This window comes from Miniopterus schreibersii (assembly GCF_964146895.1).
Source record: "Miniopterus schreibersii genome assembly, chromosome: 5".
In the NCBI taxonomy this organism is placed as follows: Eukaryota; Metazoa; Chordata; class Mammalia; order Chiroptera; family Miniopteridae; genus Miniopterus; species Miniopterus schreibersii.
This window is the reverse complement of record NC_138106.1, coordinates 55940790-56084187: the sequence shown is the minus strand read 5'-3', so window position 1 is coordinate 56084187 and position 143398 is coordinate 55940790. Positions and strand designations below refer to the sequence as shown.

At 41.8% G+C, this 143398-nt stretch overlaps 5 protein-coding genes across 16 annotated transcripts in view; all 5 read left to right on the top strand.

Moving 5' to 3' along the window:
• The window catches only part of PHLDB2 (pleckstrin homology like domain family B member 2), a 200518-nt gene extending 179636 nt beyond the window's left edge, over positions 1–20882 (top strand). For all 8 annotated transcript variants that reach the window (XM_081139351.1, XM_081139349.1, XM_081139347.1 and 5 more), the window contains 6 exons: positions 2814–3021; positions 11676–11766; positions 12668–12814; positions 14593–14812; positions 18428–18513; positions 19079–20882. In XM_081139351.1, coding sequence (XP_080995477.1) covers positions 2814–3021; positions 11676–11766; positions 12668–12814; positions 14593–14812; positions 18428–18513; positions 19079–19219 — 893 coding nt within the window. In that variant the 3' untranslated portion in view covers positions 19220–20882. The remainder of the gene's footprint in view (positions 1–2813; positions 3022–11675; positions 11767–12667; positions 12815–14592; positions 14813–18427; positions 18514–19078) is intronic.
• Positions 20883–24230: 3348 nt separating this feature from the next.
• ABHD10 (abhydrolase domain containing 10, depalmitoylase) lies at positions 24231–37158 on the top strand. 4 transcript variants are annotated; one of them, XR_013998961.1, is made up of 7 exons: positions 24231–24452; positions 26756–26939; positions 32041–32152; positions 32535–32672; positions 33312–33359; positions 35002–35077; positions 35998–37158. XR_013998961.1 is itself a non-coding variant. In XM_081139346.1 (6 exons), exons 1-6 carry the CDS (start codon positions 24311–24313, stop codon positions 36051–36053), a joined length of 708 nt encoding a protein of 235 aa, XP_080995472.1. In that variant the 5' UTR covers positions 24231–24310; the 3' UTR covers positions 36054–37158. The 4 variants fall into 4 exon arrangements, 3 of the variants coding, with proteins under 3 accessions (XP_080995472.1, XP_080995470.1, XP_080995471.1); XM_081139346.1 differs by lacking the exon at positions 33312–33359; XM_081139345.1 differs by lacking the exons at positions 33312–33359; positions 35002–35077 and adding an exon at positions 26378–26493 and having other exon boundaries at positions 24253–24452.
• A 6194-nt stretch (positions 37159–43352) lies between these two features.
• On the top strand, positions 43353–57677 carry TAGLN3 (transgelin 3). The gene is made up of 5 exons (XM_081139058.1): positions 43353–43880; positions 44028–44370; positions 45446–45620; positions 55071–55173; positions 56967–57677. Exons 2-5 carry the CDS (start codon positions 44161–44163, stop codon positions 57106–57108), a joined length of 630 nt encoding a protein of 209 aa, XP_080995184.1. The 5' UTR covers positions 43353–43880; positions 44028–44160; the 3' UTR covers positions 57109–57677.
• A 15107-nt stretch (positions 57678–72784) lies between these two features.
• On the top strand, positions 72785–108752 carry TMPRSS7 (transmembrane serine protease 7). Its single transcript, XM_081138312.1, has 18 exons — positions 72785–73315; positions 74963–75215; positions 78439–78569; positions 81184–81251; positions 82332–82525; positions 83461–83499; positions 84223–84451; positions 85486–85616; positions 87444–87556; positions 91192–91298; positions 95586–95722; positions 97607–97714; positions 99766–99876; positions 100699–100815; positions 102166–102337; positions 104679–104947; positions 106544–106680; positions 108477–108752. The coding sequence occupies exons 1-18, from the start codon at positions 73268–73270 to the stop codon at positions 108645–108647; spliced, it is 2535 nt and encodes an 844-aa protein (XP_080994438.1). The 5' UTR covers positions 72785–73267; the 3' UTR covers positions 108648–108752.
• Positions 108753–113123: 4371 nt separating this feature from the next.
• Positions 113124–142851, top strand: LOC308557263 (TPA-induced transmembrane protein). 2 transcript variants are annotated; one of them, XM_081137562.1, is made up of 6 exons: positions 113124–113362; positions 119837–119966; positions 128669–128796; positions 132976–133046; positions 136756–136937; positions 141451–142851. In XM_081137562.1, the coding sequence occupies exons 1-6, from the start codon at positions 113225–113227 to the stop codon at positions 141453–141455; spliced, it is 654 nt and encodes a 217-aa protein (XP_080993688.1). In that variant the 5' UTR covers positions 113124–113224; the 3' UTR covers positions 141456–142851. The 2 variants fall into 2 exon arrangements, with proteins under 2 accessions (XP_080993688.1, XP_080993689.1); XM_081137563.1 differs by having other exon boundaries at positions 113130–113362; positions 128672–128796.
• The last annotated feature ends 547 nt before the right edge of the window (positions 142852–143398 follow it).

The window sequence follows — 143398 nt, the reverse complement described above, 5'->3', positions numbered from 1 at the left end:
CTATACCTTTGGATGGCCAGACCTGAGCCTGAATCCCCAGACCCGCTCTTTGGAATCACACTGGTACAATTCCAGGGTCACAAAGAGAGCTCCATGCCCATATTTGTAATAGCAGGGGCAATTTGGTGTTTTTGGAATTGTTCAGGAGGAAGGAGTCTAAGTCAGGCAACAGTGGAGTTCATTGTGATCAGTAAGGCATTGCCAGTTGGGAGAAATTTAGAAGCTCTATCAAGGAGAGCATTTCTGTTCACATTGGATCCGCAGGAAACAAAAAACCTGCATTGTGAAAGATATGCTCCTTAGCAGCAGGCTTTTTCATTTAAGTTGCCACGAAAATGTAAGGCTTATTTTACCACCAGAATGATGGAAGATTCTCTGAGACATAGAGCCAAACCTCAAAAAGTAGTGAAGTGATCTGGGGAATTTATGTGCACAATCCTTAGCACAGTATACCTTGTCACACAGCCTTCCCTCGTGCCCACGTCTGAAAATTTTGTGTCATTTTAATTTACTGTCTGCCTCACCTGAAGGTGGTAAGTTCATTTTCTTATTCTGCAATACTTTTGGGGGGGAAAAAAGAAATCTTGGAAGATCTGAGGAGCAGGGCATGGGTTGTTTTAAGAAGAAATATACTCACCTTCCTTTCTGCTTTTCTAAGGAAGTATTAGTTGCATCGTAGGGATTGACTTTTCCTCATTATGAAAAACCGGAGGCAAAGTGGAAGTTGTGGCCCAGCACATGTCATTGCCCAGGAGATAATTATTGTATGTTTTCAAATTACATGGTTGTCTTTTAGGGATTTGTTTTTTCAGAGTAAAACAAGAAAATGTCATCCATGTAGTTGGCGTCAATGTGGAAGTTTTCTTTGCCAACAAACCTCTTTGGAAAGCATAAGGCAAGATACATGTATGACCTTTTCAAATAATTGCTGGTGGGTGTTTTTGGTCACCCTCCTTTTCATAATGAGTAATTGGAAACACTTTAAAAGGAGCAATTAGTAATTCTAAAAGGTCAGATATCAAAGGTAAATATTTGAGTAATGAATTATTTTGCCTTTCTTTTTTTTAAAAAAAAAAAAAAAAAAAAAGGCACATGCTCCACGCTCATGACTGTACCGGCTTCATTTAATGCTTTATGCGTTAATTACTACAATTAACGATAGTCTGCCTAAAATCTCATGGTGTGCATTTATATTTTGCATCTTCCCTTAGCTAAGTGATATGTAGCTTTTACATATATATGTGTGTGTTGGTATTTATAATTTAAAATTATAATTTATATTAAGGGGATTTGTTTTCCCAGAAGATGTCTTAATCTGAGCTAACATATTTTCACTTAGATAGCTAAAACTGCTCCAAATGCTAATGTTGAAAACTCCTCATATACCTAAAATCACTCTACAGTAAGCTTTGGTGTGTGACGCTTTGCATCATGGATGTGGCTTCTGGTTTTAAATGGAAATGTTTAATCAATAGCGGAGGAAGCTGTTTGGAATCACTTGCATTCTCTCACCCTCTTGCCTGTTTCTCAGACATTTCATTACCAATTAAAAGCCTTATTGAAAAATAGGCAAAGCACAAGAAAAGAGACAAAATTCAAATGGCCCAATTGTAAACTCTTAGTAGATCTGATAGTCAGTTTACTCAGGGAGAAAGATCGCAAACTACAGTACTGGCTAGAGCAACATCTTTTTAATGAACAGAAGAATTTGTTTATCAGTATGACCCTTACTTCCTCAGTGTATGGTGCATAGAGAATTGAGAGGAAAGACTAACTCGATTTATGGTGCTCAGCTACCAGAGAGAAAGCTATAGCAATAACACAAAGTAAAGCCAATGACCTAATGTGCAGCTAACCAGGTACCAGGGTAAGCAGAACACCTCTCAGTAATGACACCTTTGCTGCTATCGATGTAGCTCCTACATTGTCATGTGGTTGATATCACCAACTGGTGGAAGGCTGATGGTTCAGGTGGAAAAAGAAGACAGCTATGTACAGCAGGTCCTCTAATAATGTCGTTTTGTTATAATGTTGATGAGATGCCGTAGAAACTTAACTCTTGTTTATACCATTTAGCCTGTTTTGATGAAATTGGTTTTCTTATGGTCTTTTCACCACAGTTCCAAGAACTTATTGATGATGTTAGGACTTACTATATAGAGAGAGTAATTAGGAGGAGTACAACCATTGAAAGGATTGTTGACTCTGAATGTTTTAAATAAGTAATTGGCAGACAAGGGAAATTGAAAAGAAAAAAGTGAGAAAAATGTACAGTTTGTCTCTTAACCAGATTAAAAGTGTTAGTGTTGGTGCATGAATGACAGGTTTCTCAAATCCTATGCTGAGATGATTGACCTGCTCTTTTATGACCAGATCCAGTATCCCTTAAATATGAATATCATTGACGAGGTGACTGCCTTAAGGCCCTGCTGTTGCTTATCACTAGGAGTCCTTTTGCTTTGATTTGAACCAGCTATTTTGAGAGTATTCAGGGCCTTAAATTGTGTTTCTGTTTTGGTTTTCTTGTGTTTTGTGTGTGCTGATATATTATTCTCAGTTGTGTAGAGATGTGGGAATGGCATAAGAAAGTGTCAAGTGATCCACTGACAAAAGAAGATCACTCACAAGACCACTTCTTTGAAACTCTTGCTTGCACTGAGCATGATGCTGTTTCTTTGATCTTCTTGGCTTCAAAATAAATTAGACCAAGGGCCAAGTTTCATAGGCAGATGTTTTGGGTTGCTAGTTTGAGTCTTATAAGATCTAAGACTGAAAAATGAGACACAGTAACATATTTATGGCTCTTTCCTTAGGGTATAATCACCAACAGATGAGTGAAGGACAAAGGCAGAAATCTTCTGAATTTTACAACCGCACAGCATCTGAATCAAATGTCTACTTGAACAGTTTCCACTACCCAGATCACGGCTACAAGGACCAGGCCTTTGATACTTTGAGCCTAGACAGCTCTGATAGCATGGAGACCAGCATCTCTGCTTGCTCACCTGACAATATTTCTAGGTAAGATTTATTTGTAGGTAAAGCTTATGGTTTGGAGATGTACCTGCTGGTTTCAAAAAGTAAAGACTTCAATTTGGGGCAATGTATGTATTTGTACAAGCCCAAATTTCTGAAACATAAAGTCTACAATGCAGAAAACGGTTGGGTGTCATGGTGATCTTTGAAAGTAATTTCTTTGTATCCTGTGTGACTTAGCCAGTCAGACATCATATAATTCATCTTTCTTCATTATTTACATTTAAGCTCACAGGTATACTGTGCTTCAGAGTTGTTTGGCTTCTGTTGGTTGACTCCAAGCTTCATGAGGAATGAAGCTTTTGATTAAAGAAAGAAATAATTTTCAACAACAGAATAAGAACTTTGAAGGATTTCTTACACTTGTGTTTTACTAAAAGGGAGTCTGTAGCTGTTCTGCATATTAAAATTGTTGTAAGGATTTAACTATTCACGTTTGTGTTCATACATTGAGGCAAGCAAAGGTGTTTTCATGGAATGATGACTAAAGCTGCTTTTAAAACATAGATCTAGCCTGGCCGGGCGTGGCTCAGCGGTTAAGCATTGACCTAGGATCCAGGCGATCAGGGTTCGATTCCCGGTCAGGGCACATGCCCAGGTTGCGGGCTGCAGCCGATCAATGACTCTCTCATCATTGATGTTTCTGTCTCTCTCTCTCCCTCTCCTCTCCTCTCTCTGAAATCAATAAAGATATATTTTTTAAAAATAAAATAAAACATAGATCTAGTCATGGTACCCCTTCTCTTCAAAAGCTTTGATGAGGCCCTACCACCTTTTGAATAAAGTCAGACCCCAGATCGTGGCATCCTAGCTTCATTCTCCCCTCCTGATACATCTCACAGAGCTTCCTATTAATTGACAGGGCAATGAATTCTCAGATCTCTGTGCCTTTGATCATATTGCTCCCTGCCCTGGAATTGTGTAATTTGTTCATTCATTCATTTATAGGCCCCTTCATTCCACAAGCAATGTGTGGGTTGCTGTGCAGTCAGCGGTGGGCTGGAGCTGGCCTCTCCTGGCTGGCAGGTGCCTAAAGTGCACATCTCCTCCTGACTCTGTGATCAGTGATGTCATGTGGGTAGTTTGAGACTGGCCATGGTGGGAGGATACATTCCACATAAATCGACGATAGCTACTCATCAGGGTTTTTGTTTTCCTCCACAGAGCTGGTTTACCAGCACACCACTGTCTATAGTCAGCTCCTGTGATCATTTGTTTTACTCACTCAGCCTGCACTTACTGAGCACTGATCTTGTCTGGGATTGTAAATTATCTATTCACCCCATCCCCCCACTCCCCTCTGAGCCTAGAGAAATTCTCCTCATCGTTCAAACTCAACCTTAAGTTGGAAACTCATGAAAATTTTTTCCTTCAGGGTTTTTTCTTCTGTGTTTCCATTGCACTAGATACTTTTTTCCTGTTATACCACTCGTCCCATTGCAGTATAAATTTTTCTCTTCAATAAGTAATTGGTGAATTTCCTGATGTTAAGGAAGATGCCTAATCATCTTTCAGTTTCCACACGCAGTAGAGATATTGGCATATAGTAGGTATTCGATAAGTGTTGGCTAAATAAATACCCCAGGATGTAGTAAAATGGATATATTTTTAATTTTTATATTTTTCTGTGTTTGATCTATTTAATTGGCTGAGAACCATTAAACCAAAAAAAAAAAAAAAAGCAATATTCAATAAATGTTAATCGAGCACTTGTGTGTCTCAAAGGGAATGTTTACTTGGATAATTGCTGTCAAACAAACTTCCCTATATTGGAATGGAGCCCCAGCTGGGAACAGGAATACTTGCTCCTTAAAGCAGCTCTCACACTTCTCTCAGCCCTGATTTGCTAGTCTGTGAAATGGCGGGATTGCTTCTTGAATACAAAGAATGATGGCTTTTTAAATATTTTGATGGAAAATTTCCATCATCTAGATATAATTTCTTTTTTTACAAAGGTTTCAATAATTTACTACCTGCCCACCCCCCAAAAAAATAAGTGACTGAGGCAGAGAAAAAGTAATATTAGCAAGTTAAACTTAGCTTTTGGGTTAGTGTTTCATAAATGAAAAGAATATGAGAGACCCAAATGTAAACAGACATTATAGCCAGGAAATTTGGGGTGTGGAGGAAAAGAAGAAAAAGGCAGATACTATGTTCTGTGGTAAATAGAGTACAGTGTATTTGATTCTGGCATTAATGGGTGAAATAGTAATATTACTGGATATATCCTATCAGAAAAGGAAAGGTGTTCCTGGGAAAAACACAAAAGCAACCGTAATAATTGCATTATTGCTTGTCACATGGAAATGACCTAAATTTAAGGAGGGAATTATGTAATAATAATAAGGAATAGAGATTATATATATATATGTATATATATATATTTAAATATATCTTTATTGATTTCAGAGAGAGAAACGGAGAGAGGGAAACATCAATGATGAGACAGTCATTGATCGGCTGCCTCCTGCACGCCCCCTGCTGGGGATCGAGCGCGCAACGCAGGCCTGGGCCCTGACGGGGAATCGAACCCCCATCACGGGGACCCTAGGTCGATGCTCACCCGCTGAGCCACGCGCGGCCAGCAGAGATTATACTTTCGCTGTCATTATTATCTCATGTTAGAAGGGTTCATTTTTCACTTTATTATTCAGTATGAGAAGGTGCAGCATCTCACTTTAAATGCGATACGAGCGTTTCGGGGAAGACGCCTGAGCGTGGAGCGGCCCGCGCCCGTCTCCCCGAGGCGCTCGGTGGCGCCCGCGCCCTGGCAGGTTGCGGGAGCCGTGCGGCGGGTGCTGGGAGCCCACGTTGTCAGGACAAATCCTGGAGCTTTGAGAAGTCCTTCATAAATGGCTATTGTCCAGTGTAACCCATCAATTCGATGTGGAATTGTTGAAGAACGAGACACAAACCAAAGTCAGTAACCCAGCAACTATTATCTAAGGATGATGGGGAGTAAAAGCCGGGCGTGAAACGGGAGCACACAGAACGCGGCCGCTGAGTTGCCCAGGTGGCGGCCGCAGAGGGCCTGCCCACGGTGCTTTGGCGCTTTGTGCTCATCGCTATTTCCAAAACACCAGACTACCCTCCTCTCTTTCTAGTAATTGTGCACATGTTATGACGACACTATTCCGATGATGAACTCTTGACGGCTTCACCCTGTTTCTTTTCCATTTCGAGGCGCCTTTCATAAGGAAACACACTCTGTTTTTCTATCTTGATGGTTTTTCTCCCTCTGGGTTGTGCTCCCGCCTCTTTTTTCCCTCCAAAATGAGCAGTAAATACGCGTCCTTCCAAGTCCTCGCTCCCCACCCAGTCTCCCCTGTTCAATGGTAAACAGCAGCCTGCAGCAGGGAGTCCAGGGAATCACCAGAAACCGGGCCCCTGCCACTGTGTCTGCCAAGCATTCGAAGTTCAGATCCGAACACGTAAACACAGCGACCAGCAAAACCTGAATTTATTTTTATTCGCACATTCAGTTGCTTTTTCTGAGAATGGTTTCCAGGGGTAGAAAATGAGGAGGTTTCCACTGAACATGCCACATTCGGAAAACAGCACTGCTGCAGAGTGTTCCATAGTCACTTCACACAGAGCTGACCTGGTGGTGCTAGCAATTGCGGATAACCAATCACTAACAGCAATTGCGGATAACCAATCACTAACCAATCGCTACAGTCATAAATTACTAACAGCATGTACTTAATTTTGCTGCCAGATCCTCGGAAGGTCAAAGTAGAAGATGCCTATAAAAGGTCTAGTAGAAAAGGGGGAGAGAGAAAAACAAGCTCCTCTGTGCCACCATCTACCTTGAAAAAAATTCATGCTACCCTAAAATAAACTTACACCCATTGTTATGAAGGAAAATAAATGAAGACAGGCAGAAAGAGAAATAAAGGACTAAAATTTTTCTCTTTTCAATATTTTTTAAATTATGTATTAAAATACCCTGAAATTATACGTATTTTAAAGAGGTAATGGCATGCTAAAATTCTAGTGACATAAACATATTCTTGTGGTATATGATGTCCCAAAAAGCCATTTGTAGGATTATAGAATTCCTCAGACTTGTGGGTACATTTGCCCTTCAGTTTTTGTTGAGACATCATTTTTGTGTCTATCAGAAAGTTACTTGAGTCAGACGGTGTTTTTGCTTTTTCAGCATTATTACACTATAAATAAACATAGAGCGAAGAAAACAAGTCTCAGGTCTTAGAAAACAATAACTAAGAGTTGATTCTGCATAAAACCTCTATTCTGCTAGAATTACTGAGTTGGCTTATAGAATGTAGGGTTCTAAATACCACCTGCAATGATACATTATTAATACTATTGCCATTATTAACTTACTAAGGCCTGACTGTGTGCTCATATTTTTAGAAAATGTTGAGAAAGTTGATCGCTCATGACAGCTTGCATACCAGCAGTGTGTGTGTGTAGAGGGAGAAATAACACTGGGAACAGCATTGAAAGCAATCCATTGCTGAACTTGGTTTTAAAAGATATTTGAACCAGAATTTTAGGTGCTTCTGATCCCTTCATTTTAGGCGAAGGTTTATATTTTGCTTTCTACCCTGGATAGTGTTAACCAAAGAAAAGGTTCAGGCTGCAATAAAGAACAAAAAGTATTTATTTGAACAAAAATGTTAACAACCCAGGAGGCCTAGATTCAGACAACCACCTCAGTTGTGCTGTAAGAGAACAAGGAAAGGGAGGGTTTTATACAGGTGAAAATGTACAAATATGGTTCCCATTCTAGTCCCCCCTGCAAATGAAGGGATCTGGAATACAGGGGTTGGATAGTTCCAATTTGCAAGTGAGGGAGTCAAAATTATGAGGAGGGAGTAAAGTCCATAAATGCTCATACAGCAGTTGTTCCAGGATGTTTATGGCTCAGCCTTTAGCTGAGCTTGGCAACAAGTTAACAACTTAATAGCAGCTCTGAGAACTGAGGCAGGAGACCTGCACAGGCCCCACTTCCTCAGTGGCTTCCTGACTCTTTTTTTAAGTGACTCTCTTATCAAATGGTGGCAACATAATATCATAGAGCGGAAAAAGTTTTGCTGAATAAAAGTGGTTTAAATGTCAAGGAAATATTAAAACTCAACAATAGCAAAAGTGTGGCTATGGAGAACAAGTAAGTGTCTATGGATAAAAATTAATTTACATTTTTAAATAAGATAACTAAGTACCTTTTAAAGTATATATGGTATGGTTTAAAAAAAAAAAATAGTTGACTTTAGGTGCCTAAAGTCAATGAAGACAAAGTGATCAGTGTTAGCATGTACTTTCTATCAAGTGTTTTCAAAAAATTCAGTTGATTTGAAGCAAAAACGAAGACATTTATGAGAACATTGCCAAATAAATAGAATGTATATAATTGGCAGAGAATTAATTAGAAATATTATAAAATAGAGAACACCCTAAAAAATTCTAAAAAAATGAACAGAAATATTTAGAGTTGGATAAATGTTTGAAAACTTACCCCCAGGAGGATCCCAAATTGCAAATATATAAAAAACCATGGACTGAAATAATTTGTTTCTAACCAAGTTATTTGCAACCAATTCATCTGGGTAGGTTTCATGGGGCTTCAGGGTCACACTTGGGCCAGTGAATGGAAGCTGTAGGAAGATAGACTTTGATTCACCGTAGGAATCAAGATTCTAACAATGCTGTCCAAACAAGGAAGAAGTGGACACAGTGAGTTTTCTGTAACAATGTTCAGGGCACAAGCTAGATGAAAAATGGAATTTGTAGAAAAAACTAAGGGAAAAATGGGGGTTAGAGTATGTGTGTGGGGTTTTGTTTTGTTTTAATTGGTCAGTTAAGACCTGAGACTCAGTGAAACATAGATTATTTATTTCCAAATTAATTGTAGACATAAGATATCCATATCTGATGTCACAGACAACACTATAGAATAGCGATTTTCTTTTTTAATTTTTTAAAAAAATATATCTTTATTGATTTCAGAGAAGAGGGGAGAGAGAGAGAAAGACAGAAACATCAATGATGAGAGAGTCATTGATCGGCTGCCTCCTGCAAGCCCCTGACTGGGGATCGAGCCCGCAGCCCGGGCATGTGCCCTGACCGGGAATCGAACCCCGATCGCCTGGATCCTAGGTCGATGCTCAACCGCTGAGCCACACCCGGCTGGGCTGGAATAGCGATTTTCAACCTGTGTGCTGGCTGTAGCAGGCACACTGGTGTGCCGCAAGAAATTTTAAAATATTCAATACCTGACTATTTAGCTAGGGGTACTGACTGACCTCTTTTCCCTTAGATTGCCAAATAAAAAATGACAACAGCCAGCACAATAGTCATCCAGTGTGAATGAATAAAAAGTATACCCATTTTTTGGTCAGATTGGCAAAAAATATATTATTTGGTGTGCTCCAGAATTTTAGTAATTAGTTTATGTGTGCCATGAGATGAAAAGGTTGAAAATCACTGCTGTAGAATGTAAACATAATTTCGTGCTATGATATCGCCTGCATGGCTTTCTCAGTTGAGTTGATAAAGCTTGTCCCTTTTCTGTTTATGAAGTTGGGTATTTTCAATAAAGGGGAACACAAATTTCTGCACACAAATTAAGATTTAAAAATTTTTTTTTTTAATTCTTGCTGGCTGAAGAGAACAGAACTTACCCATTTGTACCTGCCCCAACAGCTCATGGAAATAATGAAAAGTATTCGCCATGTTCTTTTTCTCAGGAGAAAACACCTGGTTAAAACTTGGCCCAAAGTAGCCCTGTGGAGTGCAGCCTAATTGTTAAGCTTCTAAGGATTCAGCATTCCTAAGGCTATCTCTCTCCTCGATAGATGCATTTTCTAATGAGGCTGGCAGCACTGATTGCTTTTTTTTTTTTTAAGACTTCAAATTGTTTTAGATGCATAGCAAAATTGAGAGGAAGGTACAAATTTCCCACATACCCCCTGCCCCCCTAATGCACAGTCCCCCATTATCAACATCCCCACCAGAGCGATACATTTGTTAACAATGAACCTACATTGGCACATCATGATCACCCAGAGCCCATAGTTTTCATTAAGGTTCACTCTTGATGATGTACAGTCTGTGGATTTAAGTATCCATTATTATAATATCATACAAAGTATTTTCACTGCCTTAAAAATCCTCTGTGCCCCATCCTTTCATCCCTTCCTCCCTCTCCCCCTTCAGAACACTGTCAACCACTGATCTTTTCACTGTCCCCATAGTTTTACCTTTTCCAGACTGTAATATAGTTGGAGTAATACAGTATTTAGTCATTTCAGATTAGCTTCTTTCCATTAGTAATATGTTTTTAAGGTTCCTCCATGTCCTTCCGTGGCTCAATAGCTCATTTCTTTTTAGTACTGAATAATATTCCATTGTCTGGATAAACCACGCTTTATTTATTCGTTTATCTACTGAAGGACATCTTGGTTGCTTCCAAATTTTTGGCAAATATGAATAAAGCTGCTAAAAACATCTGTGTTCACAGTACTGATTTTAAGATAAACCACATGTCCTGTGTTACTGCGGTCATTTATCTTTTCAAAACAGCCTAGGTGTGAGATGATCCAAAATATGATTTTGGAAAACCATATTAACAATTATCTTATGCATGTTATTTGAATTCATTTTTATATGAATATCTTACAAACACAAAATCCTACTGTGTGCCAGGCCCTAGGCTATGGGAGATAGAGGCACAAAGCCTCTCTGTCCTCAAAAGAGTCTGAAAAAGAAGACAAATATTGTAAATGATTAAGCGTGTGTACATGCATAAGAAACAACTTTGGTTCTCCATGGCTGGGACATCAGAGCAAATATGTTTTGACCTCAGCTATGGTCTCTCTTTTCCAAAAATGAAATAAAATGCAAGCCAGTGAAAAATAGAAATTTTTGTTTAGTGATAAGCATTTCCAAGTTCTTCTCCTTCTCACTTAGTTACCCCTAACTGTTCTTACAGCATTCACTTCCTCCGGGTTTTTTTCCTTTACTTATTTGTGTGATGTCTTTCCCAAGGTGCATTTCTTTTGAAGCTTTTGGATCCCTTTATGCAGCTTGTTCATTGGTATGGCGGGTGGGTATTATTGACAAAACTGGCCACCACCCTCCCATTGCACCTATAAGAAGACAAGTCATTTTTTAATTGGCATCATCATTTAAGAAATAAAATGTCCACAAATGTGAAAGCACAACAAAAAAGCAATTAATGAGACATATTCTCAAGCCAAATAAAGTGACTTAACACCATAAGTGTCATCTATCTGGAACTTTAGTGAGAGTCCTGTTGGTCTCTCATTTCTAAATAATTCAGCTTAGGGAAGGCCTCCCACAGGCCATAATTTTTAGACTTTGCAGGAAGCATTTTAAGAACACCCTTTGTAAAGTTTGGTTTTGGTTTGTTTGTTTATGAGTAAACACTTTACTTCGGCGTTAATTTGCTTGCCTGTATTTTGTCTCCTACACTGAGGTCAGTATCACCTCCAATTTTCACCCACAATTTGCCTCTTCGGACCAATGGTTCTCTTTGTCCTTTACATTGTATTGGATTTTTTCATACACCTTCATGAGCCTGCGTGTGTGTGTCTGAAGAGATCTCAACCTGAAACAATATTCTCAAAAGGCTTCTGTGTTTCATGCAGCGCCAGCACTTCAAATATTGCCAGAATAGAAGAAATGGAGAGACTGTTGAAGCAGGCTCATGCAGAGAAGACACGGCTGCTGGAGTCCAGGGTAGGTTTAAGCTCATGATGCCAGAGGTCAGTGATGTGGGGGTTCAGGGTGCTCTGCACTTGACACCAAGAAGCTGTCCCGGGGCCTCACTCAGCAGTGTGGCCTCATTTTCTTATCAGGAAACTAAGGGTGTTCGATGATTTCTAAGGATCTTTCTAGCACTATAATTTTTCATAGTTGAAAATAGATACAGTGTTGAGATAGACCCAAATGACTGCTTTGTATTATGTTTTCCCTTTGATAGCCACTTTGTTTGGCTGCCAAAGTAAGAGGAGGAATGCCGTGTCTTTAAGCATTCTCCATTCCTTGCCAGCTTGCATTAACTACACTATTGTAACATTTAAAATCCCTCATTATTGTGACTGTATTTCAAGCCAGAATCTGAGCTTCCTTAGGAATCCCCCAGAATGCCTTTGCATCCTGCCCTAGGGGCACCTCCTTTCCTCTTCTGACTTCCCCCTGTGCTTCCTCTGCGACCTTCAGCCAGGAAGCCTCAGAGCAACAACAGGAATTGGAAAGACCCATGCATGACCTTCAGTTAGGAGACAGCAATTGAAAGAAAGGCTAAATCTCATGACTCGGTGTCGACTGACAATTTATGAGGCTTTTTATTAAAAATGGGAGAGTTGTGGTCATCAACATGAAATGACTGAATGTAATCATGAGCTGGATTTTCGCTTCTATCCAATTGTTAGTTAAAGTTAGTTGTTGCCTTTCTGCATAGGATGATTTTGAAAGCTATGTGAGAAGTGGTTTATGGGTGTTTTCGTCCAGGTTATAGATCGTAAGGGACAAGATTATAACCCAAAATTTCTAGTAAAAATTTCCTTTATGACATTATTTGGAATCATTCATGTATAACCAGTATGTCTTAAAATTTATTCTGCCGGATGACATTTAGGAACGGGAAATGGAAGCCAAAAAACGAGCTCTGGAAGAAGAGAAACGACGCCGAGAACTCCTGGAAAAGCGATTGCAGGAAGAAACTAGCCAGAGGCAGAAGTTAATTGAAAAGGAAGTGAAAATAAGGGAGAAACAAAGGGCACAGGTTGGTGGGTCCGTCTGGATAGATAAGAGTATGTTGCCCCCTAGTGGCTGTTGGTAGAGGGTAGTAATGCAGTGTCGGGAGGCCTTCCAGGAACCAGCTGTTGACATGTAATGGCTAAGGGAAAGATGTGAGTTAGCGGTTTAAAAAAAATGTTGATTTTGAAACTTAGTGAGGACCTACTAATCAAAAGACACTTTTCTGCTCATGCAGGGAACATTTGATGGGAAAGATACTTTTTCATCTACCCATTTTTTGGACTATATTTTAAAGTAGAATATAATTTTTTTAGCATCTTTGAAAAATTGCAGCTGGATTTGCTGCTGAAAACAAATACAACACCCTAACTAAAATCTTTGGTTGAAGAAGAAAAGGGGGCCTGTTAAGCCATCTTTAGGAAGCAAACACTAGAGAAAAGGGTAATTTTACAAGCCCTGTTTCTTGGCGGTGGTGTTAGTGTGTTGTTTGTTTGTTCGTTTTTTCTTACCACTGTATTATCACACATGTCACCTTTGCTACACCAGCCCACACATATGTGCACAAAATTACTGAACTGTAGCAAAACTTGGGAAAGCCACCCATTCTGTTTAACTTCCTATCTTGGCCATCACAGAGTTTGAATTTCTGGTCTTGTCACTTGCGCTGCTTACATAATGCATGTTTTCTGAGAAACTCTAACACAATTTTGTTAAGCCCATGTAATATAAAGTTCAAATCAGTTTTACCAAAGTTTACTAGACTTAAAGGTAAAAAAATACCCTTTCCCTTATTCTTTGTAGTTGCTGGCAGTTGACCATACAGCATTGAGAGACTTTCTTTAAGGCTTTGATGTATCATAAGTGTGTGACATCTGTCTACACAGTACCCCAGAATCAAAGGCAAAATATTGAAGAACTACCAAGTAAAACGTGTTCATTTTATCTTATTATGCCATCCCTCTGCCAAATTTTGATTCACCGTGAAGGTATCTGAAGCCAAACCAAAAATCACAATTCTATTTTAATCCTAATTACATGTTTTGCCTCCAAGTATATGATGAGATCATTTTCTCCAGGGTAAAGGAGTGGGGTAATTTAACAGAATAAAAGAAAGCATTATTTTAGAAATATTACCCATGGTGATCTGTGCTTCTTAGATTAGATCAACCTCTACTCCAGCCATAGTAAAATAAAAGACAACTATGTCTGTCTCTTCAGTGCCTGGTCCTGGACAGCATTTTGACTCCACTTCTTACCTTATTTTAGCTTCACTTTGCAAAACATACATCTCTGCCTTCAATTTCTATTAGAGAGCGTATGGAAACCGAGGTGTACAGCTTTGGGATCTTGTGGAGTTTGTACTTACTAAAGAATGTTCCATCGATCATGTCTGAGATTATTTAAGAACTATTGTGAGGTTGTGGTTAGGGAGAATTCCTGGGAACTTTACAGTGGAGGAGTCCTCATCTGTAGGAAGCTGTCCAGGCAACTTCATACTTCATTTCCCTGTGTTTTGAAGTGCTAAGTACCTTTTTGAAAGCTAAGATAAATGACATTTTTCCATTTCAAGATGTAGAATCTATTGGCCTGGGTTTATCCACTCTCTCACCCCCCATATTGTAGCATCCTTCTTAAAATGCTACCCACTTTTCAGACCTCATATGATGAATTTATCTTAAGTGCTCATAATCACATGGGCATTTTCATTTTTTAGGCTTTTCATTTTTTTCTGCTTCTGCACATCTGTGACCTAAAACGAAACAAATAATTAGTTACAGATGCAATGGGTGTGCCCTTTTCCAGGCTCGTCCTTTGACACGCTACCTGCCTGTCCGGAAGGAAGATTTTGATTTGCGGAGCCACGTGGAGACTGCTGGCCACAATATCGATACCTGTTATCACGTATCCATCACAGAGAAGACCTGTCGGGGATTCCTCATCAAAATGGGCGGAAAAATTAAAACTTGGAAAAAACGTTGGTTTGTTTTTGATCGGAACAAGCGCACATTCTCTTATTATGCAGGTGGGTGATGAAAAAAATCTAAGTGATATATTCAAATTAGGAACCCTCTGTTAAAGAGCAAAGACAGTAAGATTCATTATAAATAGTGAGATTGGTAAGTAATAGAAATAATAGCAATATTAACTTTGTAAGTGTATATTATTTTATGTTCAGATTTTATGGTCTATATTATATGACTCTCCTCTTAGAAATAATAGAAATTATGTTATCTAAAAAGTGTGCATTAGTCTATTCTAGTTCTGAAATAAACTCAAGTCCAAATAAATATTAAATAAAATCTATTTTTGAGACAAACTATTGTCTTTTTAAACCACAGGGCCAGAAAAAAAATTTCTATTTATTTATTTATGGTCATATGGCCTATTTAAGTCACTCACAATTAGACAGCCGTAGCTGACAGTCATTCAGCTATAGTTTATACACTGGAATGGTCTTTTAAGCACAGAGAGTAAAGCTTATCAGTGAACTAGTGAATAAATAAGTATTTATTAAGTGACTGAAATATTTTTGGCTGCTTTAAATGATGGATTATGAAGAACATACCCTACGTAATCCTCCATAAATACAGGAATATTGGTGTGACTGGCTTACTTATCAAGCCTCTCATTTACTCTGGATTGCATGTGAAACATATCTGTTATTACCACAATAAAGCTCTGGCCTCTTTTCAGCTGCTGAAGAGGGTGGGACCATCCCAGAGGTCACAAAGAGACTCTGCTTTGGGGTGACTTCATCAGCATTTATAAGCATTGTCAGGAATTGTTAAAAAGAGTTTCTATGTGATAAGTAAAACATAACAGTCCAACCATTTAATCTATAGTGTGAGGTCAGGGTATGTTTTGAAGAGAGGTGTGAGAAACCAAGAAGCGTGTGAGAGACATGAAACACTGGCTATGGAGCTCCAGAATTGGGGTGAGGAGAGCGTGGGGGTACATGCCTTTTATTGGGAGTTCTTTGGGTGGGGTTCTAGTTACTGTGGTTGCTAAGTGGCCTGAGCAAATTGCCTAACCCTTACAGGTCCCATACTTTGTCTCTCTGCGGCTTTCTAAACTGGAGTTTTATAGGAATTCAGAGACATTCTCCAGTTAGTACGATAGAAAAGATGCCTGTTTAATAAGAAATGCTAATTTAGTGTCTGCAAAATGCATTTAAAAAAATACTTTGCCTTATGATAGTCTCCACAGACAACCTCATCCAGAATTTTCCAAAAGTAAAATTTTGAAATAACTTCAAACAAACAGCTTCATTCTTCTCCTCTCTGGGATCCTTATTTCATTTTGTCTGTCAGCCAGGTGGGTGGTTCGGTGCCCCTTTCTTCTGACCCATGGAAGTGAGTTTTTTCAAATTTAAACTTCTTAGTGACTGGTTTTCAATTTTTTATAAATACCAAAACCTTTTTGGTATATGAAAGATTACTCAGAATCCTAGTGCATAAAACAGACAAAATCATATTTAATTCAACTTTTTAATATTTATATGACTGGTGAGACCTAGTTTGGCAAATGCTACCCAGTTGGCTCTGTTTACAGCCATCATCAGCTGTGTCAGCTCCCTCCACCTTCACCCCAACTCGTTCCTAAAACACCACCAAGTTCAAGAATAGATCAGTCCACACGAAGTCATAGAGATTGCAGTTCAGGCCGGACTTGGTCCGTGTTCGCCATGCCCTTCAGCCTGTCAGTGAGGTAGATGACCGTGGTATGTGTGAAGGAGCTGCAAAGGGAGTGCTGAAAGCTAAATTCTTACGTCTCTGTTGACCTTGAACCCTGGGCTCTGAACTTGGCTTCCACATATTAACTGGGTAACTTTGGAAGAGTCTCTAAAAAACTGAGACACAGAAAATATGTCTGTCAATTGATAGGATAATGCTACTGAAACAAAATGAATAGCATGATCTCATCAACTTACAATGGGATTGTTGATTCTCTTAGTTCAAAGTGTCCTTGTGAGGCCTATATTTTTCCGAGCTCTTTCTTGTATATGAAGTGCCTAACAAACAGAAGTTTCATTCCCCAGTTTTCTGCCTGCTTGAAACACTGACAGACAATAGTGTGGTGAAGACCTTGGGTGGGGTGGGAACTGGGTAAAGGGGGGCAATGGGGGGCATCCATAATAATCTCAACAATAAAGATTAATTCATTAATTAAATTTTTAAAAATTTACTTTTATCTCCCAATTTTATCCTGCATCTGTTTTCAGAAAATAAATATTATTGTATTCCCATGAATAATGCAGACTTTCCAGCAAAGTTTGAGAGATGCCCTGGTTTAAATGCAATTGAACAGCTAATTTTCTATTGAACTTACTAGTTTTGGGGGGTTTTTTGGTTTTTTTTCCAAACTCAGTTTTTATTGTTGTTGGAAAAAAGGGACATTCATGAGTAAAAAAAATATTAAAATTCACCAAAATCTCTATAAAGAAATTGCCTCTTTACCATCACAAATGTTCTGACCTTTTCCCACTGAAACACCTGAAGTTTCCTTTTAGGTTTTCTCCATTTATATATACATGTCAGTATGTTACATGTGTTCTTTCTTCTTTAATACAGTTGGGACCCAATTATTCACTCTCTTCATAACTTTTTTCACAATATTTCAAGATTTTTCTCTACTGGGCACATACTGGCCTACCTTCATCTTTTCAGTGGCTGTTAGATTCCATTTTATGGCTGGTCTATTATTGAATCAGTTCCCAGTTGAAATTCAAGCAGATCTTTGGCAGGCTTCTGCTTTAACAAATACAAATCTGGGTGCATGTGCATGAGGAGCTTTTATACAATAAAGTTTTAGAAGGAAAACTGCTGAGTAAGAGAATTTTTTGCATTTTTAATTGTTTGTTTTATCAAATTGCCTTCCAAAAAAGGCTTTTTTAATTTGCACTTCCACCAACAGGGTATGATAGAGTCTCTTTCTCTGTACCCTCATCTACGCTGTAAGAAAATTTTAATATGCTCATGTTTTATGATTCTTGATGACACTAAATTTTAAAATATTTCAAGAACTTATTAGATCACAGTGTGATGTTTGTTTGGTTGTTGGGGGTTTTTTTAAATGTTTTGTTTGGTTTTATGGCAAATCTGATGAAATCTTAGAAACAGTTTGGAAAATGCTGCATTGAAAGGACATTAAATTGTTGATGTGAAGCCCTGCTGGGAACAGGAAAATAAATTAAGCATGCTGGACAAGAAACAATAGAAAAATATGAGTCGAAAAACATGATTGTTACAAATTTCATTACAACAGCTCTTCGTATTGATATTTCCGTTCCAATGTCTTAGAGAATATGGAGAAAGAATTTGTATCTATATCCGTGGTGTTTATTCTTTGTGTGTTAAGCCAACAGTCAGAAGTTCTGGGTTATGTTTTGACTGCTAATTTGCTGGAGAGCCTTGGACAAAGTCACTTAGACCCTTTGGTTTAGACTGATAATTTCATCTTTTTGTCGTTCTTTCTTTTTTCAATATAAAGCCAGGCTAATGCACTAACCTAAAATATCTAAATTAAACTTAGATAATTTTAATACTAAATATTTTTATGATGATTATAATGAATTACAATTTCTCCTGTCCATTGGTGGTGATAAAATATTTATTTTAACACTCATCTGTCGTTGCAGATAAGCATGAAACTAAATTAAAAGGAGTAATATACTTTCAAGCCATTGAAGAAGTATACTATGATCACCTCAAGAATGCTAATAAGGTAAACTTTGATTTTTCAGTGCATAATTAAGTTGGGAAAATATATGTTGTTGGGTTTTTTTTGAAGCTATTTAGATTTGTTGTTCTGACATTAACAGATAGATATAACTGGAATGGTGCTGGAAAACTAAACACAGAAGTAATTAGTATAATTTATCATTTATTTTTTTTTAGAAAAGTCAAGGTGAAGTGAGGAAATGTTCTAGACATACTGGTTTGGGAGAAACCTTGTCAAGTCACTCTTTGCTAGGGTTCTAAGATCTCCCTGGTTATGAGGGAGGATCTTAGTAGGGCTAAGAATAACAGTTATTATTTATTGAGTACCCACAATCACCTAGGCACACTCCTAGAGCTTTACAAAGGAGCTGCTAAGAGGATTGGTGAACTCTCTGAAACTTCTTGTGCAGAAAAGCCAGAAAGAGTCAGTCTTGAGAAAGGTGTTGGTTATACTAGAGCAAAAGTAATGCCTATGTAGACTTGCATAAATTGGAACTTTCAAAGAGGAAGAAGCCCTCGTGTTATTTCAAGATGTTTGTGTTAAATTTTTTTCCCTTTTTGATTTTTAGAGTCCTAATCCATTACTCACCTTTAGTGTCAAGACACATGACAGAATCTACTATATGGTGGCCCCATCACCAGAAGCCATGCGGATCTGGATGGATGTTATAGTTACTGGGGCAGAAGGTTACACTCACTTCATGTTGTAGTGAACTGGAGCAACAGTCCACTTCAGGGCAGACTGCAATAATCTTACAAGAATGAAGCCATATTCTCTCCCAGATGTAAAGACCCAACTGTGTATACTCAGAACTCCATTCGTAGTAAGAGGAAGTCATTTGTAAATGAGAAAGAAGAAGTTTTAATCCAAAGCTTGATCAGAAATAGCAAAAGAATGCAAGCACCTATGAGAAAGGAAACACTATTTTTGGTAAATAGCATTACTTATAGGAGCATTTCTAATAAACTATTTTTTATCAATTGTTGATTTTGGTGAACTAAACAGTTTACAAAATGTACATACTTGGAAATATGAAATTATTTTAGCACCCACCCAAATCATTGGCATTGACATGATTGTAATCAACTGGCTTTTTAAAAATAGGAGCATTTTGCTGAAGGGTAGTATAAATATAAGCAAACAGGGCCTTGGAGCAGAATATATTACGGGAGGAACTCTTGCCCTGATTTTTAAGTACTTCACCAAAACCAAAGACTTGATGTGACTTCTTTTTAATAGTAGTAGTTTCAGGTGATGAACTGCATTTAGCATTACTCTACACTTTAAAGTGATATTCTGATGCCATCAAGTGCCCAGGAAGTTGACTTTGAAGAGTCGCCACCAGCGTAAGCTACTGTACGTGTATAGCAAACCACTTTTTGTAAAAGAAGAACCAAAAGTTGTGTATTTTAGAAAGAAGCAGTCTTAGACAGACATTCTGTCACATTGGGCAATTTAAAAATAAAGAGAATATTTGGTGTTAGGAGCTTGTTTCCCTGAAGATTTCTCCATTCCCAGTGCTGAAAATAAGGGTAACCAGTAGCCAATTTCCTTAGACTGTCTGATTTTCCCTCGTTGTGGAGCACACCTGTTAATTGCAGCCTCACATGACATAACTATGAAACTAGAGCTGTTTTTTTTACCAAAGAACAGACCGATTGAAATACTTACAGAAGTGCTATAGTTTTATGAAAATTCAAATGAAGTTCAATTATGTCCTCTGTAATGTACTATTTTATTATGTATCTCTTTACAGTTAGCCTTTTTTCAGAGTTAAATTAATTTTTGTTGAATTAAATGACTTCAGGCAAGTCTCTTTCATAACAGTTTTTTAAGTGCCATTTATCGTGGTTTGTTACATTGTGTGTTTGTAAGTATGAATGTACTCTTTCCTAAAACTTGGCAAATGAATAGAAGTAGAAAATCATGACATTACTTACTAGTACAAGGTGAAATGATTAGATTAGAAATGTCTATAAAATGTTTGTCAGGCCTGGCTGGGTACAATTTTTTACGTTTGCAGTGTGCTTTGTGTACATGTATACATATTGCCAATAATAAGATTTTGCAACTGGATGACACATGATTTTACTTGAACAGTGAAGGACAAAACCACGATTGCAGAAGGCATTTTTATTATCTGTGTTTGTTTGTTTTTCAGAGATCACCCCTAAATCCTGTAATGATCTAAAAGAGTGAAATGCAATTGCTAAAGTTTTCTTGGTTGATGTAAAGATATAACTTTTCTGTACTGTACTTTCTTCATAGGATTGTAAAGATATTCTAATCAACTTTGTATTTTGCATGATGTAGTAAACCTTTTAAATATGTGTGTTAAAAAATGTTGAGTTTGGATTAAAATGTTGACCAGATTTCACATTTGAGAATTAACTAATCTCTCATTAGGACATTACCTGTTGGTAACATGGCAAGGGTGGCGGAGTGCATTAATCAGCCAGAATCCATTGTAGAATCTCCTTAAAGGGTGTTGTGCGCTAACAATATGATTTGTGGATTAAAAACACATAACTAGAAGTATCTCTGGTCACATTCCTGTTGCTAACAAAATGAGATAACCCTTGAAAACTCTGATATCTTACTTTTTGCACAGATGCACTTGGTACTGAGGGTTACAAGGACTGTGTTTCCTTCTATCTAATAAGGAATAAATCATACAGGTGTGAAGTAAAGCTCTAGGGCCCTATTCTGTGGGGACCTCTTTGTCTCCCTGAACTAAGGCAGCAGATTTCAGAGAGAGAAACTGCCTTCAACAATATGTCCTTTCACCCCTGTTAATGAAGGCAACATTTACAGTAGGGTAATGGGAACAAATTTTCCTACTTCAAGCCCATCACTGTCAGTAAAGTATCTTCTCTTGAAAATAGCCACAATTTTTCCTGATTTGTTAAACTGATAGGGGTGGATAGAAGAAATAATCAGTGGGTGTCCCTGCTTTTATGTGCAGTGTTTTTCCCACTATGACGATAAGTCAGATTCTTTTTTATTTTGCTACACATAAAATGCAAGAAGACCTACAAAAATAAAGGGAGAGAATAGGGACAGGAATGATTGAGAATATTTGCAATTACCCAAAAACCTTGAGGTTAAGTGTTTATTGTTAGGATATAAGAGATGGTAAAGTGACATGCGTTGGGCATCACATATCAACTTAGTCCCTTTGGAGTCTACAACAGGCCTAGTGGAGAACTGGTGAAATACCTTAGCAACATTCAAAGTATGTCCTGAAATCAAGCTGCTGTCCTTGCTGTTTCTGGCCGTACACCTCAGAAGAAAGACATCTGTTCGGTTTTTATTTACCTCACTTTTCAGTATGTCCCAATAGGACAGATTCTCAAGACTACAAAAATAGGCTGATTCACTTTAACCTTTGCCTTTAACTCTAGCACCAATCATTGCTCCAGTATTTATGACCAAGGCAGTCAAGTAGCTCTACTCTAAGTATTATACCAACCACTGTAGCTTTTAAGTAGTAAAACTCTAAATAAGGCCTAGCTTGTTGATGTTTGAGACCCTCCAGAATTACATGGAAGAGTGTCGGAGTGGGAATCCAGAAACCCTTGTTCTACAGTTTATTTAACCACTTTTCTATTATTGGCCATTCCATTTTTTCTTTTGTTTACTTCTTAAAAGTGGTGCTGTAGTGATAATATGCATCCTTGTATGTTAATATTTTCTATAGAATAGTCACAAAATGGGGCCACTGGATCAAGGGTGTTGAAAATGATGCATATTTTAAATTGTAAAGATGTGGTCAGCTTAGTTGACAAGAGTTTAGCAATTAACATTCCCAGTTTGCGTGCCAGTTTCCCAGGATTCTTGACAGTAGTTGCTGTTTTTAATTTTTGCCAATCTGATAGGTAGGGAATGTTATCTCTTTAATTCACATTTTTCAGATAGTGAGGTTGAACATCAGGTTTACACATATGGACTGTCTATTCCTAGCCATTGGCTAATTTTATTGGAATTATTTTATCATTTGTAGAAGCAGACTAAATAGAAGTATTAATGTTCTGTTGTGCTGTAAAATGAATTTTTCTAGACTCTCATTTGACTAGAGGTACCTTTTGCCATTCAAAATGTTTTAATCTGTGTATAGTCAGACACTTTTATTCTTTATGATTTGGGGATTTCAAGTCTTAAGATAAAGTCCCTTCTATCCCCAGACTATAAAATATTCTCCTAAATGTATTTTATCTTCTAAAGTTTATTCTTCCATTGATATATTTTTTGATCCCCACCCAAAGATATGCTTTTATTGATTTTAGAGAGAGGAAGGAGAGAGAAACATCATGTGAGAAACATCCATTTGCTGTCTCCAGTATTCGCCTGGAGCGGGGATGGAACCCGCAACCTAGGTGTGTGCCCTGAGGGGGGATCAACTGCAACCTTGGGTGTGCTCCACCACGCTCCAACCAACAAGCCACCTGGCCAGGGTGAGATGTTTTTATCTACTGGAATTTATTTTTGCATATAACTTGAGGCAGGGGTCAGAATAATTCAGTAGTCAGGCAGAGGAAGAGCTAGACCAAAAACGAATGTAAAAGGGGTGAAGGCGCTATGAATGTTCCGTTCCATTCCAGGTATTTATAGAAGTAGGTTTAAGGCCAGACCTTGGGAGCCTTTCCCGCGCAAGTTAAAACTGAGGGGGTTGGAGGTGGAGGATGTGCAGGGGATAAATGGTGATGGAAAAAATAAAATGAAATAAAATGTGGATGCATACTTTAAATAGGGGCACGTCTAAACCGGACACGCTCAAGGCGGGCCTGTGTGGCAGGCTTGCAAACTAAGAGATCTAAAATAACCACAAAGGGTGGTCTGAAATGAAAACTTTTAAAACATAAGCAACTTATGGGTGGTAGCCACGTCCTGAAAGGCAGTATTTTTCCCTAACAAAGGTTAATTTTCACCTTAACTAAGCCTGTTGGTTGTCTTTTGCATCGGAGATACCCTACCTAACACGTGCCTTTGCAAAACATACTATTACCGGACCCTCAATGCACCAGGGCAGAGACCAGGAATCCTGTCATTGATACCTTGTTAAATGTTGACTGTTAACAACCCTGTACCCACCTGTGTAAAAGAAGTGTGTGTCTATCATTTTACTTTTTATCCAGCCCCAGAGGTTTCCCCGCTTTGCCTTCTCCCACCTCCCTAATCTATCCCCAGTGGATTTCCTGAAACCCACTTAGGTCCCCCCCTTTGCCTGCCAGCTATAAAGCAAGGTGCATCATCTCGGCGAGCGGAGGCTTTGGCTCCCCAGCAATTGTCGGCAGTTTGGCTCACACAAACTCACAAAAATTCTTCACAGGTTTGGCTTATTTCTTACATTAACAAAAGAAAAAGATATAATGCAAAAAAAAACAAACAAAAAACTCAGAGTGAGCGATTTGTAATGCACCAAGTTTAGCATTTTATGCTTCCGCTCCCTGGTGCCCTCGGGTTGATGAGATGGTTTCCAATCCAGGAATCCTGGATACGGTTTCTCTCCGCGCTTCCAGCCTTGCAATAGGTACCGGTCCGCGGAATAAACAGTCTCCCGAAAGCCTGCTGGAGCTTTCCACACCGTAACAGCCGAAACTCCCTCGGAGAACCAGCAGCCGCAAAGCCAAAAGGCTGCCAGGAGCCAGACGCTGTGCGCACGCGCGCTTCCGAGTGCCGCAGGTCCTCCCGGCGCGCTTTAGCCAAACCCGGCCGCCCGCCACGGCGCCTGCGCAGCCCCGTCCCCGCACTCAGCCGGCTCCTCCGGAGGTCAGCGCGGGGCGCGGGGGCCGCTGGGAAGATGGCTGGCGTGGGCAGGGCGGCCGCGGCTGCCCGGGAGCCTTGTCGGAGGTGGGGCTGCGCGGCCGGCTCCTGCGGCTTCCACCGCGGCCTCAGCGCGTCACTTGCACGGAAGCCCGAGAGGGCGCCGCGGTGGCTCCCAGGTTGGTGTCCGAGAGGCGGGAGCAGGACGCGTTAATTCCGAACATGCCGGGTCACGTCCGTTCCTGTCTAGGGCGTTTGTGGCGCCCCATTCAAAACTGTCCTTCCCCATTCTCAGCACCCCAGTTCTAGGCGCTTCCGACCGCCCTGGCGACGGCCGTGGGGAGAGCTGCGCCGCGGCGCCGGGGTGGCTTGGACAGCCGGCCCTTGCGGGCGTCACGCTCGTTACTTTGGGGATCCTGCTCTCCGCCCGCCCGGCCTGCGCTCGGCGCAAACGGGAGAGAGTGACTCGTGCGGTTCCTGTGGCTGAGGAGCTGCGCGTCCTTTTTCCGGGGGTTGGGGGCGTGGGCGGGGGAGGGGTTACAGGCCGGGTCTCCGCGCGGAGGTGCTGAGCCCCGCCCTCCTTTGGTTTGCGATTTACACCTTGAGAGTGTAGGAAGCGTGTTAAGATCAAGCCTAATTTCTAGTTTTGTCTTCTGGGTGCTCCGGCTCAGGGAAAACCATAATCATTACGTGACCGAGGAAACTGGAATTTAAACCAGAAATCAGAGCCCTTGAATATTTTCTTTACCTTGTGTTTGGTTCCTCCCCGTCCCACTCCATTCCCGGCCCCACCCTCCCCTATACTATAGAGTCTTTCTGAATTATGCCTTTTTAGTTTTGGGTTCTGTGGCGTCCACACCTTGGCCGCTCGGATGCATGATGGCTTGGAATGAGAGCTGTCATTGCAGATACTCTTCGTTTTGAGTTTAAATTTTTAAATGTTTATCATCAGTTTAACTTACATTTAATTGTGCACAATCAGATGTTTCTCTAGCAAAGTAGAGTATGTCATTTTATTAACCACTCAATCTCATTAAAGACTGTAACACTCTTCCATCTATTTAGCAACCAGTCATTGAGCTCTTAGGCACCAAGCTTTGAGCTAATCCTTATTGTGCAAACATCATTTATGGATATAATGTTAACTTGTCCACTTATAACTTACCAAGGTTAAATAAATTATTGTCTCACGGAGACATTCCTGTGTTGGGAAGTAATATTAAGAGGACAGGAAGGATTTTTGAGTGCTGAGCTAAGGAAATGGGAAATAAACATTTTGCTTATACAGTCTGCCAGCCAACATAACTGGCTCCTATTAGCCCAGTTTTTCACTAAAAGTTTTAAATTTGGAATATTTCACTACACATTAAAACTTTGAAACAAGCTTACGTGTAAAAGAAATAGCTTTAAGGTCTCCAATTTAATGTTTTTCAATCAATTTCTTAAATCCAGAATGAGGTGAACTTTATCAGCGCACTTGGAAGAGACAGAAGTTTTTGTTAGCCACAATAAAGTGGAGGAAGTTTTCATGTAATATAAAATAAGATTTTCTCCGTCAAGAAAAACACTGTAAGGAAATACACAAACCTACTTTCTTTGGAGGGAAGAGGTGGGCTTATAAATGAATTTTTTAAAAATATCTTTCTACTTTTTTTTAAGAGCAAGTATTGATTTTATAGTGGGGAAAGAACTTTAAAAACAACGAAGTGGAGTAACCTTGTAAGGTCTACCAGTTGTGCCGTTGTACTTAAATTGCATTAAGATCTGTGTGTACCAGTCACAGAATGCCTAACCAACAATAAAACACAGTGATCCTGAGTCCTATGAGAAATCTTTCCCCCCAAATGATACTATTGTGATTGGCTATTACCATGGCCCATGATTTAGGGGTGGAGAGGGAGTCAGTAATAAAAGGGGCAGAGCACCTCCCCCTTTGAAACTGTTTCGCCCAAGGGCATACCAAACTCCGTTCTCCCTCTCCCCACCAGAAAGGAGAGGATGTGAAACTCCTCAAACATTAAAAAAATTAAAAAGAAGACAGAAAAGTTCACGAGAGGGCTAAAATTCGTGTAAGTAAATCTGAATGTTGATTGATGTTGTTTAGGACATGATAGAGCAGGAACAGGAAAACATTTTTGATGATTCTCTGTCTTGGTGCCTTGAAATTTCCACCTCATCACGTATTTTGGAAGAAGCAAGGTTGGATCTTGCTCAAAGAAGGTACTGATTTTGAAATGATTTTAAAAGATATGTACACACTTGTGACTAACACTTCAGTGTTTTTGTTTTTTCTATCAAGTGGAAATTGTATTTGACATCAGTTTGACAGGTTAAGAAAGTTAAGATTGAAAATATATGTGTGTGTGTGTGTATATATATATATATGTATATATATATATATATATATATATATATATATATATATGGTTTTCTAAAAACTGTATTTGCAAACTATGGTTTATGTTTTGTGTACTTTGTTTAGCTTGCAGACAAAAGACATCAGTCTCTTTCCTTAGTCGACCAGACCTTCCAAAACTGGCTTATACGAAACTAAAAGGCAAAAGTCCAGGAATTATCTTCATCCCTGGTTATATTTCTAATATGAATGGTACAAAAGCATTGGCGATTGAGGAGTTTTGCAAATCTCTAGGTCACGCCTATATAAGGTAGGAACAACACATTTCAGAGAAAATATTACTACCATTTAGCATGGCAGCGGAGAATTACTTCTGCTCTAACCAATTAAAGCAAATACCAGCATTTTTATAGGTTAATTTGTTTAATGGTTGTAAACTTTCTTCTTGTGATTTAGGGTGCTTGTAAATGCAACCTTTAAAAGACCTTTTTTAAAAGTCTTTGAGCCACACTCGTGCTGGCAGGAGAGGAAACTAGTGGTAAACTAAGCTCTTTAGATACAGTAATATAACAACAAACCAATGTACTAGTTGGCTTTCTTGTAATCTCTTGTAATTTTATTGTGGTTTTCTGTCAAGGACGTAAGGACTTTTATTTGACCACTGTTTATTACCTTACTTTTTAAAATAGGTATTTAAAAATAATATATATATATATTTAAAAGTACAGTAAGTCCTCACTTAACATCATTGATAAGTTCTGCAACTTTAAATGAAATGACATAATCAAACCAATTTTACCATAGACTAATTGATATAAACAAGAGTTAAATTCCTATGACATATCATCTACATTATAATGAAACAACCTTAAACAAAGCATTGGAAGACCTCCTGTATTGTAAAATTAGTATTGTATAATTCACATTTCCTCTTTGTTTTCTCTTTCTCCTCACTCCCGTAATCTGAATATGTATAAGCATAAGTGGAGATATGTGGTGTTTAACTAAAACTTGATTTCACAATTTGTAATATTTTATGCTGATAATTATTTTAGTAAGATAACATGTTTATGTTGTTGTTATTAGGTTTGTTTACCTATAACAATCATTTATTTAGTGCCTAATTTGCCAGAAGAGATAGTATGGTTTAATAGAAAGAGCACTGGCCTGGAATTCAAGAAACATGGGTTCTAGAATCAATTCTAGCAATAACTGTGACAAGATGAGCCAGTTAATAAACACTGGACCTAAAACACCCTAAAAAAAGGAGGAGGTTGGATTAAGGTAATTTCTGAATTCTTTTCCAGCACTAACAGCCTAGAAAAGAGTAGTTCCACTAACATTTGCTCAATAGATCTAGAAAATATGGCTTTTAGAAATAAAATAATGAAAGTTAAAAACTTTTAAACTTTATCTGTTTAATATATTAGCAGAAATTGTCAGTTATATGGATTTAGTCTTATTTCTTTTGTTAAATTAACTCAGTGGTTTTCCTTTTCATGCTCAGACCTCTTAAAAAAATCTGTTGTGACTTAACTGTTATTCTGAAGACTGGTGTATGCTTTGTAGCACTGTACTGGGTGCTGTGAAATATAAAACACGGTTATTGCCCTTAAAGGACCTTTTATTGGGGTTGGGAAACAGGATCATCTATATTGATGAGAAATTTGGCAGAAATACCCATCAGAATGTGATAGTGTCAAAAGAGCAGTACTCTTTATTGTACCAGGTGAGAGAAAGAAAACTGGAGAAAGTCTTTATAAAGAAACACTGAAGAATAGTTAGGTTTGGGGTAAGAAGGAAGAGCTCTCTAGGAAGGAGATTAGCCTCAGCAAAACATCATGAACACGTCATTCTCCCATCATTCTCCCTTTTTTGTCCCTAACAGATTTTGAATCAACAAATCACATTTTTACCAGTTCTTGAGTTAAAATTGAGGTTGTGAGAACTACATACAGTTCCTATCTCCCTATAAGACATATGTGGATTTTCTGCATTTTAGATACATGTGAAATACATTTTAAAAGTATATTAATCATGATAAAAGTATAATGTTTATCGACTATTAAGTGGTAGAGTATTAAATGTAGCCTATGAATATCTTTATAAACCTTTATAAAGTATAGCCCTTCACTACAAATTTTTAGGTTGATCAAGTTTGTTTTTATTTGCTTTTATCAAAACTCCATTACAGTCTAATCACTATTAAATACTGATTGTACTTAGCTTGTTATAAGAAATTTTATCTTCTATTTATACTTCAGTTTCTCAGTTTACTTTTGTTGTGGTTTTTGGCTATAAAATTTAGATCTTGAGTGAGGAAATGGTTAGTTTTGTATATTATACAACAAGTAGTACATATGGCTGTGTGAAATTGTTTTCTTTTTTTTTAATCCTCACTTGAGGATATTTTGTCCATTGCTTTTCAGAGAGGGTGGAAGGAAAAGAGAGAGAGAAACATCGATGTGAGAGAGAGACAGTGATTGGTTGCCTCCCACAGGCGCCCCAACCCAGGCTGGGGATTGAGCCTGCAACCAAAGTACGTGCCCTTGGTTACAATTGAACCTGGGACCCTTCACTCCTTGGGCCGAAACTCTAACTACTGAGCTAACCCAGCTAGGGCTGAAAATGTTTCCCTAATGTCCTTTCACCATGCCTAAAATAAAATGGAGTCAGAGCTAAGGACTATTAACATGTTTTAGGGCTGGTATTCTATCATAGTTATTTCTAATAGAATATTTAATTCTAGATTTGGGAATATGTCCTAGAGGATTGAGGCTGCTAGGATAGACTTTTGTTACTGTGTTTGAAAGTCCTAAAACTGCTGAATGTATTTGAATTATCTTTAACTTTTGTTAGGGTTCTTACTTGTAACCTATTAGTATCACTAAATGGTTTTAATTTCCTTTATGAAGGGTCTTTAAGCATGTTCTGCATCTTTACCATATATTTGGAAGGGGAACCATAAAAGATGCAGAAGGAGAAATGTCTGATTGCCTATCTAGAAGGGGAAAAGAAAGACTAATTGGTGCCTTTCTCTCCTCTTTTCCCTGGTCTGTCCCCTCCGTACCCTGGACTGAGGGGAAATAATAACTGTGATTTAGACTTCAGTAGCTGCCTCGTTACCCTATTTCCCAAGGATCCAAAATCATTTCACCATATATCTAAAGAAAATTTTAATTTCTTCTTTCTCCATCACTTATAAATCCCTTATCTGTAAGAAAATACACTATATATTACATATATACTCTTAGATGTATAATAAACATACTAGGATTTATTAGTTTTTATCAGATTTTAAGAATAAGAAAAACATGAAAGCTTTGAATTTGAATAAAGTAATTATTTTTACTTTTACCTTCCATTTGTATTCACTTAGAATATATTATAATACTCGGTGTGTGAGGTTTACGTACATGGCCACATGGGGAAAGCAAAGACAGAAATAAGATAATGTTTTATTCATCCAAGATCCTACAGTCTCAGAGGAATGATGAAACACATACGTACACAAACTGTCTTATAAAGCAGGATATAATAATTTGATTGTGACTGATAAAAATGAACTCTATAGAAGTTTCATTAGTTAGAGATTTTTTTTTTTTCAATTTGTCTGGGAATCCTTTCCAGCAAAAGAGATTCACTTGTACTAACTTCTGAGAGAGGATATTAGTAATAAGGGTGGTGGGAGAAGGTATTTTAGGTGAAGGAAATAGTATGAGGCATGAAATAGAGACAGAAAACATAGAGCTTATTTTAGAAACAGCCAGTTGATCGATTTGGCTAAAGCAGTAGTTTCCTTTGGTGAAATGATAGAGGTCAATCTCAGGTGGCCAGAATATAATGGTCTTAAAAAAACAGGCCAAAGCACTAAATTTTTATGTTGTTTGTCACAGAGAGCTATTGAAGTTAATGCCATATCAATATAATCTTAGAAAAAGCCGGACAGTTATAAAGTGGATCCATCTGAAGAGAGAATAGAGTGATAGAGGCACAGTTAGGAGGCTACTTTGATAGGCTGACTTTAAGGTGACAAAGACCTGCACCAAACTGCAAAGAAAAGAATGAATGTGAGAAAAAAATGTGAGTAAATGAGAATGCTACAGGGCAGGCAGTGTCCTATACCCTGGAAAAACAAACTTGAGTAAGACAATCTGCCCTTAACTGACATTCTATTCAAAGAGACAGATATTCAAAACTTGATTACAACACACAGTATGAAAAGTGTTAAGTACATATAAAAGAAAGTGATTGACTGGTACTAAACAGGGCATATATGTCAGAGAAAGTTCCTCAGAGGAGGTGACATGACTAGGAATTTGGGTGGGGAAGGAAGGTCTAGACATTGGGACACCATGCAAAGGCTCAGAGTTATGAATGGGCTTATCTGGGACTTGGGAGTACTTCAGTATGACTAGGGTTTTTATCTACTGGAGTGGTATGGTGCTTCATGATTTATTGAATTGAGACCTTGAGAGGTGAAATTCACAGATCAGGCCGACTTTGAGCCAGGAGAACTAGGAAGTTGGAAGGAGAAGGAGACTAAGTGGATGGGCTGGTGATGAGTTGGATTCTCAACCTTCCACTGATTCAGAAAGTATGTACTAAGTAAGCACCATGTGCAAGGTACTGGCCTAGGCACTGGGAAAGCAGTGGTACATAAAACAAAGCCTGTGCCCATATGGAGCTTCCATTCTAATGTGGGAGACAGGTCACAGAAAATAATCAAATGTCATATATAATGTTAAATGGCAATATTTGCTATGAAGAAAATAAAGCAGGGTGAGGAAACAGAGTGATGGAAGAAGCACCATTTAAGACTGAATGGTCAGAGGAGACGTCTCTGGGGGTATAAATTTGGGCCAAAGACCTGAATCAAGTGAGGGAACAGTCTAAGTGGGTATCTGGAGGTAGAGTATTCCATGTGGAGAGAAAAGCTGATGTAAAACTCCTGGGGCAGGAATACGGGTGGTGGTTTCCATTAACTTCAAGAAGGAAAGTGAGAAAATGGTTGGGAGGGGAGAGCAGTGAGGAATGAGATCAGAGAAGAGTCGGGGCCAGAGTGTGGTGAGGACCTTGGGTTTTATTTTTAAATTATAGAAAACGTTTGGGGGATTTGTGCAAGACAAGATTTTTGTTTTAAAAGGATCGCTGACTACAATGTGGGGAATAGTCTATGAGGGCCAAGAGAGGATAGTGATGTGGACCAGGCTACCAGCAGTGGAGGACGTCACAAAGCGAGTGGCTCTAGGGAGTATTTGACAGTTAAGCCAATTGGATTTTCTGAAACATATATCATTTTAATATATTTTAGGCAGTGTATAATGATGAATATGCTATATTCCTTAAAAGCAGAGAAACAATTATATAGATAGATATCTAGATATAGATATGTATTTTCTCTTTTCCAGGTTTGATTACTCAGGAGTTGGAAATTCAGATGGTAATTTACAAGAATGTACAGTGGGAAAATGGAGAAAAGATGTTCTTTCTATAATTGATGACTTGGCTGAAGGGCCACAGGTGACTGTTTTTGTTAAATATGATGTAATCGTTGATGATAACCTCATGATATTTGAGCTGTTTCTTTGATATGAACATTTATTTAAATGTTAACCAATTTTGATATTTGATTTAAAATTCTCTCATTTTTACTTTCTCATAAAATGTAAGTACCATTTTACTTATTTTTACAAATTTTATATTAATTTTATAATTCTCCATTATAAACCTAATACTTTAACAAAAAGTAATCATAATTTTAATTCTACTTTGTATCAAATATTAGAAGTCCGGGGGCCAAAGGATATGAAATAAAAGTACATACATTCTATTATTAAATTACTTACCATTTAGAAATGGAAAAGAAATTACTCTTTAAAACTATACATATTTTTATTTATAGATATTAGTTGGATCTAGCCTCGGTGGATGGCTTATGTTTCATGCTGCGATTGCACGGCCACAAAAGGTTGTGGCTCTTATTGGTATAGCTACAGCTGTAGATGGCCTCGTGATAAAATTTAATGAGCTTCCTGTTGAGGTAAGTCACAGGCAACCTCACTGTATACCTCGTATCATTCTTCTGCTACCTTTTCTTTTGAATATTTGTTCATGTGTCATCTTTCCTTTGACTTACTATATTGGCCCATCTTTTGTCTTAGCTACTTCTTTAAATACCATCTCTTTATTTTCTTTACTATTTGGTCTCTTGTTTAAGGTTTCCTTTTCTTCAGTCCCTTCAACTCATTCTGGCAAATATTTGAGCCATATTAATGAAATAACACTTTAAATTTCTTTTTTTAGCAGCATTTTCTTTATTAATTACATTAACTATTTGGATTATACATCATGATCTGTTCTTGTCATATTTTGTGACTTATGGGAAATAGTACCTATTCTTATGACCATATTAAACTTGACTAATCAATTATGAAACTTTTTTTAGCCTGAAAGCAGCCTCCAAGCACACACTGTCAGTCCATTAGAATGAACACACAGGAGATGAGATTTGCCATTTCTGGCTTAGACACTTAGTTGACATTCTTTATTTTACTCCTAATTCTCACCTTAAAAGAAAAAAAATGCTTTTCATTATTAGCATGTTCCTCAGTAAGTTATGGTAGAATGAGGTTTCTGAAATAACTGGGAAGGTAATTACTGTATTATACTTTATTTTTAGACATATGTTCAAGCACGTCAGTTGTCTGCATGAATAAAGAAATAGTAGGTAATAGTTGTATATTTTTGTGTATGCTCTTTATTTATTTATTGCAATCTGTTGATTTTTCCTTGGGCATCTTTTTTCAGGGATCTAAATTTTATCTGTGGGACTAAGATCCTGGTAGGCCTGCGGCCCAGAAAATTAAAGAAAGGAAAAAACAGTCTAGAGCAGGGGCTCAGAAGATATAGTCTGCGGGCTAGCAGCAGCAGCAGCACCACCTGAGAACTTGTTAGAAAGGCATATTCTTATGGTTCTTGTCCATTTTCCTTTACTTATTTCACTTACCGTGATACTCTCAAGATCCTTCCATGTTGTTGCAAATGGCAGTATTTCATCTTTTCTTATGGCTGAGTAGCATTCCATTGCATGTATGTACCACATCTTCTTTATCTAGTCACACATCACATCGAAGGACACTTAGGTTGTTCCCATGTCTTGGCCACAGTGAGTAATGCAGTGAACAGCAAACATAGGGATACTGTGTGATTTCCCTCATATATGGGTTATAAAACAGAAAGTAACAAATAAACTCATAGACACAGACAACATTATGGTGGTTACCAGAGGAAAAGGGAGAGGGGGTGTTCAGAGGCTAGAGGGGGCAAATATACGGTGACGGAAAGGAGACTAGACTTTGGGTGGGGAGCATACAATGCAATATACAGGTGGTGTATTATAGAATTGTACACTTGAAACCTATAATGTACTAACCAATATCACTGTATTAAATTTAATTCAATTAAAAAAATCAAAAAGCATATTCTTGACCTTCACCAGTGACCTACTAAATCAGAAACTGGGAATGTGCCCAATAAGCTGTTTTAAAGCCCTTCTGGTAGAGTTTAAGAACCACTGCTCTAGAAAGTGAAGTTTGTTCTTAGCTTATGTTGCTCTTCCCAGTTCCTTAAGAAATAGCATTGTCTGCACAGTCAGGTTCTTTATGATTTCCTCTCAGGGCTAAAATTGTGAGGCTGTTTTTTCTTGCACTTACCTCCTATTTCTGAATTTTCTTCACTTTCTTGGTTGTTTGTCATACATAGTTGCTCAGTATCCTCATGCTGCTAAAATTTCCTACCATTGCATCTTTCTGCATCTAAACCCTGGACCTGTTAACTCCATCCTCTAACTTGCTAATATAGCACTTCTCATGGTAAGAAATTATTTCAAGAACATAGCAGACTGGAAAGGAGTTGATTTAACAGGTTGATTTTTTGGGGAAGGGGGGTTATTGGCAAATGACAAGATCTACATTCATATGTACATACATACGTACATATCTATCTGTACGTGTGTGTTCATATCACTCAAAGGGAGGATCTGGTATATGTAGCTACCCCGAGTGAGCAGGTCTATATTCTGCAAATCAAAGCATTTCTTTGCTAATCCTAAATCAGACCAGGAAACAGTTAACAGAAACATGTTAGTCCTTGTTAACGTAAAAGCAGGAGTAAGAAAAGAGCAGGACACTAGGGCCACTATGTTTTCTTTTCCACACAAACAACTAGCCTTAACAGTGTCCAGGGAGCAGAAGAGGAGATTTTTACTATCTTTTCTAGTCCTGGGATATTAAGACCCAGCATTTTTCATTGTGTAGGAACTTGGCTTATCTCTTAACTGACTAATCATTGTCTCCTTCTTTGGACACTAGAGGGCATCAGACAGGATGTACAGCTGTTTGGAATCCAAGCTTCTCAACCACGTTGCCCTGATACAGTTTCTTCTTGGTATAGAACTTACACATATTGTACATTTTCTTTGGTTAATACTGTTTTTGCTATTTCTGAACTTCTCTTTTTGAGGATTTGGGGCATATAACATTCTGTAAAGTTTGTTCTTCAAATGAACAACATTCATTTCTGTGTCAGATAACAGCTATTTGGGCAAGGATGCTTTAAATGCAGCTATTATTGTGTCTCAATAATTAGCATAGTTTTCACTTCATCTAATAACCAGTGAAACTAAGTTCTAATTACTAGAAATAATTATAAATTTAGGAGTAATTCTGAGTAGTTTGAGGATAACTGAGTATCAATTTTGCTTTAAATACTTGGTTCACATGTGTTTTTTTAATGCAGAAAACCCCATGATATTAATATAGATTCATACATTTTATAGTTTTTTTAGTTTCATTAATTTCAAATCATTTGAGACAGATATTTAGAAGTATAGCTTTCAGTTATACAGCTTTTTCACTGAAATCAATTTCAACCACTCAGTTTCACTGAATCAAATTTTTTTTTTAATGTATGCATGTAATTTCTTTTTCTTTTTTTAATATATCTTTATTGATTTCAGAGAGAGGAAGGGAGAGGGAGAGAGAGAGAGAGAAACATCAATGATGAGAGAGTTATTGATCAGCCGCCCCCTGCACGCCCCCGACTGGGGATCGAGCCCGGAACCCGGGCATGTGCTCTGACCAGGAATCGAACCTCAATCTCCTGGATCATAGGTCGATGCTCAACTGCTGAGCCACACCCAGCTGGACTGAATCAAATTTTTTGGAATTAAAAAACACATTAAAATGCCTAAAAATATATATATATTATGTTGTACACCTTTTACTGTTTAAATTCTTAGATTGTTTAATACTATTGCATGTGTTAATGTTTAATAAGTATTTTATTTTCCTAATTTTTTTCAATAGATAAAAAAGGAAATAGAGATGAAAGGTGTGTGGAGCTTGCCATCAAAATACAGTGAAGAAGGATTTTATCACATTCAGTATAGTGTCATTAAAGAAGCTGAAAACCACTGCTTATTACATAGCCCTATTCCTGTGACATGCCCTATAAGATTGCTCCATGGCATGAAGGATGACATTGTGCCTTGGCATAGGTCCATACAGGTTGCTGACCTAGTGGTCAGCACAGATGTAGATGTCATCCTTCGAAAACATAGTGATCACCGAATGAAAGAGAAAGCAGACATTCAACTTCTTGTTTACACTATTGATGACTTAATTGATAAGCTTTCAGGTGTCGTTACCTAGAATCCCATTTTTAGTTGGTGTGTAAACTAATGGATCCAGAAGATTGGGAGAGGGATAACAAATGGAAGACCCTGATACTTAGGTTTTTTTCCTCTTACCACTATTTTGTAGATATCGCATGAGGTTTTATTCAATGATGTCTTTGCACTTAAGTGATACAAATTGTGAAGAAAGTACAGTTGTCCCTCTGTATCCTCTAGGGATTGGTTCCAGGACAACCCCCACCCCTCAGATACCAGAATCTGAGGATGCTCAAGCCCATTATAGAAAAATGGCATAGTATTTGCATATAACCTTAGCACATCCTTCTGTTTACTTTAAATCAGCTCTAGATTATTTATAATACCTAATACAATGCAAATGCAATGTAAATAGTTGTCATACTGTATTGTTTAGGGATCAACTTTCTGGAGTTTTGTGTTTTTTTTTAAGTATTTTTGACCCATGGTTGGTTGAATCCAGGGATATAGAACCTGCAGATACAGAGGGCCAACTGTACCAGCTGCTAGAAAATTGGAAAATTTTCTTCCTTCAGTCCCTGATTTCTTTCTTCATTAATATATTTCCTATTTTTTTATTCAAGAGATGTTTAACTTCTAATGCATTTGTTAACTGCCAGCTTTTAATTGTATTTTCATCCCCTTAGAATTATTAATAAAGCTTAAAATGTTTGTATTTTGTTTGGTATTGTATATGGAGATTTGTAAAATTCTGATTTTAAAGTGCAGTTCACAAAATATAGGAAAATAAATCTGAAATTATTAGAGAAATGTCTGGAGCATAATAAAGTTCAAAAAATAAAGATACTACGTTATATATTTTGCCTGTTATATTTGAGCTTAAAATAAAGGTTATCTTTTTTAAACGCTCAAAAGTACAATGATGTAAAGAGGATATGTAGTTTCTAAATTTTGGCTTATTTGTAATTTGGGGGACATTTTAAACAATGATGTATTTCATATTCTAAAGAGGGAATTAATCTTTATATAGTATTGCTTACCTGCAGAAACATTTCTTTTTTATTAATATGTGCCTTAAGTTTAAATAGCCAAGTGATTGCCATCTAAATTAGAAGACTTTCAGAAGTGCAGATATAGTAAGAAAATATGAAATATTAGTACAAAGCTTTTGTTTCTTTTTTTAAATAACTGCAGTAGTCAGTCTTGATATTATTGAGTTGGTGTTTGTAGCTTTTAAGTTTGGTTGGACATTATTCAGCTTGCTTGGATTATGTCGGTCAAAGTAAAACTTAAAGTTGACAGCATGAAGAATGTTGGGATAAAATTCTTGTGCCATAAAGAGTTAACATAGCAGTCTGACAATTTATCCTCAGAGACCTGCTTACAAGATTGGCCCTTGGCTGGCGTCTGGGAACTTAAATTAAGGAGCGTTCCCAGTACTGATAAGTGGCTCACTGTGCATAAACTGTGCTAACAATGTGGTTTGTGCTGAAACCTGCTTTCCTTCTGGGAGTATGGTTTTGGTAGGTGCCAGGCAGAGACTACCTAAGTGATCAGCTCCCGATAAACACTCTGGGCACTGGGTCTGACAAGCTTCCCGGTGGACATTTCCCGTGTGCATAACACGACTGGAAGAGTGGAGTCTTCGACGCTTGTACCTGGTTTTTCCAGATTTCATCCCAGGTTCCTTTTCCCTTTGCGGATTGTGCTTTGTATCCTTTCACTGTAATAAATTGTAACTGTGAGTAGAACTGCATGCCAAGCCCTGTGAGTCCTAACAAATCAAACCTGGGGATGATATTGGAGACACCAAAGAGATATGAAACAGGTTAATGTCCTACAAGACAATAAAACTACAATCTGTGAGTTAACTTTTTAAAAAATATATATATTGATTTCAGAGAGAGGAAGGGAGGGGGGAGAGAGAGAAACATCAATGATGAGTCATTGATCGGCTGCCTCCTGCACCCCCTGACTGGGAATCGAGCCCACAACCCGGGCATGTGCCCTGACCGGGAATTGAACCTTGACCTCTTGGATCCTAGGTTGGTGTTCCACTGCTGAGCTGCACCTGGCCAGACTATCTTTTATATCAAACAAAGATCATTTACAAATAAAAAATATATGAATCGTGTGCCACAGTGTCTGGTGCTAGAGAGAGTTGGTAGTGGATAGCAGGGTAGCCATCCCAGTCACTGCTAGGCAGAATTACAAAGATGAAGAAAGTGCCTGGCCCATGAGAGTTCTAGGGTTAAATATAACTGCACTAAAATGTAGTAAATATAATTACAGATTCATAGTATATCTGTATAGGAAATAAAGCATAGTGGTTATGGACAGAGACTATAGAGCTTGGGTTTACATCCTGGCTCACCACTTACTAGCCCTGTGACAGCAATATACTTACCCTCCCTGAGGTTTCCTCATCTGTAAACCTAGATAATAAAGTGTCAGAATCAAGTAAGTACAGCACAAATAGAACAGTGACACATAGGAGTCCGTACCTCTTTGCCTTTATTAGGCAGAGCACAGTCCAGTGAGAAACCGATGAACACAGTCCTTGAGGGTTTAGGAAGAAAAGTGGAGGCAAAGACATAGGTTTTCTCAAGCTGCCCTGCATTGGGCTTTCTTAACCTCACAATTCCAAACTGGTGGGTAGTTGTGTGATATCCTTTCAAGTGTTCAATGACTAGAGAGAGGGGGAGGGGAAAACCTTCACTGTCTAAAGACAGAGTTTAAAATTTAGTCTAGCTTTGCAGAGGGTCACATCACAAATTCCAGAAAAGTTTGAATCAGTGGGATTTAGTGTACTCTAGTACGTCATTAATTACTTCAGTGTTCTCAAGTTTTCCCCAAAGCACTCCCCCCCCCCCCAGAAGCACTCTAATGACGTATATACAGTGGCATGGGAAATGCTCAAACAACCAGCAGCCCCTGAGTACCTTATCCTCTGGAACTCCTGCATTATTTAAAAAGGGACCTGACCCCTCTAAACAATCTCAGCATGTGCAGTGGGAAGGAAGGCTAAGCGAGGCCACTTAATATACTGCATTTGCTTTTGCTGCATCTGCTGAGCTTGGAGGCATTTCCAGGCAAATTTAAACAGCATGCTGTTCTCTGAGGAACCAGAGGAGGTAAAGGGCTTCGGGCAAGGCTAGGCTTTATAAAGGATGGAGACAGGGCAAGGAGAATGTTACCACCACATAACTGTTTCCAGGGCAGCGCCCACAAAAAATATGTGAAATATTCTTTTAAATTTGGGATTGTTTACAAAAGAAAAAAAACCTGAAGAACTTTTATTTTCTGGAGGAAGATGGGTGGAATTTAGACATACCTTTTTATTTTATTTTATTTTTTGTTGAAAGTATTACGAATGTCTCCCTTCCCCCCCCCCCCCATTGACCACCTCCACCCTGCTCCCACCCCCTCCCCAGGCCTTCACCACACATACACCTTTTTAAGATCCCCTTTACACACAAATCTAAAATTTTTGGTTTAGAACATAATCATCTATGCATAACTTGGTTTGATTAAAAAATGTGATGATTTGCTCTGTTGAGAGAATATACCTAGAAAAAGGCAGGCACATTTTTTTAACCAAATGTGTCTTCAGAGGAAATGATCCTTTCCCATTTGGGCTCTCTCTTTTCTGGAGCTTCCAGGATTTTGCTGACATACAAAAGGAACTCAAAGGTCAGCTCAGTGAAACCTTTCCTGAAGCACCCTCATCTCTCTGTTTCCAAGAAGTTTGTCGCTGGAACCTCTGTGCTCTCTTATGAAAAGCAAGCCCTCTGCTCATGCCTTTTCAATAGAACTTGCTCCTTGGAGATTCTCAGCTTATATGCCGGCCTCCCTCTCTCAAAGGACCGTTGAGGTCAGAGGTGTGTCCCTTGTTTACCCCCACTGCCTCTGACCACGCTACACCAACCCATTTGCTGGCTGCTCCTCCTTACCCGCCTCATAATGTTAATATTCCCTTTTCTTTCTGACCTTGGTACTTACTTATTTACCTTGAGCAACCATACCAATGTTCCGTGTTTTAAGTGCTACCTGCGTGCACGTGATTCAAGTACATTCTTCCCTTCGAGACTTTTCTCTTGAGCTCCAAATACATAAACCCGCTGCCTAATGAACGGGGATGAACCGCGGGCCTCCCAAAGGCAGTAAGTGCAAACCTTATTACCCTTCCCCCTTTAGCTCCCTCCTCCCCACCAGTCCCCTTACAACAACTGGCAGCACCATTACCCCTGTATACAGGTCAGACTTGTCAGTCACCTGCCCCTCTCCCTTTCCTTCATCCAAGTCAGAACTGATGGTTCTCTTTCCCTATGGAAAAACACAAATTCTTTTGCATGATACATTAAGTCTAGGTTTTCAAGGGGTCAGAGAAGCGGGGAGAGCCCTGGTTCCTAGAGTTTACCGACATCCATGCAGAAAGAGTCTTGTCTGGACTGGTTTCATGCTACCACTGTGATGTCACCCAATACGAGGAAGATGGGAAGAAGTGGCCAGTACCACGTTGTTATGTAGAATATACGCTATGCTGATGAAAAAGGGGCCACATACTAAAACCTGACAAGCTCAGGGAGGCCGGCATGAGGGGCCTTACAAACTCAGAGACGGGGTGTTCTGAATATAAAAATTCCTAACTAAAAGTGGGTCATGGAGCAGGAGGAGTAGTCATGTCCTGGGCTGTAGCTTCCTTGACAAAGGTCAATCTTTACCTCTGAAATTGTCTATTGTCTTTGTGCATCTAAGATAACATACCTTTGAAAGAGCAGAGGAATATGCTTTCCAGACCCAAATTTCCCTGCTTTGCTTTCCTCACGTTCCTCATCTACCACCATGGACTTCATGTAAACCTCCCTGTTTCCTCCTTCAATTCTAATGTATAAAATAAGCTGCAAAATTGCCATTCTTCAGAGAGTTTTCTCAATCTGTTGAGATTTTTCTTCTTGGTCATCGCTGTCTGTTTGGCTCAAATAAACTCTTTTATAAGACTTTCTCTTAGGCTGGACATTCTTTCATGGACAGCTATATAGAGACAATAAACATAAATACCCTAAAAAACATAGGTAATATTAAAATGTAGCAAAATAAACTAGAAAGTGATATGTTTTGAGTCTTTGACTTTGGCTTGTAACATAATTTAAGTGTAAGTTTACATAATTTAATTGCTTATAATGGCTGAATTTAACAACTGGTCCTCAAAATTCCTAAAAATCTAACCATAAGCACTTGCAATCACACTACTTTATGATCTGGAGCCTGCCTGACATTCCAGCCTAATTTTTCTTACTATGTGTCTCTTCCCTATAACCTATGTTTTGTGATATTAGAACATTTTTACCTTCTTACATAAGTTGCCTTTGCACTAATGTTTTCTATCCCCCTGCCTCAGCCACCCACCTGGCAAATACCTTGCCCCATTCACCTGGCAAACACATACTCATCTTTTAAGACTTAAAGTTATCTCATGTATAAACCTTCTCCCTAACCCCGGGTATAATTGTACCTTTGTACGATTTTTAGCATGATACCTGGCTGGCATTTATTGTTTACAAGTTTAACTTTGCTACTAAACCAAGTTGCCATGTCTCATTCATTTTTTAAAATCTCAGATATATTGGCCCTTAAAAATGTTGTTGAGAAATTAACTATAATACTAGTAGGCACTCAGTTAATATAGGGTTGGGCCAATTTCCACTGTCACTCCTCCAGGGAATCAAGCTTTTTTCCTTTAATAACTTCCTGTGGATTTCTGGACACGTCTAACCTATACCTTGCTGGCAAAGACTGCCCTCCTCCCCCACTTTGCTGCCATATTCCAGAATATTGAGCTCAAGCATTCACTGAAAACACCCAGTTATTTTGTTACAATGGAAAAAAATCTTTGGGTACAAAAGATCTGCAAAGTATCTGAAAAAATATAAAAGGGGCCAATGCACCTCTTTCAGAATTGTTTCTGTCTTTATTAATAAACCAACATCTTTCTTAGAGCAATTCCAGACGCAGAGAAAGTGTCATGCCTTCGGTCTGGGCCTCCCTTTCCTTAGTCTCAGGTTGGAATCAACCACATTGCTGCCACCCATGATGCAACTCAGTGATGTTCAAGATTCTGCTGACAGTTTTCCTGCCCTTTCCCTGAGCCCCAAGTCTCCGGAAAGAGTTCTGTTGTCTTTAGAGCTTCTTCAACTGGAGACTAAACGCAGCATCAAGACCTGCATTAGTCAGCCCTTCTCGTGCTGTTTGCTAAACTGACTGCTCTCCTCAAAGCTCCTGATTCTCCCACAATCCTTAGTTTTTCAGAATTCTCTCTCCTAGGCCTTCAACTACTGGCCACTAAGTCTTTTCTCAGGCACACCAACCACATATGTACTAAGTAATTAAATTTTCACTAGTCCAGACCCCAGCTGGCAGTAGATTTTTCTCAATACGTGTATTATTTGAGGAGTCATTTCCTGCATAGCTTCTAATCAATTTCCCACAAAAACAAAGATCTCCATCCCATGTACTAGAATTGCTTTATCTAATGTGCCTGAGTCAGTTGATCGATCCTTCCAGAGGCAAGAATTATACTTTATTTCTCCTGAGCACAGTACTTGACACAGGTAAGTGCTCAAAAACTATTTGTTGAATGAACCGGAGAACTCAGAGACTTACACAAAACCAGTAAAACTCTATCTTTACTCCCAGTTTAGGAAGATAAACAGCTAAACCTTTTAACAGTTATAAAATCTTCAGGCCAACTTAAGTCTGATGATTTCCCCAGAGGTCTTGTTTGCTAATATCAAATACTCAGTTACCACCAATAGCATATCAGTTATCCTTTACTGTTCCTTAACTAAAATAAACAAAATCTTTACCCTCTCTCCAAATCTTCTATTCCAAGAGTTCTTAGCATAATGAGCTCTTTTCAATTTATAAAACATCCTCTTACGGTCTTTCTGTTAAAAACAGCTTCAAAAAGCTACATTCCTTGAATAAGTCAGACTGAGGCACAACAGTTTCCCACCAGGATGGAAGTTTCTGGATGAAATCTGGCTGGCAGCAGAATAAGCGAATGGTTGCAGCTCTCAGCCCCTCCCGTCCTGCCAGACAACTGTTCCCTCGGCGCTGGGGGAAGCGGCCTGGCAGCTCCGGACAGATGGACAGCTGAGCGAGGACCCTCCCCCAGGCCCCATCCCCTGCGCAGCTGTGCGCTGGCCCCGGGTCCCACCCGCGCCCCCCCCCCCCCCCCCCCCGGAGGGGAAGGAATCCTGCAGCTGCGAAAGGCTCCCAGCGGGAGGAGGCGGCGGGCTCGACCGCACAGGAGCGGGCTGGCTTTTTGGAGGGCTCTTAGCAACGGCCCTGGGGTGACCCTCCTCAGCCTGGAAAAAAATCGAATCAGTGCCCCGTTCTTTCCAACGCCATGCAGCATCGGCAGCCCCACGTCCAGGCGGCCTTCCTCTCCGCCTGTTCATCACCTGCCCTTCCCCACCTCAGGGTTCCTGCCTTTGCAAAGTGCTGCTAGTGGGGCTAAGAAACGGCCACCCAGCCCCCCCGCTGCTGCCTGGGGGTTCCGCCTCGATTGTGATTGTGAGTCCCTGTGCACCATCTCATCGGGTGGATAGGCGGGACCGGGAGGCGGGTTCCAGCCCCCCACCCCCACCCCCACCCCGGACCCACAGGGGCTTTATTGTAGAGTCACTGGCGTGTGGCTGCGCTTTTCTGGCTTGTTTGTAGGTGAAACCCCAGTGGCTTCATTGGCTCCCTGATTTAAACCACGCCCGGCTTTCTGGCCGCTTCGCAGGCGCGGGGCCGGCGGCCCAGCCACATCCAGCCCCGCGCGCCCGGAGCTCGCGCCGCTATTGTGTGGATGCCGCGCGCCCGCGCCGCGCTCGCAGAGATGGCGAACCGCGGCCCCAGCTACGGCCTGAGCCGAGAGGTGCAGGAGAAGATCGAGCAGAAGTATGACGCCGACCTGGAGAACAAGCTGGTGGACTGGATCATCCTGCAGTGCGCCGAGGACATAGAGCACCCGCCCCCCGGCAGGGCCCACTTTCAGCAATGGTTAATGGACGGGACGGTAAGGACGGCGAGCGCGGTGGGCAGGGAAACCCTCCAGGGTCTTCTCTGGCCAGGTGAGGCTGCGGGAGGAGCTGCTGTGGCCAGCTCTGCGTCCCCTGGGGGGGGGGGGGAACGGAGATGCGCTTATTTCTCCGGGGTTGGAAGGTCCGGGCGCCCCGCACAATTCCCCAGCTAGCGCAGCTTCCTTCTGAGTCGTTGGCAAAGCCCAAGCCCTTTTGCTCTTCCAGCGAGACTAGAGATAAGTGTTTCCTTGAGATCGCTCCAGCTTTTTTGGTGCATCAGCTCATCTGGAGCCATTCCCTCCCCGGGGGAATGGATTGGTTACATAGTAAAACAAAGGAGAGGGGGGGAGACTAACTACCTGCCTTCCCAGAGCCATGCTCCCTGGGGGTGCTCAGTGTCTGCCTGGTGAATGGAGGGGTTCTCAGGAAACTGAAGGGAATCCTTATTAGACAACTGCTTTTCTGATCAGATGCTCCTGTGTTTTGGGGAATCCAGGACCTCAGGCTCTGCTGATTCAAACAAGCCGATCTTTTTCCTGCAGGGTGTGATTGTTGTTACATAACTGCTATCCCATGCCTCCCCGTTGGGTTGCCCAGCACTGGGGTTATAGGTGTCTGGGACCAGTGTACCCAGTTCATTCCGTTGGTGTACACATCATTAGCACACACGGGATGAGTTACTGAAGGCTGAGTCGGGTCTGCCCTTTGATAGCAGAAATAATCTTAGATTCTATCATTTGACCACCCTGGGCACCACCACTAGCGCATCCCTGTATTGAAGTCTGGAATCATGGCCTCATCCCTGCGCATCCTTCCCTCTCTGTAAACACTTATCCTCACCCAGAAAAAGGAAGGGAGAAGCAAGGACGGAAGGCGATCCCCGGGCTACTGGACCCACCGAGGTCTTTGGGGTTTGGCATGGGAGCCTGGCCACCCAGCCGAGAGCCCATGCCTTCCTGGGCTCAAGACTTGCCTGTCAGCTGTGTCCGATGGGGGTTAGGCTTTACTTTGCATTAGTGATGAGTAAATATGAAGGGAAAATGGATGCTGTTCCTCCCTTTCCACCTTCAGGTTCTGTGCAAGCTGATAAACAGTTTATACCCACCTGGACAAGAGCCCATTGCCAAGATCTCAGAGTCCAAGATGGCTTTTAAGCAGATGGAGCAGATCTCCCAGTTCCTAAAAGCTGCAGAGATCTACGGTGTCAGGACCACTGACATTTTTCAGACAGTGGATTTATGGGAAGGTAAACTGCCCTGTGCCTTCGGGGATTGTTCTCCCCTCCCCCTCCCTTTGCCCACCTCTTTGTGAAACCCGCTCACAATGTTCTTCCTTGTGCCTGTGTGTGGGGGGGGGGGTACCAGCTGTCACTCGGGGGTGTCATTAGCTTCCCCTTTATGGTGTTCTATTGAAAGGGGTATCGTCCTCTAAGGGAATGTTCCCCAGGACACAGCAGGGACCTCAGCAAACTAAGGAGTAAACAGAGAGGAAGCTAAAATGGTTACATGGATGCCTTTCATTCCTGCTATCCCTCCCACATCATAATTTTTATGAACAAATGGTAGCTACTGAAGAGTGTGTGTGTGTGTGTGTGTGTGTTTGTGTGTGTGTGTGTGTGTGTGTGTTTCTGACTCACCAGCAGCGGGGCTCATAGACAAAGCCACCTGGTACAATTTTGTCATTCAATCTGAGAAATAAATAGCACCTCAACCATTTATTAAACGATTATCTGGAAGCTTGGTGACTATACGTTCCACATATGTATTCTCTCAGAGAGTGTGACAATGATTTCTTCTTTCACATTTGCGAATTGACTTGAGTAAGAGACCTTAAGAGGCATAAAAATCAAATCACATTTCTGGAGATATTTAACAATCCACCATTATTGGAGGGAAAATGTGAATGGAGACACTGCCAGAGAATTGAGGACCTCTGGTCATAGTGCTGAATGTCCCCCTGAGCCCAAATGTAGGTGCCCATCCATGCAGCTGTTCTCACTAAGCCTGCCTGGGAGATGCAGACCAGCCCCAGCAGGATGTCCAGGTTGACTCTGCTCTCTCCTGCTCATTGTCACTGGCTGTCATCTGTGGCCCAACCAATAGGATGCTCGGAGCAGTGACCCAAATGGTTCTGCTGACAGTGAGAGTAGGGTAACTTTCCTGTGATCAATAGACAATGAGATTTTAAGGGACATTCAGATGATGGCTGAAATGGATTTCTAGCAGAGGACCATTCTATTAACAATTTATAAAGATACAATTGACTCCTTACTCCTTACCCCACCCCACCCCCCTCTGTATCAGGCAGAGAGCAGGCATTTCCTGTTTCCCTCAGAGGTGAGTAAAAACCCTACAATGCCCATCAATTTTCCTTGTGTTTGCCATTACTTAGAAACTCGGGTACCCAGACCTTCGGCCAGGCTGTTGACTTCATGGGCACTTGCCTCCAAATCCCCATGGAATGTCACAGTGGAGACTTTCTTTTTAGATCAAAACTATGAAGAGTGTCCTCAGCTCATAAAGATAGCTAGTCATGGTTCAAACGCTTCACTACACGGTGCCAATCAATTCTCCTACAGTTCTACGAAGCAAAGGTTATTAATTTGCCCATTTCATAGATGACAGACCTGGAGCTTGCCCATGATTTACATGTGTACATCATTTGGCCGGCTAGGAATTAGCAGGACTCAAACTCAGCCTCTTTGATGCCGAAGAATAAAGCCTTATCTGCTCTGCCAAGCCACGCGCTGGCCGGGAGGCTTTTCCTTCGCCTATGCTTTGAGTGTGCTGTTGAGTCATAACGGTGACGGATGAAGCCGTAGAGGAGCAGGATGAGTCAGGGCTGTGTGGGACAAAAGGCTGGAGCCTTGCACTAGCTGGGGGGTTTGCATAAATGAAAGGGGCCTCAAGAGGCACCCCGAGTGCAGGAAGTGTAGGAGGATGACAAACCTGGGAGGTGTGTGGCAGGTGTGCATCTCCAGGGTGCTTTTCTGTCTTTCCATTACTGAGGATGCTTTGCTCACCTTTTCCCTTTTCCAAAGACTATACAGATGAACTTTATACCCAGAAGGTGCTGACAGTGAAGGGGGAGGGATATAAGGAGCAGTGGTCCTTGAAAAACAGAGCAGGTAGAGTCTATACCACCTGCCCAGCCCTCTTAGGGAAGAGAGAGGTTGAGAGGCATGAGATAGTGTAGTGGACAAATGGACTCCAGGACAAGTTAATGCTCCTAGAAAAAGTAAACAAGGCAGGCACTGAGGGGTCTTGCCCCCAGGGCAGAAGGATGGGGCTTTAAAGGAAATAAGGGAGGAAACTCACTCCAAGGGTGCTGTAGTAGGAAGGGATAGCTGGCCGTAGGAAAGCAGATGCTTAGGAGTGTTCAGATAGCCTCTAGAGGCCCGGGCGTGGTGGCCCTCTCCATGGAGGGGCAACTGACAGCTGAATTTCAGGGAGATTCATTCTAAGTGTTAGAGGGAATATTTGACATTCCCCAGGATCACTGTCTGAAGCTGGTCACTATGCAGTGGAGCAAGTGGTGGGAAGGTGGGTTCTTTTGAGCAGAGAAAGGGGGAAGGGTGATGGCTCTAGGAGGCCCGGTAGTGAGACCCACAGTACTTTACATGGAGTAAGCAACTGAGGCTGGGTCCTTTCTGTTAGAGCTGGTTGTCACGCATGAGCTTGGGCATGAGTATGCTGGCATCGGTGGGATGCTGCGAGGCACGGTTAGTGTGTCTATGTGTGTATGAGCGTGTTCATGTTTGTATACAGAGCTATCGGACTAGCCATTTGCTTAGCTTAGTGCCACATAAACTCCCTACTGCTCTGCACCTTGACTGTGGTTTTCAGTTTATTGACATTCATTCCTGATTCTGTGCATGTGGCTGTGGCTCCTGCAGGGCCAGCCTTCCTTGCCTGAGTACTCCTCTTCCTCCTCTGCAGGCATTTTATGCTCGACACCTCTCAGCCCCCCAGCCCCCTGCCCGGCCTCTTTCCAAGTAGGACTGTGCTTGCTCACGGCTGCCCAGTGACTCTGTGCCGCTGTTAGGTCACGGACATATAAAGCTGCAGGAGCCCAGGCTTGCCAAATGCCTTCTCATTTAGTTAGGCTTTAGTTATCCAGACAGGCTCCAGATATACCCACTATCCTGAAAACCCTTTTAGATACAACTTAAAATGTTTGGAATGGAATGGGGGCAACCAGAATGAAAGGTTTGGAGCTTTAAAAAGGAACCCAGGGCTGAATGGTCCAGAAAACAACCCAACCATAGGGATACATACTATAGATAAGACTACTGGAGTTACCCGGGGAGGAAGCTGGTGATGCAGAAGGAATGAGGGTGCTTAGAGCTATGGGAGGGAACTGGCCAAGTCTCTCTTGGAGAGAAGGTGAATGCCTGGCTGCTGACTTTCAGATTTTCCCTGGGGCACTGGAAAGGGCAGGGGTAGGGCAGAGACAGGGCTGTCTCAGCTGTTGGTGACTCAGAGGAGAGCAAACTGGAGGTTAGATTTTAGATTTCAGCATCTTCAGAGGGAAAGGGGGAAGGAGAGAAAGGGAGGAGCTAGAAAAGGTGTGTGTGTTGGGGTGTGTGTGTGTAAGAGAGAACACGTGAGAGCTAGTGAGTATGCTGGTCAGACAGACCCACAGAACATCTGCCCTGGAAGGTAGTCAAGTGCAGACTCTTGAGTCAGAAATTAGACTGTGTGGTTTAAAGCTCTGCTCCACGATGTGTCAATTAACTTTTCTAAGCTTCTATTTCCTCGGCTGTAAATGGGACTAATTGTATCTATTTCACAAGGTTGATAGGGGAAGTAAGTGAGATAAAGCACAAAAAGTGCTTAGCATAATGCATGGCAATAATAGAGCATAATAAATGTAAAAATTACTACTGTCATTGGCCTGGCATTTTTTTAAGACTAATACAAAACGAGAGCACAGGAACAAGGCTGGAAAGGCACAATTCTGTCTTGTAACAAATGGATTTCATTAATGGCTTCACACAGAAGCTGGTGGGGCTGCTGGGATGACCTTTGCCCTCACCTCCTCTGCAATTCCCTGGTAGGGAGGGGCGAGCTTTGCAGGTCACCTTACTGATTTTTTTTCTACCTCCTGGTCAATACCCTCTTGATGTCTTTCCCCAATTCTAGACCCAGAAGGTCCCAGTACAGTGGAAAGAGCATGAGTTTGGGATTCAGGTGGATGGGTTGAAACTCTTCTTTAGCTACATCCTGGTTCTGTGACCTTGTTTGAGCTGCTTATCTCTCAGAGCCTCAGCTTCCTTCCCTGTAAACAGATCTAGCGTCTCCTTCAAGGGGTTCTTGAAGGATTAAGTACTATGTAAAATGCCTAATAGACATCTAATAAATGCTGGCTTCCTTCCCCTACACTCAGTCCATCAGCAACTAACCTTTCGGGTTTCTTTGCATAACTATGTGGTGAGCATTACACATGTAGACTTCTAGAAGGCCAGAGCAGGCAAGGCTCAAAGATCAGTCAAACCTGATTCCTATTCTCCGTGATTATACTGACGACAATCCTGGACACATGGTTTTGTCACGCCTCCCTGCTCCCCTCCCGGGTGACTGGGAGTGAGGGAGGAGGTGTGGTTTTACATCCAGGGGTGGAGTGCCTGGAAGGTCCAAATATATTCTCTGAGGAGGTGTCGCTGCATGTGTCATTCCTCAACAGCAGAGCACAGAGACACTTCACCCAGTTTGAGAGATATTCTGGGATTTCATGACATACCAGTAGTGCCTTGGGACATCACAGATGCCTCCTGTGTGAAGCCTCCTTTTCTATCAGAACAGATTTCACAGCATTTATTCAAAGTGCTGCTCATGATTGTGTTTGGCTGGTTTTCCCCCCAGCAGGGGTTCTCAGACTCGTGTGCATCAGAATTACCTGGTTAAAACACAGATTGCTGGACCCACCCCCAGAGGTATTAAGTGTGGGGTAGGGCCTAGGAATTTGTTTTTCTTACTAATTCATAGGTGATGCTGCTTCTGCTGGTCTGGGGACCCCGCTTTGAGAACCACTGCCTTAGAGAGTTTCTCCAGGGAGACGAGCAACAAAAATGCATAAAACCCACAGTGCAAGTCCAGTCTCCCCTCTGGCATTTCTCCATTGACTACAGCAATATTTCCTCTACCCTGAATGGAGAGTTGGGGCTATGCCTAAGTTATTACTCAGGGATATAAGAAATGGTTCCTTCATCCACGGATTGCTTTCTCTGTAAGTCTCAGAAAGATGAACAAAGCCAGTAATCCAAGAGTAGCAAGGATGAGTCAAAATTAATATGATATAGAAGAAGCTCTGAAGCAGAGTTTTGACCACAAGACTGATTTTTAGTATGGAAAGTACAATGTCCAGCCTGACTTTCCCCACCAATATGATGTCTCTCTCGCCATTTTTCTTTCTTTTCACTGTTCTGTTCCTTTTTTCTTTTCAGAGACATGCAGAAGCTGTCCTGAAAGTAATAGAAAAAAATTTAAGAGAACAAAATTTTTGTTCTAGTATTTTTAGGGTAATAGCCCTCAAACTCTATAGGCATTAAGAATCCCTGGAGCCCAGCCGGGCATGCTCAGCAGTTACGCATCAACCTAGGATCCAGCTGATTGGGGTTTGATTCCCGGTCAGGGCACATGCCTGGGTTGTGGACTCGATCCCCAGTTGGGGGCCTGCAGGAGGCAGCTGATCAATGATGACTCTCTCAGCATTGATGTTTCTCTCTCTCTCCTTCTCCCTTCCTCTCTCTGAAATCAACAAAGATATATTAAAAAAAAAAAAAAGAATCTCTGGAGATGACCATTCAGTCATTTGGAGTAGAAGAAATACCACACTTGGAGAAACAATGCTTTGTGATAATGCAGAAAACAGGGAGCACTCTATTGCCAAGTAGAAGTGTCAGTTGCTATCTGAGACTCTGAAAAGATTTTCTGGTGAGACAGGGAAGCTACTGGGCCATCATCTGTTTTTTACAACTACAAGTTTTTATTAGCTTCACTGGTGATAAGAGGCTAGAAGATTCCAGGTAGCCTGATTAAAACTCTGGAGCTGTTAGTATACATTTGGTCTCTCTGCTTTCATGTGTCACTACTGTTCTTATGGCCAGCAGTCTCATTTTTGGATCACCACTAGGACTCAGTCCCATTTCTGCTCTTGAGCATCTAGAAAATTCCCAGCACCTAGTTGGTACTTCTTTAGGACTATATATTGTTTTTCCTCGGGAGAATAGCCTTCAGCAGTGATTTTCAAGCTGTCTTGCCAAAGTATCTAGGGTAGCTTTCAGGGAGCAGAGAGATTCCGGGCTGCCAGGCCTCTGAGCTGGTTCACAGCTTGGAGGAGAGCCCTTCTAATTACTGATTTTACTACTTGACTTTGTGGAAGATATCTCTGAAGGAAGGAGTTATTGCTTAACAAATATTTACTATTTATCACATGCCAGACATTTTGATCTTTTAAAAAACTGAAAACCAAAGAATTGGAGCAGCGCTTGCCTATCCAGTCTGGCTGCATCAGAATCATCTCAGGAGATGATCCCAGAATCTGAGTTTTTAAGATTTGCAGGTAATTCTGATATTCAGTCTAGTTTGGGAGTCACCAGGTGAAACCCATGTTTCTCAAACTTGCCTGATGGAGCTTATTAAAAATATAAACTCCTAGGCCTGCCGATTCAGTCTTTCCAGGGATTGACCTCAAATATCGTATTTTTAAAGAGATCCCCTGCACCGTCCCATAATCATCCAAGGAGCTCAGAAACCCTGCCCTGAAGCACGTTTTGTTCTAGGCAGATGGTATACTTGGTGGTGACACCAGCAGTTTAGCTTTTGTTGCTTTCTCCTGGCACACTTTGCAGATTTTGCTTCAGCTTACTGCACTTTAGACATTTAAATTTTTGAACCCCAGTTATAGGAATCAGCTTCCACCGATGGCTCCTTTCCACCCAGCGCAATTGATCTGGGCATCGGAACTGATAAAAGAAGTGAGGCTGGGCAGAGGCCCTCATGCCATTTTGTCAGCTCAAGAATGCTGGAATTCTTCACAGGAGCATCCTCTAGAAAACTAACCAGACATGACAGGAAAACAAGCTAGACATGAACTAGTTATAGATACAGATTTCTGTTCATTATGTTCTTTAGAATCTTGACAATAACTAACTTGATTTGCACACGAATGGGCGACTCTAGGCCCCAACTGCTTTTTCTTGCTTTAATCTTATTTGAGTTGAGAACTGGAGAAATCATTTCGGACAAAAACACTCAAAGACTCGCCGCCGTTGGTTGGTGCCCTTGATCTTGTAGAGCCCAAGAACTGCGCCCAGCTTTCTCCTCCCAGTGCCTTCCACTTGGCCTGGTCCTGAAGCCGCCACTGCCAGCCCTTCAGATCGTCCTTGTCACTGAGGCAGGTGCCTCTACCAGCCTGAATTGGGCACCCAAGTAGGGTGGCCTAGTGGACAGTTTGTGGGCTTTATTTTCAGACACCAGAGCTAGAGCCAGGCCCTGGTTTACTTGTTGGGTGTCTCTGAGCATGTTAATTCCCCTGAATTCGTTTTTCTGTCCACACATTGGGAGAAATAACATCAATTCTATGGGGTCGATGTCACATATAGTGAAGCATCTGGCCTATAATTTATATCAAATCTCTTGCCCTGGGAACTCTCGAAAGGAAAACCCTTCCATGTCATTCCTGTCTAACGCCTCCTTCCCTAGCTTCGTTTGCCCCAATCATGTGTTTCCTTTTCTACGCTGTGGGATGAGGGTGGGGTGGTATTTAGTTCTAGGTTCCAGGATATCTTCCTGTTGCCCCCAACTTAGTTCCCTCCACCCTTTCTGGGTTCCTGTAGTATATACACTAGCCAGCTATCTGGGAGGGAGGCTGGGTCTACGGTTAACAGAACTTCCCTCTGCACCCACGGTTCCAGGGCAGTGTCTGAGACTGAGGTGCTGGCTGCCAGGCACCACGAATTCCCAGAACCTGGACATACCAGACCCGCTCTTTCCAACCATCAGACACGTTCCCAGTGTGCTCTTGGTACAGTGGAGATGAGTGATACACCCTAACCTCCCTAAGCCTCCCCGTGCTTAATCACTTCTCTAGGTTCTCCTTAATGACACACTTCTTAAGAGCAAACCCTCTCCCTATTTCTTCCCAGTGATCCTTCAGAATATCATTGCTATAATTCTATTTTTTAAGTATGAAGTGCCCTGTTTTTCAGTGACGAGAGAAATGCTTTTCATCAGTAGAAGAGAAGAATCATTCTAATAACCACCTCTGTTTCCTGTCTTAATTCTCAGTATTCCTTGTGTCTTTTTCTTCCATCTGCTGCCCAGATTCTCCATTCTCCACCCTCCACCCCCCGGCTGTCCCTTGAGTCTGGAGGACTCTCCATTGAGAGCATTTTATCCCTGTGTCCATTAACTGGTCCCGCAGGGCCTCGGGATCCAGGAAATCGTCCATGGTTAATGGGACAGAGGAGAGAGGCGAGGGAAGAAGGATCTGCTGTCTCTCTCGTCTTTGAATAAATGGACATCCTGAACTGGACTTCCTCTGTGGGCCTTAATTGCTTATTTTATTAGAGTTACACTCCATTTTCACTTTCCATCTGCCTTTCCCCCAGAATCCTGTGTTTCCCAGTGACTGAGCTGCAGCAGCTGGGCTGGAGAGACCACAGATGGTTCACTCAGGCTAAAGAGATCCTGCTCCCACCCGGCTAAATCCTGCCTTCTTTTCTAACCCTGTGCCTTTAGATTTTGCACTTGGCTTGCATGGACCTTGGATCTGGCTCTGAATTGCAGGGCTAACCACACAGCAGCATCTTTCTCAGTTCGGGACATGTCAGTCAACTGGAAGGGAGAAAAGATGGGAGGAGCAGGCTGCCCCGGACGGTCCAGATGCCCTCTCTGTGGGTTAAGGGTCCCTGGGCTCCTCAGCTAACAGTGCTTCCCCTCCCTTAGGTACACCTCTCTCTCCACCCCTCTCTCTCTTTCTCCCTTTCTCTCCCTTTCTTTCACGCACGCACACCCACCAGTTATTTATTGTCTCCATAACTCCTTCCAGCAGCACAAAATAAAGGGCCTGTCATTTGTGTCACGTTGAGTGCTTCTGTGTTGAATTGTTTTCCTTCATTTGCCAGGCCTCCAGCCCAAACAGCCATGTGATCAGTTTGATGCACATGGGTGATTTTAGATCCTTTTAACCCAGATAAAGTGAAAGAGAGAAGCCACCTGGGGTTCGGTGCAGTTAATCCATCCAAGCAGTTTCTTTCCAGTCTCCTTTTCTCTTTCCCGTCCTGAGGAAAGTCCTCTTCTTCAGTCGACCACTCCAGTCTGCCCTCAGACCTCTCACCACAGCCTGCCGCACCCACCGAGGCCAGGGCCTCTGCTCAGGGCAGGGCCCCCCGAGATCTGAGCTGCTAAGTGTTTGGAGTGTTTGATTCAGACAGCAACTCTGAATGGATTAGAAACTGGCATCTCTGGTATGCACCACATAGAAATGAATGAGCCAGATGATATTTTGTTCCTTTCTGAGCGGTTTGGCTATAGTTGTTCGGGCCACTTCGAGAAGTATTTGATATCTCTGTCCCCTGAATGTGATCGCCTGCAGCCTCCTATCAGAACTTCCTTCCTGAAGGTCTAGCCCATCCTTCCAAGTTCCTTGGCTCTGACACATGCTTGGCTTGAATCTCTTCATTGGTTTCCAGGGAAGGACATGGCAGCTGTGCAGAGGACCCTGATGGCTCTAGGCAGCGTTGCAGTCACCAAGGATGATGGCTGCTACCGGGGAGAGCCATCCTGGTTTCACAGGTAAAATCCCTTCTCCACCTTGCTGGAGCAGAGGCTGATTTTAACAAAAGGGAGCTGCTGAAGCCTTGTAGCTCCCAGAGGCTATTTCAACACAAAACATCTAAGGACAAGTACTTCTGGCCCCACCACTGAGTCCCCCAGAGCAAGGGAAGACCGATGCTGATGTTCAGGTCAGCATCCACCCAGGGCAGAAATGGTCGGGCCTTTCCTACCATTGTTTCCATCTCTGCCCGGGTTCTGTTTCTCCTGAGACTGAGCAGGACTGAATTGCTTTTCTCAGAGGTGGCCTGATGTCTGAACTTGGTTTTATTATGACCCCAGTAGCCCTGAATCAATCTAATTATCTATTTATCTAGCTATCCACATAATGAAGGGAAAATAGGTCCTATTGCCTAGGACAGTGGTTAATGCCTGCTGTCTTGGTATATTTATTAATAGCACTTTCTTTCACTCTCAGAAGTAGCCTGGTCTGGATAACAAATTATATGGTCATGTCAGTAAAGGTCCTTTTCCTAAGGAGATTTGTTTTGTTGTTTTTTCACGGGGTCGGGGGTAGCAAGGGAGCTGAAACTCAACCCAATAACTCAGTGGGAGATGAAGAGAAAATAATTTGTTGTACCAGATAACTGAGTCTTCATTTCCCTAACCCCCTTTTCTTCTTGACAGTTATGAAAAGGTGTAAGTCTGTGTCATTTTAAAAGAACCTGGCTTGAAAATCTAGATATTGGCCAGCTGAAATCCTGGTTTTAGTCCCAGCTTCATTAATGACCTGCCATGGTCTCTATGGCCCCCAAACCAAAATTACTTACTATCTGAAGTTTGCTGACTTCTAGTCTAGAGTAAGAAATTTCTCCTTTATAACTCCTGGGTCCTTCAGCTCTAAAATGGAACATGAACCCTTGGCCTTTGCAGGAAAGGGGTGGAACGGGATTAATGACATGCTTTGTAAGAAGAGCTGGCTTTAATTTTCATAAGTGTTTGAAGTAACTGTGAGAGAGAGGGTGACAGGAAAACTGAGTGTGAAATCCTCAGAGAGGTAGCTACTGATCTTTGCTGGAAATTCTAGAAAACCATCTGGGCTTCTAAGGAGTAAGAGATCCTGCATCATGGCAGGGCTTGCCTGTGGCGGGGGTCATTGCTTAGGATAGAACCATTGCTCAGAGTGGGGCCATAGCTCAGGGTAGACTCACAGCTCAGAGTGGGGCCATAGCTCAGGGTAGACTCACAGCTCAGAGTAGGGCCATAGCTCAGGGTAGACTCACAGCTCAGAGTAGGGCCATAGCTCAGGGTAGACTCACAGCTCAGAGTGGGGCCATAGCTCAGGGTAGACTCACAGCTCAGAGTGGGGCCATAGCTCAGGGTAGACTCACAGCTCAGAGTGGGGCCATAGCTCAGGGTAGACTCACAGCTCAGAGTAGGGCCATAGCTCAGGGTAGACTCACAGCTCAGAGTAGGGCCATAGCTCAGGGTAGACTCACAGCTCAGAGTGGGGCCATAGCTCAGGGTAGACTCACAGCTCAGAGTAGACTCATAGCTCAGAGTAGTGCCATAGCTCAAGGTAGAACCATGGCTCAGCATAGGGTCATAGCTCAAGGTAGGGCCATAGCTCATGGTAGAACCATAGGTCAGAGTAGGGCCATAGCTCAAAGAGGGACCATAGTTTCGGCCGACTGTAGCCTAGGATAGGGCCCGCTCTTCTATCTGGTGACTCCCACTAAGGCCTGACTGCACATCTTGGGAAGGATTTGAAAACTGTCAGAATGACATTATTCCATCTCACTCCTTCTGCCCAGGAAAGCCCAGCAGAACCGGAGGGGATTTTCAGAGGAGCAGCTCCGCCAGGGACAGAACGTGATAGGTCTGCAGATGGGCAGCAACAAGGGCGCCTCCCAGGCGGGCATGACGGGGTACGGGATGCCCAGGCAGATCATGTGAGACGCCGCACGCATCCCGGGTAGAGAGGACGAACGCTCCACACCGCGGTCTCTATGACAAAGAAATAGTTAGTCGCCTTCCGACCTTTCTCAAAGCCTCCTGTCCCCGGTTTGCAAGTGCTGCCTTTCTGCTGAGAATCCGCGTTGCCTCCTGCTGCCACCTCCTGTTCGTTTCGAGAACTATGCAAAGACTCCGCTGCCCCGCCCTCCGCTCCTTTGCCCTCAAGTCTCCGTTTGTCTGATTATTTATTTATTTATTTGCCCCAGATCTCCCCCTCAACTTATAGAACACACCAAATAAACAAACTAGTCTTGTGTCTTGAAGTGTCAGCTTCATTCTCTGTCCCAGGGACTTCGCAGGCAGGGCTGATTTCTGTCTCATTCGAGTGGCCAGCAGGATGGAATTAAGCCGGAGCTGCGGCTGTGGACAGAGGTCGTTCGCTTCGAGGACGCCCTTGCAAGGCTGTGATGTTTACCTCTGCAGTTGTGGTCGAAAGTTCAGAAATGGTTTCGCCCACTCTGAGAACCGAATGCCATAAATTCAAGAATAAAGCCTTTGACCCCCATGAATTTTTTGAGTACCTACCTTGTGCTGATTATTTTAGACTCTGGAGGTAGGGTGGGGGGGACACAGGAAGGAGCAAGCCAAAACCCCAGTTCTTAAGGTGCTCTCTATCGATGCCCAGGAAGTGTCCGATGGATGGGTGGTTTTGTCGAATGGATGGGTGATGAATGGCTGAAGGAATGAGCTGTTTACACTTCCCTGGCAATGATCTTCCCCCTACGGCCAGACCCAGGGTCTGATGTGAACATTCATGCAGTCTCTTCACCAGCCAGGAGCGATAGGCAATGCAGATTGTGTGCTTACAGTTATTTATAGGGTCTGAACCCCTCAACTATTGCCTAAGACTGAGATCTAGCATGGATGGGATGGGTTTTAAAGATTTTCTGCTCCACAGAAAAATCAAGAAGGCAAATAAGCCTGGGAACCACCAATTCATCTCATTCTTGCTACCAAGAGAAACAAGGGGAAACAAGCGATGCATTCAAGTAAGAAAAGGAGTAAGGTCTTTTATTACTATAATGAATTGTTAATAAATAAGAAAAGGTAAAATAAATGAAACTATAAACATTACCACACTCTGTTTGGGCAGTGGTTTTTCAGACTGTGATCTTTGCAGTCCGAAGCTACCGTAGAGATTTCTATGGAATCCACATAGCAGGGGAGGGCAGGGCTGCTGAGGAGGCAGACTCCTGGGTCCCCAGTCCTGCTTCAGTCCAGGCATCGCTGATCTTACCCATTTCGTACATTAGGACTCAGCAGAAGATTTTAAAAGAGTTAATACTAAAACATACATACACACACAAAACAACAAAACAAACAAGGGAAAGGATTACACTAAAGGAAATTAGCCTGAGAGTCACCTAAGGGACCTAACGTGTCCTCTGACAACCACTGGTGACCTGTCCGTTCCTGGTAAGATGTCGCGTGAACACGTCAGCTGAATTCCTTCTTCAAACCTTCCCTTGAAGTTGCCGCAAAAGCAAAAGGGGGAGGTTGACGGGTACGCAAAAGTGAAATATAACTGGGAGGAAATTTCTGGAGAGAGATGGTGATGCTTGTGTCTGTTTGGGATTGGGAGTCGAGGGGCATGAGAAATAGTTTTCATCAGCAGGGGTGATAGGTTTGGGAGAGAGCTTTCAGGCTCTGCCTGTTTCTCACATTGCCCAAGCTCCACCATTGCTATGCCAGAGACAATAAGAAGCAGAAAAACAGAAAAATCAGCACAGAGCTAGAAGGAAGTAGCCTGCCAAATCCATGGCAATGCCAGGGCCCAGGTGGAGTGAGGAGCATGTATTAAGAGCAGTGCTGAACTTGCCAACACCTGGGCATCTCCTCCTTCCAACATGTCCCACCCACCCCCTCAGGCTCCCACCCCTTTAGTCCCATCGGATGATTACAGCCTGGAAATGAGCCTGTTGAAAACTGAGGTCCTAAGGCGGAATGGTCAGCGTTGAGGTAGGAGGTAACAGAGGGTGAGACAGCCCAGTTTGTAATTCCCAAGGCTATCCGCGTCCATATTACTTCCAGCTCCCCAAACGCACCTGAATCTATCCAAGCTATAGCCTCAGATTCTTTCCCTTTTCCCAACTGTGCATTTGCATTCAAGGTAGCTGATAACCTCAGGGAAATGAGTCCACAGGCAGCAATTGGAACCCCTGAGGAGTGCAGTAAGTACAGCCATCAAAAGACACACCAATCTGCCCTGCCAGATGGAGCACAATTCACAGACCAGATCAAAGAATCATTTACATTCAGTCTAATACACTAAAGATAATAAGGGAAAATATTGGAAACACAGAGCAATAATCCATTATAAAGAATAAGTTGGAAATATGGAACATAAAAAATAAACGAAATAAAGATTGATAGTAAAAAGGATTAGAAGAACAAATGAATAAATTGGAATGTAAAGACAAGGCACACTGTAAAAAAGATAGGCACAAATAGATGGTAAATACAAGATAAATATTAAGTGATATGGGTCAAAAACCATATAATTAGAATCTCAGAAAGGAAGGGGGGGGGAAAAATCAATGCACAGGGGGAAGAATTTAAGAAATAATTTTGAGAATTGAATTGAATTAAAAAAAGGCCTAAGAACTCAGTTTTAAAAGACTTATAAAGTGCCAAAATAATAAAACAATGAGAGCTCTCAGTGGGAATCATTATAGTAAAATGTATGACCTTTGAAAATAAGTAAAAAACTCTCAAAGCTTTCAAAAGAGTAAAAAGCTCATTACATATAAAAAAAAAAAATCAGTTTGACATTGAACTTCTCAACAGTAACTCTGAATGCATAAAGTAATATTTTCAAAAAATATTGAGTACATAATATAGCTAAGTAATTTTTAAAGCCTGAAAGCAAAAATATTAAAAACTTGGTGGATTAAGTATTCCAGTAAGAAAGATATATTACCTGGAAAAGCTATTTGATATGGGAAATGACAATAAGTGAGTTAGAAAACTCTATTTTTATTTAAATATACAAGGGCAAAGGCAAATAAAAGAGATAAAAATTTATACCTGTAACAACTCAAACTAAAATTCCAGACAATACCAATATGGCATGTAAAGCATGAGTGGAGAAGACAGAGAAAAGGGGTAGGTGAGACTGCTAAGGGAAATGTCCTGTTTGGAGAAAATACAGAGATATTGATAAGAAATTGTTAGGAGAATACAACTCACATCATGAGGCCAACTTAACATTGGTTCAAAGCCCAAAAGAATTAAAAAAGGAAATTACAGGCTGATTTCAGTGAGAACATAGATATAAAAGATTCTAAATAAAATAAAACCTAACCAACTGCAAACGTATATTTTAAATATCTGCTAGAATGATCCACTTTCTCTCTTTGAGATAATTTTTTTTTTTTTGTAAACTAGATGGGCTCTTGGGGAACCCACTTTTTAAAAGAGCTAGCCCGGAATAAAATGTGAACCCGTGTTCTGTTCCTTCGTTCCTGGATTTTCCTCTTCTAAAGTCATAGAGAGACCATTTATTCCAAGTTCTGCTCGTTACTTATAATAATACTGGAGAACAAAGGTGATATGACTTATCCAACATCATTTAGCGAATTAATTTTTGGAGGAGAATTTAAACCCATTTTCTTGGATTCCAGAGCAGTGCTCATTCCTTTCTATTACACAGCCTTTCTGCTAATTGTCTTTTAGTAACTTGTCCTAAGGCATTATTAACTAATGTCCTAAAGGGCCATTAATTTTTTCCCCCCATTTCTTTCTTTCTTTAAAACTGTCCCTTCCTGGTAATCAGCAAAAGCCATCCATGTGCTGAAGGTAGGAAATGAATAGAAAATCATCCCTCTCTGTCAGCCAACAAGAGTGTATTGAGTCCTCAATATACTTGAGGGATTGTATTATGTGTTAGGAGATACAAAGAAATGTGGACATTGCTCTTAATTGAATAAATTTGTAGTCTAGTTGAGTGAACAGAATAGAATCTACAGCTCCTTGTATCTTTAGTTGTTTCCTTAAGTTTAGGGGCCAAATGAGAGCAGTGTGCACTTGGACCCTCTGGAGGAAGTTCTCTGGCCTGGGATGGTCAGGGAATATTTGCTGGAGGAGACGGAACTTAGGAACCTCTGCTTTGTGCCATCATGGGAACGCATTGTCTGCTTCTACCACTTGTCCCAGGACCAAATAGAGTTCAAACATGAAGAAGAGGCTTGGATTGTAAGACAGATCCTTCCTGGGTGGACAAGGGCCACAGTGACTGGAGAAACACCTACACTCCCAATCCTGGGAGTCCTATTCCATCTTGGACCTCTAGGGAGCTTAAAAAACATCTTGAAATTTGTTTGTTTTCAGGTTACCATTTAAAAGGCCAAATTCATTCAGCTTAGTAAGAGCTGGCCTTGATGGGAAAGGTACAAATTATTCCATGGGATGGTTGCAGGCCCACCATGGGATAAAGACACCCAGATCTCAGCTTCACACACCTGCCGCTTCAACCCGCGAGCCAAGGTCAAGCCTCCTGCAGCTCATAGGAACAAAGATTTGCTAATGGCTGGTGCCATCTGTAGGGTTGTACCGGCTGCAGTGTGAATGCATGTCCCATTCTTTGGCTCTCTAATATGTCAAAGACAGAAAGATGATTTAAGAAAATGTGACTCCAGGAAGAGCAGGCCAGAGTTCTCTACTTTCCATATCACCCCTCCCACCAACAGCTGTGACTAAAGCTGGGTCTTAAGTCAATGGAAACACAAAGCTTGCTGTTTTAAAAGGTCTTATTTTTTACTTCCAGGCAGGCTGCTGTCTTAGTTATCATTTACAGAAAGCTCTGATGACATCATAGATGGCAGCACTATTGTTAATAGTAAATGTAATTGCTATGACCTCGAATTAGCAAAACTGCTCATTTCACCAGTCATCGAAACAGAAATAATCCTATTGACTATAAATCTTTCACTGAGATGATAACTGTAAAGCACACAGATAAAATTTTAAATCAGGGTAGCTTTATTGGCTGACAATCGCACATCATTCTTGCAAGTTGTTTTGTATGCTGAGTTCTTTTGGATATTCTGAAGGCTAAATTTCCTCATTTAAATAAACCTTGGTCAGCTTCCCTAACGATGCAGATTCAAGGCCATCTTTACACGGCCTTGGTAATGTCCTCACTTGTGCAGATAATGAATAACCTTCAGGCCACTCTATCCCCTGAGAAAGATAAGATTCTCTGCTCCCAAGCATTGTTTAAGAAACACTTCATCACTGACCCTGACAACAGTGCTTGCAGGGATGGCAGTGGGGTGGGGGGTGGAGGTGGGAGAGGGTATGGGAGAATAAATGGTGATGGGGAAAAATAAAATAAAACAATAATAAAAAAGAACTACTTCAAATGGTAGGTGTCAGTCCTTGATAATTTCTTTACCCATTTCAGCTCCATAAAATAATCTAATAGTTTGATTAGATTCAGAGTAAAGTCATTTTTTTATAAAAGAGCAACCATTTTCGTCTCTTAAATTATAGATCTACTTAGCATGGTATGTATTCTTTTTAATTACAGGCAGAGTGATTGAGAATTAACTCTGCATAGTCATTATGCAAGCCCTGTGTCTCCTCAGGGACACCACTGTGCCTTTGGAACCACAGGCTAGGGGGCCACTCAGCAGCATTCCTCCAGGCATCTGGTGCTTAATTTTTCTCCATGTGATAGTGACATGCTGTAAATTATAGAAATGGCAATTTTCACATCAAAACAGTTCTTTGCTGTTATGTGCACTCAGCAAACAATAGAAAGAAAATAAAGTATTTTTTAACATTTATACTTTCTGCAATACATGATTAAGCCAAAATTGCCTTGTATTGCAAGTGGGAGTTGTGATATAATCCACACTCATGAGCATCTGAAAGCATGCTCCTGGGAAGCACACAGTGATTCAGATGTTGGTTTGTAGCTGTGTTGTTATCTTGCTACTGCTTTATTAATAACACAGATTTTTATGTTTAGCATGCTTAATTTATTGACTATCATTCTAGCTTCAAGGTATTTGTGCATTGGGCCTGTTTGATAATTTTTCCTCTTTATTTCAAAATAGTTTTTTTTCCCCTTGATAAAACTCGGTAAAATATCCAGGCAATTCAGGGAACAGAAAGACCCTTTATAATCCCATCATCCAGGATACACTGCCCACGGTTTAGTGCCTATGATTGTAGAATATTAAAATGCACGTGGATAGAGAGTCGCTGAAGGGTCTGCAGTGACTGAAGGGTCTCAGGTTTGATCCCTGGTGAAGGGTATGTACCTGGGTTGCAGGTTCGATTTCCAGTCGGGGTGTGCTCGGGAGACAACCAGTGGATGAGTCTCTCTCACATCACATTGATGTTTCTCTCTTTCTTTCTCTCCCCTTCCTCTTTCCCTTCCACTCTCTCTGAGAATCAATGGAAAAAATATCTTTCAGTGAGGATTAACAACAACAAAAATGTGCATGTGTAAACAGCATAGTGTTTTTAGAAAATCTATATCTCTGTTATCCCTCGGCAGCAAACTAGTTTCTCTTTGCTATGACCTGTCCACCATGGAAGCTTCACAGAAATGGGAAGAACAGATACCTTCTCCCAGCAGGATGTGACTCACGGGGATGCCCCAACCAGGTAGAAAAAGGAAGCTGCTCCTTTCTACATGGAAAGCTCTTTTTTTTTTTTTTTTTTTTTTTTTACTGAAAATCCATTGAATGGATGTATTACATTTCATTTAATTAATCTTTTAGAATTTTCCAAATTTCACCCTTAAAATTAATGCTTTAAAACATTCTTATACATATAGCTTAACAGTAATTTCCTTAGGATAATTTCTTAGAGGCCAAGTATCCATTTTTGAATAATAGTCTCAAATAACCATCCACAGCACCAGTGTACAGTCTCACCTGCAAAGTTTAAGTGTGGCTATTTCTCTATACTCTCATTAGTTTAAAAACATATTTGTGAATATTTTGAAAGACACCATCTGCCTACTAGAGTGTTGGTGGAACTTGATGTTCTTCCTGGGCAGCTGCAAAGGAATTTTATGATTACTGGCTTCTGGTCCCAAATCTCAGAATTTTTCATCTCTGCCAAAGAGCACACTAAATCCATGAACTGTTCATGCTTGTTAATGACTCTGTAAAGCACGCAGGGTTGATAGACAAAAGGGTCAACTGGTAAAAATAATATTGCAAAATATGGGACTAAAACATAAATTATCTTTCCAGAATTCAACTTAAATGTCTTAGACAAGAGAACCACAGCAAAATGTGGTTAATTGATTTGCCACTCAGCTAAATAGAAAATCTGATGTGGCTATGAGTCTATTATATATTCTCAAAATAAATATGTCAACTTTTATGGCCCTGAGCTAAGAATGTAAAACTATTTTGAAGGGCAAGGGTAAATCTCACTATGGTTCAGATGAGTTTAGGGCAAATATTGCCCTACTGACATTTATTTTAATGAAACACATTGAGTGGCCTTCTATTGGGTAAAGCTAAATATCCATTCTGGTTCCACATTCTTGGATCAATAATTCTTTGGGAGAACATTGCATCAGTCTTAAGACTGGATGAGCTTGGCTCACATAGAGTGCAAAAGGAAAGACTCTGCCTGAGAAGAAATCTTGCTTCAGAACAATTGAAGGAAAAAAATAATAACCTAAGAGAATTTCACTTGCAAGATATTTATTAAGCATCTACTAAATATCAGGTGTTATATATAATACATCTCCTCTAATGCTTATAACAATCTTGCAAGGTGAGTATTTACAAAGTTTTCCAAATAAGGAAAGTGAAGATTAAAGAGGTCAAAAGAACTGCCCAAGCTCGCACAATTAGTAAGAAGGGGAACTGGAATTTGAACCCTGAACATTATGATTCCAAAGTTTTATGAATTCCATTATGCAACACCGCCTTCTAGATCCTCGACACAGTGACAGGCTCTGGGGAATATCCAGGAGAAGATGAGGTCCCTCCCCTCCAGGAGCACTTAATCTTTCCCCAGCAGGGGCTCACAGGGAAGAGCTGTTCACAATTCAGGAAAGCAGCCCTGATTTTCTGGACCCAGCTCAAAAGATGTGTTTAATTCCTTCCTGAGTTCAGAGCACCCTGTGTACATAGGTAACCAATACTTGATCAGAATTATTCCTGCAAAACCGTGTGCATGTTGTGTAAATCTTTCTTTTTGTTTGGAATCCTTTAATTAGGCCCAGGATTAGGATAAGATGAGTGAGGCACTCTCCTTGGGTATAAAATTTAATTTTGAGAGCAAACAAGGCTGCAATACTCCCCTCTGGTAAAAGAAATAAGAATGGAGAAACCAGGTCTTTAGCAATGTTGTATCCATCAATTCATAGTAATTAGTCAATGTCATTAACTCTTATTTAATTAGTACATTAGCCAAGATTTACTCAGCACCTGCTATCTGTCAGGCCCCATGCTACCCTCAGGGTTTTTGTGAGGAACAGGCTCCCTCAGCTGATGTGGGTTTATCAGGAAAAGTCAGGAATCAGCCCCCTACCTGCGCAGCCCTGCCTCGTGGCCCTGGATTACTGTGGGGAGCGATGACCCTCACAGCCTGATACCAGCCCGGGGGGGGGGGGCAGATTCCATCCTTGCTGACTTGCTAAGACGCCAGGACATTTTCTCAGTGAGGCAGAAGAGCCTGAATCTTAAGAAAGGGAATTTGGCAGCTGTGGGTAATTGTTAGTTGGCGCTATCAAGGACTTCTAGTGACATTCAACTTGTGCAAGAAGTGCAAAAATGCCGTTTAAGATAACTTTTCGGTCCATTGGAGCAAACTGATGCACTGAATGATTACTTAGCAGAGACATCCGCTCATGTGCCCTTCATGCTTGACAAGAAAAGCTAGAGGATGGCCGCACACGCCAGTAGGTCGGATGCACGGAGCCGCTGGGGAAAGGCAACCAGGTTCCACAGGAGGCCCCTGCATCCTGGTGCTGGCCCAAGAGCCCTCCCAACCGTGGTTTAGAGTTCTCACAAGAGATCGATAATAGTGTGACAGCCAGGAGACCTGGCAAATGAACAGCCGTCTTAGACACCCGAAGGTTTTAGGGAAGCCTTGAGCAAATAAAGGTGGAAATGAATAAAAAATAATTTAGTAGCTAATGCTCCAGAAAGCACACAGACATTGTATGTATTGGCTGGAACAAAATCCGAACCTACAGTTGGTTTGTAATTAAAAGAAGAAAAACAAAAAAAGCAAAACACTGTTTCATACAACTGGCCTCAATCAAGGGAGGAAATGTCAGAGTCAAACCACTCTTGGGAGAAAGGGTCTAGTTTAATTCTGAAATCGTTCTTTCTTCTGGGGGTGAGGGGCTTGGGAAGGGTAGGATTTTTACTTTGTCACATCACTGATGTTTTTATTTGGATTTTAGCTGTGCTCCCAAGCATCTGACTTTTGACAGAAATGACCAGAAAGTAGACTGAGGCATTTCTCCTCTGCCGTTTGCAAATTACATCAAGGCCACTGGGGCCTCTAATTGGGACTGAGTTGGGTTGATGAGCCAATAGTTTAATAAAGGTGTTTATTTCAGGTTCCAGAACGTGCACACAACCTGTGGGGAAGTTGGTATGACAAGGCAGTAAACTCCAAAGAAGCTTGAAGCATGGAGCACCATAACAGAGATGAAATTGGTGGAGAAGCTAAACTAACTGTGCAGGGTAGGGCAGGACTGGACCCTGCTAAGAAGCGAGATGTTCTCCAGGACCGGTTAAGCAATGGGGTACACATTTAAAATGACTTTATTGCTCCTGGCCCTTTGTTTTCTCCTACTCTTATTTTTATTTCTGCTTTTTCTTCATACCTCCCTGTGCCAAGTTCATTTGATTCACCTGTTACATTTCATTCTATCATTATTGTTTTCATTTATTACTCAGTCATTTCCCCAATCCTATTCTTTCCATCTGATTAATCTAACTTTTACAGTTGGATTTTAAAAAGCATTCCTTTGTTATCTAGTGACCTTCACATAATTTCCGAAGTCAATACTTTTTAGTTCAGCAGATTCATTCTTTCATCAAACATTGAGCTGACTCAGCTCCTACAGCGAGCCAGATGCTTTGGAAGCTCAATATGTTGATAGCTTTCTGTGAGAAGCTGTTTACCAACTTGGGCCAATCTGGGCCCCCTAAGGTCTCTCTAGTTAAGGATGTGTTATAGAAAGACTTCTGAGCTAGTGCACCCAAGTGCCCCTTATTAGCTCAACCACATGTTTATATTAAATTGTGCAGTCTTTTTACCAGGTACCTAAAAAGGGAAAAGAGGTCTTTTTAATGTGTTCGCTAAGCCAGGAAGAATATAGGCATAAACTGTTACCCTCTTGTTCCCCCATTTACTGGTCTGGTGCAGGACAACCTCCTCTGACCGTTCGCCCTTGGTATTGACATGGCTGACCACGATGCTGTACTAATGGCTCCTCCTGGACCAGGACTCAGTCGTACTGTGCCATCCTCCCCCTCCTCACCATGGAGGGAAAAAGAGAAGAATATAGTGGGGTTTAGGATAACATCTAGACAATACGGTTAGAATGCCACCTGCAGCTGCCTCAGGCTATGGCCAGGTTATAGAATTTCTGCAGTGCTCTTAGAAGCAAGTTTACTCTATTGAAAGAGGCAATTCTCGAATAGTCTCTCCCACTCTTACAGACCTTGCAGGGTGTTATGGACTTAATTATGTCCCACCAAAATATATATTGAGGTCCTAACTGCCACTACCTCAGAATATGACTTTATTTCAGATATAATTGGTTAAGATGAGGTCATATCAGAGGAGGGTGGGTCCTTAATCCAATATGGCTGGTGTAGTTATTAGAAGAGAAGAGACACAGAGACACATGAGTGGAGGATCCCATGTGACAACTAAGAGAGGTAGAGACTGAAGTGTTATAGCTGAAAGCCAAGGAGCTCCAAGGAGCACCAGCTACCACCAGAAGCTAGGAAGAGGCAAGGTGGGATTCTTCCCTACAGAGTTCAGACATGGCTTTCTAGCCTCCAGAACTGTGAGACAATCCATTTCTGTTATTTTAAACCACAGTCTGTCATGGCAGCCCCAGGAAACAGATGTACTGTGTGTGCCAAGAATGCAATGTCCTGATGGCTCTCTGTCTTGGCTATTTTTCCAGGTATGTTTTCAGGGAGCAACTTGAAGCATGAGTTAATCTCTCAGTCAATGGGTAGGCTTACTTATAACTTGCTATAATAATGGTATTTCCCCAAGCTCAGCGTTCCTCAGCTGTGACATAAACGGCAATCACCTGAACCATATTGTGTCAGCCCTGTGGGACTTAAGGGAAAAAGGGAGCCAATGCAACCGTGCTGTACTCACGCTGTTTGCTGAGCCTTCAGTCTTGTGTCTTCTACCACCATCCATGTCACAGGCTAACTTATTAGCTTGTAAATAAGGTAAGCCAATCTCACATGCAACTGATTCCTGAAGGGGCCTTCCCCCCAGCCTCTCAAGGCTATTACATCAAAGAGGCTAATACAGGAGGGACCTTGTTTTCAAGGCTTTTGGAGACAGGCTATACATATGGCAAAGCTAAATAACCAAGACAACATGAAAGATGTTGATTATTATAACATTATTTAATTTTCATGTACTGGTTTATATAATAAAACTTTTAGGTAAAGGAAAAGAATTGTAGAAAAGCTTGCAGGAGAGCTACAAGTAAGGCGGTGAAAGTGTCAGGGCTTGAATAATGTAACGTGCCCTGGGGTGCAAGATTCAGAGCAGAGGGCTGCTAATAGCAGCCTCCTCTATGATTCTGTGGCATCTTGTTGACACCTCTTTGAGACCACTTCTTACATAATATTGTCATCAGTAGCTTGCATGACTGCTTCCTCAATTGAGAATTTCTTAAAAGGTAGTTATATATTTAATTCATTTAAAAAATATTTGGCATCTGTCACATGGTAGGCATGCAATAAACGTTGAGTAAACAGATGTATGGGTGAATAAATGGATGAATAAAGATTGAAAATGCATTATTTGAAAGAGTGAATTTAGTTGATATGACAGGTGGGCACAGGAAGGTGGCATGGTGTCCCACCGAGGAAGAGCTTAATGCCAGAATAAAGGGACTGAACAAAAGGAGACCGGGCTGTGATTGACAAATATGTAGGTGACATTAGAGTTATTTTAGGAAGATTTGGCTAGTGGTGATATGCACCTGTGAGGGGTGAGCCTAGAGGAAGAAAACCAGTTAAGGGGATACTACAATAGTCCCAATCTAAGGGTTCTCTAAGATGTCCCCTGTAGTTTCATTTTTTCTAAAAGATCCATGGGATGTGACACAAAGGATTAAAAGGATGCTCCCTGGGAGTCAGAAGGGAAAGGGAAGCCATGATCACTGTCATGTGATTTTATTACAGGACACTGAGTGTGATAGTGTTAAATGGCTGGCTGGCTTCCCAGGCTCCTGGGAAACCTTATGAGTCCTCAGGATTCACTCTCCTGCTGCAGAGAGCTCGGTGCTGACTGATGATCAGATGGCACCTCAGCACGTGGCCATTTATCATAATAGAGAAAAGTGGGTCCTAAGTAGCAGAAACGAACTGTATCAGTTATGGGAGAGCTGACCTCTCCTCTGGTTAGACAAGGATGGAGGTGTCACCCCCACTGCGAAGTGCCTTCTAGTCCAGGGGCTCAGAACCTTGCTCAGGTTAGATCGGTGACTTGGCCCTACCTCCAGGCCTTCAGATGCACTGAGCTTGCCTTTGGGACAGAAGGTTGAAATATTTAGAATGTTTCTGTGTGTTGAATTGATTTATTGGATAAGTTATGCACTCCCAACGACCGCTGCCGTATTCAATGGGGAAGTATTTCTCCTTCGATCCCGTTCACTGCACGCTCTCTGCTTGGCTCGCCAGGAGGTCGACGCCTCCCTCACTTCCTTCTGCACAGGGGCCTTTGTTCCTGGAAAGGAATAAAAACCTTCACTGCCTTTCCAGCTGTTCAAGATGGGAAGCATCGGCCTGCAGCTGACCATTGTGACTGCTTTTGGTCTTGTGTTCTGGGATCAAGGGGGCTCGGTGCCAGAATGTTCATGAGCGAGACAGCAACAAGGGGGCAGATGCGTGCTCGCTCACCAAGACTTCATCTTGTACCTCAGCTTTTATTGCCTCTCAAAACCAGTGGCTTCTCTGGAGTACTTGACTCCTGCAGGTGATAATTCCTCCCCCCAACATCTTGTCAAAAAAAAGTTGCAAACATACAGTTGAAAGAATTCTATAGTGTAAATGCATATACTCACACCTACACTCTACCATTAACATTTGCTATACTTGCTTTATCATATATCTGTCCATCTAGAGTCAATCATTCTTTTACAGCCCTTGTCTCTACACAATGAAAACATTTTCAGTAATAGTTATGAAATAAAATAAATAATAAAATGGCTAGAAAAACACAGTGAACAACTTATTTGACTTTGTATGTATAACTACTTTAGTAAAAACAAGTTAACAAAACAGATATTGCATACAAAACATTCCACGTGAAGATATCGCACCTTGCAGTTCACACTCTGTATGACATTCATACTTATTAAAAGATGAGTAATAAAAATGCGCTCATTTGGCCCAGCCAGGCGTGGCTCAGCAGTTGAGCGTCGACCTAGGATCCAGGCGATCGGGGTTCGATTCCCGGTCAGGGCACATGCTCGGGTTGCGGGCTGCAGCCAATCAATGACTCTCTCATCACTGATGTTTCTATATCTCTCTCTCCATCTCCTTTCCTCTCTCTGAAATCAATAAAGATATATTAAAAAATAAATAAAATTATTAAAAAAAAATGCGCTCATTTGAAGCTTACATATACATGTATTATTAACATTCAGTTGTAATAGCAGCAATTATTTAAAACATATACCAGTCAAAGATTTTTTTCAGAGAGGAGTATTTTATCACTGACATTATTTAGAATTGTTGGAAAATGGTGCTAAAAAAAACAAAAAAAAAAAGCCTATAGCAGGTTTTATGACTGCTTTTAAATTCTCTATGTATAGTGCAGCCTCCTAGGATTTGCCACCCCTTCCCATTCCTGGTGATGTCAAAGAAAAACAGAGCCAGACACTAGTGAAAGGCAGTAAAGACAGATTTTACTCACTCCTATTGCAATACGTGAAAGAGACTTCATGATAGAACTGAGCTCACTTCCAAGTACAGTAAAGAGAGCTGTTGATTTATGGCCAGTGAGCAGAAAGAGGGGCCAGTGGATAGAAAATTAATAAGAGGGGACATCAAGGGCAGGGGAATTCTTGATCAAGGCAGGCCAACGATTTGTATATTGAGTTGGGGATTGAGGAACTTGTTCAAATATCAAGGCGGAGATTCTCACTAAACTGACATCAGGATTCTTGCTACAACTGGCTGTGCAGATGAAAAACAAGGCCCAAGGACAGGCCTAGTCAAAAAGGTCCCGGACACCTGGCTGGCGAGGCTCAGTTGATGAAGCGTTGTTCTGTGCACCATCATGTCCCCGGTTCGGTTCCCAGTCAGGGCACATACCCAGGTGGTGGGTTCAATCCCGGGTCGGGGCGCATATATAAGGCAACCAATTGATGTTTCTCACATCAATGTTTCTCTTTCTCCCCCTCTCCCTTCCTCTCTCTTAAAAGAAAAAAAATCAATAAAAACATATATATATGTATTTTATTTAAAAAGGTAGACTCAGAGGAGCCTGTCTAATGTTTGATTCTTAGGAGAGAGTCCTTGTCAGTGACCACTGCCCAGGGCATATGGTCAACTTACATTGGTGAAATAAGTTGTTCTAGAAATAAGGAAAATAATACAGAAAGGATGGGTAATTAAAGAGGACTTCATTTTTAAATATCCCAATGTTATAATTAAAAAGTCTAAAGCATTATTAATCATTTCATCAGTGCTATTAATAAATCATAAAAGCCAGGAAGGGAATTTGTACTACGTGACATAATTTTTTTTGTCATTCTGTCTTTACTCACTAATCTTTAACCACTTTCAGCAGGCAGTTTCTCACTTGCTTTCTTATGACCAGCCCTTGAATGATAAGGAAGTTTGTGTCTGGGTCAGCAGAGCAGTATTTCTTCTTTAAAGGGCAATCGACTAGCTCTGGCCAGTGTGGCTCAGTCGGTTGGAGCATCCTCTCGTGTACCAAAGAGTCATGGGTTCAATTCCTGATCAGAGCACATACCCAGGTTGCAGATTCGGTCCCCGGTCGGGTGCATACAGGAGGTGGCCGTCTCTCTCACACTTAGATGTTTCTCTCTTTCTAGAATCAATAGCAACCTATCCTCAGGTGAGGGTTTTAAAAAGAAAAGAAAGGAGCGATTGATTAGTTTTCCACTGATGCCCAGTGCCTGCAGGGAAGCATGTCCTTGTCACAAGGACAAGGTGTGTGATGTATGAGCAATCCTAGCCTTTTCCCTTCCCCTGCCTCCTGAGCAAAATTCTGACAAGGCCCCTCACCACTTCCCTCCTCTCCCCAGCTTGAACCGAATTCAGGTTGACGTGGGGGAGAAGGGGAGAGATGGGAACAGGAGACTTTTATCCAAAAGGGCCTGGGTTTACTGAGGATTGCAAGAGGAGGGGGAGGAAAAGGGGGGGAAAAATCCTCTTGACAGGGATTTTCAGAGGGTAGCTGGAAAGCCGAGAGCTAAATTGGAGACAAGCTTCCAGAGCAAGAGCAATGGGATGTGGGGATCTGTAAGAAGTGGAGCCGAGGGTTATAAATTAGATCTTTTAATATTCTTTAGTAGAGGCTGGCAAAAATTTAAATGATTTGTAAATATTTGGGGGTTGTTGGACAGTATCCTTGCGAGGCAACCTTGCCCTGAGGCTCAGCTCTGAGGGGCCTGACTCACATTAGAGTTACATTAAGAAACCTTTAGTTTGGGGCGCAAAGCTGACTGCTAGGTCCCTTTAACATTCACTATATAGCAATGAGGCAGCTTCAGTTTCTGAACTGGACCCGGTGGAGGTAAATTGATTCCTTTCCTCTGAAAGCTAGCTTGAACGCGGTGACCAGTTCTTCTCGAGCGAGAATGTGAGGGAGTGAGAGCTGGCTGTGAGACACCGTTGGAGGCTCACATGCGGAACTCCTAAAAATGGACAAAGAAAACAACGATGTTTCATCCAAACCTGCTGACGTGAATGTAAGTACCGCATGGGAAGCGTCCTCTGTTACTTGAGTGCCACTTATTGTTGACCCTGTTAGTGAAATGAGACCATGTTACTATATAAAAATAAGGGGAACAATAATGAAATACCTTCCCCTCCTCCGTTACTTAATGGATTTTACAAATGTGGGCTTGTTTTGAAGTGCTGTACTTGGCAACTGACGTGCAGCTGTTTTTCTAAAACTCCAGGGAAATTGTACTGATCTCTACACAAATTCCACTTTAAAATTTAATCAGTGCTAACTGAGACTGCCTATAATGTGTTCCTGCACTCAAGGCCCCAACCCTGGCCTTGTCAGTTCTATGCGTGCTGGCATTTCTATGTGTTTTCCTCTTTTACTTCTTTGGGGGGGATATTTGAAAGTAGCTTCACACCGTAATCAACTCATCCTGCAGTGGGATGTTTTTCTCTTTAGAAATATCATCCTCAGTCCTGCAGGACATCACACGAAATGAGGTCTAGTCTCGTTCAGTTTCACCAGGAGGGACATTTCACTCCAGGGGATGACAACGGTGTTTGGCAAAAAAGAATGGGGGAGCCATGAATAATTCAGAATGTACTTGCCACATATTATCCCACGGATTGGTAGGAGCAAAGGCCAGAAGACATGTGCTTTGAAGGGAGGGGTAAGAGAGAGGAACAGGGAATGAGAGAGCTCTTAGGAGAGCTCAGAAGAGAGATTATTTCTTTGGAGTTGGTGTTCTAGATTGTTGCCTTTAAGAGAATGTGTGGTTAAAAGTCATTTCATCACTGGAGTTTAGTTACCCTGACATGTATAAATCTCTCCTCCAAAGAAGCTAAACTCTCGCATACATTATTAAAGAATTCACGGGATCAAATGGCAGAGGGTTGAGGAGAAAGAAAGAAAAGAGGGGAAAGAGTTAAATAATGTATTTTTCCCTCTGGCATATAACATTTTGCACATGAATACAGTAAAGCCAATAATTTTCTCTGAGCTCTCTCTTTAATTCTTTATTTTGTAATCACCCTTTCGTTTGTGATTGAGGTACGGATCAGTGCAGTGACTGGCATAAACGGGCATGCATGTGCGGCAAAGGTGAAACAAGCACCTTGATCCCATCCTACTCACCGCAATGTCAGCCTTCACGCCTTCCTCCTACCGCTCAGTCCTGAAGCCATAATTAGGAAATCGACTCATTTCTCCGAGGAACTTTTATTGTTATTTTCAAACTCGTTCCAGCCCAGAAGAAACTGGTCGTGGGAGAAGAGCTATTTTAATACAAACATTTTAAATACACACGCATCTTCACAGCTGTGTACACAGGAATCGACCCACAGAGAATCCTAACCTCCTGACCTTCAGTTCCTCTAGTCTACACTCTATGAAATTCAGGCCTATCCTCTCCAGCATCTATTTAGCCAAACTGGGGAGTTGAGGAGAGGACCTGGGAACCATTTCACTGGAGTTCACATAATGTCTGTGTGTTTTTTCTGATCTTCAATGTGTGATTCAATGCAAGTCAATTTATTGCATTTAAGTAAATCATTTGACTGACATATTTAGACATTTTAGCACCAAGATTCTCTTTACTGAGTGATTCCATTTAAGCTCTAGACTACTTCTAATTAATAATACATCTTTTTTTTTTTTTTTTTTAAAGATATCCAATATCTCAGTTCAGGTGGTCAGTGCCCCAGGGAAGCTGCCAGGGAGACCAGCGAGACCACCAGTGAGACCACCAGGGAGACCACCAGGGAGACGACCACCGAGAAAACCCATCAACAAAGCCAAACCCAAGAAGCAACCCAAGAAGAAAGCTCCCTTTTGGAATGTCCAGAACAAAATCATTCTCTTCACGGTGTTTTTATTCATTCTGGCAGTCATAGCCTGGACTCTTCTGTGGCTCTACATCAGTGAGTTAAAATCTACCTTCCATTGGATTTGGGCTTACCCTGCGAGGTCAGCAGGAGAAATGCAGGCCAGATCTGACCCTGGGTGTTTCTGATAGACTTTTCTTATTTCTCAGACTAATAGCCATTTCTGAAACTCTTGAGGTTTTTGGAGGAAGAAACCAGAATTGTCTGTCCCCTTTCTTCTTTCCCTACTACTGCTTTGTTCCCACAGGTGAGCAAGAGGAGCAGAGATGGGAGATAGGATGAAAAGAGCTGAGGAGGGTGCTCAGGAGCAAACTTTCACTAGTTCAGAAATGTAATCCATTTAGTCCAATTTTAGCTTTAGAAATGAATGGAATGCTAAGCTGTTTCATTTCCTCATTCCACCCACTGCCCGTTTCTAGGCAACCTGATATTCCAGCTCTCTGAGCTTCATTGTACTCGTGAGCCTTTCTCTCCTCTGTTTTTATGTTTTTGTCTATCTGATTGATTGGATGGGAGTCATAGCTAAATTCTTCCATAGAGAATACTAACCCATGCAGAGCAGCAACTGTAGCCTTTGTTGACTTATGCTAGACTTCCCACTCTATACATCTTAATATGTTTAATACAGGATATGTGTTCTATCAAGGATATTAAAATTTGTTTGGAAAGCAAGATTTATAGGTAAAGAATTAATGAATATTGTCTTGAGCAGTTCAGGTCACCTATAATTTGTGTGGCACAATGCAAGACATCAGGCATACCAAGATGCATCTCCTCCTTTCAAAAACTCACAGATTTTCTACTTTCAAAAAACTCACAGTTTAGTGCTGCAAGAGCATGAGAGTTTATTTTTTGTTTATTTGTTTGGTGTGTTTTTTGTTTAAGTAATCACTTTATAATCATAGAAAAGAGACAACCAACCTACCCAGGGTAGAGTCCAGAAGAGGCTTCATGAACTGGTTTCTGGAAATTCATTTGACACATCTTGGAGCTGTGATGAGCTCACATGAAGAGCTGGGCCCTGTGATCGGCTTGGGGACGGAGTGGTAGATAGGAAGAATCTCTGTTCTTACACCCTAGTGGGGGGGCAGGAAATCAAGTCAATGGGCAATTAAGTCAAACACAAAAGACGAATAATCCCAACCCAGAACAAATCAATTTATGTCTCAACAGTTCTCTTCTGGCCCTCAACTGATACATTTGCATTGCCCTAGTATTTTTGTATAAAGTTTTGGATGGTCATTGTATAGAAGTAGTTTGTTGGCTGTGTTAAAGTCAGAGAAGATCCTTTCAGGAAGACAGACCAGTATGAGCAAAGGGAAACTGGTATGGACAAGTGAGAACTGTTCAACAAACAACAGTGGTTAGTTTCAATACATCAAATTTGGGTGTGGAGGGTGGCCTGAAGAAATAGTGTAGACAGCTCGTCAGGGAAACCAAGCAGAGTCTTATGTGTTGGGCTGAGCTAGTTGGATCAATGTAGTCAATTCAAGACCAATTTGATCTCCCTTACATTGTTGTTATGCTTCCTCTTGAGTAGTTACTGATGCCAGAAGGATGTGTATGTGTGAGCTTCCAGATAGAAGCCACAGCTCGCATTCAAATTTTAAAAAGTCTGCAAGGGGGGAAAAACCGCAAAGAAGCACTTCCCTGGTAAAATCAGCAACAAAACAATCTTCGTTTTATATGAGAGGTCTAGTGATCCATCCAAAGTTACTTAACTTGAAAGAACAAATCTAGGACAGAAGCTCAGGCCTCTGTCCTAGATCTGCCCCTTACCTTGTGCCCCTCCTCCCCTCTCCACTGCCTCACTCCACTGCTTGGAACTAATGGGACCCTGGGTGGGTCGTACAAGGAAGGTCGCTTCTTATCACTCACAAAGGCTCTACCTTCTTTTTTCTATTTCTTATTAAATTTAATGGGGTGACATATGTTAATAACATTATATGAGTTTCAGATGTACAGTTCTATAGTATTTCATCTCCACGTTCCGCTGTGTGTACCACCCGAGGCCTCGTCTCCTTCCATCATCATATGTTTGACCCCATTTACCTGTTCACCCTTCTTCCACCCCCTCTCTTCTGGTAACCACCCTACTGTTTGTGTCTATGAGTTTGTTTGTTCATTTGCTGCTTTTTGTTTTATATCCCACATATGAATGAAGTCCTGCAGTTCTTGTCCTTTTTTCATCTGACTTATTTCAGTTAGCATGATTCTCATGCACCATCTTTTTAATTCAGCCATCACCGATTATTTAGCATTTCCACGTGCTTTTCCTCTCCTCTCCTTCTTCTCTTCCTTACTTCCCACAAACACTCATTGAGCTTCAAAGCTAAGTCAGGCACTGGCTACTCTATGTTAGGGGTTGAGAGACAAAAAGAAGGTCCTGTTCCTCTAGAAGGACAGCCATCCCGACGGAAGTCATGATACAGCGGGGCTGGTGCCACAGGAAAGAGATCACCACTGCCATGGGTTCCTGGGGGATGGTGCCACACAGGAGGAAGTCTTTGGTAACAAAAAGAAAAGGCAGAAAAGAAAGCCCGCATTTCCCCAAGCTCTTCTCAAACAACAGCAGTGTCTTTGCCTGTTGTCTGAAGGCAACCCAGACACAGTTGTGTCTTTGCCTGTTTCTGGGCAGACCTGATACCCAAAGCCATGGTCCTCACTAGGCAAAGTGTCTGAGCAAAAGTGACCTGACAGTTGAGGACCAAACTTTGTGGCTCATCGGGAGGATGAATTTTCCCTGCACAGCACAGAACTGAGGCCTGGCCCCGCAGCCGGTGTAGCAGCGACGCAAGTCAGACGGAGGATGAGCGCCCAGGGCCTCAGTGCAGGTCCACTGGGGGCCCTTCCCTTTTCTCCCACTGCTCTCACTTCTCCTCAGAGCTTGACGATAAACATTTCTTACCTCCTTACTTTCCACAGACTTGGGATCCATAAAATTTATATATATTCTTTCTGGTCCCTTAGTGACTCTGTGACTTGTAGAATGTCTAAGAGGTGTATCTTTTATCTTTTAGTCTTGTTCTTAAGTATTTGTCAGAAGCTGATAGAGAGAATATCCTAAGGGAAATGGTGATATACTGCTGACGAAAGAGATGTTATTAATTGCATTTTGAACTCTTTAAGCTGTGAACCAGTAGAATATGTAGTTGCCTAAAACTAAATCATTTCAGGAGCTGATACTGGCATAGATCAGTAATGCCTCATCAGCACACATACGGGAAAGCCCCTACCTGCCCTTTCTCCTGTCTTTCAGGCAAGACGGAAAGCAAAGATGCTTTCTACTTTGTTGGAATGTTTCGCATCACCAACATTGAGTTTCTTCCTGAATACCGGCAGAAGGAGTCCAGGGAATTTCTGTCAATGACACGGACTGTACAACAAGTGGTGAGGTGATGTGGGGGGTGGGCTGGGGTGAGAGACTGGGCAGGGTGGGGTCGGGGTGAGGGGTGAGGGGAGGAGGGTCACAAGTGTTATTGTGCGCAGAGGGGGCAAAGAACATAGTCAAGGAAACATGGGACTTAGCTCATGTTGGCTATAAAATAGAACTGTTTATTTCTCTCTTTCTGCTGGAAGTAAAAAGAAATGGCTTTAGAGCTTCAGTTTCAGTTTTTCTCATCTGTAAAATAAAGGGGTTGGATCAGGTGATCTTTAAAATACCTTTTAGTACTGACTTTACCTGTGTGCTGGTTGATTCTGTGATCAGCATACATTTATTTCTACCATGCACTGGCATCTATTCACTTAAAGAAAACTTTCTCATTGAAGAAGTAGTACATATTTATTATGAAAATTTAGAAAAGTCTAAAAAATATAAAAGAGGTTTAAAATAAGTAAATAAAAGAGTAAAGTATAAATTTTAAAAGTATAAATAAAAATGTATAAAGTGTAAAGCCCATAAAAGTATAAAAAGAACATTAAAATTTTCTTTAACGTCGCCAAAGATAAGTCCCGTTTTACTCTGGACCACACAGGCATAGGAGATAGCTCAATATTGAAGTGTTAGTAGATATTCAGTCTTATAATCTGATCTTTAACTCTTACCATTAGGTTGCATTTTTCTATGCAAGTAAATATTCCTTAAAGAAATAAATGTTAATAGCTGCAAAGTTAGAAAAACCCTTTTTATTGGGTATTTAAGTTGTTTCCAATTTTTGCTACTACTGATAATGCTACAATTAAAACTGGTGCATAAATTGGGTGCAACTGATTACTTCCTTGGGTGATTTCCTAAAATTATTTCTGATCAAATAGAAAATTATCGATTCATTGATCTTGGTACATATTACCAACTAGAAAATTTCTTCTAAATTGTATCTACATATTAATGGAGAAGGTGGCCTGCACAGTGGTGGCTATACTACAGTGACAGGTACACTGTGGTGTAGATTGAGGAAGGGCTGTGAGAGAGAGCAAGCAAAGACAAGAGTGGGCACAGTGGCTCTTATTTATGGAAGGCTTTCTACATTCTGGGTATGTGGTTAAACCATTTATTTATTTATTTATTTATTTATTTATTTATTTATTTAAATCCTCACCTGAGGATATTTTTTCCATTGTTTTTCAGAGATAGTGGAAGGGGGGGGGGAGGAGAGAGAGAAATATCGATGTGAGAGAGACACATCGATTGTTTGCTTCCTCCACAAGCTGAGGATGGAACCTGCAACCGAGGTAAGTGCCCTTGGCCAGGATTGAACCCACTCTAACCACTGAGCCAAACCTGCTAGGGCTAAACGCTTTATTTGTAATATATTAATTATTCCTCAAATTATCACAAAGAGGTAGGTATTTTGGTCACCACTTTACAGAGAAAGAAAGAAAGAAAGAAAGAAAGAAAGAAAGAAAGAAAGAAAGAAAGAGAGAGAGAGAGAGAGAGAGAGAGAGAGAGAGAGAGAGAGAGAGAAAGAAAGAAAGAAAGAAAGAAAGAAAGAAAGAAAGAAAGAAAGAAAGAAAGAAAGAAAGAAAGAAAGAAAGAGAAAGAAAGAAAAAAGGGAAGTAGGGGATTAAAAATACAGTAGAGGCCCAGCAGGTATAGGTAACTTGTTCTGTGTTGCACAGTGAATTTAAACTCCACAGCTCATATTTTTTTCCACTACGCTATATTATTTCTCAGGTTATTTTTTTCCCCTCCTGGGCAATTAGGTGTGTAATTTTTGCCAATGTGTAGAAAGGGGAATTCAAGAGATGTGACAGATGAGTCAGTTTGGTTTTAGAAACGCTAAGTAGGGGCCAAGAAGGTAAATTGATTGAAATAGCTTTCTTTTGAGATGCAATTAATGGAGTTTTAAAACAGCTGGGTGTTTCCCTAGAGACTGGTGAGTGGGGGAAGGGGATGGTTGTCCTGGTTGTGGGCACCACTCGCCCCCTAGTGGTTAATATAGGAATGTGTCCTTAAGAATTTAATTTTTCAACGCCATTTATTAATAGAAAAGAGGTTGGGTCAAGTACTTTTACAGTGTGCTTAAGGAGTTTGGTTTATTAATTGTGGAGAAAATTAACTTTGGAGTAGACAGGATAAAGAAATTAATTAGGGTCTATAAAGACAAAAATAAATTAATAAAGGTAACATTATTCTTCAGAGAAAGCAGAATGAAAGTTAAGTAACCCAAGACTGCTACAGGAAGTAAAAATTTATTTGACTTCAAGGAATAGCCTTGGCTGGTGTTGCTCAGTGGTTAGAGCCCTGTCCTGCACACCAAAGGTTTCAATTCTCAGTCAAGGGCACATACTTGGATTTCAGGTTCCATCCCTGGCCTGGCCAGGGAGCATGCAGGAAGCAATCAATCAAAGTGATGTGTCCCTCCCTTCCACTTTCTCTAAAAAAAATAAAAGTAAAAAAAAAAAATCAAAGAACAATGTCTGGTTTTGGTGTTAGAGGCCTTTAGTTCGACCACTGTTTTTCTCCTTGGTAGCTAACCAGACCTTGGACCTAGAGCATGCTAGGTACTGTGAGAGGAAGCCAGTGCGAAAGACTTCAGACACCTCGGCTTTTCTTTTTCAGGTAAACCTGGTTTATACAACATCTGCCTTCTCCAAATTTTACAAGCAATCTGTCATTGCAGATGTCAGGTAATGTGAGTCCCTTGCTTTAGGATTTTTATGTTCACCATTATAAATTCCTCTCAAAAACCTGAAAGGGCCAAGATATCACCATTATCAAGCAACTTCTTGGGGTCGGTTGTGGGTTAATTCCCTTTTAACACAACAGTGACCCACTTCTTTGCTATGCTGTCATGCTGAGTTTTTCTCTTTATCTACCCTCTCCCCATAGCTGGGACCAGGACCCCTGTATTAATCACATTGGGCAAAATATCCATTAACATGGCCACTATATTGGGTGGGAGCAAAAATAAAACAGAGACCAATATTTCTCATAATATGTTCAGTAAAAAACTGATCACTAGAGACCTTCTGAGAGAAAAAAAGGATTCTATGGTCAAGCAATTTTTTGGAAAAATTATATGCCCTGTATAGTATCTCACCTTCCCCTATCCCCAGTATATCTACAGAGATTCATAATCCACTTTGGCATGAGAGTCTTAGAATAAAGCAATTTGTTTACTTTCCTTCACTTTTATTTCCCAAGTTATTTACTATAGAATACTATCTTATGTATTTTTTTAATAAATTATGACAATATTTGTGTAGATAGGAGTGCTTGCTCCAGGGTCAGGCTGAAACCAAAATGGAGTGGATTCCTGGATTTGCTACTTACTAGCTGTGTGGTTTTGAGTTGTAGTTGGCCTTAATCTTCTCATCTGTAAAACTGGAATAATAATAGGACCTTTCTGATAAAATTAAGTGGGATAAAGCAGATCTAGCACTGTGTATGGACACTGTGAGGTATCAAAAATTATAACTTCCTATTTGTAATAGCGTTGAAAACTGATTGATAGCCATAGAAATAGTATATTCTCCATGGAGATGCAACTATATGCTAATGGTTCTAAATCTGAGCCCAACACAAGAATACACGCCTTCCTTTTCCAGTCCCTATAATAGGAATCAATGACTTCCTAGAGAAGAAAGTTATGTTCAGTTGAAAAATGTGCTCAGTGGCCTTACCTCGAAATCAGTTGGGTCACTGGCTTCCTGCAAAAATCTACTTCCTACGAGGTACCCCTGAACACCTTTCTCTGCTCTCTACAGCAGTAACAACAAAGGTGGCCTCCTGGTCCACTTTTGGATTGTGTTTGTCATGCCACATGCCAAGGGCCATATCTTCTGCGAGGACTGTGTGGCCGCCATCCTGAAGGACTCCATCCAGACGAGCATCGTAAACCGGACCTCCGTGGGAAGCTTGCAGGGCCTGGCTGTGGACATGGACTCTGTGGTACTAAATGGTGATTGTCGGGTAATTCTCCTTTAGGCGTTCCTTCTTGGGGCACTCCTGAGGCTGTCATTATTGTAGTCACCATTGTAATGAAGTATTCTCTTGTCCCAGTGGAACAGGATTCATTGAAGACATGGGAGCTATGCTGATAAAGGAAGTTGCTAAATGTTACATACACTGATTGGACAATAGAATTGGAGACAAAATATATATTAAATTGAATTTATTAAAGTGTATCTCTCCTTATATTAAATTTGGCTTATTCAAACTAAGGTTCCAAGGAACAAAGTCCTGCAGAAGGAAAATTTTTCTGAGGTTTATCTTGTCTCTTCCCTCATCCAGGCAGAACTGAACCTATGTTACATAGTATTGCCCAGTGCTCCAAACGACCTGACCCATGGCCTTGTCAAATGCAAATTTCATCATTTGTCTTGATAATATAATGGTTTAATTATTGTGTGACACAAAATTTATGCAGCTTTCTCTTTTGATTTTAATTATATATATGCTAGGCATATGGTAGGTAGTAGATACATATTTGTTAAGTGAATGAGAATTCTGTACCACATATACTATTTCAGATGTAGGACTAATTAATATGACTAATTATTATCATATTTGCTGTTTCCTTTTTACCTTTAAGAATATTTAAAAGTTGTTACTGTGGATAGTTTCAAGCATACAAAAGGAAAGAGAGTAGTAGAATGAACTCTCATATACCCTTTACTCGGCTTCGAAAACTATCAACTCGCATCTGTCCTATTTGATCTCTAAATACCTAAACAACCTCCCCTCCCCTGCCCTCCCCTCACTGGATTATTTTAAAACAAATCCCAGATATGTTGGATTGCTTTTAAAGGACTGAAAATATTTTTCTAGGCAAAGTTCTAACAAAATGATATTCTGAGACTGACAGTCTTTTTTCTATGTGTTTTTTCACTGCAGCTGGGCTTCGGTCAGATTATTCTTCAACCATAGAATCTGGTAAATGATGCCATGTGGTTTCTTTTCCCCTCCCCCAACTGCCTCCAAATCAGTATCTTTGGGGGCTGTCGTTTTCCTTTTCAATTGGTGGTATTCGTTAGTGCTCTTTCAGTTACAAGTGACAGAAATATACTCAAGCTGGCTTAAGCACAACAGAAACCTGTTTGACTCATATAACTGGGACATACCCGGGGTGGGGGAACTGGCTTCAGGGTGGCTGGGCCAAGCTCTAAGGTAAAATGTCATTAGGACTCTGCATCTCTGCTTTCCCCTATTGAGGCTTCATCAAGTGTATTCTTCTAATGTGTTGGCATAAATGGCCACCTGCAGATCCAAGCTTATAATTGATCAGTTTAGTAAACTTGGTGGGAAATAAACCCACATATATTTCCTGATAGTTCCCACAGAAGTGCTGGGACTATGTCCCATTGTCTCAGGTTGGCTGACATGCCCACGCCTGACGCAGCTTCTTTGACTCTGGCCAGTCTGGGTCATGTGCCCACCTCTGCACCGGAGGGTGAGTTTAATCCCAACCAAACCATACAGGCATGGCAGGGATAGTTTCCCAAAATAAAATCTAGGCGCTAGGCTCAGGAGAGAGGGGAATGGGCTGCAGACTGACAAAGACAGCAGATGTCCTCCAGGTGACCTCTTCTGCTCTTTGCTCTTCTGTAAAGGTTTCTAGAAAAGGTCATTCCTAAAACAAAAGTGCTGTCTCCACAGACAAAGGCTGCTCTCAGTACATGTATGCAGATCATCTGTCTCTCCGCTACCCTCTGGAGATTTCTGCGACCTCCGGGAGGCTCATGTGCCACTTCAAGCTGGTGGCCATAGTGGGCTATCTGATCCGTCTGTCGATAGAGTCCGTCCAGATCGAAGCTGACAACTGTGTCACCGACTCCCTCACCATTTACGACTCTCTCTTGCCAATCCGGAGCACCATCTTGTATAGGTATTACGCAGGCACTCTGTTTGCGGGTGGAAAGGGTTTTTTTTTTACTCTTTTGTAGTATCTGGGTTCCCCTTGGATTTTTTTGAACCATTAGCCTATAAGATACAATATTTATTTTTCTTTTGTAGCATAAAAGAGTCAAAGTCAATATAACAGGAACTTCAGCCAATATTTCTGAAATCTAACAGATTTTTTCTTTCATTTTACTTTTATTGCCATCATAGTGAAGTAAACTGTTTCAATAAAGTGTGAGAATAAATATTCTGTGATGATTGCATAACATTAATAAAACAATTAAATGTTTTTCCTTACTGTAAAAGAGCATGCTGTTCATTGTGCAAGTGAGGTCAGAGGAAACAATACCAACTATTTCACAAGCCCATTACTCAGAACAAATATCTCTTATATTTTTGCATAAATCTTTTCATTTGCTTATGTAATCACACACACACACACGCACATATATATATCCTAATAATTTTTTACAGTAGGAGTGCTTAGTAGTTTGTTAACCTAATGATAGTTGGGCTTTAGTAAGAATTTATTATTTGTAACTGTGCTAAAAATGTACATGAATTATCTTATTTTTAATAGTGTTTACATACGTATACAACAGTGTTTTCCGTATGCATGTATTTATTTATCTTTTGGGGATGAATGTGCATGTTAAAAATCCATATAGTATATAGAGACATGCAGTGAACAGTAAGACAGTCGCTGGCTCCCACTCCTCAGTCATCATTATTGATTTCTTTTCATCTTTCCAGACGTGTTTAGTTATTATCTCGTTTAATCCTCACTGCAATGCCTTTCACCTTGTTTGCCCTCGAGGACGGCCATCCAGGGGAATTCTTTGGTAGTCTTCTGTGCCCGTGTCAGCTCCTCTCCAACTGCTGTGCCCTATGGCCACTAGTTGAAGAAGACTTGGCTGGTGGAGTTCGATTAATAAGCACTGTGTGGAATTAGTGCTGGACGGAGGCCCCCTCCTCAATAACCTGCCATTCATGTCCTCTTGTTCTGTTATCTGGTTTCAGAATTTGTGAACCCACAAGAACATTAATGTCATTTGTTTCTACAAATAATCTCATGTTGGTGACATTTAAGTCTCCTCAGGTACGGAGGCTATCAGGAATCCGGGCATACTTCGAGGTCATTCCAGAACAAGGTCAGTCTCCCCCAATAAAAAAAAAGTCACCCTTAGAAATATTTGTTCTGACGCTCCTGTCGGATCTCTCCCGAGGCTGTGTTATAACACTAGTTGTGTAAGTCAGGGACCCTGACTCAGGGTCCAGTCAGAAGAGAGAGATCGTATCAGTTATTCTAACAGAGAAAAGTTAATGTAAAGAACTGTTAACTCAGTATAAAGGTGTTAATTAGGTAACTCAGAAGGCAAAAAGAAAACTGTAAGGTGTCACGGCTGTCATACATGCAGGAAGCAACTGGAATAGAGCTTGGAGGAGGGGTTTGTAGAATGAAACTCTGAGGAAGGTTGCTGCTCAGCTGGCGTCGGTGTCTCTGAGTTCAGAGGTGAGTGTTCATGGACCTGGGGCCCAAACCTCTAAGGAGAGGGTGCCAGAGAGTTGAGGCTGGTATCTTTGAGGGAGAGTCAATAAAATGGATGTTGGCAAAACTGCTAACAGGATTCAACTCTGTACAGGAATGAAGTGTTATCCGCGGGGGTGAAGAAGTGTCGCTGGGGTGATGCTCCCAGGAACAAGGGGCAGGAAGTCTGACTCTTCCTCCTCTGGCTTTCTAGTGTCCCACTAGCACCCCCTATTGGCAGAGCCTCTCAGGAAACCAGGTAGCAAAGAAAGATCGTGGTTTGCAGAGTCCCAGCCCCAGCATTGCAGAACAGAGAAGGGCTGGTTTGGAGCTGATAGGCAAGTAGCTCAGTAACCAGCACATTAGGCTGTCACAGAAGACATTCTGTGACTTCTCATTTACAGTGATGCACGTGAATGCATTCCTAGAAAGTGCCTGTGAAGCAAAAACTTTGAGGATTTAATGAGTTTTACTAGGTAACTGAACAAAACGAATCCCACCTCATTCTTCTCTTTTTGACTTGAGTTAATGAAGTAAAGCAAAACACAAAGAAACCTGGGTCTCTGTGTAATATTTGTTGCAACTGATCAGATCTTGCAGGTCATGTCTTGGTAACTTTTTTTTTGAGCATTGATCAAGCCAAAAGGATCAGAATGGGAGATAAAGATGAAGAGGAAAGAGGATTTGGCTTAAGTAGATAGTGATAGCTATAGTTTCATCTACATTTTAGGGCTTTGGATTATTTTGATAGTTTTTCTGCTTTAAATATTACAAAACCAAATGTAAAATTGATTTATTGAACAAAATTGAACTAGATATTTTAGATATTGTTGGGTTGAAAATTAACTCCAAAGGTTAAAAATGTGATTATCTCAGAAATATTATAGTATACATTGCCCATTCACTCAACAAATATTTATTGAGCATCTGTTATATGCCAGGAATGACTAGGTTTTAGGGAAATAGCATTAAACAAAATAGACATAAATCAGTGCTCTCAGGGAGCTTACATTCTAGCAGAAGGGTTACCGTATCAATAAGAATACACATTTAGATTGCCTTATTTAAACAGAACAACATGTTATGTAAACTTGGTGTATTTCAACAACAAATATACAATTTGTTGAACAAAATAAGCTCAGAAGCTTTAAAAATTGTCTTTAAACTATGTTTTTTAGAAAGTAATAGCATCCTGTAAATCTGTAACCAAAATACATTATTTGAAAACAAATATAGAATTTGAACAAATAGTTTAGCTGTATCTATGTAGGGTACTATTTCTTTTTAAAAAAACTAGTTTAGATATATGCATATATATATATATGTATATATATATATACTTGTTGATTAAGAAACTGCATTTGTAGCAAAAGAAATCTATGCAGTGTATTTTCCATAATCTCACAGCTACAAACCATTGTGTGTTATCGGTGTTTTGTTTTTTCCCCAGAGTGTGAAAATACAGTGTTGGTGAAAGAAATCACTGGCTTTGAGGGGAAGATTTCCAGCCCATATTACCCAAGCTACTATCCTCCAAAATGCAAGTGTACCTGGAAATTTCAGGTAGCCTAATTTTCCCACTATCTTAAAAAAGAATGTTATCCTATTTTTAGTAGCAGTTTATTTTTTAATTAAATTACCTTTATTTTAAAATTTAATTACAAAAAAGTATTAGTTAATTTTATAACATTTAAAGTCTTGAAATATATTATCTAGAACATGAAAGTTTTTGCAATTCTAACCCTCTGTCTACAAATTAACTATCCTTTGCAGGCTGGGGCTTCTTTTTCCTATTTATTATTTTGTTTGTTTGTATTAAAAATGCAAAGACATTATTATGAAATCAAAGAATTTATTATTTTATTATAACAGAGTTCATTTATTAATTTTTAATTACTTCATTATCAGCATTGTAACAGAAATAATAAAGAAATAATAAATTGGATTAGACAATATATATTTCAGTTGTATAAGTAAACCAGAATGCAAATTTATATGAAATATGCACATTTCCCACTAGGGCTAGACAGGGTGTTCCTACTTTTAAAAAAATTAAAAAAAAATCTTAGTCTGTAACTATTTTTCTTTCTCCAACTGTAGTATCATGTGGAGGAAGATAGGGCAAGATGTCACCTTTGTTCTTTCAATATATATGTATAAAACCATTATTGTGTGACATAGCAATTAGATGCAATCAGCATGCAATATATATTTTGCATTCATTCCATATGTCATTATTGAATGCCAACTACATGTCAGGCAGTATTCTAGACACTGGGATCCATAAGATCAGACACACATGCATAAAGGCTCTGCTTTCATGGAGTTTACCATACAGTAGGGGAGACAGGCAACAAATGAGCAATTGAAATATATGTAGTATGTTACATGGGGGTACAGGGCTATGGAGAAATGAAAGTGGGGAAGGGGGCTCTGTAGCTGAATGGGTGGTGGTTAGTATGAAGGGTAGAAGTCAAGGATTTGTTTTCTTAAATAAGATGGTCAGGGAAAGCCTCACTGACAAGGGGACATTTGCACAGAAATCAAATCTGAAAGACATGAGGGGGCTAACCTTGTGCATGATAACTAGGATAAGAGTGTCACAGGCAAAGGGAAGAGCTGAAGCAAAGGCCCTGAGGCAGGAGCATGCTGGCTGCATATGATTCATGCAAATCAGTTAAATATTTTTACTAATATTTATTAAATTAAATTAATATTTATAAAATGTATAGTTTTATTATACCTAAACCTGTACTTAGTGACAATGTCCTGATGGCTTACTTCCTTAAATTATTTTTTATCATTATTTCAAACATTTTCAAAATAATTAAAACATAAAGGTACTGGACCCTTGCTTACTGCCAGCGTCTTTTTTTTTTTTTAAATCTTTATTGATTTCAGAGAGAGGAAAGGAGAGGGAGAGAGAGAGATGGAAACATCAATGATGAGAAAGTCATTGATCGGCTGCCTAGCCCGCAATCCGGGCATGTGCCCTGACGGGGAATCGAACCCCAATCGCCTGGATCCTAGGTCGATGCTCAACCGCTGAGCCACGCCCACCTGGGCTTCCTGCCAGCGTCTTAAGGCCTCAGAGCCACAGAATCTGAGAGCCTCAAGTGACTATAAAGACTGAAGAATGAGGAGAGAGTGAGGGGAAGAAAGGATGAAAGGAAGGGTAGGGGATGGAAGAAGGAAAGACAGAGAAGGACAAATACCTTATGATCTCACTTATATGTGGAATCTGAAAAAACAAAACAAAACTGCCCAGCTGGCGTGGCTCAGTTGTTGAGTGTTGACCTGTGAACCAGGAGTTTACCAGTTCGATTCCCAGTCAGGGCACATGCCTGGGTTTCGGGCTTGATCCCCAGTCTGGGGCATGCACAAAGCAGCCGATCAATGACTCTCTCATTGATGTTTCCGTTTCTCTCTCCCTCTCCATTCCTCTCTCCAAAATCCATAAAAAATAAAAACAAAGCAACCACAACAAAAACTGAAATCACAGATACAGAGAGGAGGTTGGTGGTTGCTAGAGGTGGGAGTTGGGCAAAATGAGTAGAGGTGGTGAAAATGTACAAGCTTCCAGTTATAAAATAAATAACTCACAGGGATGTATTATTAACTATAGTTAATAATACTGTCTTGTATATTTGCAAGTTGCTAAGAGAGTAGATCTTAAAAGTTCTCATCAGAATAAATTTTTTTTAACTGTATGGTGATGTATGTTAACTAGACTTACTGTGGTGAACATTTTGCAATATATACAAGTATCAAATCATTATGTTGTGCACCTGAAACTCATATAATATTTACGTCAATATATCTCAATACAACAACAAAAATAAAGAGACTAGGGTTGAATCACAAAATATTACTACAAACTTAACTGTGCAATTAATATGTTGCTTTCAAAAGACAAAATGAATTAAAAAGTGATTTAATAAAGCTGAAAATAAGTGGCTAAGCAATATCATACTAGGCAAATGTAAATAGAAAGAAAGCAGGGAATACAACCTTAGTGCCAGGCAATGCTGAAATCAGGGCAGCAACCTTCATTGAGAAAAGGAAGGTTGTGCACAGTGAAGATATAATCATGACAATTATTTATACACCAAAGGACATAGCATTAATACGTATAAATCAAAACCTATAGCACATACAAAGAGAAATAAATAATGCTTAAGTAAGAGATTTTAATTCCTTTCTCTTGGTTCATAACAGAGATAGTGGGAGACAATAAAAAAGGTTAAGAAGGGTATTAAACCATACAAATAATGAGGATATTATACACACACACACACACACACACACACAGAAATTACCCCTTTTTTAAATGACCTTGGAGCATTCATAAATTTGATCTCAACAACCCTTAATAAATTAAAAAAAAATTAAAAGCAGTATAGGCAATAAATAATCTTTTATCTGATTAAGGTAGAATTAGAAAACTTGAAAATGGGTGAACCAAAATTTTACTCCTTGGAAATCAAAGGAGCCTCAAATAGTTCTAATTAAAATTAGAACTAAAATAATGGCATATCAGACGTAATGTGTATGCATGTCATACAGTGCCATGAATCAGGTAGAGGGGGGGAGTGGGGGGAAAGGGGGGGACATCTGTAATACTCTCAAAAATAAAGATTTTTAAAAAGTCAGTTGTGTGTGTGTGTGTGTGTGCACACATGCACACTCATATGTACTGTACTATATAGGCAACTCCCTTTTTTGTCTGGTCTCTTTTGAGAAGACCTAGGGGTGACTCAGTAACTGTGAAGAGAATGCTGATTCATTTCTCCTTTATCTAAAAAATCTGAATAGTGCTTTAAATAAACTATGTCATTGTTGTCATCGAAAGAGGAAAATGTGTTCACTCATTAATAAGTGCGTGTTTTCAAAATTAAGCTCTTTTAATAGGAGGAAGCTGAAGCCTAGACATGATCTAATGTGACATAGCTACTCAAACGGGGGTCTCATAGCTGTTTCCCTGGCACTGGGCCGCCCCCTTTCCTCTTGACCTTGCTCTCCTCTCCTGTGTTTGCTCAGGGTTAGTGGTCCACCCCACCACAGGCCACAGGCCACAGGCACACAGAAGAAAATGCCCTTAAAAGAAGCCAAGGGAATGGGTTCTGAGTAAGAAAATCTTAGCCTGAAACATGTCCTTCAATTGAATAATTTTTCTCACTTATGCTTGTTTTTCACAGACGCCCCTATCAACTCTTGGCATAGCGCTGAAATTCCATAACTATTCAATAACCAAGAAGAGTGTGAAAGGCTGTGACCACGGATGGTGGGAAATTAATGAGCACATGTAAGTGGTTTCCATATATGAGGAATCTGATGAAAGACCTTACTCAGAGGTTCAAAGCCTTGGATTTCTTGTTCCCAAAGGGTTTGCACTTTACTATTTACAGATAAACAAACTGAAGAATATAGGAGCTAAATAACTTGCCCAAGGCCACTCAGCTTATAAGTGATTAAACCCTTGGGTTTGTTTGTTTGTTTGTTTTTAATACTTACCCAAGGATTGATTTTTTAGAGAGTGAGGAATGGAGAGAGAGAGAGAAAGAAACAACGATGTGAGAGAGAAACATTCACTGGCTGTCTCCCGAATGCACCCCGACCAAGGATGAAACCCACAACCTAGGGATGTGCCCTGACGAGGAATCGAACCTGCAGCCTTTTGGTGTGGGGGACGATGCTCCACCCAACTGAGCCACCCAGCCAGGGGAAAATCTATGTTTTAAGGCTCCCAAGTCCTTGTTCTATTCTGTTGGGCTATGGATGTGCATATTATACTTTACAAAAATAGTTTATCAGATCAAGTCTTTCAAACCATGGAGTCATGGAGGAAAATAACAAATAGGAGCCCTGGTGGTATAAAACTTAGAAACCATTAGTCAAGCCTGTGCAGTAGGAGAGTCCTGACTGGCCTGGTTATATTCTGAGGTTGGGACATGGGTTGAGGTTGATCAGAGAGAGGCTGAGAGAAATCTAGATGCCTGGGCTTCCCAAACCAACATAGTAGATCCTCATTCTCACCCTTAGTTTGTCCTTTAGTTGTTGTTATTGTTTATTTGCTCCTAAAGTTATAATAGGTCTTATATTAAAAAATAGAGGTTGCCCTGTCTTGCAGAAGGATAGCTTCTCTGTTTACTTTGAGATAAGAATCCTTGTGAAGCTAGCCTAAGGGTTTTTGCCTGCTAATTCTCTTCCCATCATTATTTCATGAATGAAACCTTTTCTTTCTTTCATTTACAAAAAATATTCTTATTGGTTTTTAGAGAGAGAAACATCTGTTGGCTGCCTCCTGCACTCCACCTACAGGGAATCAAACCTGCAACCCTGGCATGTGCCCTGGTTGGGAACTGAACAAGCAACCTTTTGGTGCACTGGAGGATGCCCAACCAGCTGAGCCACACCAGCTGGGGCGAACGAAACCTTTCCTTTCTCAAGGATTTTCCTGAGCAACCCCCTTTCATTTCCTTGAGACTCTTAGATTATTTGCTAAATAGTCATTGGTCCTGTTGTCATTGGAATAGATTCTATGTGATTTAAAGACATTCTTGGATCCGTCATTAACCTGTGCCTTGTAATCCTTTGGAAGTATCTTTGAATCAAGGATCTATTATATCAGAAGCAGAAGACCTGGGTTCAAATTTCAGCCCTGTCATTTAATAGCTAAGACACATTAACTAAGACACATTATTTAACCTCTTTAATCTGTAAAATGAGGTAATAATTCCTACTTAATCAGGTGGGTTTGGGGGGCGGGGTAAACATTCAATGAAATAATGCATATTACACACCAAAAAAACCAACATTAGCTAATATTATGATTCACAAGATTGCTTTGGAAATGACATTAAATGGATAAATACTATAGAAGGCTTTAAGGATACTGCATTTTAGTATTCTAATTAGAGTTCTGTAAAACATATCCTTAGAATGCTTTTGTAAGGCATATGCCTAAGGTACAGCTGTGTTTTGAAAATGAGATACTCCCCCCCCCCCCACCAAGTAGCAATCCTTAATACCCCCAGTTTCCATGGGTGGAATCTGATGAAAGGCCTTACACAGAGGTAAGGTTGGTCTCACCCAGATGTGTTGCTGCTAGGGTCTGAGCAGAGACTCCTTCCAGACATTACCGGGAAAGCTTTCTGACCTAAATACTTCCCCTGAAGGGCCAGCTCTTCAATTTGTCCTATGGGCTGGCTAAAGTCCTATCAGATTATTTTGATACTAGCTGAACTCTGGGATTTAAAATGCCAGCCCTATCCTTTATCAGTCCTTTTCATCTAAAAAGGAAATGCTCTAATGAACTAATTGCTGACAGCTTGCTGAGGGTAGCCTAAGGGTGTCGGGTTTGTCACGGGGGAGGAAGAAAGGGTAATTCTGCCACCAGAAAGCTTACTGATCTTGAGTTGAGAGAGCCTGGGGAGGGGGTGTGTATGCTCAGGGCAGTTTGAATGCAGTAGATGAACCCTGAATACACGGAAGGCCTTCAAGTTCCTGAGGAGAAGGCTGCTGTTGTGCTAGAAAGCGGTAGGGTTTAATATCAGACAGAGTTGTGTCCAAAATCCTGCTCCTACTTACTTGCCATTTGAACTTTAACGAATTGCTTCACCTCTTTACATCTCCGTTTTCTTATCTGTTACATGCCTGTACATGTAAACTGAATCTTGCTAAATTGCTCCAACCTTTCACTTTATTAAAACTTTTATTCCATTAGCCACCGACATGCCTCATTACCGACTGTTCCTCTCTAAACTTCAGCCCAAGCATGGATACAAAGATCCTTTCCTCCTGACTACTTCTCAACATTGGAGTGAGGTCTTTCTTTGGCAGAAAACTGTAGTAAATGTTAACAGAGAACATGAGTAAAATCACTATAAGACACAGATAACAATCATCATGTTTTTAGAACATAGTTTGTATTCTTTTTTAAAAAAATTAATTTTTCAATTACAGATGACATTCTATATTATTTTGTGATAGTTTCAGGTGTACACCATAGTGGATAGACAATCATATACTTTACAAAGTGCTCTCCCTGATATTTCGAGTACCCACCTGGCACCACACATAGTTATTACAATATTACTGACTATATTTCCTGTGCTCTACTTCACATCCCCATGACTATTGTGTAACTGCCAATCTGTACTTCTTAAGCCCTTCACCTTTTTCACCCAGCCCCGCAACATTCCTCCCCTCTGGCAACCATTAGTCCGTTGTCTGTATCTATGAATCTGTTTCTATTTTGTTTGTTCATTTATTTCGTTCTTTAGATTCTACGTATAAGTTTGTATTCTGATCCCAAGATGACCAACTAGAGTAGGTTCTGGCCTCAAAAGCTTGACTTGGCTTTCAGGTGCCTCTCAGACACTGGCTTCCACTTGGCAGCTGTTACATTTTCCTCTTATCCTAGGAGCTGGTTATTAGTCCATCAAGTCCTGAACTTCAGCCAGTTGCAGATTCTTAACGAAATGCCCATGAATATTTCCTCCTTCAAATGTTGAAATCATGGGTTACCTCCATGCTCCTCCCACTGAATGCCTGTGTGATCCTGGAACACACCTGCTTCCCAAGTGCTTTGGGGACCTGGAATGATTTACAGTCACAGATTCCAGTGGAGCACGTCCCCCCTCAAGTCTTGTGTCTCCTGTTTCCTTTTGAGACCTTGTAGGTTTCACCCTGGGAAAGGCCTTACCTACATAGGGCAGAGGCCTAATTTATTATGATGGGCTCCTGTGTAATAAGACTTCATGTTTCACTGACCACAGTACTCATAATAATTACTAACAGGAGGGACATTTTCTTTTTTTCTTTTTTTAAAAATATATCTTTATTGATTTCACAGGAGGAAAGGAGGGGGAGAGAGAGAGAGAGAAACATCAAGATGAGAGAGTCATTGATCAGCTGCCTCTTGCATGCCCCTGACTGGGGATCGAGCCCACAACCCAGGCATGTGCCCTGACCGGGAATTGAACCCCAATCGCCTGGATCCTAGGCCGACGCTCAATCGCTGAGTGACGCCCGGCCGGGCCAGGAAGGACATTTTCTATGAAGTGATGACAAATAAGAAAAATTGAGGCAGAGAAATATTATAGATAGAGATTACTACTTTGAAACTTGGCCAAAGATAAGCTCTGAAGTGTGCATCAGATTTCAATTTAGTTTGAAATAATATTGTTCTCTTTTGCTTTAAGTGTTGCTGGGACTCTTTGTATATTTTCCACCTGAGCTCATGCTCTGCTCTATAGAGAGGTTTGTAGATATAAGCAGGCAATATTACACAGTGATTTACAGCAAAAAGTGGGGCCTAGGAGAATGAAACCCTATTTCTTCTGATTATAAGCGTTGGTGAGGAAAGCAAGGGGGTAGGTAATAGACAATTGATAGTACTGCTCTTGTTTTCTTTAGCAAAGGGGAAAACCTAGGGGGCAGACGTTAATCACAGACACTTAGCTTAGAAAGGGTAACTATGAGCTCTACCATAAGAAGTGCGTATGATTAACACATTAGTGAACTCATTGTCAATGGGAATGCAATTGAAAGACCCTCAGACCTTGTGCTCTGATTTTTGTTCCTTCAGGTACTGTGGCTCCTACATGGATCACCAGACTATCTTCCGAGTGCCCAGTCCCCTTGTTCACATCCAGCTCCAGTGCAGTTCGAGGCTCTCAGACAAGCCACTTTTGGTGGAATACGGCAGCTACAACATCAGTCAACGTAAGCCTGGGACCAGCTCCTTAGAAAACCTTAATAAATTGGTGAAAGGAGGCTAATACTTTATAGCTCTAAACTTAGAGAATTTAAAGGAATGAAAACTGCTTTATTTCTGCAGTTTGCTATTAAATTTTAATTTTTCTAATAAATACTACAAATAAATATATAACAAATATATATAATGTAAACTGAATACATAATAAATAATACACAGGTTACATATTTATTGCTGCTATAGTTTAATTTATAAAGAAATAATTGTTTATTATTGATTTATAAACATATTTGAAAAATAACATCTCTCATTACTCCTAAAATAGAACAAACCCATGTCTTCATTTGTTCTTGCTAGCCATAATTCTTTGTAAATATGATATGTACACCAACTTTTGGTGGACCTGAGACCAACAGTTGTGACTCACTTTGGGAGCACTGGTCGATCAAGGAGAGCTCAGCTGCCAGTCCTCAGAATGTCAAACTTCACATTGAGAACTGCTGGAACATGACCAGGAAACAGTCAATAGAAAAAGCCATGTTTGAGGGAAGTCATCAGAGCTGGAGGGAGTAGATACTGACTTGCTCAGGAAATTCTTGACATGTTAAAAGGGGAAAAGTCAAGGTTACCCACTTGGGACTCCATGAGGATAAGACTTGAGAGAAAGCTCCTTCAGACCACGTCTTTTTTTGGCTAATCCCCAATATACCTGTTTGTGGATTTAGAATAGTCCACTTCTGAATATGAGAATATTAGCATGTCCAGCAAGGACACAGGGACATATTAAGCCATCTTATTTTCCAGGAACTCATCCTCTCCACTGTGTGCCATTGAGATAGTGGTGGCCTGACCACGCACTCTCCCCAACTCCTGCACAAGAGAGTGCTGTAGTCTATTCAGGCTGCTATAACAAAATACCACAGACTGGGCAGCTTGTAAGGAACAGAGGTTTATTTTTCATAGCTCTAGATAATTGAAGTCCAAAATCAGGGTGTTAGTACGGTCAGGTGCGGGCCCTCTTCTACATCGAAGACTTCTTCTTGTATCCTCTCACAGTGGAAAGGGCTAGAGAGCTCTGGGAGGGCCTCTTTTATAAGATCACTAATTCCATGCATGTCCCAAGGCACCACCTCCTAACACTATCACATTGGGCATTAGGATTTTAACATATGAATTTGAGGAGGGGCATAAATATTCAGACCATAACAGTGCAGAGGGATTTATTATTTCTAGTACATGTAGTTATAAGCCAAGATTCGTGATTCAAGACCAGAGATGGAATCTTTAATGTGCAGCCTGATTGAAGTGGGGAAAAAATGATGGGCGGGGAGGAGGCAGGAGTATGGAGGTTTGAGGCCAGTCACTAATTTCTCTAGGTCCAGCTTTCTAAGATCTGTGGTTACTCATATATATTGAGACAGAGATTGCTTGAAAATATACTAAAGGCACAGACTCCTCAGAATAATGCGTCTGATCATAGGGGATTCAGACCCTAGAGTCCATTTATAACCCCCTGGGGTGTCCGAAGACTGCAGACTAAGAATGCTGGGCTCTCTAAAGTACCCTCCAGCTTTCACTTTCTTTGAGTCAAAGGCAAAATCAGACAACTGAGTCAAGGATGGAGGGAGTAGAAGTTTGACTGTACATGTGACCTGGCTGCAATGCTGACTCAGAGTTTTGGTGAATTCCTTTGCTTTCTTTGCTCTCTTAAATTCTTCTGTTTTTGTTTTTCAATTACCAAGTACCTATAACCTAGACTTGATGGAGAAATTATGTAATTACTACTGCTACAGTCAACTCCCTAATCACTTAACACTTCAGATTTCTTTATTAATATGGTCTGGTGACTTTTAGGGACTCACAAAGGTTTTCTTATTTTTTATTTTCTGCAGCCTGTCCTGCTGGATCTTTTAGATGCTCCTCCGGCCTGTGTGTCCCCCAGGCCCAGCGGTGTGATGGCGTCAATGACTGCTTTGATGAAAGTGATGAACTTTTCTGTGGTGGGTAATCAAGCTTTTACTATGACTTTCTTATGAATAAATAACTTGTCAGGGCCATTGTTGCCCCAGGTGCATATCTGGGTCTTCGAAGCTGTTATCTATTGCTGCATAACAAATGACCCCCAAACTCTAGGGTTTACAACAGTCATTTATTCTAGATCATGAATCTGTGGGTTGTCTGGGATGTGACTGAGTTCATCATGTGGCTCTACTTCAAGCAGTGAGTCCTCCTGAGTTTAGTTCTTCCCAGGTTGAGGTCAGGCCTACACCTTGTGGCTCTTTTCCTCATTGACCTAGGGGGCTAGCCAGGGCAGTGCCAGAAGCAAAGGAGGGAACAGCAAAGTCACATGGTTCCTCTTAAGATGCGGGCTTGCAACTGGCACACCATCCCTTGTGTCATATTCTATCAGTTAAAGCAAGTCAGGCAGCTAAGGCCATGTCAAGGGACAGGGAGATTTATTCTGCACAGTGTGGGGTCATGGCAAGGGTGGGGGTGCATACTATACCACAGGAAGTGAGGACCTGTGACTAATAACTTAGTCAAACACAAGCTTAATTACAACAATCCCATTTTTTAAATTTATTTTGTTTTTTACAACAGTCCTATTTTAAAGCACAATTCTTTCACCTAAAGAGAATCTCAGAATCTGCAGTGAAGTAGCTCATTTATGGAGCATGAATAGTGTTATTATTTTTTACCTGCATCGTTTGCATCGACATCACATTGGTGATGACTAAGGGTTGGGGTATTGGATATTCCTATTTTGGGCAGAGAATTTCTGTTGGTTTTTCATTACTCTTTGCGCATCCCCTCTGAATCTATTTCCAGTTTCTGGAAGCAATATGGGGATAATTGTTCACTGGATCATATGGCACTATTGGTAAAATTTTCTCTGATGATACAGAGTTTAATTCCAATAATTGCGATTGTGAAGCTTTTTAATCTTATTTATCTTATTTATATTCTTGGAGAAATATTGTGGTTAATATAACTAATTGTGAAAAAATTGTATTCATGAAAAGTAACCTTTGACTCTATACTCTTAAAAAAACTGACAAAACAATAAAACTATTTAAACTTATGATGCACTGACCTTTTGAATCTATAGGGTCTTCGATTTATAAAGGGGACAAATACTGACAATTATAGTAACTGAGTTTGCTTTTGTTTTTTACATTATTATTTCTTGCTTCAAACAAAAGTAATTATTCTTACTTTAGAATAAGAACTGTTGCGTGTTTTTTTGGTAATCATTGTTTCTCATCCTGCCATTCTGAGAGCTGTTCCCTAGTAGTCAACTAAGTACTTTTGGAGACTTAATGAATTATTGTAGGACAGCAATGTCCTCTCCCTGCTCCTCACAAGAGATACCTCTGAAAAAACTCTAAAAAAAAAAAAAAAAATCATACCTTCTAAGAGTGCCTGCTAATACACTGTGCCTGTCGCTGGTAAAAAGGCAATTTTTGAAAACACTCCAAAAAATACTGTGATTAATTTACACTGGTATTTCCTAATTCAGGATATGAATCTCTCAGGATAAAATAATTTTAAAGAGAGTTGTCCTTACGTATAGACTATAAGTCTGTTGTCCTCTAAGATTTCACACTTATAATTCATTCAATAAACCTTTAATGAGCACTTACTATTTTGGTCAAAAGTTTGAGGTACAGAGAAGAATAAGACAAAATCCCCAATCTCAGGACCCTCCCACTTTGTTTAGGAAGGTAGATAAGTTCAATTTAAATAACAGCTTATGATTTTTTTCTTAAAATAAAATCGGATGATGCATTTAATTCTAATTAAACAAACAACCCGCCAGAGTTTAACACATTTCGCAAAAGCAAAACGTCAGATCTGACAAACTCAAAGTACAATGAATTACACCAAAGTTTAAACATTTGCTTTTCTCCGTGAGTGTGTCAGTTTTGAGGAAAACAGACTTTTCCTTTTACTTAAGTCCTCTTAAACTTTTGTACCTTTGGCGAGGCCCCGCTCCTCAGAGTCCGGCCGATGTCTCAGGCTCACAAGCTTCCGTCTGTTCTCATTCTAGTGACTCTGAAGCCCGCCTGCAACGCCAGCTCCTCCAGGCAGCCGGGCCCTCTGGTCTGCGACGGCTTCAGGGACTGCGAGGACGGCCAGGACGAGCAGAACTGCACTCAAAGTGAGGACGGGTCCTCAGCACTCTGCTGCTCTTCCTATGAAATTTTTAAAAATAAGAATCAAAACACCCCTGTTGGATTAGGATAATCAACGTGTCTCAGTTTTCCCAGGACTTTTTCAGTTTTAGTACTGAAAATCCCCTATCCTGGGAATCCTCTCGATCCTAAATGGGACACTTGATCACTAGCTGGGGTGGAGTGTGTGTGTGTGTGTGTGTGTGTGTGTGTGTGTGTGTGTGTGAATACTGGAAGATTTTCATTCCTTATGGCTTTTAATGCTGCTCCAGACTGAAGGACACTGTGGACCTGATACAGGGAGCTTGCTAGGAACCATGATGGGACACGACATTTTTTCTAGCCTCTTCAGAGACCCACACAGCCAGGGCTGTGAACAAATGTGCTGTAGTTCAGTCTGTCCATTTCCCCCCCTTAACGGTATAAAAGGACTGAGTATGGTGCTGATTTTCCCTAAAAATTTTCACAGAGAACACGGTAATAGCAGAGAGGTCACGACCTAAAGCCACTGACATGGCCTGCTGCTTTGCAGCTCTCCTGCAGTGGAAGAAAGGCAAGGCCCTGAGGTTGATTCTCAGCAGGTGTGCCCCCCTGCCCCCTGCCCGCCTGCCTGCCTGCGTGCCTTCCAATGGCTCTGCTGAGGTGAAGGGACAGGTCACTGGGGGGTCGCTTCATTTCCCTCTGCCGTGTTTCCCAGAGCAGCAAATCCCCAGCCTGTGCCTAAGCCATCCTTGGTAGAGTTCAGCTCAGTGTCATCTACTCAAATCTGTTTTTGGCTAGAAAAACTGTCTTCTTTTATTCATTTTTAGGCATTCCATGCAACAACAGGACGTTTAAGTGTGGCAATGATATTTGCTTTAGGAAACAAAATGCAAAATGTGATGGGACTGTGGATTGTCCAGATGGGAGCGATGAAGAAGGCTGCAGTGAGTAGCAGGAAGTTTCTTCTGATTTCTTCTAGTCCCTCTTCAGTTTTTTCATTCTTTTTAAAAAAAATATGTTTTTATTGATTTCAGAGAGAGGAAGGGAGAGGGAGAGAGAGACAGAAACACCACTGATGAGAGAGAGTCATTGATGGGCTGCTTCCTGCACGAACCCCATTGGGGATCGAGCCCACAACCCAGGCACGTGCCCTGACTGGAAATCGAACTGTGACCTCCTGGTTCATAGGTCAATACTCAACCACTGAGCCATGCCAGCTGAGCCAGTTTTTCATTTTCACCCCCTTATTGGTGTACTCCCCCTGGTAGAGGTTGCCTCAGGCCCAGAGAATATTGGTGCACTGAATCTGAAATCATTCCTCAAAATTAAGTATGTTAGAATAGATTCCATCTTTTTTTAATCTTCACCTCTGAGGCTTTATAAAATTATTATTATTAATTTTAGAGAGAAAGGATGGGAGAGAGAGAAGGAGGGGGAAACATTGATGTGAGAGATCTAACATTGTTGCCTCTGTGGGTGCCTGGACCTGGACTTGAGCCAGCAACTGTTTTGTGTATGGGACGGTGCTCCTACCAACTGAGCCACCTGAGCAGGGCCCATCTTCTTTGTTGATAACAATCATTAATGTACCAGATGTTTATAATGAGAACTTCACTTTCTAATAACTCTAATCAAGAGATAAGTTCTTAAATAAAAAACCTATGAGAAAAGAAATGCATACTGGCACGCAGCGGAAGACTTTGTTAATTATGCTTTATGTTAGATCAAATTTAAGTGCTTGTTCTTGCTTTAGCTATGGTTTGAGAACTGTAAACTGCCATATGTTATTGTTATTTGTGTGACCTCTAATTGGCTAAGTGGCACCGTGTTAACTCTGCATCCCTATCAATACTGTCTACACTGGAAAAGAATTGCTCTGATAACTAGTTTTTCTTTAATAACTTTTCATTAGTCTTGGACTTACAAAATCTTTCTCAAGTGCTTTTCTCAACCCAGGGCAACTTCAAGGACATTCTCAATTCTGTTGCATTTGGAAGTAACCTTTTCCTTTTTACCTAACAACCCCACGTGGCTGTTCCTGTCGGTGCAGCTGTTACTAACAGGTCCCCTCCTCCCCTCACATTATTGTCTGAGGTTCTGTAGCAGCTTGCTTTCTGGAGGGAGTGGTTTGCGGCTGCTCATTTCAAAAACACCTATTCATTGCCCCCTATCTAGATAAGCAGATTTCAATGGTTTACCTGGTTAATCAGTCACAAACTCAGCACTAAACTAGCCTTAATTCCATTTTGCTTCCAACGCTGCCTTTAAATCCCGTGACTCTTCCTCTTCTAAAGGCTGCAGCCGGAGTTCCTCCACCCTCCACCGCATCATCGGGGGCACCGACACGCTGGAAGGGGGGTGGCCCTGGCAAGTGAGCCTCCACTTCATCGGATCTGCCTACTGTGGAGCTTCGGTCATCTCCAGGGAGTGGCTTCTCTCTGCCGCCCACTGTTTCCATGGAAACAGGTAGGGCATCTCCATCTGTACTTTGAAGGGGCACAGTCTGACCACAGAGGATACACCTGCCTTCACGTTGAGGGAAGGAGCTCCCCGTTGGTGGCATTCACTTGATCACGTTGGTAGTTTGTGTGTGGGGGGGGGTTGTGTGTGTGTGTTTTTGACACCAGTTTTATGCCAAACATTTCTTCTAGGAATTATTGATATATAAAAAAAGAGCAACACAAAGGAACATCAAGAATAGATGATCTTTCACTAAACTGAGAAAATAGGATGGGCCTTTCAAGTCAGAGGGAACAAACCTATGGGAGCGTGTGGAGAATGTGGACACAAGTCTGAGGATGGCTGGTGTGGGGGCCCTGTTTTAAAGTGGGAGGATAACAGTTCTGCACCCAGTTTCCAATGTGGTGATGAGGGTTCCACCAAGCAATTATCTGACACAATCTGGGTGCCCTAAATTCAACTCAATTCTGACACTACCTACCGAGAGGGAGTGTCATTCCCAGGGGTTAAGGGCTTAGTCCTATAAGACCGCCTCTCCCCTATTTCAGATGCTAATTGCAGCCCAGGTTGGCACTGTTACTTCTGACTGACCAGCTATAGGCGGAAGGTTCCAACCGCTTTCTCCTTGGGTTCTATTAATTTTCTAGAGTGGCTCACTCAACTCAGAAAAACATTTATTACTGGATTACCAATTTATTATAAAATGACATAAGCCAGGAATAGCTGGATGGAAGAGATTCATGGGGCAAGGTCTGAGGAAAAGGCACAGAGCTTTCATGTCCACTCTGAGTGTGCCACTCTCCCCAAATCTCCACGTGTTCACCAATCAGGAAGCTCTCTGAACCCTGTCTTTTTGGCTGTTTATGGAGATTTCATCATGTATATATGTATATATATATTTGATTAAGTATTTGATTAAATCGACCATTGCCAATTGATTCAACCTCCAGCCCTTCTCCCCTTCCAAGAGGTCAAGGGAGTAGGACTGAAAGTTTCAATCCTCTACTCAAGTGGTTGGTTCTCCTAGCAACCAGCCACCAACCTTACGTGGATCCAAAAGTTGCCTCATTAAGGTAACACAACACATTTGTCTTTCTCATCACTTAGGAAATTCTAAGGGTTTTAGGAGCTCTGTGCCAAAAATAGTATGAAGACCAAATACATATTTCTCATATATGTCACAGAATCACAGAAGGGGGTTTTGTAAAGGTCCATTAAGATTGGCGTTGGAAAGGCTCTGTCTTTATTGATGGTATTGTTATGGGGCAGGCGCTCTTCCAACTAAGGGTGAAAGGAAAGTTTAGAAAATAACTTCACTTAAAGTATAATCTTATTTGGGACCTACTGGATCATAGATAAAAAATATCATTAATTTCTTATTCAAAATTTTTTAAGTGGATGGAATATTTCAACCAAGTTATACAATTAGAGTGTTTGCTTTGCCTGGAAATTATAGGATTCTTGCTAATGACTGCAATGGCTTTTATGTGACAATTAGTCTTTTATGCTATGAAACTGCTCCAAGTAATATGTTAACCTTAATACCCTTCCAAGTCCCCAGTACCACCGATGAGATGTCAGCTAAGCAAATTAAGGGCCACACTCTTTGGGTTCTGCCTTTATTTTTCTTCCAAAGCCTCCACACCCTCTTCACCCCACCAGAGTAAAGTTACTGAGCCTGTGGGGATGGAGACCTCACATGGAGATTAAAAGCCCCTCCATTGCTGTGTGAGAGGCCACAAGGGTGAGGAACAGAGTTCTGGAAGGACTAACAGGGAGTGTGGCCCCTGGAGATGGCCATGCCTGAGCAGTCAGAGCAGTGATCTTCAAGCTTCCGGTAGTTTGCAAAAAAGAAGTTCATTACATTCCTGCTTATAGCACTTTGACTTCTAATCTATCCTGGTCTTCATACCATTGGAATTTGGCAAAAGGACCCCCAGACCCCTGTCTTACTAGCCCTGACTGTTTCCATCAAATTCTACTGCCAGCATCACTTGGAAGAATATAACATTAATTCTAGTCACTAACATTCTTGACCTGTGTGTGGTTCATGAAATACCAGTGGTAAGAACATTTCCAACATTTCCTTAGGATGTCGTTGAGGGAATTTTCTGGCACATAGCTGTCATTCACCACCCTTACTACACCTTAATTTATCTCTGTTTTTTGTCTGGAGACAAGGGAGGCTCAGAGAAGTTGTGCTTCTTGCCATGCCTGTGGACAGAGCCAGTGCCTACGATGGGGACTGAAAGTCAGGCCTCCCTCTCCTCATCTCTCTGTGAAGTGCTTGTTTCACTGCTACGGTTCATGAAGCCACTGACTCCGTGCCTCGCTCCTTTCCCACCAGGCTGTCAGACCCCACGCCATGGACCGCTCACCTCGGGATGCATGTGCAGGGGAATGCCAAGTTCGTCTCCCCAGTGAGGAGGATCGTGGTCCACGAGTACTATAACAGCCAGACCTTCGACTATGATATTGCCTTGCTACAGCTCAGTGTCGCCTGGCCTGAGACCCTGAAACAGCTCATTCAGCCAATATGCATCCCTCCCGCTGGCCAGAAAGTGCGCAGTGGGGAAAAGTGCTGGGTAACCGGCTGGGGGCGAAGGCACGAGGCAGGTGTGTGTATGGGTGAATGGCCATGCTCTTCCCCACCCCAGATAATTATAACTTGTGTTGATGTAGTGCTTTGGGGTTCCTAGAGAGGGTTTTTGTACGCGGTCTCATTTGAGCCTCCGAACAACTCTGTGAGGTAAAATGGAGGAAGGTATTTTATTCCTGTTTTATGATGCTTTCCCTTTACCTCCCCCACCAAAAAAAGCAGGACCCACATCATAAGGGTTGGGGATAAGGGTCTATGAGCAAGGCAGGGTTGAATAGATAGCCTTTCAAACTCATAGGGGCTTGCTAGGTTTTCCAGCGTAAAATAGCAAGAAATTCCTCCTATTTTTAGATTTCCCTTTTATCCAAAGAAGTGATTCATTTTCATAAAGAAGAAAAGACTAAACACACACACACACACACACACACACAGACACTCTACTGTGTCAACTCTTAGACAACTGTCTGGAGGATTACACAAGAATGTCTTGCCCAAGGACAACTGGCCAAGGTGTTGAGAGTGAGGGCTGAAGTCAAGCCTGTCCTTGGCTCCCCAGACTGCACATTCAGGCCTGGGGTTCCATCAGCCTAGAATTACTCTACTGAGAGGAGTGGCTTTTTATATTTTCTTCACCCAGAAGAGATGTCTTTTTCATTATGCACAAAGGCCTGCGTGTAAGATAGGGTAGCCCTGCCAAAGTTTTCCATGGTCTAAGAGTCATGGTTGATTCTAAACATATAGTGAAGAGAAAAGTCCAAAAGTTGGTGAACATCTCCCCAAGGGTTAGTGTTAATACTTTCCCTTGACCTCCCAACCATCTCGGATTTCCTTGTAGGCATTTCCAAGGGTTTAGGATACTCTAAAGATTCACTGTGGGCAGCTTCTCAGATGCTCATTGCCTTCATTTAGTTATTGAAGTTATGGTCTTCACTGCCAATTTGGGCCTGCCGAGGTTTCAGTAGACTCAACTGAAGTCGGCTAACTGCTTGAACACTTGCAACCTCTCAGGACTTTAACTACATTATCATAGACTCAACTGAAGTCGGCTAACTGCTTGAATACTTGCAACCTCTCAGGACTTTAACTACATTATCATATCCCACAAGAGGAAAGAGTCTATTCAACCAACTCATCAGGAGATATTTACTGTACAAGCATGAGTGTATGCATGTATTTGTCTGAGTCATCTTAGCTACCAGGTAGATTAAAAAGGAAGTGAGAAAGGCTATCTCCAAAATGTCATGTTTTTATGGTTCCTAGGACACTCCTATATATCAGTTATGCTGGTGCACTTGACTAGTAAGTGTTGGTAATAACGGTTGCTGACTCACAGTCCTACTGAAAGCAGGAGGACATGGTGAAGAGTGTGGCACAGTGGCTCAGGTGAGCAAGTCAGACCTTGGGTTTAATCCTGCTCTGTTACTTGCTAGTTGTGTGCCATTGGGCTTAACCTCCTAAGCCTCCAAGTCTTCATTAGGAAAGTGGGGATCATAATAAAATTTATCTAAAACATTGTTATTGAGCATGGAAGGAGATAATGTGAGTAAACTGTTTAATAAAACTCTGTATAGGTAAAGTCATTGCCATGATGGTGCCTCCAATATGTTTTCCAGACAATAAAGGCTCCCCCGTTTTGCAACAAGCAGAGGTGGAGCTCATTGACCAAACCCTCTGTGTGTCCACCTATGGGATCATCACTTCTCGGATGCTCTGCGCAGGTGTCATGTCAGGCAAGAGAGATGCCTGCAGAGTAAGTCATCTTACTGTTCCCTTGCTTAACATGTTATACTTTCCATAAATGCTTTCAAGTTTGGTCTACACAACACTGGGAGATAACAAGGGCTGGTGCTTCACTTAATTCAGATATTAACTATAATCCAATGGTGTAAAATCATGGAAAGGTGATTAAATAACTGGGTCTATAAAGCTCAGTGTTCTAGTCCCCATGTAGTTTCCTCCAACACTTAGAGAATGAGGTTAGTATTTATCATCCTGCCATAATTTTCTAAGAACCAAAAATTAAAAACCAAAGCCACGCACCTGCGCGTGCACACACACACAGAGTATTAGGATTGCTACCGATTTCCTTAGCAGCAACCATTTACCTTATTTCTGAAATAACAAGGGTGTTATTCACTTACTCCTTTGACACCAGATTGTGAGAAACAAAAGAGGAGTGGGAGAGGTGACAAAGGATATTTGGTATGCCTCTGTCACTTCTTGACAGTGGTAAAGTTGGAGGTCACTTTTGGGGGGACAATGCTCTGAGCCTCAGATTCTAATCTATGCAGTTATCTAAAAGATTTCCAAGAAGTGAACAAGTGGTTTAGAGAATGAGAAGGACAGTGGGAGCTGTTCCCACATCTTTCCACAACCTCAACCACCGTGCCATAAAAACTCACCATACTAGTAATTTCTATCTTCTGAGCTCCTATTTTGTGGCAAGCATTGTGCTAAGCCCTTTATATAGATTAATTCAAATAAATCTTTTATCCTCATTTTACAGAAGAGGAAACTGGGGCACAGGGAGGGTAAATAAATCACTCAAGGTCACACAGTTAGTCAGTAAATACCTGGCCTGGGATTGGAGCCCTTATTTCTCTAATGCTGAAATTACTGTGTTCTTGGAGCTTGCTGCTGCTAGTCAATTATATAGGCCTGTTCCACCCAGCCACCAGGGTTTACAGGTTAAATTAGACTTAGCAGAGTTGGTGTGGCAACAATTAAAAAAACAACCTGACTCTGCTAGTCAGAATTTATCTAAATCAGGTTTAGAATTGTGGGGATGGGATACAAGGGCAAATTTAAAATGCTTTTTTATCTTTGCCTCTGAGTACGTCATAGCTTTTCTTATCTTCCAAAATGAGAAGATATAAATCTAGATATTATCATTTAAATGATGAATACTGCAAGAATTATTTTAAACTTTGAATTTTTTCGGCCTTTGCTTTGTGGAGTTGAGGTATCAGAAGGGACTGTCAAGTGAGGGTGATTTGTCTGTGACAGCTGCCGGCCAGAGATTTTTAAGGTTGCTGCATTGGACCTGGCTAACTAAGCAGGGTCTCTTCTACTTTCTCCCTTGGGACCATGAGCCAACCACTGACGGTGCATGGCCCAGCGGTAGAGGTCAACCATCCAGGTAACCAATGCCTCAGAAGGTTATTGTGAAGATTAAATGACCCCAAACAGTGCTTAGCACATAGCTCACATTAAATATTAGCTATTATCATTATTATTACTACTATTGAGGTTTATTATTTGTCTGGGGGTATGTGAGAGTTGTTTCCTGTGCAAAAATATTCTAATGTCACTCTTGGCCTAAACAATCAAATTTCTTGCAATGAATACAGAATTTTGATTATAAGAAAAATAATTCTAAAATGACATTAGAAGTTTCACATTATTTCTTGACACTTGCCCAAACTGCATAATAATTAATCAAGCAAAAACCTGTGGGAATGGGAGTTTTGAACACAATCCATTAGACACATTAATGACAAGATTAATGGCAAATGTACTTCATACATACATTCTCTTCCTGTGTAGGGAGATTCGGGTGGACCTCTATCTTGTCGAAGAAAAAGTGATGGAAAATGGATTTTGACTGGCATTGTTAGCTGGGGACATGGCTGCGGAAGACCCAACTTTCCTGGTGTTTACACGAGGGTGTCAAATTTTGTTTCCTGGATTCATAAATATGTCCCTTCTCTTTTGTAATAGTACAGGTTGGATTTTGACTGTAATTTATGTGATATATTATTTTAAAAAGAATGCAGTAATTATAAATAAAATAAGACACACTATTTTTCTTGAGCAATCTTCAGATTGCATGCATTTGGTATTTATTGAAAAGCAAAGATATGCATTTTATTCCCTAAAAAATTGCCTCAAGGATATAGCCATATTCATTCTCAAATACCAAAGGGCCACTGATATAGAAATGGAGAAATATTAGGTAATGCTAGGCCTCTAAAACAAGAAATGGGCAAGGTGCTGAGATAATTCATTCTTTATGTTCCTATTCAAGGTACAGCTATTTATAACGTTTGGGGCAAATCTGATATATTGAAGTAAGAAATTTCATTAAAAAAACATTCCTGATATTTAGTGTTCTAATGAATTTAAATACACAAAAAATGACTCCTTCACAAATGCAAATAAAGCTAAATTCACTTATCAACAGAGGAAGTACCAATATTGCTGCTTTTCAATCCCAATATCATAGCAGACTTTCTTCAGCCATGGCATGTGGTAATATTATGTTCAGAGAAATGAATCAACGAGCCAACAGAACTGACAGTGATTTTCACTGAAATGATAGAGTGAAGCACCGTGGTAGTTGGATTGAAAGCACTTACATGGGATCTAAAGAAACGGTGGTAATTTTGGTCAGCAGTTGAAAGCAAGGGAATTTTTGAATGATTGCTTTGAAAATGAAATTTTTTAGCAATATTAGCATCTGAATTTTGGTTCTTTTATAAAATTCCAATTGTCAAGAATTTTTATTTTTATTTTCAGGGACTTATATTACCTAGCATAGTTGTAAGCCTATAGTACATGCTCAACTTATCGTAGTGATTTATTTTGTCCTGATTTAGAGGATTTCACACTTGATCTCAGAGTAATCTTTCATTCACAGAAATCAGATTTAACAATACTACCAGACTAGCAGGATGAGAAAAGAGTCCTCAAGTAGAGGTTGGGACACTCACCTGCATTCTAGGTCAGCTGTCTGGAGATTAAGAAAATTGCAGCTACGAGAAATCAGGAACTGGTTGCAAGTAAGAATTTAAGTGGTTCAGGTAATATTGGGAGGTGTTAGCAAGTGTTGGTGATCAAGAAAATATGTCAAGACAGGAACACAAATCAATATAGAAAGAAAATATGTTTAATAAAGGGTTATTGCTGGAGACTAAAGGTCAGGGGTGGATATTAGTTGCAGAGATACTTATGGTCATGGAAAGTAAGGGAATATTTACTGAGGCTCTGCTTTTGTCAGGCACAGTAATAAGTGCTTTAATTTAATTGCTTCCTTTAATCCTCCTACCTCTACTGGGTAGGAATTATTTTACAATGAGGAAAGAAGTTCACATTAAACACCTTATCCAAGAACATTTAGATTCTGAGAGTTCTAACTTTGCTTGTCTTCAAAACCTGTGCTGCCATATGGATGTCAACCACATACAGGGGGTAGGCGTATGGGATTCTGAAAATGTAGCCTAGATTACAGACTACATAAACCTAGCTCTACAATACTCAGAACGCATGAGGAGATCTAGTCTAGAGTGTGTTTGTGACAGGAGACATTAGCTTTTTGATCCCCTGGGGATGTGAAGAAGATTGTAGGCATTTGTTCATGGAGAAAAGATAGCTTGGAAGATAGCTACGATCCATGTGACATGACAGAGGGAATCTCCCACTGAGATCCCGCAATCAACCAGAGAACTACGGGAAAGGTTGTCTGGGCCTCGGGTAAGGACGGGAGTCAGGGTCTGAGAGGTCTTAGTGCTTCTAGTCAGAGTGTCTGGCCCTGGGCCTAGCAAACCATCATGGCTGAGAATATCATTTGAGTTCATCAATATGTACAAAGGCACTGTGCTGGATGCAGAGCTAAGTATTGGAAATACAGATGCCTCCAGAAGTTTAAACAGTGAAGAACACAGACAAGAAAATAATTACTGCTCATATTCTACTTCAGCTGTTCTGGCCTCTTCCTTGGTTCTCAGGCAGAAAAAGTCACCCAAGCTCCAGTAACAGATCTTTTGTCCTGGGGTTCCCTCTTCTTTCTGAAATCTGCACAGCTAACTCTCTTACCTTTCTCTTTCTTCCTTCCTTTCTTCCTTCCTTCCTTTCTTCCTTTCTTCCTTTCTTCTTTCTTTCTTTCTTTCTTTCTTTCTTTCTTTCTTTCTTTCTTTCTTTCTTTCTTTCTTTCTTTCTTTCTTTCTTTCTTTCTTTCTTTCTCCCTCCCTCCCTCCCTCCCTCCCTCCCTCCCTCCCTCCCTCCCTCCCTCCCTCCCTCCCTTCTTTCTTTCTTTCTTTCTTTCTTTCTTTCTTTCTTTCTTTCTTTCTTTCTTTCTTTCTTTCTTTCTTTCTTTCTTTCTTTCTTCCCTTACCACCTTTAACTCTTTGCTCAAATTTCACTTTAAAAAAAAAAATTTGAGGCATATTTGATATATAACATTATATTAGTCTCAGGTGTACAACACAATTAGTTGATATTTGAAAAAAAGGATCACCACAGTAAGTCTAGGTAACATCTGTCACCATATATAGTTGGACTAAATATGTGACATATTAAGCACAAGTGCAATGAGTATTGGTAGCAGAGAAGAATCTGGGTAACTTTTGGTGGAGGAGGGGAGTCAGGGAAGATTTAGTGGAAAAAGTATGTTTCAGCTAGGATTTAAAGATAAATGAGTGTGGCCAATGCAGAAAGTAGGCTGGAGTGGGAGGAAAATGTAACAAGCAGAGCAAACATCATATACAAAGAAGTGAAGGTGGAAATAGAATGGGCTAGAGAAAGGCCTGCCAGGAAGAGGAGTCTGGTCAGGCCAGAGGGGTCTACTGGCTATTCAATGCCTGAGAGGGGAGACTAGATGTCAGCTATTGTAGGGAAAGGTATACATTCAGGGTCTTCTCTCTTTGTACCCCAGATTCATTCTCTGCTCGCAACCCCGGGAGGCTGGCGCCCAACCTCCATTACCAGTTTCTAATAGGAGTTTCAGGAAGGAAACTGGCAAGTTGCAAGAGAGGTGAGAATATTTACGCCTACTCTCTTTCCTCCCTGCTGGGCTGCAGTCCTGACAGTGGCTGCAACTTTTTTTGACTATAGATCCTATCAGGAGGGCCCTCCTCAGTGGTCCAGTAGGTCTCAGAGTGCTGATGGCTTCCTTCTGTTGCTAGTCCTCAGGTGCCTCAGCACCCCTTTTGGTTCCTTTAACCTTGTTCCTCCATAAAAAATATCCCAGCTAAGAATGTAGTAGATTCTTGCAGGGTCTACATCTAACAGAGGAAAGCAGAGAAAGCAGAAGTCAGTGCAGGCCAGCAACCGAGTGGCTGCCCTCAGCAGGATTCCATCCAGCAGGCAGATGGAGCCTAGAGTCCACATGATCTGGGAGCAGGTACTAGACAGCTAGAGACCCCATATCTAGGCAGCATCTGAACAGCAGGCAAGGAGGGTGCCAGACTTTTGGACACAGGGTCAACATCTTCTGAAGGAGAACTCATTTACATGTGTCCTGTCCACACCTCAGACTGCTCTCAATATGTGTGTGCGCTGGGGCAGGGCTGAGAGTAGGGAGGCAAACCTGCTCTGAACAGCAGCTCCAGAGGATCGACGCGTACCAAGCTTAGCCAACATAATTCCAGCTCACAAAACCAGACGTTATGGACTATGGATTGTGTGTGGGCGTGAATAATTTTCCCTTGGGTGTGTATATGGTGGTGGGGGTGTCTGTGGCTCCTCTTCCCAAAGGTAGATAGTAACAGAGAATATTTATGTATGAATACTTGCTGTCAGTCACTGTTTGAATGTTTTACTGACATTCACTCTTTGAACCCTGGCAACAACTCCAATATTAATGGGTTCTAATGTTATGCCAGCTTGCCAGGTGAAGAAGCTGGCACAGAGAGATGACGCCCAAGGTCTCACAGACAGGAGCCCTGTGAGAAGGGATTAACTTGGGGGGTCTGGCTCCAAAGCCAGCTGTCCCCTCCACCACTGACATGGTCTCATTGCCTGCCGCTGGGCTTGTAAAAGGGAGGGATGTGTTCGTGTGTATAACTATTCATCTTCCTACCGAAGATGCCGGCAGCAAGGGCTGCTTCACAGATATTTGTTGATTAAATGAATGAATTTTTTGCTAGGCAGCGAAAGCTAAGTCAAGTCCCAGAAACAGACAGCTCTGGGGGTGGAATGACAGCTGTCTTCCATGGCACAGCGCTGCCAGGTCACCCGTGCCCCAGCCCTCCGGCCAGCCAAGCCCTCCCGCTTTGGATCTGCAGGAACCCGGGAAGGCGGCGGCAGGCGGCGCCCTGAACCAACCAGAAAAACAGCTCTCAGGCGCGCGGCTGGGCTGCGGAGCCCTCGGCCCCGCCCGCTGCCCGAGCTCCCCCCCTCCTCCCCTTCTCCCTCCTCCTCCCCCTCCCTCCCCCCTCCCCCCTCTCCCTCCCCCTCTCCCCCCGCCCCGCCCTCGGGGGTGGGGTGCGAGCCCGCCGCGAGCCGGCTCTGGACTCCGCACCCTGGGTGTGCGCCGCCCGCGTCCGGGCGGGCACTTCAGTCCTGCGGTGCAGTCCATGGAAGGGGCCGGGCCCCCGTCGCCCGGAGACGAGCTGGAGCTCTCGGTGCTCGTGGGGCAGGCGGACGAGCAGACGCCTCTCAATCGAGCCGCCCAGGTCGTCCCTTTTTCGGCGGAAGAGCCCCGTGCAGCCCAGGTAAGGTCTCCCGGGCCCTGGCGGCGCTGCCCCAGCGCGCTGGGATCCGGGCTCCCCGCCGGGGCCCGAGCCTGGCCCCGCAGTGTCCTCTCCAGGCTGGAAAGCCCTCGGGTGGGGCGGCCCCCGGAATGCCCGCCAGCCTGAGCCTGCCCCCGGCCCCTGCCAGCCCCCTCCCAGGCCCCGGCCCCCCAAGACACTTGGAAGAATCCTGCCTAGGAGGCGTGTGTGTGGCTCCTCTCTTCCGAGAGAGGATCCCCAGAGAAAGAGGGAGTTTAAAAAAAGTCCTGTAACTTTTAAATTAGCCCCCCCTCCCCAAAGAGAGAGGACTAGAGTGACAGATGGCGTCCTCTCCTTTTCTGCAGAATCTCTTGGGTTCCCTCTTTACTACCTTGCCGCTTCCACGGTCCCCCTAACTCTCACCCACGGCCCACCTTCGAGCACCCAAACTGGCGCACAGCCGCTGGACACACACTTGCTCTCCTTCCTCAATGCGGCCACTTGATTTCACCCCAAGAGAGATGGAGATGGTGGAAAAAGCAGCGAGAACAAGGGCTGGGGGTGGGGGTGGGGGTATGGATGAGCTTGCCCTGCTCACCGAAGGAAATTAAGTTAAAAGTTTTTGTCCCAAAGAGCTAGACTGCGCGTCATTTGCTTCGGCGTCATCTCAGTCTCCAAGGAAGTCCCCGGTAATGTTTTGGCTGGACTGTTTTCTGATTGAACCCTGGCAGTGACAGGAGCGTTATTCATTCTCATCAGATGCTTGTAAAGCAGCAGAGGCTTGGAATTCCCAGCCATGTACCTTGTGATTAACCTCTAACACTGGCTGGAGTTTTTCTGGGTATGGAACTCTCCATATATATGGTTCCATCCTGGTATCTCTACTCTGCACCTCCACACACCCCCTTTGACTGCTCCACTGTTGATTTCAGGGAGAAGCAGGAAATTCAGAAGGTAAAAGCATTGCTTTTGTTTTCACACTGATTCCTGGAAATATTGTCAAGTTTGCTGTTATAGTTGCCTATAGGTACCCTGGAGAGTAATTTGTTACCTTCTATTTGAGCACCACCCAAGGATGAAAGTTGGAGGAAGATGGTCTAATGCTTGTGCAAGTGGCCACAACTGTGGGCTTGCTGTACCAGTCCTTCAAAGAAGTGTCATGAATGGGAATTAGGAACACTCGCCTCATGTTAAATCCAGGACGACCCAAAGACTTCATGGCTTGGGAATGAATCCAAAGATCTGAGTTCTGGTGACAGCTTCCCCGCTAAAAGATGTGTCCTGGGGCAAGGCTCAGGCCTGTTTTGCCCAGCTCTCCAGTGGTGATAATGTCATGGGGCTAACCCGGCTTCTCCATGAGGCCTGGCAGTCCCTTGTTGAAAACTGGAGTAAAAGAAAATGCCAAACACATGTAAGGTATCAATATTTTAGAATTGTTTAGCACCCACCTAGTACAGATTGCTCTTTCGTGTTGTAATTCAGTGATTTTCAACCCTTTTCATCTCATGGCACACGTAAACTAATTACTAAAATTCTGTGGCACACCAAAAAGTATATTTTTTGCCAATCTGACAAAAAAAGGTATAATTTTGATTCATACACACCCGATGGCGATTGTTGTGTTGGTTGCTGTCATTTTTTCAATTTGACAATCTAAGGGAAAAGAGATCAGTGCCCCTAAGTAAACAGTCAAATATCTGCATGTTTTAAAAAATCCTGTCAGCACACCAGTGTGCCTACTGTGGCATACCAGTTGAAAATCGCTGTGCTAATTATTTCCTCCTGAGTCAAGTATGTACAGATATCCTAGACTTCCTTATGAATTTGCTTTGTAGGTCATCGAATGGGAAACGAGTGGTCAGTGACATAATGGCTTGAAGGTGAAGTGTTACGTGAGCACTTGGAGGGCATTCTAGAAATGCTTCAATGGGAAAAACTTTTTAAAAAGGGAAAAAAGAGAAAAAACTCGTATCTAATGTGTTAATCTTTCTCTTTGGTTCTATAGAATAAGTTGAAGTGTATTTTAAATTGAAAAATCAATATAGAGTTCTTAAAAGCGTTGGGTCACACAATATTCAGATTCTTAAGAATTTGTGTGTAGATCTCCTTAAACTGTATGTTAAGATTTCCAATTTTTAAATGTAAACTTGATCCTAGCTGGGGTTTCTCAATGGTTAGAGCCTCGGCCCACAAACTGAAAGGTCTTGGGTTCGATTCCAGCCAAGGGCAGTACCTCAGTTGCAAGCTTGATCCCCGGCCCTGGTTGGGGTGCATGTAGGAGGCAACCAATCAATGACTCTCTCACATCGATGTCTCTCTCTCTGTCCCCCCCCCGCCCCCGCCTTCCACTCTCTCTGAAAAGCAATGGAAAAAATATCCTCTGGTGAGTATAGAAAAATAAATAAATAAATAAATAAATAAATAAATAAATAAATAAATAAATAAATAAAAGTAAACTTAAGTCCATGTAATTTTATTAACCACATGTTTTGTACCTACCATGTGCCAAATACTTATCATACATAAATGTGATTAATTATCATAAGAAACGTAAGAAGCAAGTGTCAGTATCTATTTTGATTTGACAGATGAAGGAACTGAGTAAAGAACCTGAGACTCAGAGGAGTCACCAGAATACTCAAGTTCACCCCGTGGTGGCTCTGAGATTTGAACTCAGGTTTTTTTAGGTCTCAAAACTATGCTGTTTTTGTTTATTTTATACAGCTAGATATATACCAATATATAATTTAAATATATAAGTATAATATATAATTTATACTCATTTATGTATAACTACTTAAATTAGATATTGCTAATTCCTGTTCATTCATAAACTTACAGAAGTTTATTTAAGAATTGGGTTGCATATTTGAACTGATGTAGCTGCACGTAGATGGGCAGATGGGTGAGAAGTAGGGAAGAGTTTTAGATCCTTGGGAAGAAGATGCTCCATCTCATGGGTATCTTTCTAGGTCAATCTGGGAGAGTACATGAAGGAGGTGGAAAGAACTTATTTCCCTTTCTTGATCTGGGTTTGGGGCTGGAGGGAAAGGAATACACGTTCACTTAGCCTGCCTGCACTGTAAACATGGCAATAGGGTTGGGTGAAATGAAAAGGAAATTGTGGGTAATAGAATGAGACTGGTTTTCTTTTATGGCTCATTACGTGAGCTCTGACCTGTTTCCAAATAGAAGTCCCAGAGACATTTTAAAGAATGACAACATCATTATGATAATAATAATCCAGTTCATTGATACTTTTGAGGCAGGCAAGACTTTATACAAACAGGCTAGCTAAAAATTAGCTCCATTGCAATGAGTGGTTCAGAATTTAGGACAAGAATCAACTGGCTCCTTTGTGCTTGGATCAACAAGTGGATTAAATCCCACAATGAAGATTATAAAGTTCAGATTTTCCTACATGCTAAGAAAATGTCCCTAGATCTATGTAATATCTGTTCCTGACTCAGCCAAAGAGAAGAAAAGCTTTTTGTACCCAAGAGATAGGTAATCTGGCCATTGTTCAAGGGCCTTGTGTCAGGTATGTAGACTCTTCTGTGAAGAGGGATGTGAATGTCTGGGGAACGTTCAGAGGAAAGCCCCACAAATTCTTGAATCGTTTAGTGCAATCATAGAATATAAGACTCAGTTTGCAAAAATCTCCAAAGTTCCTCGCAGAAGAACCTGCCTGTGGCCTCTCCTCATGACCTAAACTTTGGGCAAGAGAAGGTGAGGAAGCCAGGGAAGGAGGCAGCGTGTCTTCGTGACCTGGCTTTGAGGGGAGACTCAGCACAGGCAGTGCACACCTGCTGCATTGGGGGCCCCCGCCCTCAGGGCACCGTGGGCCCTCCTGGGGACTCTTCTGGAAAATACTGATTCTTGGGTTGGTTCTAGTGCGCAGAGAGCCGAGAGCGCTGTACTCCAGTGTCGGGTTGGGAGTGGCTGACGGACCATTTTATAGTGACTTAAAGCCTGTGAAGATTAATTACGCGAGGTAGTCTCTGCCTTAGGATGATGACAGACGGGGGGGGGGGGCCAGGCTGTGGGACGGCAGCTTTGGGCTGGACGGAAGAGGCATTTCCTGTGTCTCCGTGACAGCTGTGTAATTCTGAGCTGACTTCCCCCACAGAGTTGTGGTCTCAAACCACCAGAGTTCTAGGTTTGTCACCTCTAAGGGACAGTGGAAGTGAAGGCACAAGAAATCAAAAAGGTGCACTGGCGCTCACTCTGTGACTCACTTGAGGCTCGAGACCATTCTGTACTCCTCTTTATGGTCCCGGTTGCCTCTTGTATCGGGACTAAAATGGCACATGTCTCGGTAGCTCTATAAATAGGAAGATATGTTTCTGTCTCCTGAAAAGTTAAAGGCTCCTCTCACTGGGACATTTCCCCCCTACGTGGCTTATTGAGCCCTCGCCTTTGGTGGCTTTGAAGCAGTTCTCTGTCTTTGGGTGCAGGTGAGAGGTGGCTTTGTTCCTGGACGTCAGAAACACCCCAAGAGGGTTTTCCTCTGTTCAGAAAGTCCCAGGGCCTCTATTGCTCTCTCATCCCGATCTAAAGAGCCAGCATGGAGTGCACTTGGATGCTGCAAAGTGTGTCCTCCACTCTAGAATTTCTCAAGGTACATTCTGGAAACTTTTGGAGCCCTCTGGAACTCAGCAACATGTTAATAAGTGCCTGTTACCTGTATGAGCCATAAGAGTGGGATATAAGAATGGGGAAAAAGAACCACCCTTCTCGAGATGTGGTTTCGCTTTACCTGGGAAGATAAGGCCAGTATCTGTTTATATTTGAACTTGAAACCAGACAAGGCAGTGGCAGGTGAGCTGTGTGGACAGCTCATGGACTAAGACCCCTCTCCATGGGTGTGGTGGTGGGGAGGCCTCCATGAATAAAGAGATTTGGCCTGGCCCTCCAGGAGTGAGGAGGCTCCAGACCAGAGGTCTTGATCCTGGCAAAACAATTGGTTCACTTTGGGAAGTTTAAAATTATAAGCTGGGGCCTTCCCTCACCTCCTTACATCTTGGTCCTCTAGGTCCAGGTAGGGCCTAGGCCTGTGTAGTTTAAATTCCTCCTCAGGTGATTCTGATATGCAGCCAGGCTTGGGAACCATTCATTGAGAAAGTTTGAACTGTAGTCCTAAGGTAGACAAACAGTTTTCTTTTCTGATGGCTACCACCAAAATCACAATGGGGGAGGAAGTGAACAAGGTGTCTGTCAGTTCGAGAGTGAGCTCCCAGATGCGCCTTGCTGCTGCTCATGGGGCAGGTGAACACTCAGTCATGATTGCTCCCATTTGTTCAGGTCCTAATGTTTGTTTAGCAAGTGTTTCATGTGCATGATCTCCAGTTTTTACAACATCCCTGTGAGCTAGATTATAATTTGTTTTACAATGGAGGACTTTGAGGCTTGGAGTTTTAGTAGCTTGCTGATGGTTACCCTGGCTTTAAGTGGAGTAAGTGGGACTCTGATACAGAAACACACTTTTCCCCCATCATATTCCACTGTTTTCCATGGTGTCCATATGGGAATTAGCTAATGGCCCAGTGGGAAGTAGGGAAGTCATGGAACCTGTTAGGGCCAGTGGCAGTGCTGGGAATGGAGGCAGCCCCATAGCAGCCGGGCTCGTTCAGAACCTGGAGCTCCGCACAGTGACACAGGGAGGCTGTAGACAAAAGGGAGCCCAGCCAGCTGTGCAGTGACACGCAGCAGGGATTAGTCCTGGACAGTCTCTCGGAATTGCATCTTTTAAAAGGCTAAAGGCTCCCTTGCAGGGCTGTTAGGATGACGTGAACTAGCGTTGGCTGTAGTTATTTTACTTGACCCTACACTGTGCCTCACTATGCCCATTACAGCCTGTTTCCTGGTGTCACTCCCATCCTTCCCCTCATTTCCCTTCCCAGACTCTTATTACATAGAGTCTGGGTCACAGCAGTAGCCTTTTAGCTTTTTCTTGGTATGTCCACTCTGAACTACACATCACCTTTCTTTAAACCTTTCATTCAGCTTCTGTGTTCCAGAACCTTCAACAGGTCCCCAGTAAACACCAATTAAGTCCAAACTGCTCTGGCAGCACTCAGAACTCTCTCAAATATGCTCTAACCTGTCACTCTTTCTAACCTTACCTCTCATTACTTGCCCCTGAAACCCATCACTCAATCAGATAAGGCTCTTGGCCTCTTCTATTATAAATCAACACCAACACCAAGGATGCTCTTTCCTGGGTTTGGAATACTTTTCCCTGTCAATCCTTCAAAATCCTCCTGTTTCCCCACCTCAGACCACCCCCCAGCACATTTCTTGCTAACTCTTCTGTGAAGTTCCCTTCTACCCCTTTGTAAACTTGACTCAGTAGAACGTAGCCCCTTGAGGCCAGAACCCTGCTGCCTTCACTTCTGTATCACCATCCCATGCTAAGTACTGAAACATGCTTGTTGAAACCAAACGACAGCCTCACAGTCTCCCTCTGCTTTCCAGGCTGACCAGAAGAGCCCTTGGAGCTCCTGTAATAACACCTTGTTTGGAAAATGTAAACTATGGATGGCCATCACCTCCATTTTTCTAGGTTTCTTCGTAGTGATCATCATAAGCTTATGTCTTTTTGGAGGTAAGAGGGCTGATACATGATTATATTGATGCATTGTAACAAAACTGTTTAATGCTTATGACTTACGCTGAAATGGTATATGGACTTACTGCTATTTCATTATTTATAATTTGAATTTAAAACTGGTTTGGAATATGTTACATGGGTGGGAGAAATACATGATTCTTATTTGTTGTTTGTTTTATAAGCTCTGGAAGTAGTATGGAAACCACTTTACTTTAAATTCTACCTGTTGGATCTTGAAGATTTCTTGAATTTTTTACCTGTTTTATTTTATTTATTTATTTTAAAAAATATATCTTTATTGATTTCAGAGAGAGGAAGGAAGAGGGAGAGAGATAGAAACATCAATGATGAGAGAGTCATGGATTGGCTGCCTCCTGCACGCCCCTGACCGGGGATCGAGCCCGCAACCCGGCATATGTCCTGACCGGGAATTGAACCATGATCTTCTGGATCCTAGGCAGATGCTCAACCACCGAGCCACGCCCGGCTGGGCAAATTTTTAACCTATTTTAAACACTACTTTATATTTTTTTGTATCTCTAGACCTGCTTTTTTGACTTTTTTCTTATAATTTCTTTAGTAAAAATTCTTACTTTATCTTATATACCTGGCATATGATTATCATATAAAATAATGTATTTGAAAGTTTAAAAAACTTTACAGAAAGGTGCGCCTGTAAGCTGTCATTATTCAGACTTATTTTGGAAATAACTTTATTGTATTTATGCTGACTGTATGGACAAAACAAAACCTTACATGATGTTAACTGTACATTTTACATACATTTTCTCATTTTTAAATTATTTATTATGAATATAAAAAATACATGTTAAATTGCTCATAAAACTCATCCATATTAATTGATTAATTAATTTTTTATTTATTTTAGAGAAGAAGGGAGGGAGAGAGATACATTGATCGGTTGCCTCCCACACATACTCCAACTGGGGATCAAACCCACAACCTGGGTATGTGCCCTCACTGGGAATCAAACTCACCATCTTTTGGTGTAAGGAATGATGCTCCAACCAACTAAGCCACATTGGCCAGGGCCTCATCCATATTATAAAGGTTTTATTATATTTTCTTCTTTCTGTCACTTGCATTTTGAAAATAATTTGAGATCAGATACTCTTTTGGTAGTCCTATGGCCTACCTTTTAAGATTTTAATGTATTTAAGATCATTTTGCTCATTTATTAAATATTATTTATGAACATCTTTAAGAATTTTTTTAAGTTGAAGTATAATTGGCATATCACATTCTATTAGTTTCAGGTGTACAGCATCATGACTCAATATTTGTATACATTGTGAAATGATTACCACAATAAGTCTAAAAGCTTCTGCTTTTTTTTTTTTAAATGACTGCATGCGGTAGTCTTCCCCACCATTTTGAAGCCTTTTAGGTAGTTACCAGTTTTTTGATTATCAGTATTAAGTTTTTTATGACGCATAAAAAGAGCACCCTCCAGTGGGCAATCATTTCAATTCAAAACAGGAAAGAAGAAAACTATTTTTATTTGTATGTGTGAGCAATTGTAGGGAGAAAGGATTCTTCTGGAGCTGGGATACTTTTGAGGGTGATTCAGTCCCACCAGGATTTGGGTTGAGTCAGGTTCTCCACGGCAAACCCAGTCATAGGATGAGAGCAAGAAGGGGAGCCCCTGAGTCTCCCCAAAGGGGGCCCTGGGAATTTTCCTCTGGAACTGCACTTGCCATTCTCTTCCTGTTCCTCCTTCTCCCAACCCCTTCAGCTCCTTTCCCAAAGTTGTGTGGCCTCCGAAGCAACAGAGAAACATTGATAACATGTGCCAACCTCACAGTGACAGCATGTGAGTTTCTCTGGCAGGCACCATGTTTACTTACTTAGGACACTGCTGAGGTGGGATGGATGAGTCTTTGAGGCCATAGGCTGGTTTGGAGGTGGAGAGAAGTTAATAAGAGGTGCTACACCTCCTCCATCCTGCTGAGGACAGTCATTTTTGTGTGAGCATTTTGTGTGATACTCCCTCCTCCCATCAACTCCCACGTGTGGATGTAGAAACTGGAGTTGAGTCACACAGTTTTGTTCTATCACAACTAGTTGGTGCCATCCTAAAAGTTGACAGATTTGTCTGTTGGCATCTGGGGCCTGTAACAAAGGGTGATGCAACAGATCTAGGTGGTTTAATATCCAGGATTCTAAAGGGCGGGACTCAAGAGCTGTCGTCTACTATCAGAAAGTTATCCGGCCCCCTTCAGCTCGCAAAGAGCAATCTGCAGAGGAAGGGATTCCATTTCCCTCAGCACTTTCTCAGGGGGACATCGAAGTTCATAGGATGGTATTCGGGGGAGAACTTTTTAACACTTGTAGTGGAAACTTCATTTTCCATTTGGTTAGAAAGTTGTATTCTTAAAATGTTAATGCTGCCTAGCTGATGTGGCTCAGTTGTTTGGAGCTTCATTCTGCACACCAAAAGGTGACGGGTTTGATTCCCACTTGGGGCCTGTGCAGGAGGCAACCCATCGGTATTTCTCTCAATGTTTCTCTCTCTCTTCCTTTCCCTAAAATCAATAAATTAATAAATTAAAATTAAAAAAAAATTGTTAATGCTGTAAGAAAGATTTTCAAACTTTTACTTTTTTTAAATCAGAGAAATACTTTTTTTACTTGGCACCTCAGCCCCTCAGGAATTTGAGCCTGTGGGAGAACCATGATAGGTGGTGGGGCTGCAATACTTGCAAAGGGGGCGAGGACAGGACTCCCCTCTGTGATGGCCCCAGACTCACCTTAAGCAGCTCTGTAGCCACTCTGGGATGGCAATCTGCAATAATCAGCCATTGCCTAAGTGCCAAGCCCATTGATAGGAATCAAATACTTGTAGAACTTCTGGACACTGTGTTGAAATGCTGCTGCCTGGGAAAAGGGCATTGTCGAGAGAGTCAAGGGCTGTAGCTGTGGCTGGCTGACCGGGTGCACTGAGAAGCGAGGTTCCTCAGGAACTACATGTGCCATTCTCTTCTTCCTTCCCTTCCTCTCAGCTCAGTAATCTCATGTCTTAGGGCTCTGTAGTTCTTAGACGGAGGCTCGGTGGCAGAGGTGTGAGTAACTGTGGAGCTGGAGTGGACACGGCAGGGGACACACAGTACACCCACCCCAGAAGGCAAAGGGTAACTAGTTGGGGAAGAGACAATGGAACACCCAGGGCGAGGCGCCTGGGGGTGTAGGTGGGGGTGGGGTTGGAGGGGTTGGGGGGTGGGTCATGTCACTGACATTGTTAAGAATGCAGGCAGAGCAACCTGTGCTCGGTTTGGTTTTATTATTGATTCTCTGCAAATTGTGCACCCCTCATTGTCTGCACCTGGGGTGGCCCCTCCTGCCGCTCTGCCTGTGGTATGCCATTGAACTCACGCCAAATTCACGGCTCAGCCTAAGGTGCTGAGCCGGGGCTGCGTGCACACTGTGAAGGGGACGCTGGCACTCTCACAGGCTCACAGCAGACAATGAGATCATTTTAACTGGAAGAGTTTATGAGCAGGGCCCAGGGAATCCTGTTGAATTCACAGGCCTTTAGGGAAAAGGTTAGTAATGGATTTGCTGCTCCCTAAGGATTGATTAAGTCCTTAGTGTGAAGAGTAAAAGATAAAAAGCCCTCCTCTCTCTCAGTCATCTTCTTTCTGGATAATTTGGAGAATCAGTTAAGCACCCTCAAGACTTTTGTTTTCTTTACTAATTTTCCCCAAGCAGGGAGGAGAGAGACGCTGAGTAATACCTTACAAATGAAAAACCTTCCTTGGTTTGGGCAAAATATGTAAAATATTATGAAAACCAAACTATGACCAGTAAATGCATGCTTAGAAATACAATTTAAAGATGATCAGATTTAACACTCTAGGGATCCCTATGTGATATCTCCCAGCATTATGGATTTCTGTCTGACCCCTGTGCCCTTTAACATGTAGGCTTTTCCATGAGTAGGGACGCTATGGTACCAAGACGTAAGCAGGGACTTCCCAAGTGATGCTGTAATGAGTGGATTTATTTTGTCTGTGAATTGGGAGAAAGAGCTCCTTTTTATGATATCACAAGGTGTTGGCAGACAGACAGGTTGCACAGGGCAATGCTCCCTGGTATTGGGTGACTCACGGGAAAATCCTAGGCAGAAAGCATTAGCAAGCTCCAAGCTACCAAGGTCTTTGGGGGCAGGAACATAATAGCAACTCTGTAGGCCTAGTACTTTGAGATTCCTTCATTTTCATCTGTTCTTCTTTCCCTCAAGTTGCATATGTTTCTCTGCCTTCCCAAGACTGACCCCTTCACCTGTGCTTTCCACAGAATCCTCACCAGCTTGTTCTGACCTGTGGACCTTCAGAATGATCATCGCTCTCTAAGCACCCTCAGGCTCTTCTGAACTGAGGCCTCTTCAAATGTGCTAGCGCCTTCTCTCCTTCAAAGCAATCTTCCACCAGAATCTTCCCACTTTATATGGGTATTTTTTTCTCTTTCTCTTCTTTCACCGGCAAAGTTCTAGAAAGAGAGGTCTGCATTCGGATTTGTCGCCTGCGCACTCCTAAACCATTTGTATCCTTTGATCCCAATTTGTCCTTCCCAAGGTCACCGCAATTGCTTGATCATGAAACATGATGAACGGCCGCCCTCCTACCCCCTGTCCTATTTGCAGCCTTCAGCTCTATTAACTGTATTGTACCCTTCTGGGTCCATGGAACTCCTGGACTTTAGGTCTCCTGCTGTTTCTGCCTTTGGCCTCCACGTGTGGTGCATGAGACTTGTATTCAGCCGTCTTACTTTTCACATTCTTTTTTTTTTTTAATTTTAAAATTTATTTTAGAGGGAAATGGAGATAGAAACATCAATGATGAGACAGTCATTGATTGGCTGTCTACTGCATGCCCCATACTGGGGATTGAGCCCGCAGCCCGGGCATGTGCCCCGACCGGGAATCAAACCTTGATCCCCTGGATCCTAGGTTGATGCTCAACCACTGAGCCACACCCTGCCGGGCTTCACATTCTTCATCCTTTCCCTTGAGGAGCTCATTTGTTCCTCAGTCAATAGCCATCTCCTCTTGGAGGTGACTCCTAGGTCTATCTGTATCCACACACTTTTCCCGAGTTTTAGTCATACTTTTTGCTGGACATCTCTACCTGGAAATAACTATCATCTCAATCATTCTGTATGTGAAACTACAATTCCTGTGTATTCTTTTCCCAGTAAGCTCACCCTTTATAGTTTCACAGCGAATCATGAGGCCAGGTTGATTCCAGCTCTGCCACCATCGAGCTGTGTAAATTTGGGCAAATTCTTCAACCCGCTTGGCCTCAGTTTCCATACTGATAAAATATAAGTGATTTCTGAATCTGAGTCCGCAGATGTACTCAACCCAGTACTTACTAGCTCAATTGACCTGAACGAATTATGCTTTTACTCTAAGCCTCAGTATCTTTATTTTAAAATGAAAACATTAATGTCTAACTCATAAGGCTGATGTGAGGATTACATGAGGGAATATCTACAAGTGTTATCAGCGTGTCTGTACATTATGCTTTATATAGTAGCCCTTATTCTTCCTGTTACCCAGGCTTGATATTTTGGAACATTTTTAAAAAAAATATGTTTTTATGGATTTCAGAGAGAGGAAGGGAGAAGGAAAGAGAGATAGAAACATTAATGGGCGAGAATCATTGATCGGCTGCCTCCTGCACGCCCCCTATTGGGGATCGTGTCCGAGACCTGGGCATGTGCCCCTGACTGGGAATCGAACTGTGACCTCCTGGTTCATGGGTCAACGCTCAACCACAGAGCCACACAGTTTGGGCATTTGGAACATTTTTTATTTCTTCTTTTCTTCCATATCTAGCTAATGACCAAGTTTTATCGATCATGCCTTGATAATGTCTTATAGCAACTTTCATTGTTGACTACCCAGCTACTGGAAGGCACCATGCTACAAACTTTATAGGTGTTGGTTCGCATCTTTGCCATCACCTACAATGTATGTTGGTGTTTTCTGTTGCAGAAACAGCTTCAGAGTTAATTTAAGTGACTTGCTCAGATCACATTGCTAACAAATGGTTGAGCTTGGTTCAAGCTGAGTCCGGCTACCTTTAAAGTCAGCTCTATTTCCACTATCCTGGGCTTTCTCCTTCCCACCCTCCCTCCCTCCCTTTCTTCCTTCCTTGCACTTCCCACTGCTGTCAATCAAAATCTCTCTCTCCCAATCTTGCGCCTCTCTGCTGCCACTCTCTCCTGGTTCCCTTTCATCCCATCCATCGCCACCAGGTTTACCTCCACCTCCTTCCTGGGTGACATTTAACAGCCTCCATTACCTCCTGCAGACCTCTGGTATCTGAGGCCTCCCTCATTTCTTATATTCCAACCAAAGAGTTGATTTTGTGTACCTGCAATGTAATTTACATGTTTCAAGCTTTTTAAAAAACATTTCCTCTAAATGGAATGTGCTGCCCAGATGAAGTCTCATTAGTGACATAAAACCTCTTTGCTGACTGGGTAAAACCATTGTTATTGTTATTTTAACAAACACAACTTTTTAACCAGGTCTTGAGACAGATTCCTTGTTCGATGATACAAGTTAAGTATATGTCATTAGAACTATTGCTATTGGAGATCTCTTTTTGAACTTGGCATCTCTTCTCAGGACCCTTGAGTTCAGCAGTTATGTGAATTATGTATCCATCCTCTGGCATCCCCTTTTCCTTTCCCAAGCAATGATATCTACTTTGGAAATGTACGCGGTGGGTGTAGAGCTCAAAGATATCCATTGCAGCATTATTCACAGCAGTGGAAATCTGAAAACACTGAAAGATTTAAGAAAATGAACAAACCAGTTATGAACATCATGCAGCCATTAAAATAATCTTTGCAAGGGATTTCAAACACATGGGGAATGGCTTTTGACATGTAAACAACAACAGAATGAAGACAAATAAGCAATGACAGCAAAACACCAAAAGCAGGATACAAATGACCTTTTCATTAAGACCTCAATAATATAATATAAAATATGGGGAAAAACTTTTTGATTAAAGAATTATTAGTATCTTGCTTTGCCACAATTTCCTATACTTTGCAAGTTGTCTGATACTGTCAGAAAAACTAATCTAATGACTTACAACAAATAAAGATGCAGGGGTAATTCCCTGTCTTTGAGGGTCCCCAAGATTACCACTAGATTCAGTGATTGCTGGGAGGACTCACAGGACTTGGCATATAGTTGTAGAGATGACTATGATTTATTACAGCAAAAGTATATAAAGCAAAATGCAGAAGAAACAAGCTCCCAAGAGTCCTCTCCTGGTACAGTCCCATAGGACACACTTCATTCCTCTAGCAATGAGTTGTGTCAACAAGCTGTGAAATCTTCCCACTAGGGAAGCTCATTAGACTCAGTGCCCAGAGTTTTATTGGGGTTGGCCTGGCACATACTAACATTCCAGACTCCCAAAAGGAAAGGAGATGTTCATCATAAGCCGCATTGTTTGTACAAAGAGTTGAGGCACAGCGAGCCACTCTTATCAGGGAATGGTGGGAACGTTTCCGAGACTCAGGTTCCCACCGGCCAGCCGGCCAGCCTTGAGTAGCTGGGCCTTTCTACGCTGGCAGCCTTGGCTGCTCCGTTAACTCTTCTCTGCTCATTCCCCTGTTCCTCGTGCCTCACATTTCCAGACTTCCTCAGGGAATAAGTACCAGAATTCTTCCTTCCTTTCACCTGCTCCCCCATCAGATTCACTGGATTGATTCCACTAAGATCTTTTCAAAGTCCAATAAAAGAGGATGATTATGTTACATTTGAAGCACGGAATTTGAGAAAAAAGTCTACAGCAACTCTAACACCTGGTTCCGCCCACCCACACCTTTCTCAGGGCCAGAGAGGTGGTCTGTGCGTGGGCTCAGATGGTAAGGCTGAGGCGGAGCTAGGAGCATAATTAGTACCATGGGTGCCAGCTTCTAGCTCCTGGCACCTGACTTTGTGTGTTTTTCCTTTAGCTCTAACTGCATAAAAATCAGTTAGCTCAGGCATTAGAGCACCAGCAGCCACACAGAGCTCATTGTCCCAGGAATGTCAATCCGGCATGCCCTGGCACTGAGTGCAATTTGGTTTCCCTTCTGCAAACAGAGAGTGTCAACATTCCTCTCCTGTGGCCATGTTCTCGAGTGATGACTTCATGCCCATCCTGTGTAACCCTGGGAGATTTCAAAGCATGGGCTCACACGCTCATATTCGAGTCCCCCTCTGTTCTGGTCCATGATGATTCCTTGAGCTCACTCCCTGTCCCCCATCACCCATTGTTCGTCCCCCTGCCCCGGCTGCCCCTCAGCACCTGCCTTGACACCTGTGTACGTAGCTAAGCTGCAGGTTCAGTCTAACAAACAAATTCATGTTCTTTTCACTCCATCCTGCTGGCCCTTTCCCCAGTCTATATGCAGTGAACTCTGAGACCCCTCAGGGCATAAAACCAACAAATAAAATTTTTATTCGGTATTACCAAGAGTGGAAAGCATTTCCGTTCATACTTGCTTACTCTTGCCAGGCTTTATCTTTGATCAGTGCTCATTGTTTTTTGTTTTGTTTTGTGTGTTTTTAAAGTATAGCAACCAATGAATAAATAAGTTTATTATTTTATGTGTATGTTTGCTTTACTTTTGCCTTTATTTCCATCCTTCACTCTCTTTAGTAGCTTATGTCGATGAAGATGAAAATGAAATCCTCGAGTTATCATCAAATAAAACGTTCTTGCTCATGCTGAAGATTCCAGAGGAGTGTGTTACTGACCAAGAATTGCCTCATCTGCTCACAAAAAGGGTAATGGGACCTTATGCACTGTTTACTGAGTTCAAACGTTAGAATATGGGTTCTGCTACAACAGTAGGCATAGAGCTATAGAGTAAGTAGCTACAAGCTTGGATTTTTTTTTTTTTGGGGGGTCTGGATTTTCCCGGAAACAGACTTTTACAAATGGACTTTTTGTCATGCAAAACCAAGGGGAGAGCCCTGGCCTCCAGCTCAGTGCATCTGGAGGGAAGATAGCGTTTTGTCTCTTCACTCTGCTCTTACATTTGATTTAACTTGTAGTTTCATTGAGGGTCTGTGATGTGTTAGATAGTAAGCCAAGTGCCAGGGTCACAAACTGTGCCATTAGTGGGGGCTCACAGCCCAAGTAGAGGGAGCAACTAGATAGATAGTATAAAATGGTGTGATAGATTCTATTGTTGAGATGCATACAGGATGTTTTACAACCATAAAGGGGGGGCATCTAGACTACCTGAGGTAGAGACGGAGGCTTGGAAGGCCTCCTGGAGGAGGTGATACTCGGGGTACAGGTCTGCACAGCAGTGTACTATGGCCTCCACATGCTATGTAGTGGGAACTTGCAGAGGTGAGGCTGATCCTGAAGGGAGGGTCAGATCCTGAAGGTTGTCTTACTCTTTGGTAAAGCCCTAAAGATTTTAATCTGCAGGTTAACATGGTCAACTTTCATTTTCACTTTTCCGTGTAATGGTGAAAAAACACTAGAGCTAGAGTTTAGTTAGACATATCGCAGTAGTCCAGATGACAGCTGAGGGAGCCTTGAACTAGGGCAGTGTCAGGGGCAAGAAGGAAGACTCAAGTGAGATTTAAGAGGTCTTCTCACGCAGTCAGTAGGGCTTCATGGCTGGGTGAGTGTGGAAATGAGGGAGAGAGTGATTCCAGGCTCCTGGTTGGGTGGCCCCCTGGGTGAGTGGGGCATGATTCATGGAGTGGGAGGTTCAGGGGAATGAGCCTTCTGTGAAACACGGGTGCTCTGCAGCCAGACCCTGAGGGCTGGTTGGGGCAGTTTTGGTCATCCTGTCAGAGACGGGGTGGTTCACAGCCAGACCCACGCGTTTCTGGCAGGGAAAGCCAAGCCAGGCAGCCTGCCGTCCCCTCGCCTTCGCAGCGGCAGGCCCAACGCGGTGAGCCCTGTTCATCTGGCTCCCGCGTGAGGCCCGCCAGAGCCCCTGGAGGAGGCGATTCCGCCTCGGTCACCCCGGAGTCAGCTCTGAGGATCCAAGTGCATAACCTCGATTGCTCTTTTGGTCACAGGAGTTTGTACTCTGGGAAGGTGATTCCTGGTTTCTCTCCCTTCTGTCTTTCCTTATTTGTATCTTATCTGCAGCTCCCCTTTCCTCCTTCCTTCTGGCTGCTTCCAGAGCAAGCCAAAGAGCGAAGAGCCCCTTGCTGCTTTCTTCCTTTTGGTTGCTTTTTTAATTGAGGGCTTTTGCATTTGATGAGCAGAAATGAAATGAATGAGCGACCACACGTGCCACCAGTTACAGACTGGACTCTATGCCAAAGGAAAACGGATGCTGATCATTCACCTGAGACCCGTATCTCTGGCACAGAGCCAGCCAAGAGCAGATTCCACGGGTATTTTCGGCTCATTACTGTGTAGCTGTAAAGGGACTGGCGGTGACTCCCGGGCCAAGTTCACAGGCCTCTGAGCCGGTTTCTTCTTTGATCAATGAGAATCATATTGCTTCCCTTTCACCCACAGGTGCATATGAGATGCATAGAAAGAACCTTATGAAATATATTTTTTTAATGATCTGATTTGCAGATGATAAAAGTAAGGTGCACTGAAGTGAAAGGACTCCTGACCCCCAGCTTCCCAGCCAAATATGTTCGGGAACAAAAATGAGGAACTTGGAGATATTGTTGTTTTATTGTCAGGTTGAGAACCCCCTTTCTTCCACTTAGGCCAGTTTCCATAATTTTCTGGGTGTGGAAGGTAAATGGGAGTGGATATTGGCATACTCTGTCCTCTCTCTTGCTTTGTTGCCTTGCTTGTGTGAACACAGTTTTCCTAGCCCCTCTCATATCTCACCGCCAGAGTTTTCTCTGAGGATTGGGGCCATTTCTCTGCTAAAGCCAGCCCATTAGCTATGTGCATGTGCTGGATGCGGGAGTTAGGATGGCACCTCTGGTAACCTACGGGAGGGAATTTCCCTTATTCTGGAAGCTGTTTTTTAATTAGCCAATATGCCTGGCTCTGATAATCAGCTCACTGGTCTCCTAGCTCAGTCTGCACCCAGCCTCTTAAGCACAGTTTGGGAGACACCAGAGCAAGGGCTAAGGAGACCCCTGTTTCTTTGGGCCCAAAGTAGATAGTGTGGTTAACAGCTTCCAAATACGTAAATATGTCCTAATTACAGCAGGGGACTATGCCACCAAAAAGAACCTTTGAGTGGACACTAAAAGTGATCTGGTATACCACTCCATCTTTTAAATTTCGAACTTGAATGTTTTTCTGAGCACCTGCTATGTGCAAAACACAGTACTAGGTCTTAAGGATTAATAAAGGAAGGAAGGGAAGGAGGGAAAAGAGAAGATTGGAAGGAAGGTGTCCATATAAGAATGTCCAAATTTGTAGAGAATTTTTATGAGTTCATTTGAGATAAACTGATATCATGGTGGGGAGCAAGATCTCAAATGCTTTCAAGAATGACTGTTTTGCAGTTTCTTAAATATGTTAGGAATTAAGGAGGGAACATAGGGAAGATCACATGAAGATGTGTGAAATGAAGGCAAGGAAATCTCTATGATTAGATTATAGGATAGTTAACAAGATTATATGCTTCCTTGTGGGTCTGAAAAAGAGGAATACTCCTGGCATTTCAAAGGTGTGTTAACCTAGATGCCTAGATGTGCAAGAACAATGAACAGAATTTGCTTAAAGCAAATTAAAACAATGTAAAGCACAATGTTATACCCTTCAGATTGGCAAAAATCTAAAAGTCTGGTAACACTAAGTGCAACAAGGTTGTGGGAAATGGACCACTTTCACATTCCTTAAGAAGAGTAAAATGGAAAACAATTTGGCAAGATCTAGCTTAGTTGGAGATGTCCCTACTCATGGACCCACCAAGTCGATTTCTTGGCGTATGCCCAAGGGAAACTCTTACACGTAAGAGAAGAGAGGCACAGAGATATTCAAGGGTGGTATTTTTAGCATAGTTTGTAACAGGAGAAAATTGGAAACAATGCACATGACCGTCTTTGGGGAATGGAAAAGTTGGCACCGTCATTTAATGAAATCTCCGCAGAAGTTAGGAAAGGCCTTCATCTAGATGCACCATTATGGGTAAATCTCAAACATAATTTCAAATGAAAAAAAAAAATCATAAAAGATTATGTAGACTATGGTGCATATTTTATTTTAATAAAAACACTAAATTACATATTGCTGTGATTACAGCAGGAAGTATTACATTTATAAAGCATGCGTGAGAAGGATACACGCCCACTCCAGGACAATGGCTTGCACTGGGCGGGGGAGGGAGGGAAGATGGAATTGTGTAAGAAGAGTAGCTTTAGCTTTGCTCTGTTTCTTACAGTGAAAAGCTGAACTGAATGTGGTAAAATGTGAAGGCAAGAATCCTGGGCCATGGGAACTCAGGTGTCATTATTTTTTGTGATGACAATATTTCACGCGTAAAAAAAAAAAAAATTCATTATCTTTGCAATTATGCAGCAGCCCCACTTGGTCCCATTTTCCAGGGAAAGTGCCCTCCCTGTGGTCTATCATGGCCATTTCTTCTTACAATGAAGCTCTAGAGAAAGAAAAGAAGAGCCCTTGTCCAATGATGTGCCAGGCCCTGAGTGGGCTGTCCTGCCGTCTCCCCAGCCACTGCGTGTTCTCTCCTTCCTGTGTTCCTTGGGGTCTGTGTGGGCTCAGGCTGCTGACCACTGTCATCATTAAGGCCACAAAGTGTCAGTGCAATACGTAAGAGATGTGGAAAACCCCAGCCTGGCCACTTGTTCCTTAGGAAATGAGATTCTTTTAAGTGAGGGTGAGCTTCATCTTTGGTTGATGCCAGGCCCACCCCTTTCTTCTTCACGATCCAGAGTCTTTGGATAAGTTAGTTTCTAGCTAGTGTGGAATCTCCTTTGGAAGTGGTTTTGCTTCGTCAGGTGATACGCAGTAACATGGGTGGTGGTTTTACTTGTTCCTGTTTGTTTCAGCTCACAGATGTGTACAGCTCGTCCCCGTCTCTGAGTCGTTATTTTACTTCAGTGGAAGTAATGGACTTCAGGTAAGAATGCAGAGAATCTGGAAAGCGACACTTTTTACCTAGAAGGACTTCCCGAGTCTCAAAGCACAAAGGGAACCAACGATAGAATTGTAGTGTCAGGGCTGGGAGGGTCTTTAGACACCAACTATCTCAACTCCCTAATTCTGCAAAGGAGAACAGTGAAGCCCAGGTTAATTAGATAACTCAACAAGGTCACACAGAAGAGAGGAAAAGCCAGTCCCAGGCACACCATTCCTGTTTAACAGAGAATGCACAAATGAACTGAGACTACAAACAGAAATAGATCTCAGATAGGGATGTGATGTAAATGATAGAAGCCAGGTATTGGCTTGTGATTTTGAGCAACACAAGTAATACAGGAGCCCACGTTCCTTTTATAATATGAAAAATATGAAGATATGTACTACAGGGAAAGTCTGCCTTCTGTTCTCCACCCCTGCCCCTCCTACCCCCAGACACTGTGTATGCCAGTCAATTCCATACACATAGTGAATTCCACTCCCTTCTACAGAATGAACAGTCATCAGCAGTTTGGTGTGATTTCTTCTATACATGTATTTACCGTACATACTGTATGTACTCCACATGTATAGCAGTGCACACACACATATTTTTCTTTTGAAATTTCCTCCTAATCTTTAATGTTTTTGTCTGTGTCAATAAACACATCCTTTTGTATTGTTAAGACAAAATTTACCTGACTAAGCTTTATTATCTGCTATTCCTAAGGTACCCCTGGAATGTGACCATGAAAGGCATTATTCCTTTGAGCTTCCCCTCTCTAACCATACATTTCCAAAGCCCACAGTATGAATAGATCTGAAAGGGGAAGCGTGTGAAGCAGGTGTAGCACAACAGGGTAGGACGGAATGGACCTGACCTCTGGAAGCTCATACAGGGGCAGGTTGCCTTGGCAGCACTAGTCTTCCTTCTTTGTGGATTCCTATGTACATCTTACCTTATGGTGACTCTTTTTTCTTTTAAACTTTACTTTTCAATTACAGTTTACATTCAATATTATTTTTATTACTTTCAGGCGTACAGCATAGTAGTTAAACAATCATATACCTCACACAGTGCTCCCCTGGTATTTCCAGTACCCATCTGACACCACACGTAGTTATTACGATATTATTGACCGTATCCCCTATGCTGTACTTTACATCCCTATGACTGTTTTATAACTACCAATTTGTACTTCTTAATCCCTTCACCTTTTTCACACAGTCCCCCAACCCTCCTCCCATCTGGCAACTATCAGTCTGTTCTCTGTATCCAAGAGTCTGTTTTAATTTTGTTTATTTTGTTAATTAGATTCCATATATAAATGAAATCATACGGTCTTTGTCTTTCTCTGACTGACTTATTTCACTTAGCATAATACCCTAGGTCCACCCGTGCTGTCGCAAATAAGATTTCATTCTTTTTTTACAGCCGAGTAAGGTGACTTCTCTGGCATTGCTCGATTTAATCATAAATTGTTAGTATTATTAAAACACCAATAGAAAAGGGAGAAATGCATAATTAGACCCAATATGCTTTCCTCCATGCACCTGCCCCAACTTGCAACTCAAAGACTGAGACAGAGTTGAGAGAAGGATGTATTCCCAGCGTGAAGGGCTTTCCCAAGAATACAGCCTCCAATTATGAGTTTAGAGGAGGTGGGATTGATAATGGATTGGGGTTGAGACTGGGAAAAACCCATCAGAAAAATGAGTGAAACGTAGTTAGAAATCTGAAGACTTACTGTTAGAAAATCTGCCTCTAAAAGCTATTGATATTAGTATTTTGGATAAAGAAATTCTGCCTGGGAAACATTTTTGCTTCATTTTTAAAAGTCTAGGCAGAGTTTCAACAATGTTGAAATGAGGAACCAAAGCCATTGCCTCCAAAAACGCCATTGCTGCCTGTGAGCAGGAGACAGCCATGTGCCCTGCTGACATTTGTGTCAACAGGGTGATCCTGACCTCTTTCCTGGACCCGCCTAATGGGAACCTGGGAAATGCCCTTGATTCATGAGCTGTTGGACCCACATAGGTGGTGGGCATTTGAGCCAAAGCCCACAGGGTTCTCTGCTTCCCTGAAAATCCCTTTTCTCCTCCTCAGAATTCAGCCCTTTGTAAATTCACCCCGAGACCTGAGTTGGCGGGGTGACAGTGGGCTCCCCAGGCTGTGTTAGGCAGAGCAGTCCTCTCATTCAGCATCTGGCCTGGTCTTCCCCAAGTCAGCCTCTGGTCTTTTCCATGAGCCACCCCCAGTCCTGGCCGGTGGGAATTCAGGGTGGCTGTGTGAAGATGTGACCATCATTAGCGGTAATTAGAAGATAAAGCACAGGGACACCTGTAAACTAGAGTTGCTGGCTTAGAGTTTGAAAGTGCATTTTTCAGCCTGCCTGTAGTGGCATCCTTGAAACTCTTTCTCCAGAGTCTCAACTATTATTCTTTTGAATGACAGGGTTTGGCACATTTCTTGGCTGTCTTAAGAGTTTCTAAACTGTCAGCCTCCTTAATGTAAAGGAATTGGCGTATGTGACCTCTGGCCACACGAGGGAGCTCTTTGCCTGTCCTTAACTGGGGCAGCATTCACTACTGGGACCGGTGCTTTTTTTTCCTCCTTTTTTAAAAAACTATGTTTTTATTGATTTTAGAGAGAGAGGAGGGGAGAGGGAGAGAGAGATAAAAACATCGATGAGAGAGAAGCATCAATTGGCTGCCTCCTGCATGCCCTCTACTAGAGGTCAAACCCACAGCCTGGGCATGCACCCTGACCAGGAATGGAACTGATGACCTCATGGTTCATGGGTCAGCGCTCAACCACTGAGCCACACTGGCTGGGCGGGACTGGAGCTTCTATAAGACTTGCCTTAGGGTGAGAGTCTCAGATGTGATCACCTCTTAATTATTTTATTGCTTGCTCTTAATTTGGATCTTCTTGAAAGTAATAGGATAATTGTGGAAAAATCTTAATGTTGATGTAACATTTAACAAATAATGTAATCTTATCAACCGAGAATAGCCCTATGATTATTTTTATTTTGACAATGGGAAAAATAGGTTCTAGGAAGACAGCACTTCTTTTCCTTAGGTCCCCTTCCTAAGAGCTGCAAAGCTGGCAGCCTCAGGAGTGGAAATGGGACAGAACAAGTTTCTTAGTTTGGGGACAAACTGAGGAGGTATGATTTGCTGCTGGTGCACAGGGCAGTCAGTGGGAGCCCAGGAGTTCTGCACCCCTGATGGCAGGGAGCTTTGGACCCTATCTTAAACAATAATGAACTGGCTAAAGTGAATAGCTCTGACTAACGCGCACTTGCTGGGGCAGGGAAAGGGGTGTAGTGTGAGCACATGGAGAAGGGAACACCAGGGGAGAACAGAACTTTCCTTGCCTGCCTTGGGGGTCAAAGGCGGGTGTTGGGCAGATAGTGTGCCAGCCCTTGGATCTTCCTTGACAACAGCCGGGTCACATCTCTCTCTTCAAAGGCCTCTCAGTGGACTCCTAGGGGATGTGTTCTAGGTGGAAGGAAGAAGTGAGGATCACCGGGACGTTTTGTGCTGGACCTATGGAGGAGGGTTCCTCTAGGACAGCACACCCTCTGCTATTTTATATTTGGAAGAACATGAGGAACTAAAAGAAATATTATTGTTAAAACCAATTCCAGAGTTGTAATGCGATTCAGTTATATTTGACTTTCTCTGTTTAATTTGCCTTTCAGAGAGGAGAATGCCACAATAACCTACCACCTGCAGTTTGGGGTTCCATCGAAAGATGACAATTTTCTGAAGTATATGATGAGTGAGGAGTTGGTGCTGGGCATTTTGCTACAGGATTTCCATGATCAGAACATGTCTGCTTGTGAGGCTCTGGGGCTTGATCCAGAGTCCTTCTTGCTCTACGGTAAGTCGAGGAAGTCAAGAAGACAGAGTTGTGACCGTAAACAAGTGAACCATCCTGGGGACAAGTGGTTTGGGTAGATTTCTATGCAGGTGATGTTTCATGTTCTGTGGAGGTTATACAGTCTCTGCCCTCCACCCTGAGACTGAGTAGTTGGGGGAAAATCATGAAAAAAATAATTGAACTATCAAGATGAGGATTGCTGAATGTTTCCTTGTTATAGTTCCCCCGTGTGCTAAGTAAGCCCCATACCCCACTTCATAGTGTCATTAGTGCACTCGCACTTCATTTTATTGCGCTTTGCTTTCTTGTGCTTCACAAATGTTGCATTTTTCACAAATTGAAGGCAAGACCCTTCACAAGCAAAAATATTTGACTCGCTTTATTTCCACCCTCTCTTTATTGCTGTGACCTGGAACCCAACGCGCAACATCTCTGAGGCAGGACTGTAAACCTCATGGAAACACCACGGTTTCATAAGAGAAGGAAGTGTTAAAGAACTTGAAATAAGCCATATAGCTAAATCATTGAAAGGTTATCTCAGTATGGGGACTTACCTCTTTTTCTGTTGAAGGCCGCTGAGTTCATTAAGAAATTAATAGAGGGGCATAAAAAGGCAAATTAATCTCTCTGCTGAGAAAATTTTAATAAATTGACTCATCCACTTTTAAAACGAAGAGCAGAGTGAGCAAATTAATATGTTGTTTAATAAGCATAGAAGACACCCTGCTTGTCAGGAGCACTTTGAACACTCTGCACGAGACCTGGCGAAAAGGAAGGTGGGGGGTGGACTTACTGCAGCTTTGACATGTCCTTCCGTGTGTCTCCTGAAGCCTGGCCCCTCTCTCCGTCTCCTCACTTCCCACTCCGAGTCCCCCTCGGAAATGCACCGGCTCTCCTTAGCCCCAGGTGCCAACAGTCGTGGGTTTCTTATTTCCCCGTCGACCATCCGTCAGAAGCACTCTCTGCACATTAGTAGTAGTCAGTCCTAGTGGGATGAATGGGACGGGCAGATCAGAGCAGATGTGCTTAGCACCAGGCACGTTGCCAGAGCCCAGCATCAGGGGGTGGGACAGAGAGGTTATAAAGCCCCCGTGGGACAACAGCGTGAGAGCCGGCGTTTGTCATGATGGGACTGATTTCCTGATGACAGGAGGTGAGAGGAGACTAATCTCGGCCTCGGGACGCAGAAAGTTGTAGTAAGCAGTTCTTAAAGCCTCCCTCGAAACGATAGAAAGAAAGACATTCAGAAGGCCAAATTTCAGCTCACTGGGATAGCCTCCAATGAATAGTTTCCCCACAGAGCAGCTGAATAGATGCAGCATGTCTGTGGGCCAAGCTGGTGGCGCACATGTGTGGAGTGAAGGGTTATGCACCCTCTACAAGAATTTAGGAAGAAAAGAAGGAAGGAGGGAGGAAAGAAAAAGCAAGAAAAAAGATAGAGAAAGAAAAAGAAAGAAGAAAAAGAAAGTAAGAAGAAAGAAAGAAAGAAAGAAAGAAAGAAAGAAAGAAAGAAAGAAAGAAAGAAAGAAAGAAAGAAAGAAGGAAAGAAAGAAGGAAAGAAAGAAAGAAAGAAGAAAGAAAGAGAAAGGAAGAAAGGAAGAAGAAAGAAAACCGAGGGCCCCCTCCTGCGTAAATTGGTGAGAGAGGGAGTCTACGCTACATGAGATGCTCTGACCACGCTGCTGTGGTGACTGGTCTTTATTTTCCCAGCCCCCTCTGTAAATACTGTGGTTACCAGTTCTTTCCAGACATAGGAGAGGGAGGGGGGAGGGTAAGGAAAGGTTTGAGAGTATTACGAGGTTGGGAGTATAATAAAGGGTGTGTTGCTTTTGAGGCCAGAGACATTTCCTGCCACTGGCCCTGGGGGTGCTCCCCAGGAGACTGTACTTTTTCTCTCAGACATTTCTTCTGGGGGCCTCCTGTGACCCCACGCCCATTTTCCAGAACATGCTGTGCAGTATTTCGGCCATTAAATATTTTCAAGACTATGACTATCAGGTCTCTCAAATGGAAGGGTAGACAGTGGCCAATTGAGATGAGAGGAAGGAAAAGATGAGAAAAGGCAGGTAGGGCAAGGGAGGGGCCAGGCTGAAAGGCAAACTCCAACGGAAGGGAAGAGATGGCTGGGGGGGGGGGGTAGGCCAGGCTCCTGGGAGGGACTGAGTGAGACCCCGTGGGTGCTTAGGCCAGGTCCCCACACTCATGCCACCATGGGCTTGGTGGGTTAAATCCACTCCTGCGGTGAGCTGGGTGGCTAGTTTTCTACAAAGATGTTTTAATTCTTCAAAGAGCAGAGATTCTTATAATTGTTGGGTTCATGTACCCCTTAGAGAATTAGAAGACAGCCAAGTGCCTTCTCCCCAGAATAAAAAGCACAGAACACCTCCCCCTACAAAACATTTTACAATTTCAGGGATTCCAAGGACTCTCTGAGTCCATTCTGTGGTTCCTTTAGGGTTCATGGGTGTGTGTGTGTGTGTGTGTGTGTGTGTGTGTGTGTGTGTGTGTACTTGAGAGTCAGAACCTTAAATTAGACTCTAATTTGGATTCAAGGGGCATTTTATGTGTATATCTCATTTTCTAATTTGAAAATACAATGACTGATGTAGGTGCAGGCATATTTTGATGCCTTATAAAAATAAAAACTTCCCTTACTGTTATAACTAGAAGGGAATTTTTATATTTATCTTTTCTTCCCAGTTTCATTCTGAGATATAATTGACTTCACACATATTGCACAATGATTACCACAATAAGTTCAGTTTATATCCATCACCTCACATGGCTACAGATAAAGAACAAAAATTCAGCAGAGTAAACTTTAGAGATCTAATTGGTTTCCTTGGGTGATTCATGAATCAAGCAGCCTCCCATTTAGTAAACAGAAAGGTGCACAGAGGAACTATACTAAATGGAAGGGTTTTATAAGCAGAAAGAGGGTGGGGCAAGGAAATTGAAAGAGTGGATTATTTCAGGCAAGGTGACCTTCCCTTAGGGGAGGACTGGGGGTTTTGTCAGGCAGGTTACCTCACCAGTGACCCAGAAATTACAGAGTGGCTTTCAGCCTTTCTCAGGAAAAAGGTTAAGCAGTAAGTCTTGGTGGGGCTTAGCAAAAGTGACTTCATTCTGAGTCTGTTGTTTTCTTTTTAACCATACAAAAATTTTCTCCTTGGGATAAGACTTTTTAGGGTCGTCCCTCTCAGCAGCTTTCAAATGTACCACATCTCAGTGTTAACTATAGTCACGATGTTGTACAGTACGTCCCCAGTACTTACGTATGTTATAACTGGAAGTTTGAAGTTTGTACTTTTTAACCACTTTCACCCAAATTACCCCCCCACACACACTTGAACCACCAATCTGCTTTCTTTTTCTATCAGTTTCATTTTTTTTTAAGATCCCACATATAAGTGACACCCTGCAGCATTTGTCTTTCTCTGTCTGACTTATTTCACTTAATATCCTCAAGTTTAAAAGAATTTAGTTTAATGGATTAACCCCTTCCCCCTCCCTGTCTTTGAGCCTGTGCACCTTATGGATGGGTGGGGCCTGGGTATAAGGAGGGGAAGTCGGCTTTGCAAATGTCAAACAGTGGCTTCTTTTGGACTTTGAGAGCTATTTTGAATCTGGGTTAGTTATTTTGCCCTGGTTTCTCACATGGAAAGGAGCCAGCTGGTAGACTGAGGGGCAACAAAGGCAAAAACCAGGGGTCAACTGAGGCACTGGCTGCTGGCATAGGCACCTGTGTGAATCCTGTCCTTGAAAGGACCACCTGGGGCATCAAGGGAAACCATTCTGGTTGTTCATAGATTCTCCAGAAAACTTGGAGAGTTCAGCCAAAGAACACTAACTTTCGTTGAGGGGAGTTCTGCACCCGCCTGCCCTCCTCAGGGATATTTGACAATGTCTGCAGGCATTTTGAGTTGTCACTATTGGGAGTGTATGTTGGATACTAATATCTAGCAGGAGGTCAGGGGTTCTTCTTATACGTCTTACGGTGCTCTCTACTACAAAGAATTACCCAGCCCCCAGTGTCAACTGTGAGAGCCCCGTGGCGGAGCACGAAAAGATCTCAACGCAGTGTCCCAGGCCCTTGCGTTGCCACCGACCCCTTAGTTGGGCCAGCTCACACCATTTCCCTGGTCAGAATTTCTCATGATAGATTGTGCATCTTTTAAAAAACTGAAAATTCGGAGGTATTTTTATAGTGAGATCATGAAAAAGGACTGAATGTTAAAATGTCCTCAGCATCCAAAACACTTCAACAAATGTTATTTGTCATGAATTATATCCAAACAAATGAGCCAACAATGTGCTACTTGACTTTTGGGAAGGATTCAGAGGTGTGTGTGTGTTGACTGAAGAGTAAATTTCCTCTGTTAGGAATTTACAAATATCCCAATTTTATCCAAATATATATTCAAACCAAATAAAGTCAAGTGAAAACATGCATGTTTAAAAGAATCATAATTTTTTAAAAAAATAGCATCTTTTGTTTGTATTTTCTTTTCAGAGTGAAGCAGTGGAGGCCGGTCTGTGTCTGAAAGCGGTGCTCCCTTGTGTTGTGGGATGAAGACAATTCGTTCTATTTTACAGAAAAGATACTGTGAATTAACCTAGAAAGACTTGGAATGACCTAGAGGGCTGGACATGGTCCTTTTCCTCCTGATTGTGCACAGTTATGCCAACAAGCAAAACAGCACCGAGAGCTGCTGTGGCTTCACTCGTGATGAAGACAGGAAGCCAGATGGGGCAGGGCGACGGGGCAGCTGGTTGACTTTTGGGTGTGAGGTCATTACTATTCTTGAAGCACTAGCTGTCTCCACCCACATGCGGACACTTTCCCTTTCGAGCACAGGGAGAGGAGGCGGCCAGGTGAGGGCGACTTGAGCCAGTGGCTCACTGGGATCCCCTCCCACTCACCATCACATTAAATCTACCTCTAAGCAAGCCTGTGTGGAAAGGGAAGGCACTTAACTAGACCCGAGCAGCACGGTTCTGGGGCTGCGTTCAGGACCTGCAGCTGCATTTCTTAGCAAACCAGCCGGCAGGCACATCATCCGATGTTACTGTTATTCATAGCTGTAGAAATGAGATGTGTGTCTTTAAATTACTTCGCGTCTCCTCACTGTGGGTGACTCCTGGACACCTCTGCTAGGAACATGGTTTCCTGTGAGTGTTGAACACTCTGCTCTCATTTTGGAGAGTTTTTCCAAGTATATTTTCACAACCTTCCATCAGGGAATCATTAAGACTCCTTACCGCCTGCTGTGGCTGGTGCACCCCGGCTTTTCATGACCCGGGGCTAATGGCCTTCCTGTAGGACTTTGTGTCTCCTTATGAAGGTGGTTGTGAAACAGGAAGGACCACGCTCTGAAACTAACTGTTGGAAGCTTAATGCCAGTTCATTTGCAGGGTGGGGGAATATCAGTGGCTGGATCAGTCATTTGCAGACATAGCCTTGCCTGCCATGAGAGAACAGAATATTTTTTTCTCGGGAAAATTGTTTGCTGGAACTTTTCCAGGAGAAAGAGTTTGTGGTCCTACAGTGAGAGCTCCTTAGCCCTAACATCTCGGTTAGGTCGGCCTCGGGTGGAAGTTAGCATGGGGTAGCTGTGCCCGGGGATGTGTGCGTGCTGTCTCAGGGAGACTGGCCTTGAGTTCTTTAGGACCCTGGGCTCTGGGTGATGTGAAAACTTTCCTTCTTATTTAACGAGAAGATATGTTTATTATAACTGTCTCATTTTGATGATAGTTCCTCAAACTAGCGAAGCAGGTGAATTATCCTGCTTCCTCTTTATTTTTTACATGTCAAATATAAGCTTTAGTGTGTTTGTACTTTTTAGAAAATAGCGGAGAACTTTCATGGAAAAGGATTTTAAAATGTTTACGATAAATTATTTTTGCCTCTGCATTGTCGCATTTGCATTTGCTCCATTGGCGTGGACTCTCCAGGGCTGATGTGGGTGGGTGTTTTCTTGCAGTAAATGGTGTTGGAAGTGATTTTCTCATTTCCCTGAGGGCAGCTTCCCCTTCTGAGGGAATCAGATTGAACCCGGGTGGGCAGAGTCCTCTGTTTCGGTGAGTGCAGGGCGGGCACTTACCTTCCCCTTCCTCCCAGGCCCCTCTCTGGCAGGGCCGGGTGTTCAGAGGGCCTGAGACTGGAAGGAGGGGCTGCTTCATATCTGGGGTCAGTGCTTCTGTGAATTAACTAAGGGGTTGGTTTTGATCTTCCCTTCTCCTTTGGAAAGCACCAAAATGCAAGTACCTTGTCCTGGGTTTTGACCACTTGCGAGTCATAGGATTTTCCATAGGGTAAACTCTGTGGCCCATGTGGTGTGGAAAGAACTGATCTTTGTGACTAAAGCATTTTGGGGGGTTTGGAAAAAAATGACACTCACATATACACTGCTCTGCTATCAGAGGTGAATCTGTTATCACACATTTTAATGACAAGCATA

Bases quoted from the DNA above. Each gene is read 5' to 3' on its own strand.
- ABHD10 (XM_081139344.1), top strand. From the start codon at position 24,311: ATGGCTGGCGTGGGCAGGGCGGCCGCGGCTGCCCGGGAGCCTTGTCGG. The intron at 24,453-26,755 runs GTTGGTGTCCGA...TACTTTGTTTAG, and splicing joins GGCGCCGCGGTGGCTCCCAG to CTTGCAGACAAAAGACATCA. The intron at 32,153-32,534 runs GTGACTGTTTTT...TTTTATTTATAG, and splicing joins ACTTGGCTGAAGGGCCACAG to ATATTAGTTGGATCTAGCCT.
- TAGLN3 (XM_081139058.1), top strand. From the start codon at position 44,161: ATGCCGCGCGCCCGCGCCGCGCTCGCAGAGATGGCGAACCGCGGCCCC. The intron at 44,371-45,445 runs GTAAGGACGGCG...TTCCACCTTCAG, and splicing joins AATGGTTAATGGACGGGACG to GTTCTGTGCAAGCTGATAAA. The intron at 45,621-55,070 runs GTAAACTGCCCT...ATTGGTTTCCAG, and splicing joins GACAGTGGATTTATGGGAAG to GGAAGGACATGGCAGCTGTG.
- TMPRSS7 (XM_081138312.1), top strand. From the start codon at position 73,268: ATGGACAAAGAAAACAACGATGTTTCATCCAAACCTGCTGACGTGAAT. The intron at 84,452-85,485 runs GTATTACGCAGG...ATCTGGTTTCAG, and splicing joins CGGAGCACCATCTTGTATAG to AATTTGTGAACCCACAAGAA. The intron at 102,338-104,678 runs GTAGGGCATCTC...CTTTCCCACCAG, and splicing joins CACTGTTTCCATGGAAACAG to GCTGTCAGACCCCACGCCAT.
- LOC308557263 (XM_081137562.1), top strand. From the start codon at position 113,225: ATGGAAGGGGCCGGGCCCCCGTCGCCCGGAGACGAGCTGGAGCTCTCG. The intron at 113,363-119,836 runs GTAAGGTCTCCC...TCTGCTTTCCAG, and splicing joins AAGAGCCCCGTGCAGCCCAG to GCTGACCAGAAGAGCCCTTG. The intron at 133,047-136,755 runs GTAAGAATGCAG...TTTGCCTTTCAG, and splicing joins GTGGAAGTAATGGACTTCAG to AGAGGAGAATGCCACAATAA.